General features: G+C 41.2%; 7 protein-coding genes across 10 annotated transcripts in view; 4 read left to right on the top strand and 3 right to left on the bottom strand.

Moving 5' to 3' along the window:
- LOC311052040 (cyclin-dependent kinase-like 5) overlaps nt 1–12,761 on the top strand; it is a 102,885-nt gene extending 90,124 nt beyond the window's left edge. The window contains exons 13-21 of one of the 4 annotated variants that reach the window (XM_084066823.1): nt 1–23; nt 639–962; nt 1,666–1,977; nt 3,103–3,208; nt 3,354–3,477; nt 3,952–4,057; nt 5,564–5,692; nt 8,827–9,003; nt 11,185–12,761. The exon at nt 1–23 is cut by the window's left edge and continues 139 nt beyond it. In XM_084066823.1, the coding sequence (XP_083922949.1) occupies nt 1–23; nt 639–962; nt 1,666–1,977; nt 3,103–3,208; nt 3,354–3,477; nt 3,952–4,057; nt 5,564–5,692; nt 8,827–9,003; nt 11,185–11,556 (1,673 nt within the window). In that variant the 3' untranslated portion in view covers nt 11,557–12,761. Of the gene's footprint in view, nt 24–638; nt 963–1,665; nt 1,978–3,102; nt 3,209–3,353; nt 3,478–3,951; nt 4,058–5,563; nt 5,693–8,823; nt 9,004–11,184 lie in introns of all 4 variants that reach the window. The other 3 variants (XM_084066822.1, XM_084066825.1, XM_084066824.1) reach the window with 3 other exon arrangements.
- A 6,454-nt stretch (nt 12,762–19,215) lies between these two features.
- Nucleotides 19,216–26,087, bottom strand: LOC311051561 (retinoschisin-like; the record flags this gene model as incomplete). Its single annotated transcript, XM_084066140.1, has 7 exons — nt 19,216–19,386; nt 19,784–19,979; nt 20,792–20,933; nt 22,804–22,978; nt 23,617–23,637; nt 23,834–23,859; nt 26,033–26,087. The coding sequence occupies 7 exons, from the start codon at nt 26,085–26,087 to the stop codon at nt 19,216–19,218; spliced, it is 786 nt and encodes a 261-aa protein (XP_083922266.1).
- Nucleotides 26,088–44,577: 18,490 nt separating this feature from the next.
- LOC311052164 (tRNA-specific adenosine deaminase 2-like) lies at nt 44,578–45,125 on the bottom strand. Its single transcript, XM_084066987.1, has one exon. The coding sequence runs from the start codon at nt 45,095–45,097 to the stop codon at nt 44,612–44,614; it is 486 nt and encodes a 161-aa protein (XP_083923113.1). The 5' UTR covers nt 45,098–45,125; the 3' UTR covers nt 44,578–44,611.
- A 2,635-nt stretch (nt 45,126–47,760) lies between these two features.
- LOC311051994 (uncharacterized protein) lies at nt 47,761–83,073 on the top strand. Its single transcript, XM_084066742.1, has 5 exons — nt 47,761–48,067; nt 49,352–49,525; nt 58,005–58,103; nt 58,493–58,589; nt 82,785–83,073. The coding sequence occupies exons 1-5, from the start codon at nt 47,779–47,781 to the stop codon at nt 82,792–82,794; spliced, it is 669 nt and encodes a 222-aa protein (XP_083922868.1). The 5' UTR covers nt 47,761–47,778; the 3' UTR covers nt 82,795–83,073.
- A 2,232-nt stretch (nt 83,074–85,305) lies between these two features.
- LOC311051560 (inverted formin-2-like) lies at nt 85,306–94,857 on the bottom strand (the record flags this gene model as incomplete). Its single annotated transcript, XM_084066139.1, has 20 exons — nt 85,306–85,415; nt 86,851–86,997; nt 87,464–87,566; nt 87,795–87,959; nt 88,084–88,204; nt 88,317–88,387; nt 88,971–89,078; nt 89,178–89,248; nt 89,469–89,569; nt 89,685–89,782; nt 89,899–90,001; nt 90,084–90,145; nt 90,272–90,475; nt 91,234–91,424; nt 91,562–91,747; nt 92,419–92,621; nt 92,927–92,960; nt 93,399–93,558; nt 93,790–93,905; nt 94,488–94,857. The coding sequence occupies 20 exons, from the start codon at nt 94,855–94,857 to the stop codon at nt 85,306–85,308; spliced, it is 2,724 nt and encodes a 907-aa protein (XP_083922265.1).
- Nucleotides 94,858–100,654: 5,797 nt separating this feature from the next.
- LOC311051559 (uncharacterized protein) lies at nt 100,655–137,265 on the top strand (the record flags this gene model as incomplete). Its single annotated transcript, XM_084066138.1, has 3 exons — nt 100,655–100,928; nt 135,947–136,105; nt 137,054–137,265. The coding sequence occupies exons 1-3, from the start codon at nt 100,661–100,663 to the stop codon at nt 137,263–137,265; spliced, it is 639 nt and encodes a 212-aa protein (XP_083922264.1). The 5' UTR covers nt 100,655–100,660.
- Nucleotides 121,285–129,691, top strand: LOC311051992 (uncharacterized protein). Its single transcript, XM_084066740.1, has 5 exons — nt 121,285–121,628; nt 122,352–122,525; nt 128,377–128,469; nt 128,643–128,847; nt 129,669–129,691. Exons 1-5 carry the CDS (start codon nt 121,340–121,342, stop codon nt 129,676–129,678), a joined length of 771 nt encoding a protein of 256 aa, XP_083922866.1. The 5' UTR covers nt 121,285–121,339; the 3' UTR covers nt 129,679–129,691.
- Nucleotides 137,266–144,179: the final 6,914 nt, after the last annotated feature.

Genomic DNA, 144,179 nt, shown 5'->3' with positions numbered 1-144,179 from the left:
GCTCAGGACACGCCTCTAACAAGGTTATTAGAGTTCAGAATTTTTCATTAGGAAGCATGAGCTCAGTTCTGGGCTCTCCCCAGGCTGGCAGAGGGAGAGTAGCGCCCAGGATTACAGCTTGGGCATAGGCACTGGGTGAAAAAATGGGTTGCAAAATTGTGGGATAAAAATTATGTTTTATGAAATTATCTTTCATTAGTTCAAATTAAGCGGTTTCGCTACAGTAGTTTAGTTAGTTTTTATTTTGTGAAAAGGCTTAGTTTTAGTTTAGTTTTTATTAGTTTTAGTGTTAGTTTTAGTTTTATATCAAAACATGGGGTATTTGTCAGGTAGATTCAAAAAGTTCAGAAAAAGTTAAAACATAGTTAATGAAATGGACCATAGATTCCATATGCAACCAAAATGTTAGGGTGTTTGACAAAAACAAAAACTAAGGATATTTTCTCTATGATTTTAGTTGGTTTTAGTTAGTTTTGTCAACATACAATACAGTTTCAGTTATTTCCTAGTTTTTTTCTAAAGCCTCGTTTTTATTTCTATTTCAGTTAACACAAATGTTTTTTAATTCTACTTCAATTCAGTTATTTTGTTAGTTTTAATTCACTCTAGTAACCTTTGACCCCTTCCTCCTCCTAAAGTACGCCTACCTGAACCTGTCCAAGAGCCACGGGACGCTCAGCGACGCCAAGTCCGTGGGCAACCTGAACGAGGTCCACCTGCAGCCCGACGAGCCCTCGTCCACCCGCTACTTCCCCAGCAGCTGCCTGGATCTGACGGCGCCCGGCAGCCCCTCGCTCCACCGCGGCGAGCGAGCGGCGCCCGGGTGGGGCGGCGGAGGAGGAGGAGGCGTGCGCTCCTCCGAGAGAGAGAGCAACACCCTGGACTCATCGTACCGGCGCGCCTCCTCGCGTCACAAAGCCTCGGAGGAGGCCAAGTCCCAGCAAGAAGCCTCGGATCAGCAGGTATATCCTATACAGAAGTTTCTACTTTCTAATGTACAGAATGTTATTTAGATAGCATGTTTGGTTCTCAAAGTGGGGTCCGGGGACCCCCAGGGGTCCTTGGCGGGGTACCAAGGGGTCCCCAGCTAAATAAGCATCACAATCATTTTAACCACTTTAACCATTATTGTATACTTTGGCTATTCAAAAATAGCAGATATATGCTATGAGCTATGTAGATCTGCTATTTTCTTTTTTTTAACGTTAATATTTGTGCAAATCTTTGAATACATTATTTTTTTTAACAACATTTTTTACTCAAAGCTTTGCTTTGGGTGGGGGGGGGACGCAATCTGGGAACCCATTCGGTAAAAAAAGGAAAAAAGGAAAAATATACATTTTCCTAGTTTTTATTTAAATTAGTTTTTCCCTTTTTTGTTTTGCCTCTAGGGGCACCACCTCCTTTTTTGGGTAGAAACAGGAACTCAGTTTGGCTCCCCCCCTTTCTTAGTCCACTTCCTCTCAGGTGCTTCTGTGTAACAAAAACACTACATGTTTAGGGCTGTTAGCAGAATCTGTCTTTAGAGTTTAGTTTTGATACTACTTTTGTCGTGTGACACGGTGGTCGAGACGCGAAATGTGCCTTTAGTCTGCTTATTGAGGATCTCTCACTTAAGTAAGTGGCTCTGGATAAGAGCGTCTGCTAAACTTTAACTTTTTGTAGCAGGCGGAGAGCGCCGGAGCCAACCCGCACTCCCTCTCCGCACCACACGAGGCGCTGGCGTACGGCCTGGGCTACACCAGCCCCTTCTCCTCGCAGCAGCGGCCGCACCGTCACTCCATGTACGTGCGGCGGGACCACCAGAGGACGCACGGCGGCGGGGAGGGCCTGGACGTGGGGGGCCAGGGGGGCGGGGGGCTGCCCGGCAGGACCAGCAGCCTCCAGATGCTCTCGCCGCAGCTGCAGCATCGCACGCTGCCACGCCACTCTGGAGGAGGAGGAGGGGCGTCCAGGGACGAGGACGGGAGACGCGAGGTCAGTCAGTCAGTCATCATCAATCAGCCGCTCTCTCCTCCCCCTAGACCAGTGGGTTTCAACCTTTTTCATGCCAAGGTCCCCTAAATTGATATACATTTGGCCACGGACCCCCATCTGTAAATGTTTTGTGCCAGGGACCCCCAGAAGCAAAGATTTGAGTTTTGACTCCAGCTTGTACAGGAAAGCAATGTATTTTTCTGCTTTCTGGAGGTCAAATAAAGGCGCAGTGCACATTTTTGCACACACACACACACACACACACACACACACACACACACACACACACACACACACACACACACACACACACACACACACACCCCTGTATGCATGCTGCTGTGTCACAAAGCTCACCCCCCCTATGCTATGCTTGGTCACCCCCCCCCCCCCCCCCCATCAGGGACCCCTTCACCGCCTCCTTCCACAGGCAGCGGCAAAAGAGCGAGGTGGGACTTCACAGGCCGTTCCACCTCGGCCCCCACACACACACACACACACACACACACACACACACACACACACACACACACACACACACACACACACGTTCAGCCCAACTCATAAAGCAACGCTCTGAGAGTGCTGCTGAGGCCGTGGGTGGAGACTGCTCTCATCATCTCTCTCTCTCTCTCTCTCTCTCTCTCTCTCTCTCTCTCTCTCTCTCTCTCTCTCTCTCTCTCTCTCTCTCTCTCTCTCTCTCTCTCTCTCTCTCCTCTCTCCCTCTCTCTGCCTGTAGCTGGTCATTGTGCTTTGCTTCCCTGTGATGTGACTGGCTGCTTTATAATGATGTAGTCGAGGCTGACAGCGTAGGACATTATGATTTAAACACTTAAAGGGACATGTGTGAAACCCTAGGCTGAATTTGTAGCTTGTTTTCAAGTTCATGTTAAAAAAACTACTGCGTCTGACTAAGACAATGGCGGACCCTGTCAAGCCCTCCAAATAAATACCCATGTGTGTGTGTCTCCAAGAATTGAAAAACACACGACAAGATAAGACCCTATAGGGGTTTTCATGCCCCTTTTTAAATATGATGTATTTATGATTGTATAATATTGTAGGAAGCATATTGAAGTCTCTCTGTCTCACTTAGTGTGTTATTGTGTTGTTATGATGAGTCAGATGGGGATGTACCACGACGGCCAGCCAGAGGACGGAGGGGCGTCCAAGGAGAACCGCATCATGTACAGTGACTCCATGCCCAGGAGGGTGGGCAGCTTCTACAGAGGTTGGTTTAACCTGACAGGGCCTTTTAACCACTTAAACCCGGAGTCCCTCAGGGCTCTGTACTAGTGTGTTTTCTGTTTTCTGTTAAGCTTGTTTTCTGGGGGAATGTGTTAAGTGTTGCACCCGTACTTGTGTTTTTGTAACAGTACCATCTCCACGGCCGGACAACTCCTTCCATGACCCCAGGAACCAGGGCCGAGGCTCCAGTGTGCCCGGGGAGCCCAGCGGCCTGTCCAACCACTCCAAACGACAGTCAGCCTTCGACCCTTGGTACTGTAAATACACATCTCGTTCTAGGGCAGAAACAAACATGTTCCTGTTGAGGACCCCAAATAGATTTATGGAATTTGCTAATAAGATGACTTTCACCCATGCCCCAGTGGTCAATGTTTATCTGTTGTCATGATTGAATTTGTGCTCATTAAAAGATAATGTGATGAAGGGCTGAAAGACTTAAATTAAGATGTATATGTTTCCCTGATGAGTACATAATGAGTACTTTTACTTTTGGTACTTTAAGTATATTTTGATGTCAATACTTTTGTACTTTTACTCGAGTACATTTTTAATTCCGGACTTTTACTTGTAATGGGGTATTTCTACATTGCAGTATTGACACTTTTACTTAAGTAAAAAAAAATGTAGTACTTTTTCCACCCCTGCAAATCAGTACCAGTTCTGAAAACCGTCAGACTCTTTGTTACGAGTGAAGTGTCATTTGGATCCTTCATTCCCTTCCTCTAGGCCTGGTCCGGATCCTGTAGTTCTGAACCCACCAGAGCCAACCAAAGAGAAGGAAAAGCAGGGCTTCTTCAGAGCAATAAAGAAGAAAAAGAAAAAGTCCCAGCAGGTGAGTGAGTGCTACAGCATGTCTGTCACTTAGTGAGAGTCAGTGAGCCAAGTGTTTGTGTGTATGTCACCCTGTCACACACACACACACACACACACACACACACCTCTGTCTGTCTGTCTGTGTGTGTGTGTGTGTGTGTGTGTGTGTGTGTGTGTGTGTGTGTGTGTGTGTGTGAAGACATTATCTTAATCACTTAAGCTCATATACGACAAGTAGTGAAGCAATCTACAATCTCACACGTCGCAAATGCATCGCATCGTGACGGGTTGTGACTTGTACATCGTCTTTGAGCTTGTATTGTAGACGGACCCCTCAGCCATCCCACCAATACAAGCAAATCCAACCCTGGTTACACACTGTCAAACTGTCTGTGTGCCAGTAACTCTTTGTGTGTGGTACTGGTTCCTTGTTGTATCCTTCCAAAGTAGAGGTCTTCACGGGTCCAAAATGACGGCCCCACTCCCCTAATGAACACAAGATGCGATTTGCAGTGGTGGAAAAAATACTCACATTTTTTTGTATCAATACTGCAGTGTAGAAATAAGTAAAAGTTCGGTAATCAAAATTTACTAGAGTAAAAGTACAAAAAGTATTGGCATCAAAATATACTTAAAGAACTAAAAGTAAAAGTACTCATTATGCAGAATGTCCCATTTCACAAGTTCAACATGTATAAAAATCTTTTGAAAATAGCAGATCTACAAGCTCACAATGTGTGAGCTTTTGAGCTTGTATATCTGCTATTTTCAAATAGCCGAAATATATATAGAGCTTAAGTGGTTAAGCTCTATATAGAGAGATCGCAAAACTAAGCTATGATGACTAAAACCAAGACTAAATATATTGACAATTTCGTCAACAAATAAAAACTAGACTAAAATGTTAGGAAGGGTGGAGAAGAGATCCAGTAGAACTGAAAGACAAGTCCTTTTAGGTTTGGTTGTGCTTGGGTGTTGCGCTCTGAAAATAGCATCGCCAAAATACATTTTAGTCGACTAAATCAACTGTAGATTTAATCCACTATTAATCTTATGATATTTAGTAGACTAAAACTAGACTAACAGTAAAACATTTCAGATGACTAAAATATGGCTAAAACAAAATGGAATTTGATTCAAAAGACTATGACTAAAACCGAATCAAATCAAATTTGCTGTCAAAATCAACACTGCCCTAGCCTGGCTCCAGCTGCTGAAATCGCTAGCCTCGCATTCAGGGTCTGTTGACGCTGTAGAAGGCAGTGTTTTATCGTTTGCAAATCTAAACGACCCAATCGGGATCGGGATAATCCAGTATGAACCAAACGCCAAAGAGTCCCACTTTGGCAACGCCCCCATCTCAGAAACCGTCTGCACGGAGAGGCCTTTCAGACTGAATAATGGTGTGAAACAAAATGAAAATTCAGGCTGAGTGTCAGGCTAACACTGCCCCCCTAACCAGTGAAGACCTCTGCTCCACAGTGCTGTTTTCCTGTGTGGAGTTCATGTTGCTCTTGTATTGCAGATGGAGAACCCAGATGGAGGTGGTCCTCCCGTCATCAAGAAATCTCTTTTCCCCCTCTTTAACTCAAAGACTAGCATAAAGCATAGCTCCTCCATGCGAGTTCTCCCTGTGTTGTCCTCTCCCATGATGGTACAAGACATGTTTTTATGGTCTCTAACATGTCGCCGTTCCGTCGGGCGGAAACCTTGTATGTCCAAAACTCGGTGGCTCCAGCGGGTAACCGGAACGCTCGCCCCAAAACACACTCGCCCCGATTTTTTTTCGCGGACTGCTTCCCCCCCCCGCGCGGTTCTTGTATTGGTTTTACTGAGGTTAAAGGGCAAGACCACTTTGGTAGAGGTTTGGGTTGTGTAGTTACCTTGCCATGATGTAACTCCTGGTGGACAAGAAATAAAAAAATTATTGCTCCATTCATTGAAATTGATAATCCAAAATATGCTCCTCATTGACTTTACATACAACATATCTCAAGTCACTCTTTTAGAAAGTAAATGAACACAAACAAAGATCATGCAGACAATATAGAACATCACCAAACCCTGTATTGTTTGTTCTTTTAATAAAAATGTCAACTTCCTGTTGATTTTACTATTTGAAGATCCGGATCTGTGGATCCAGTCCGGGTTTTCATCTTTAAAAAAAAAAAAAAAACAGTACTGGGTTAGGTGATGTTCTATATTGTCTGAATCAACTTTGTTTGCGTTTGTTTACGTGCTAAAAGAGTGGCGTTGAGAGCTGTTTCACTGTACCATGTAAGTCAACGAGGAGCATACTTCGAATTATCAATTCCTAATCAATGGAGCAATTATTTTTGATTTCTAGTGGTCTTGCCTTTTAAGGTTAGGAATAGGGTTAGGTTTAGGCTTAGTTTTACAGAGGTTAAGTTTAGGAATTAGGTTTAGGCATAGTTTTACTGAGGTTACGTTTAAGGTTAGGTTTACTGAGGTTACGTTTAAGGTTAGGTTTACTGAGGTTACATTAAGGTTAGGTTTAGGCATAGTTTTACAGCGGTTATGTTTAGGAATGCCTTCTGGCGACCGTTCCAAGGTCCCGGATTTGACCCCGGGGGCGAGTGTGTTTTGGGGCGAGCGTTCTCATATTCCATCCAGTGTACTTATTATTTAGTCACAAGCTCTTGTTAATCATTTTTCCTTGGATTCATATTCATAAAAACCCACAGACAGACTTTTATTTCAAAAATAGAAGATCTACAAGCTCACAAAGCATCACGATGCAACACTTTGTGAGCTAATAGATCGGCTATTTACATTACTTTTATGGGACACTGTGGTACAACAAAGTAGAACATTAATTTATAAAGAAAAAAGACCCATAAACAGGGAAATGTGAAAGATACAGGGTTTCTGCCCATCCCTCTAACTCCATGTTCGTGTCTAAACCCTGTGCTGTTGCATGCACTAACAACCACATTAATCAACTTGTTTCTTAATCCAAAATCATCTTCAAGGGTGTCATATTAATAATTTCATGATAAACTGTGTGGTGTAATTAGAAAATACAGAACTAAACAAGCCAGAGCCATCTACAGCAGAACTATATTGCGTATGAAATATTTAATTTTAACCACTTAAACCCTATATACTTCGTCATGGAACGAAATAGCCGATCTACAAGCTCACAACGCATTTCGAACTTGTAGATCAGCTATGTTTGCTCCTTTTTTCCCCATTTTTGCCTATAATGACATGCCCAAAAAGGTTGAAAGTGGACAATAGTTTATACTTTTAAGTATACGATACTTATAAAATATAGTTACAACAGAGTGCCTTCCACTATTTCCACAAAGTCCAAATTGGATTGAAAGATAAAACTCCTGCACTCTGTCTTCAAATGCAATAAAAATGTTCCCATCAAAACTGTTCTCTTGCATTTGAAGACAGTGTGCGGGAGTTTTTTCTTTCAGTTATTTTTGGCAGTGGTTTGGTCTTCTCCTACGCACCTGTCGCCTTTGTAGGTGTGCAAAAGGCTAACAAGTTAAGTCCAACTTGGATAAATCAAAAAGTTTTAATTCATGAGAAAACTTGTGGTTCTGGTGAGTGAGTTCTGACTTCAGTAGATGTGTGTGGGATAATTATGATCAAATACTACTAATCTCAGCTCCATGTCTAACAGCATGTCTCAGGTAATGAACGGGGGAAAAGAGAGGGGGTTTCGCCCCAGGCTTGGATGAACAGTTTGAGGTGCAGAGAGATCAAGATTAAGATTATGTACGGTGTTTGCATGCTCCCACTGTCAGCTGGAACTAAATCCAAAGTCACACACCTATCCACTACTGTGCCCTTCTGAGTGTGCTGTACCCTAACACCATGGTGAGACTATGTTATAGCCCCCCACTTGGAGAGTCCTAGACCAATTACTAGGCGCACTGTAACGATGCACTCAACTCACAATACTAGGTTCACGATACGATTTGTCACTCTTTTTTTAAACACAACATTATTTTCCAGACAAATTTTTCCTACACAAATCCAGTATTTTCTTCTCTTCTCTTTTTTTTTTTTTACAATACTGTTTTCTCTTATCCTCTTTTTAATACAGAAGCAAATAACTGAAAACTATTTTTTTATCAATTCTCTTACAAAGATCCTGTATTTTCTTTTCTTTTTTTGTCTTGTCTAGATTGTGCCCTCTGCTGTTTGCATCGCGATACATTCTTTATTAAATCGATATAAATTGTCACCAGTTTGAATCGATTTGAATCGATTTAGGATAAATCGTTACATGCCTAACAATTACCAATGTTTTTACTGATATTTTGTAAAGAAGATTTTGTCTCTGTCAGATAGGAAACCTCATTATGTCCAAAAAACAAATTCAAAAGTAGCAGAGTTTTGAGCTTGTAGATCTGCTACTTTTGATGCTTTTGTGTGACGCTGTAGTATGATCAAGTAGGGCGTTAATTTATGAAAAAAGCACAAAAAGTTAAAATATGGAGATAAGAGGTTTCTGCCCCGACAGCAACACTAAACCAGAAAATGGAAATCACTGGTTAATGCAGATACCAGGTATAACAGTCTCATCTGCTTGGGGTTAGGGCTGTGCTCAGGGGTGCATGCTCAGTGTGTGTGTGTGTGTGTGTGTGTGTGTGTGTGTGTGTGTGTGTGTGTGTGTGTGTGTGTGTGTGTGTGTGTGTGTGTGTGTGTGTGTGTGTGTGTGTGTGTGTGTGTGTGCGTTCGAGGGTTTATATATATATTATATATATATTCTGGGTATAATGATTCTCTGTGGTTTTGTGGCAGCAGAGTGCCAGTGACGGGGCGGACCACGGGGTCATGCAGAAGTCGTCCAGGTCCTCGGGGCACCAGAGCGGACGTCACCGGAGCCGTGACAAGAGCCGGGAGCGGGACCAGTCACGGGACAGGGACAGGGACCGGGACAACGACTGGCAGCCTGAGAAAGTGTCAGAATCTCACTCTCAGGTACTCCCAGTGGTGGAAGAAGTACTCGGATATTTTACTTAAGTAAAAGGAGCAATACCATAATCTAAAAATACTCTGTTACAAGTAAAAGGCCTGTGTGCAAAATGTTACTTGAGTAAAAGTACAAAAGTATTGGCATCAAAATATACTTAAAGTACCAAAAGTAAAAGTACAAAAATGTTTGAAAATAGCCTATGTATAAAATAGGGCTAAGTGGTTAATGCATGTTTTATAAGATAATAATTTATATCTGCAAAGTAACTAGTAACTAAAGTTTTCAAATAATTGTAGTGGAGTAAAAGTACAATATTTGCCTCTGAGATGTAGTGGAGTAGAAGTAAAAATAGAAAAAAAATGGAAATACTCCAGTAAAGTAAAAAATACCTCAAAATTGTTTTAAAAAAAAAAAGTACAGTACTTGAGTAAATGTACTTAGTTACTTTACACCCCTGCTCGTCGTGCTGTGGAATACACCTCCCCCCTCTCAGTCAGGAGGACTGCAGGCTCGCTCCTCAAATGCAAGTTAAAATCACACAGAGCTCATTATATTGGCCAAGTGTGAGGATAGAAACAGCTGAGTCAGCGTTTTACTGCCATGGTGAATGTCAATGTGAAACAGTTCCCCATGCCCAGTCATGAACAGTGCAGTACACTAGGTACTGTACTTTACTGTACTGTACTGTACGCGCCCTCACAAATATTGAGCTTGGCGCGGACCATGCCCCAGAGGATTTATGCTGAGCTCTGCTGTTTGCACTGGTTCTCAATGTCTGTCTGGTCAGGGGACTATACAGCGGTGGTCCATAGGGACTACTAGGGGTTACGGATCTGTAACTGAGAATTACATTAAAGCATTGGTTCTCAAAGTGGGGTCCGGGGACCCCCAGGGGTACTTGAGGGGGTTCCAGGGGGTCCCCAGCTAAATGATGGACAGGAACCAAATGGACCCTTATGGGTCTGTAACTCTGAGAGTGTACAAATGGAACCAAATGGACCCGTTAGGGTCCATTTGGTTCCATGTGTACACTAAATTAAATTAACATTGATTTTACAATATGAATTGGGGTCCCAGAGACATACATGCCATTAAATGGGGGTCCGTAGCCTAATGCATGTCAAACTGGGGGGTCCTTAAAATTAAAATGGTTGAAAATCACTGCTAGAGAGCCGTAAAAATCTTCTATTATGAGGGTCCCTGGCTTATCTTTTCAAATGGGGGTCCGTGGGCTAATAAGTGTCTATTTGGGGGTCCTTGGCACGAAAAAGTTTGAGAACCACTGCATTAAAGAGATAGATCACCCCAAACATGACTTTTTTGCTATCGATTAGTCACCCCATGGAGACTTGAAGTCATGGATATGTCAATCATTTGATGACCAGCGAACCGGTAGGCATCGGTTCCGGAAGGAGACACAAAGGAGACTCTTTGTCAAAAATGTGTCGCGTCCATGAAGCGTTGTGAGCTTGTAGATCGGCTCAATGACTTAACGAATTGATTCGCATTATGTGGGGAACAAAAAAAAATTTGACCGGAACCCACTACCACCTTTTTTCTAAACCCGGATCACACAGTTCAGTTTGAGAATGAATAGCAGGCTTTCCTCCATGGTGGAAAGCCTGGTGGTGACGCGAGGTTAGCTCCTAACTAACCTCAAAGGAGGGGCCGGACCCCCCGGTAGCTGAAACACTGCTCTAAATGCCTCTCTCTGTCTCCAGGGACGTCACAGGCTCTCAGAAGGTGGGGAGGATGGACTTTACTATACCCCTTATTTTACACTTTGGCTATTCAAAAATAGCAGATATACAAGCTCATAGCGCGGCTTGTAGATCTGCTATTTTTAAAAAATCGTGAAAAACATTTGTAACTGTCAAATGTAAACACATTTTGTATTTTCCAAATTTTGCGTTTTTTTTTGGGCGGATTTTGTTAGTTTTTTTTTCCGTGTTTTGGTTACTTTATTGGTTACTTTTTTGTTTTTGTTTTTGTTTTAGGGTTAGGTTATTTAATTATTATTTTTGCCTGATTTTACCGATTTATTATCAAAAAAAATGTTTTTATTTTTCATTTTTTTTAAAAGTGGGGGGTATGAAATCACGGATCTGTGAGAGTGAGGGTGTCGCGTCGTACGCACAGTGAATGGCCGTGACGCCCCTGTCTGTCTGTCTCTCTCCTTTCTCCAGAGTCAGCCGCTGCGCTCTCTGCGCAAGCTCCTGCACCTCACCTCGTCCTCGTCGTCCTCCAACCAGGCGGCCCAGCAGTCCGACATGCGCTTCCAGCCCCACGGCAACTCGGCCTCGGCCAAAGGCGGCTTTCACTCAGGACTCAGCACGCCGCAGCTGAAGAGCCGCCAGTCGGCCTACCCGCAGCACCCCGCGCAGCTGGAGGGGGGGGGCTGGCACCCGTCGGCCCTGGGCCGCGCCGAGGGCAACCCTTACCCGGAGCAGCTGGGCATCAAGGGAGGAGGAGGAGGCCAAAACGGGCACGGCGGCTTCAGGCGCCCGTCCCGATCCCGTATGCCAAACCTCAACGACCTGAAAGAGACCGCCCTGTAGTGATAGTAGTGGTGGTTAGTTCTAGTGCTCCTATACCCTCCAGCTCTCGAGCCTACATTTATTCTCTGTAGTACGACTGTAGTCATGACCGACGGAATACGATGGCGGATACAAGTGTCCGAAATGAGTTTTCACCCACGGGCGGCTGACGTGTTTTCCCTTAGGGATAGGGTGAGAAGTCCATTCACCCTGGAGCGACTCGGGAGTGGAAATGCTGCTCCTTCACTTGGAAAGGAGCCAGTTATGGTGGTTCAGGCATCCAGTACGGATGCGTCCCGAGCGTCTCCCTAGGGAGGTCCTCACTGCATGTCCCACTGGGAGGGGGTCCCGGGGCATACCAAAGACCAGATGGGGGGAGGGGGGGGGGATTATATCTCCACGCTGGCCTTGGAACGCCTCGGGATCCCCCCAGGAGGAAGTGACTAATGCCCAGGAAAGGGAAGCTCTGCCGGAACTGTTGCCCCCGCGACCCGACTCCGGATTAGCGGTTGAAGATGGATAGATGGTGGATGGATGGTCTGTCCTTTTTTGGCAAACAACACAGTCATACTACAGAGAATAAATGAAGCTTCAGAATTAGGGCGCGGTCACATAACCGGCGCCAGAAGTGTTGTAGCCGACGCAAAGCCGACGAGGCGTCAGACGTGGCAGTTATTTCACATGCTGTGTTGCAGGGTTGTGGGCAGTGCTGGCTGGCTTGGTGCTTGTTTTCTGGTGAGTAGTTCATTTGACTTACACTGGTGTCGGCTCGATGAAAGAAAACTACAAGCAAAATGGCTGCCAAGTGGGGTTAACCAACCACAGCCCTTCTATACTATTGGTTGAAGTCCGGGGGGCAAAGTTCACCAATATTGAACTCCAAGCTTCAGAATGCGTTGAAAGCCAAGCGTGTCATTGTTGTGCCGCAATGAGAGGCTCCGCCCCTTTGCTCTCATAGGACGGAAGTGAACAGGGAAGCTGACACTTGTGACACGTATGTGTGACCCCGTGACCTTATTTCTGTCCTCTACGACGTATTAACCCCTCGGTTTGTCCAATAGCTTCAGCACCTCTGTCACATGATGCTACACGTGTACTGGACACACACTCGCACACACACACAACCCCACCCACACACACACACACACACACACACACACACACACACACACACACACACCACCACCCACACACCCACCCACCCACCCACCCATCCACCCACCCACCCACCCACACACACACACACACACACACACACACACACACACACACACACACACACACACACACACACACACACACACACACACACACACACACACACACACACACACACACGGTAACCGGAAGAGTGAGCACGTGAGAAGTCCAGGCACCTAATATTTTTCAAAATGTAAAAAAACTATGAATAAGTGTATGTTTTGAAATACTGAAATAAGGTGAAGTATGTACATGATTTGAACATTTAAGACCTAATATTTCAACAATTGCTACAAATAGCTACAAACCTGTGGTTAGCCAGTCATTATGAACATACGAAACAATACGTTGAAGGGTAGATTTAGGTCTGACAATGATGTAACATGCATGTTCACATCATGCATTACTTCAGACCATTTCCAAAAGTATACTTTTTTTCTAGACTTTTTTCCACATTTGGAAAAAAAATATCAATTTCACACTGAGGTGCCCAGGCTTAGGTGACCTCTCTTCCTGTACACACACACACACACACACACACACACACACACACACACACACACACACACACACACACACACACACACACACACACACACACACACACACACACACACACACAGTATGGTACCGAACCCTCATGGCTCCAAACACTGCTTGCAAATAGGCCGACACGATAGGCCCTCTCCTTCCATGTCTTAATTTTTTAACAGCTTCCATGTTTGATAAAACTTTATATTATCTGTATAATTCCTATTATAATTTTTGTTATGAAATATATTATATATATATATATATATATATATATATATATAGATATCACACATGAAATTATGTATATGAATAGGTAAGATGTAGATTTAAAGTGCAAGTATTTTTGTTTCTATTCAATAGAGATATATATATATAGTACACTTTCCTTGCGTAGTAATTCCTTAAGACTATTATTGTAAAGCAGTCTGCACAGGCATAGGGTGTGTCGGGAAATACGCACTGAGAGTGCTGGAGTGCTCTCTGGTCGTTGGACAATTCAGAGCGCTCTGTGCGATGTCGTTCAGAAATTCAAAGCGTTCGGTGCGTTGTCGTTTGAAATTCAAAGCGTTCGGTGCGTTGTCGTTTGAAATTCAAGGCGCTCGGTGGTGCACTGCTGTTGGGGAATTCAGCGCACTGCGCTCTAGGTGCACTGAGTGCGCACACTTACTGACCCTGCTCAGAGGCAGACTTGTGTCTTGTGCGTTGATTGCAAATACTGATGAAAACCGAAAACAAAAATGAGTGAAATAATGAATTGCTAAATGTGTGTTTGACAAGGCTAAATGCGTGCTAAACAAGGCGAGGCCAGCTAGACAACGCCAGTGCTACTGCCAGTAGCTGCCGGTTTACTGCCAGTTTATCATCCAGACACCAGGTGCGTGGGGCAGGTATGGGAAGCAGTGAGGGTCCCATGTCATTTTTTATTCGGGGGCCCACTTGCAATGCCCTCACGGCCCACCAGTGGGCCCGGGGGCCACAGATTAACAACCACTGCACCACACACCCTCCTCAGGCAAGGTGTGTTGTTTTCAAGGAGAAAGGTAAAACATCCGCACTCTGGTTTAAAGCTCCTAAAACGTACTGTATTAATGCCGTCACGTTTCGACCTTATAGGTCGATACGTTGCGCCATTCTTGCCTTGATGTCCAGCACCTGGCCCAAACTACAGGTACAAGATGTGTCGTTTTAGCTGACCGTTTCGTAAAGATCGACTGAACTCGTGCACACTATGACGTCACCGCCAGAGCTGTCTTGACAGTTGAGCGTATTTCCGAACGCACCCGCAGTGTTTATGAGTTGATTCCATAGAGATGAGTGCTGTGTCAGGTGTGTTGCATTGTGTTCATTTCCATTTAGAAGTGTTCGGTCTTCGTCTAGATGTACTCTGTCATACTGGTAAGAGAAACCTGCTCAAACCTGCACCCAGTGGTGGAAGAAATACTTTTTTACTTAATTAAAAGTAGCAATACCACAACATTAGAAAATACTCAGATATTTGACTTAAGTAAAAGTATCAATACTGCAATGTAGTAAGTCCGTTACAAGTAAAAGTCTGGAATTCCAAATTTACTTGAGTGACAGTACAAAAGTATTGGTATCAGAATGTACTTAAAGTACTAAAAGAAAAAGTACTCATTATGCAGAAGGTCCCAATTCACAAGTTTTCAAATATCTATAAAAAAGATAAAATCTATACAAATCCTTTGAAAATAGCAGATCTACAAGCTCACAACGTGTCGCTTCGCGACGCGTTGTGAGCTTGTAGATCGGCTATTTTCAAATGGCCGAAGTATAGGTCTGAAGTGGTTTTGTTGTAATAATCAAAATCTACAAAGTAACTAGTAACTAAAGTTTTCAAATAATTGTAGTGGAGTAAAAGTACAATATTTGCCTCTGAGATGTGGTGGAGTAGAAGTAAAAGTAATGATTTGGAAATACTCCAGTAAAGTAAAAATACCTCAAAATTTGACTTAAGTACGGTACTTGTGGACATGCACTTAGTCACTTTACACCACTGGTAAAACGCCTGCATTCAACCTTTTTTGTTCACTAAAAGTACAAAAGTATTGACATCAAAATTATACTTACAGTACCAAAAACCAAACTCTTTCAAAAATAGCTAAATTGTACTAGAACTTGAAGAGTAACTGTATTTAGTATTTACTTCAACACCACTGCTTGCACTTCACTAGTTAAGTTCATCTCAAAGTTGTCTTGTTTGGGGTAATAGCTGCAGTCAGCCAATGTTCCGCAGATTGGCTTTGACAATCAAAAAATATATTTGCTTGTTATTTATAAGGATAAATAGGTTTTTGTTTCGTTTAGTTATTTTTTTGCTGTATTTAAATGCTCTTATGTTAGTAACTATGATGCCATAACAATTTTTGGAACACACTCTGACCTACACCGCCCTCTGTAGGCTAGATTGAAGCACTGCGTTTTTACTGTTCTATTTATTGGCTGAGAGAGACTTTATGCAGCAACAACTTAGGGACTGTCTATAAATAATAAAGTTAAGCCACTTATGCAAAAATACACATTACTAAAGTTATGGAATTGATAGTGTTCTATTATGAAAACTTAAACATAATTATACCTCAGTTATTATTACTACTAGGGCAAGCATAGAGCGTTTTGTTGCTTTTAACCGTTTGTATAGCAGGTCAGTGTGAGGGTTAGGTTATCTATGTATGTAAGGTTCAACACTTGAAGAAAAGGGTATTTTTTACTACAAACATTTCTTTAGGAGAACTATTATCAATGTTATACGGTCCCTTAGATGTGAATTCAGACGAAGCAAAATCTTTATCTATATTTTGCACAGTTTTGAGCAAAGTAATAGTGACCAGTTTATGGCAAAGGACATCTGCGGTTGTCGTACTAATGTACCCAATTTATGTTTTGTCGTACGATGGCGTCGCATGTCGAAAATAGACCATCTACGAGGCGTTTGTGAGCTTGTAGATCTGCTATCTTCGGTGCGCGACACTGTCGTACAACAAAGTATAAATGGGGTTTAAAAGGTCTTAATTATTATGGAGTACAGAGGTACCGCCCCTACAGAGGTTCGAGGAAATTATGTCACTACTTTCATGCTCCCAAATGTTTCACAAACTCAATTCACAAATATTCCACACACACAGAACAAGTGTTAAAGAATTTAAAGCAATATTTGTTCCCACAATATTTAGTGGGGTGCCAAACCTCTGTACTCTATTGTGTGCTGTCTGAGACAAAAAGTGCCATGAAAAGTAGCTTGGCGAAAACTAAATCTCTTAAAAGGATCCCTGGCAAATAAGCCTTATATGCCTTAATACTTTATAATTGCCCTCTGGAATTTATGGAATGCATGTGCTAATAAAAATGCATTTAAAATATATTTTTTTAGCTAAAAAACACACAATCCATAGGCCTGGACCAAGGAATAATTTTTTAAAGGAAGAGACGCTGACGTCATTTTCTCTATCCTGCAATTCCAGCCGGCAGATTCGTCGCACCGGGTGACACTCACACCGGAAGTTCAGTGAAATAACATTGGAGCCTATGAGAGCAGGCTGGACAGCTTATGAACAAACACTATTTCTGAACGATTGAGACCTTGCTAAAATATTCCTCCCTGGAAAATCCTCCCTGCTTTTCAATGTGTACACTGTATAATTTTATAGAGGAATCTAAACAGCACAAAGTATGTTTCTGAACGGCCACATGTACCGCGAGATTGTCCCCCATCTGGCAACCAAATCTCGCGATACCTCCGAGACAGAAACGATACCTGCCGCTGTTTAGATGCCTCAATACTGTGACCATCGAAAAGCAAGTGATTAGAAAACAACCTGTGATATGTCTTCTTTTATATTCCTGAACCGATTATATGACAAAGGTCGCAATCGTTCAGAAATAATGTTTGTGTTCGTGAGCTGGTCCAACCGGCTCCATCCACTGCGATGTAATTCATCGAACTTCCGGTGCGAGGTTTGCCACACATGAGTGTCATGACGCGTCCCCGGCATCCAGCACGACTTTTCCTTTCAAAAGGTTCCTTAGGCTGGACCACGCATGGACTAATGACATCATCAAATTGCAAATGGCATTGTCCCCCTTGAGTAAAAGATTAGCCGTTTCTAAAATAAATTAAATATTTAAGGTGCTTTTCATTTTACATTTTAGTTATAGAGGGCAATTATAATGTATTAAGGCTTATTAGCCAGGGATCTTTTAAACTTTTAACGTTGCACTTTGAAGAGGCCGTGTCATAGCAATATCGCTATAACTCTGTCTGAACCCCACCCCCCCACCCCCCCCCTCCCCTCTCACTTTGTGTTCACCATGTTATGTACACAGTGTGTGTGTGAAGACAGGCAAAGCCCCCAGAACACAACCAGTTTAAATATACAGTATCTTGCCTTGTGTTGTGTGTATTCCAGGACTGTAACCGTACACACTTTGACACCATGTAGTTCTCTCCTTAAAGGGATAGTTCACCCCCAAAATGACTATCTATTAAGTCACCCCATGGAGACTTGAATTCATGGATATTTTGCTGTTTTTTTCGCATTCCTATAATTCATCAAATTATTGGCGACAAAAACAGAAACATATCCATGAATTCAAGTCTCCATGGGGTGACTAATACTAGATAGAGAAAGAAAATCATTTTGGGGGTGAACTATCCCTTTAAATTCCTGTTTTCCTAAAAGGAGCACAGTGTATTATATTAATACTGATGTGTGACTAATTCCTTTGGTAATATTTATATATATATAAAAAAAAGATACTGTTTATAAACTGTTAAAATCAGAAAAAGTATTACGGTTTGTGCTTTTATTATGGAGACAAATTAGTAGCATAGTTCATGTTTTACCTGTTTTTTGTTTTGTTTTCTCTCCCAACAAATCATTTACACCAGAACAGGAGGCAGAGGCAGAATGCTTAACTGTTTTAGAATATTGGTGTTTACATAATGTAATGGTTAAATCACAAATAAAACAAACCCTTGATTTGATTCTTTACCCTTCATTTGAATCTTTTGTAAAAGAAAAAGCAAAGAAGAAAGAAAGATAGCTGGCTGTTTTATTTAAAGGAGGTGTGTGAAATGTAAGTGCTTCTTGTTCACTGCTGTAGTTTTATTAAAAAAAGACTCGAGAAGGGCATTAACACCATTTATACAAAAAAAGACTGTGTGTGAGATGATATCGTTCCAGAGCAGAAATAGAGAAATTAGCTGATCTATAAGCTCACAAAACGTGAGCTTATTGTGAGCTTGACACTTATTGCCCTACATGAAGTACTGTAGGGCATGAATTTACGAAAAAACAAAGTTGAAATAAGGTGATGCGGGACAGCAACAATATATTAAAAGTCCACTTCACAACACTTTATTTTAGACCTCACCAAAGAAACAGAATCTTGAACAGAATCAAATGCAAGATCAATCCTGTACATCAGAAGAAGTGTATGGATATTCCATATTGTGTGAATCATTGTGTCACATTTGCGCCCAATTTAAAGGTTATAATGGGTAACTTTTATGAAAGCGAATAATAAAAATCAAATAACACATCCACAGAACTTTTAAAAAGGTAGGAAAAGAAATACTGATTGATAAATAATAACTTGAATAATTTTGTCAGGATGTCAAAAATCCAGAATTATTGGTTTGTTTACCTCTGCAAGCCATAAACTGTCATCCAGCCAAATGATTCATCTTGTTTTCGTGGTCTAAGGTATTGGTATCTTGTAAGGCAGCCATAGCGCTACAATGTTGCAGGACTACATTATTGCTGCCTTTTCTGCCTTCTAGAGGTGACAGGGAAATAACACACCTTATGTGACATCTAGTGGCTGAACGTTGATCACTACCCCTTTATGCCCCGATTCATACTTTATTCATGGTACACGGAAATAGCTGATCTACAAGCTGTACTACAAATGTTTTTTTTTCTCCAGCTAATTGCAACGTGTGGCGTTGTTGCATTTGTTCATGCAGAGCAGCAGCTCCATGCGTACAGCGATGCGGGTGTGCCAGCCCAGCGGCAGCAGCCGGATGAAGCGGGCCATGATGGGCGGACGCAGAAGATTCTGGACGGTGGAGGACCGGTCCGTATTACCGTAAAATACCTAGAAGAGGGGAAGCACAGGTTAGCGCGTTGGTCCATGTTACCGTAAAAAAAACACCTAGAAGAGGGGAAGCACAAGTTAACACCTTGGTCCGTGTTACCGTAAAGTACCTAGAAGAGGGTAAGCACACACGATCCGAGGTACCATAAAATACCTGGCAGAAGGGAAGCACAAGTTAACACATTGGTCTCACCCATTCACACACCGACGGCAGAGGTAATTAGGGGTTCAGTGTCTTGCTCAAGGACACTTAGACACTAGCCCTGGGGGAGCCGGGATCGAACTGGGAACCCCGGTTCTCAAGCGGCCGCTCTACCTCCTGAGCCACTGTCGCCCCAATTGGGACGCTACAGTCGAAATGGTTAAATTAACAATCAGAATCTTGCGGTGTCCTCACCCTGTTGTTGCCTGTCTGGTCCTTGTAATAGATCCAGTTGAGTGTTTCCACGGTGCGATGCTGGATGCTGTACTTGGTGATCCACTCGTCTGCGTCACAGCGGCCCTGGGTCATGATGCCAGACACCACACTCACCTCCTTCAGGTCGATCTGAAGCCACTGGCTCTGGTCATTGAACTTAGAGAGCCAGGCACACCTGACAGGAGACAAAAACAGGATATTTAAAATTTAAATCACAAATCTTCCAATTTCACGGTAAACATTTTCAAGATTTTTTGAAAATACCCTCAAGGACCCCTGGGGGTCCCCAGACCTAGTTTGTGTGTGTGTGTGTGTGTGTGTGTGTGTGTGTGTGTGTGCGTGTGTGTGTGTGTGTGTGTGTGTGTGTTAGGGCTTTCACCAACTAGTCGACTAGTCGACTAGTCGACTAGTATAACCACTAGTCGACCTTTTTAGTTGATAGTTGATAGTTGAACAAAAAAAAAAAAAAAAAAAAAACTTTTTTTTTTTTTTTTTTTTTTTAAATTTAATTTTTAATGCTATAGTAATGGCCCATCTTACTATTATTATTATCCTCCTGACTTTATTTTTTATCAAAAGGGGGTCAAAAGCATGCCCAATAAAAGCCTATTATTGGGCAATGGGGATCCTTGGAGACGCTGCTGTGGTGCTGTGCTGCTGTGCCAGAAGCGCTTCCCTTAAAACGCCATAAAAATAAGGGCAGGAAGATAATAATAATAGTAATATAGTAGTAGGATGGTATTAAAACAGTGCCACCCAAAAAAAAAAAAAAAAAAAAAAAATGTTTTTTTTTTTTTTTTTTTTTTTTAATTTTTTTTTTTAATTTAAATTTCGACTAGTCGACTAGTCGACTACCACTGGGTCAAATTAGTCGACCTGTAAAAATCTCTAGTCGTGAAAGCCCTAGTGTGTGTGTGTGTGTGTGTGTGTGTGTGTGTGTGTGTGTGTGTGTGTGTGTGTGTGTGTGTGTGTGTGTGAATAACTGACCCATAGCCCTGGTTGTTGAGCCGGGCTCTGTTGGGGATCCAGGAGCCGTACCATCCAGTGTACTGGTCCTGATGAGAGCTGCTGATCTGGTCCGGTGTGACGGAGCCTGCCTCAAAGCCCAGGGGCTTGTGATACGGACATTCTGTAGACACACAATGTTAGCCAGTGGTGTAAAGTAACTAAGTACATTTACTCAAGTACTGTACTTATACAGTTTTGGGGTATTTTTACTTTACCGGAGTATTTCCAATTGTCTGTACTTTTACTTCTACTCCACTACATCTCAGAGGCATATATTGTACTTTTACTCCATTACAATTATTTGAAACCTTTCTACTTTGGAGATTTTGATTATTATTACAAAACATGCATTAACCACTTCAGCCCGATATACATTTTGTCCATTTGAAAATAGCCGATCTACAAGCTCACAATGCGTTGCGATGCGACAAATCCACCGTCTCTGTGCAGCATCTTGCTTTTATAGGTAAAGGACACACCCTATTTTGGGCTCCCTAATCTCATCGTTCCACTAGTAATGAGATTATCCACCAACACTCAGCAAGCTAATTACACTCACACACACAATTTGAGCTTCTTATTGTGCCAGTTTTTTTAGTACCCGGGGGAACATGCACCCCTGGAAGTCTGTTAGAGTTGGATCGTACGGGGAGACACATAGCCTTAATGATGGAGGACATGGGGTACATGGGGGCTCTTTGTCTCCCCATAGGATCCCAGGCTAACAGACCTCCAGGACATTATTAAGGGGCTGTTCCACTAATCTTATCTGTGAGAGAGGCCTTCATTTTCCCATACACCTGCTGGCCAGAGTCCCTCTGATTTTATGTTGAGTATCTTTCCCAGAGAGGGGTGATCGCAACCCACATACTCAGCTGCGTTGCTCATCCCACAAATGCATGTTCCTTACAAACAGGGCACCATTTCAAAGGGAAATAAACAGACTTCCAACAGCATGTTCCAACAGAGAAATACCTATCTACCAAACTTTTAGTGTTATGTTGCATACTGTAGCACATTATGGGATGAGTAGTGCAGCAGAGTATGGTTTCACCCAAGGGCGCCGATACTGCGGGTGCCTCGGGGCTAAAGCACCTAGGAGAAATGACGAGCACCCCCTGGGCGAGGGGGGCGTGCAGCCGCGCGCTCATACTCGCAGCGCGCTCCCATTTGTTTATGTTTTGCCGGCTCCAGGCCTTGTCTTCACCTAGCAGGTAAACCGAATTAAAGTTACAAAACCCCCCCAAAAAAGTAAAATATCCGGCCAGAAACCGAAAATGTTCGCGCGCCCTCGCTTCCAGAGCTCGGTGCATGGGGCACTGTGAGTGCCAGGTAGCGCACCCAGTAGAGCTGACAAATATCGGCGCCCCTGGTTTCACCCATGACAAATGTGGCAAATGTTCTCTTTGCGTTTGACTTTTGTTTTGAGCTTCCGTTCAGTCCAAGACACCCATGCCTCCCCTATAGCAGTGGTTCTCAAACTTTCTCATGCCAAGGACCCCCAAATTGATATGTATCTGGCCGCGGACCCACATCTGAAAATATTTTGTGCCAGGGACCTCCAGATGAAAAGATTTGAGTTCAAAATGTTAAAAAAAAATATGTATAAGATTTGCACACATTTTCCAGATTTTTCAAAAAATGACGCTCTATGAGCTTGTAGATCTGCTATTTTTCAATACCCAAACTATAGAATATGGTTAAAGTGGTTAAAATGATTGTGACGCTATATTAACTAATTTTGCTGGGGACCCCCTTGTACCCCTCCAAGGACCCCCACTTTGAGAACCAATGCCCTACAGGATACGTATCTCCCCATAGGATCCCAATCAGATGTCTCCTATGGGTTATAGACCCAGAGACAGGAGGTCCTAGGCTGTTCCCCTCTCCCCTCTCTGGGGGAAAACCCTCCATACAAACAGAGGGACTGATGGGGAAAATGAAGGCCTCTATCAATAGATCAATAGTCAGGAGCCTCCTATATATCCTACCTGGCATGCAGTCTAGTGAGATGGGGCGTTTCCGTCGAGCGGCGGTGCGGTTGCGTGAGGACAGCTGCCCATCGCAGTCACAGGAGCAGCTTTTACCCGTGCGCGCCGTCCACGTGTTCACCACTTCCTGTTCCACCTCCTGGAGCTCCTCCTCCAGGCTGACCTCCTCGTCCTCCTGCCAGGGGACATGCACGTGACACAATGGTCACTGCTTTAAACCGTCTATACTAAATTCTTAAGTTAAGAGGTTCTCAAACTGTGGGTGGGGACCCCAAGTGTGGGGTCATGGGAAGGTGATGGTGGGGTCGCACATTGACAAATGAAAAAATAACGTTGTATTGCCATTAAAGGAATAGATATTTTCTATCAATTACACACCCCACAAAGCCTTGAATTCATTGAGTTTTTTTTTTTTTGACACATTCCTAAGCCACAATTTAATGACTTTTTTTTTTAAACAAAAACAAAAAAATCTCCATGAATTCAATTCTTCATGGGGTGTGTAATTGATAGATTTTTTTGGGGGGTGAACTACTCCTTTAAGTCGGTTTTATTTGTTTTTGAAAAGCATAGCCTGTGAGGAGTATCATTTTGAACCTTATCTTCATATAACTGGTCCTCACTATTGCTTATAAAATCGCATTTCTGTCTTCAGTTCAGAAACCTGCCTACCAATGACATCATCATCGATGGATAATTTCAAACTAATAGAAACTACAGCCTGGCCCTTTCTCTTCCTGTAAAGTTAGCATGGTGAAATAGAAGCCAGTATCCTTGCATTAAAAAAAAAGAAATTGAAATTGAAATACCTACCGATGATGTCTGAACTGAACCCTGAGACACAGAGTGAGAACAGAAATGGAAATAATGAGCTTTAGTGAGGACCAATTGAAAATGGGTGAAGTGGGCCATTTCTATTACAAATGTGTACACTAGCCCTTTTCTGTAGCTTTTTACTAGCACTCTTAATGCTTCCAGAACCTGCTGGGTGAGTCACACCTCTATAAGTGGTTTAGCAGAGGTCACTTACCTCCTGTGAGTGGACACCAGTCAGCACTAGACCACGTAAACGCATGCATGAAAGACACACCAAAAGGACACGTTAGAAAGAAAATCACATGAATTTACATTTGTTATCATTTGTTTTCACAGCCTGACTGTTGTTAAAAACACATAGGGAACAGTAGCATACAACACACCACAACACAACAGTAAAGATAATCTCCAAAATACATCCATACTTCCTTAAGAAACATGTCAGCAAGGCAGTTGGCACTGTTGCTTGCAATACTCTGGTCTTTATTTCTTATTGGCCAGTCGTTTGTGTGTGTGTGTGTGTGTGTGTGTGTGTGTGTGTGTGTGTGTGTGTGTGTGTGTGTGTGTGTGTGTGTGTGTGTGTGTGTGTGTGTGTGTGTGTGTGTGTGTGTGTGTGTGTGTGTGTGTGTGTGTGTGTGTGTGTGTGTGTGTGTGTGTGTCGAGCTTGGTGCCCTGGTCTGCAGCCGCTAAAGCCTGTGCATTAACCACTTAAACACCCGTAGTCTTAGAGACCTGAACTTGAACTGTACTTAGACCACTTTGTCTGTCTGCACCAAATCTCTCCTCCAAAAATAGCCGCCCGCGACGCATTGTGAGCTTGTAGATCTGCTGTTTTTGGCTAATGTTCCCGCCAGAATAATGGACGCTGGGGTTCAAGTGGTTTAAGACAGCCAGGCCTGCTAAAGCGACATGTTTCCCATCTCACAGTGTCACCATCCAGATGGCATTATTATTATTATACCAAGGACCCCTATGGAAACAAGACCGCAAGGACTTTTTTGGACAAACCTGTTAGACAAAGTATTATAAATGTAATTGTGCTGTTCAATTTTTTTTGCCTAGTAAAATATTCAATCAATTATAGTGAAGTGACGATTGAAGCGGTCGTCATTGTCACTTGCTATTGGGAGTGCTAGGCGTGTGAAGGCTTTGTCGTACATGTCACAGAGTTAGGGTGTGAAACACTACCCTTCCTCTTCGCCTTGCCTACTTGTTGTTAATTAGTTGTACGAACTCTTGTTTTATTGTTTTATTGGATCTTGTTTATTCGATACACGTATTTGTTTTAGCTCTTGCTCATTTGATTTTCCTATTCTGTCTCATCTGTTTATGAAAGTAGATAGCTGATATACTGCACTTTTACTTTAGCGCTAGGTATACTCTTGGTTGCTTGTTTTAGAAGAGAATGCACTTAAGACTTCTGGTGATTAGTAGTTTTGTTCCCTACCTATGTTGAACGCACTTATTGTAAGTCACTTTGGATAAAAGCGTCTGCTAAATGACTGTAATGTAACGTGTGGGAAGGCCAGTCGGAGGCAGCCTTGTGTGATGCTGTTGAGTTTGTTTTTGTTGCATCCAGCCAGTTCAGTCCAAGATTGAACTGGATATTGGAGTGGTGTTTTACACATGTGAACACAGGGCTGTTAAAGCAGCACTGTAAGGGTTGCCTGGGGACTCAGACAGTCAGTGCACAGACCTAGCCTGGCTCCAGGCCAAGCGGCCACTATCACCTGGAGGAGGTGACATGTGTCTGGAACACGTTGCAGTGCATGTTCAAAAACTTTAAATCCTATATCGTCTCTGTCGGGTGGAAACCTCATTATGTCCAAAACTGTTACTTTTGTGTGACGCTGTAGCATGATCAAGTAGGACATTCATTTACGGAAAAAACACAAAAAGTTAAAATATGGAGATAAGACGTTTCTGCCCCGACAACAGCGATATATTCCATCGTCCGGGGTCCCCCAGGGCTCTGAACTAGGTCCGGGTCCTCCATAGGTCTATGCTTCTTTTTTTCCCTCGACAAGCTTGATCTACTATTTTTTGCTGAACGTTCGCCCCAGAATAGGGACGCTATAGGGTTCATGCAGTGGTGTAAAGTAACTAAGTACATTTACTCAAGTACTGTACTTAAGTACAATTTTGAGGTATTTGTACTTTACTTGAGTATTTCCAATATCAAATACTTTTACTTCTACTCCACTGCATCTCAGAGGCAAATATTATACTTTTACTCCACGACAATTATTTGAAAACTTTAGTTACTAGTTACTTTGTAAATTCACCACTTCAGCCCTATATACATTTCAGCCGATTTACAAGCTCAGCATGAGGGTAGCATGACACCCCCCCCCCCCTCTCTCTCTCTCTTTCTCTCTCTCTCTCTCTCTCTCTGTCAGTCAGGTGAACTCACCTTGCGACAGCAGTAGGAGGGACAGCAGGGCGACACAGCGGCCGGTCGACTCCATGGTCAAGGCTGTTGGGCTGTGGCTGCTGGCTGCTGTGAATGTGTGTGATGTGTGTATGTGTATATACACATAGCTGGAGAAGCTGCCCCGGATATAGGATTACTGTAATCCATAGGCCACCCGTGGTCTTCTTATCCAATACCCTGCATCTATGTGTGTGTGTGTGTGTGTGCGCGCGCGTCTGTCTGTCTGTCTGTCTGTCTGTCTGTCTGTCTGTCTGTCTGTCTGTCTGTCTGTCTGTCTGTCTGTCTGGTCTGCGCGCGTCTGTCTGTCTGTCTGTCTGCCTGCCTGCCTGCCTGCCTGCTTTATTGTCTTCACCAGGCCGGCAGGCGAAGACTATATTTCCCCCTGTATGTGTGTGTCTCTGTGTGTGTGTGTGTGTGTGTGTGTGTGTGTGTGTGGGTTTGTGTCTGCACACTGATGTTGCTAAAATCGTATGATCTCTCTAGAACTTTGTGAACTTTTTTATTGAATACGTGCACGGATGTTTAGTTGCAGTCAGCTCAGGCATCAGCAAGTGTGATATGTATGATACAGTGGGTTGGCCTTCGTTGGCCGACAGGCGAAACAAACTCTGGTACCTGTTTATTTTTAAGGCTATTGATGGGACTTTACCATTGTATATTAAATCTCTGCTGGATTGGAATCCTGTAACATATAGGACACGCTCCAGTGACTGGCTCACGCTAAAGGTCCCCAAAGTAAACACTGAACTGGGGAAAACAGCCCTTTGTGTTAGTGCTCCAACCACTTGGAATGACCTAAAGCATAAATTTAAGATCTGTTCTCCCATAACATATGGTCAATTTAAATCTTTGATTGCAGACCTACCCACAAGTGTCTGCAACTGCTTTTAAATTTGTGTTTTTGTTTTGTTTTATCATTGATATGAATTTTTATGTGAAAATGAAATTGTACTGTGATGTATCTCGACGACACTGAAAATGAGGGCAACCTCAATGTCTTTCGAGAATGGATAAAGGTTTGAAGTAACATGAGAGAATAATACAGAGACAGACTGTTTTAAAGCGTCCGGCACCCTCCCAGGCAGCCAAAAGGGAGGGACAGACCCTTATCAAGTCTGTCATCACGTTCTCTGAGCCTGAAACAATGGCCTTGGTGAAACTTGGCAAAACTAAAGTGTGAGAGCAGAAGGGGGTTCCTAGAAGACCTACAGCCTTGAAGGTCATAGGTTGCAAGCTATCCACTCGGTTCCACGGTCCTCCTAGCTCGGACTGTCACAACCTGCGAATTATGGCTGTGTTTACAGCTTGCACCTGGCGGTTGACTGTGGTTGACTAGTTTTGTGTCTGGAAAACATTCTCTACTAGAGACAATATGTCTAGAATTCTATGGTATGTGTGTGTGTGCATCTTGGTATTGGTGTATCTGTGCGTGCACGTGCGTGTGTGCAGTGTGCACATGGTCTGAAAAATGGAAAATTCCCTATCAGCAAGCACAGGTAATCTCAGACACCGCTAGACCCATTGCCGTCAGTCCCAGTAGGTCCCTTTCTTTTTTAAATCTGACTCATGGAGGCGCCACAACAGGCCGCTTTACTTTTTGGTCTATAACATTTAGCCGTATGATGTACAACAGACAGACAGACAGACAGAAAAGGAAAGAGGGAAAGGAGAGGCGGGGGAGAGAGAGAGAGGGACAGTGGAAGTGAGAAATCCCCACTTTCCATCTCTGCTTGCGGAGGAAATCACCTTTCAACTTCATCCCTGCTCATTTATACCACGACAAAGAAGATCAAGTTGCTTATCAAAATAGAACTGATGTAGCAGTATGTTAAATAATGTATATTATATTCTGGGTGACAATAACACAGTACAATTCTCAACGTTCATTTATCCTTAATATCATTTTCTTTTTTCTTTTTTTTTGGTGTGTTGTAGTAATAGTAGTAGTAGTGGTAGTAGTAGTAGTAGTGCTGTTAGTAGTACTAATAGTACTACTATTGAACCTTTCTTAGGTTCTGTAAACTAGCTGACCGCCTAAGATTCTCCAATCAAACAGACGGAACAACTACTGCAGCTTTTGCAGTTTTATTGTCCATCCACACCTTGGTTTCTACAGAGCAAATGACACATAATTCATCTTTTCCAATACAAAATACCAATCAACTGATGAAACCATTACCAGCTGGATTGAATGAATAACTTGCTCCAAATATTACAACAGACTAAAAGGAAATGAAAATAAATACAGAAAAACATTTTTTTTCCCTGTTTTGACAGAGAATAGAGGTCCACGAGGGGCCACCATTTACACAGCATGAGAGAATTCACAACACTACATAACTCAGTGGTTCTCAAAGTGTGGTCCAGGGACCCTCAGGGTTCCTTGAGGGAGTTCCAAATGGACCCTTACAGGTCTAACACAGAGAGTGTACAAATTGGGGACTGGGCCCATTTGGTTCCATTTGTACACTATCAGAGTTATGGGGGTCCTTGAAATTGAAATGTTTGAGAACCACTGCTATAACTAAACACCTGACAGTGTGTCAGTAGTTGTGTGGAATGAATACAATCAGTTTGTTTTTACTGTAACGAGTACAAACTAGTACAGAACTATCCATAGATTGCATTTCATTTTATTCAGTTCATCTATTTTCTCGTTAACAAAGTCATAAAACTGTAATATGCCACCACAGTTTAAATAAATACCAACACAGGAACATTATAACATTTTCTCACATATATATAAAAGTAATTAATAAATAAAGACTAGAAAATAAATAAATAAATAACTAGCTCCCATACAGGAGTGAGTTGCGAGCGGGCCACTTCTGTGGGGTCGCTACAATAACATATTGTAATGTAAACTTTTTTTTTTTTTTTAAACATATCTATTTGCTTAAAATAGAGTTGATAAAAAAACAACATTTAAATATTTCTATCCAGTTGATCCCTAGCTCTGTGGTTGATCCCGTTCTATAAATATTATTTTTTTTGTATGAACTTTGAACTCCACGGCTCAAAATATTTTCACAGAAAATAAATCAATAGAGCACACAATTATAATTGTCTATTGCGTGCGCGCGCGCATGTGTGTGTGTGTGTGTGTGTGTGTGTGTGTGTGTATAGTGGTGTGTGTGTGTGTGTGTGTGTGTGTGGTGTCAGCGTAGCAAACAGCAGATGAAGTTGTTGAAGATGATGTTTACTCTCCTTCCTGATCAGCTCCCATGATGCTCTGCTGTAACCCTGAAACAGAAATACTACTGTTAAAAGTCTGAAAGTACACAGAAATACTACTGTTAAAACTCTGAAAGTACACAGAAATACTGCTGTTAAAACTAATAATACTGCTAACCCTGAGACTACACAGATAAGTACACATAATAAAACTAGGGGGGGCCATAGCTGAATGGGTAGAGAGCCCTCCTGGGATAAGCAGAAGGTCTCAGGTTCGATGCCCGGCAATGTGTCAAGGTGTCCCTGAGCAAGACGCTTAACCCCTCACTGCCCCACTGGGGATCAACTATGTCTAAATACTGTTAATATGAATACTACTAACTCTGAAAGTAGTACTTTAAATATTAGTGTTACCATACTAAATGCTATAATAGTTGCTGTCGTTCAGAAATCTTGCATTTCAATATGGAGATACGATATATAGATATAGATATTTCAATAATAATAAAAAAGGAACAGTTTTGGACATACAGTACAAGGTTTCCACCCGACAGTAATAATATACTGTATACTAATACTACTTACCATGTTAAGGAGAACGTTCTTGTACAGTTTCCTGTAGTATCGTCTCAGTTTCCTGTTTAGTTTCTCCACTGACAGCTGGAGGACAGACATATAATTACTATTATTATTATTATTTTATTATTATTACCCTTATCATTATAATTACTATTAATAATAGTAATATTAATATTAATATTGTCATATAGTAGTAGCCTCAAGCAGTGGTTCTCAAAGTGTGGTCTGGGGACCCCCAGGGGTCCTTTGAAAATTTGGCCTACATAGTTTTTCAGTCTTTGTTTATGTGTTATAGTCATTACTTACACAGGTCTTCAGTTCGTCCGCCTGTCTGTGGACGATGACCAGGAACTCCTCCATCTTGCTGGCGTCCCAGGCAGCGACGGTGGACGGGTCACCGTTGTCATAGAGACGAGAGAGTAGGACCAGACTGTCTTTGATGAAACGTATCCTGGACTCCACCTCCAGAGGACGAGAGACACAGGCACAGAGAGGCAGTTAGACAACTGCTAAACATTATGAGTTCAAGAAGTAAGATTTAACAGGATACCACCATTATAACACCACAGAAATTACACTCAGGCTTCGTCCACACGTACACGGGTATTTTCATAAACGTAGCTTTTTATATGCGTTTTGGGGGGTTCGTCCACACGCAAACGCGTTTTTGCTCCATGTAAACGCATCTTTTGGAAAACTCCTGCCACAGTGTAGATTTTTAAAAACTCCGGCTATGTGTTCCCGTGTGGACACCGTAAACGGAGTTTTTGCATGGGTCGTGTAATGTTTAGCCGTTGTCGTGTGGACAGAGAGATTTTTTTAAACAGGGCCGTGTAGACGCGGAGGTTTTCAAAAACGAAAACGAAATATCTGCGTTTATGAAAATACCCGTGTACGTGTGGACGAAGCCTAAGTGTTCACTAGGGCAGTGGTTCTCAGTATAACTACTTTAATCCGACAGACAGACAGACAGACAGACAGATACCTCAGCTGTTCTCATCTTCTCATAGAGGGAAATGGGGAAATGAACAGGACATCTATCTTCAGTCATCTCTCCTCCCTGTAGAAACACAGTTAATATTATTTACACTATTCTACACATTATAACAACAACAATAATAATAATTTTAGTACAGTAGTAGTATTAATAGGCCTAGTAGTAGTAGTAATAAATTACACCTTCTGTGAATTCTATATCTATAGTGTAATGCAGTAGTTCTCAAACTTTTACATTTCAAGGACCCCCTTAACTCTGACAGTATACAATTACAAATGGAACCAAATGGACCCGTTAGGGTCGAGAAAACAAATCTGCTGATTTGTGGCCGTGAGGATATTGCAAGTGGGCCCCCAACTAATTGGCAAAACAACAAGATTTGAATGATAATTTAACATTAATACACAATATATATGTATTATGTGTTAAAAAGGTATCATGGCATCTTTACCTTTTTGAGAAAAGAAAAAATGTAACAATTTTCATCGACCGTAATGTTAGTTCCATTGATCCAAGCCAGAACACAAACAAGCATGCTCCGAAATGCACGCCGCCCACCCATCGGACCCCTTAACAAGTGGTCAGATGGGTGGGCCACGAACGGCTTCAAGATTTTCAAGTTGGTCCTGCATCCAGAAAAGTTTGAGAATCACTGTATTAAATAAACTTCCACTCACCATCTGATCCAGCAGCACCATAGACATGTTGCTCGGGTGCTCGTAGTGTCTCAGCCAATCACAGGAGCCCGCCGCGCCGAGGTTGCCGGCGCTACAGAGCACAAACAGGAGAAACATGGCTGTAATTGGTCGATCGATTAGTCCAGCCGCTCGATGCATGGTTGCGATTGGTTGATTGGTCTGTTCGTTAAGTATAGCTCTTGCTGTGTGCTGTGTCTGTGTTGTGAGTGTTTGAGACATTAATGAGCTACTGTACCTGGCCTGATGCTCTTATTCCCCAGATGGGAAACGGAAAACAGAGAGAAACATACATAAAGAAAGAGATGGAGGGAGAGACAGAAAAGGAGAGAGGTTGAGGAGAAGGTGGTGGAGAGAGAGGGACAGAGTGAAAGTGGGAAATCCCCACTTTCCATCTCTGAGTGGGGAGGAAGTCACCTTTCAACTGTTCAAAACTTCATCCCTGCTCTTTCATACCAAATAAATAAAATATGTACTGATAAGCAGTATTATGTTAATCATTTACATTATATTATGGATGACAATTACACAGTACAATTCTCAGTGATCATATACTCATATATATATATATATATATATATATATATATATATATATATATATATATATATATATATATATATATATATATATATATATATATATATATATATATATATATTTTTTTTTTTTTTTTTTTTTTTTTTTTATCGTCCCCCCCCACTCCTGGATTCCTGCTTGGATCATGACGCAATTCCCTATATTGGCCACACCCATTTCCACTATTTAGAATGTATTTATTAGGCCAGTGGTGAAGAGGTGAGTGCTAGGGGGTGAGGTGGAGTCTGAAGAGCTGAGTGCTAGGGGGTGAGGTGGAGTCTGAAGAGGTGAGTGCTAGGGGGGTGAGGTGGTGTCTGAAGAGGTGAGTGCTAGGGGGGTGAGGTGGTGTCTGAAGAGGTGAGTGCTAGGGGGGTGAGGTGAAGTCTGAAGAGGTGAGTGCTAGATTGGGTGTGTGGGTCTGTATCCTAGTTCTGACAGTATTATTACTATTAGTAATACTCTAATAGTATTGAACCTTTCTTATGTTCTGTAAACTAGCTGACAGCCTAAGACTCTCCAATTAAACAGACGGGGACATTAACTGCAGCTTTTGTAGTTTTATTGTCATTTATTGCCATCCACACCATGGTTTCTACAGAGCAAGTGACACATAATTCACCATCCTCAATACAAAAAATATACCAATCAACTGATGAAATATTACCAGCTGGATTGAATAACTTACTCCAAATATTACAACAGACAAAAAAGGAAATTAAAACAAATACAGAAAAACATAACTTTTCCCCCCTGTTTGGAATAGAGGTCCACCAGGGGCCGTCATTTACACAGCATGAGAGAATTCATAACACTACATAACTCAGTGGTTCTCAAAGTGTGGTCCAGGGAATGTCAGGGTTCCTTGAGGGGGTTCCAAATGGACCCTTACAGGTCTGTAAATCTGAGTGTACAAATGGACCGGGCCCATTTGGTTCCATTTGTACACTATCAGAGTTATGGGGGTCGTTGAAATTAAAAGGTTTGAGAACCACTGCTAAAACTATACACCTGACAGTGTGTCAGTAGTTGTGTGGAATGAATAAACTCTTTTTTTTACTGTAACGAGTCCAACTAGTACAGAACTATCCATAAAATGCATTTCATCGTATTCAGTTCATCTATTTTCTCGTTAACAAAGTCATAAAACGGTAATATGCCACCACAGTTTAAATAAATACCAACACAGGAACATTATAACATTTTCTCACAGATATAGAACATCAATAAATATAGAACATCAATAAATAATAGCAAATAAATAAATACATAAATAAATAACTCGCTCCCATACGGGAGCAAGTTGTGAGCGGGCCACTTCTGTGGGGTCGCTACAATAACACATTTTATAAAATGTAAACTTTTTTTTGTTCTTTGGAAAAGACCTATTCTATTTGTTTAAAATAGTTGATAAAAAAACAACATTTAAATATTTCTATCCAGTTGATCCCTAGCTCTATGGTTGATCCCGTTCTATAAATATTTCATTTTTGTATTAACTTTGAACTCCAAATATTTTCACAGAAAATAAATCAATAGAGCACGCAATTATAATTGTCTATTGTGTGTGTGTGCGCGCATGCGTGTGTGTGCGTGTGCGTGTGTGTGTGTGTGTGTGTGTGTGTGTGTGTTAGTGGTGCGTGTGTGTGTGTTAGTGGTGTGTGTGTGGTGTCAGCGTAGCAAACAGCAGATGTGCGTGTGGGTGTGTGTTAGTGGTGTGTGTGTGGTGTCAGCGTAGCAAACAGCAGATGAAGTTGTTGAAGATGATGTTTACTCTCCTTCCTAATCAGCTCCCATGATGCTCTGCTGTAACCCTGAAACAGAAATACTACTGTTAAAACTCTGAAAGTACACAGAAATACTACTGTTAAAACTCCTAAAGTACACAGAAATACTACTGTTAAAACTCCTAAATTACACAGAAATACTGTTAAAACCATGAAAGTACACACTAATAATACTTATAACCTGAAAGTACACAAAATAAGTAGGTTCTTACCATGTTGCGGAGAACATTCCTGGACAGTTTCCTGTAGTATCGTCTCAGCTTCCTGTTTGGTTTCTCCACTGACACACAGGTCTTCAGTTCGTCCGCCTGTCTGTGGACGATGTCCAGGAACTCCTCCATCTTGCCGGCGTCCCAGGCTGCGGCGGTGGACGGGTCACCGTTGTCATAGAGACGAGAGAGTAGGACCAGACTGTCTTTGATGAAACGTATCCTGGACTCCACCTGCAGAGGACGAGAGACACAGACACAACACACACAGAGAGAGAGAGAGAGAGAGAGAGAGAGAGAGAGTTAGACAACTGCTAAACATTATGAGTTCAACCAGTAAGAATAAAAGAATACAAGAACGGTCGGTACAACAACCTAGTCGTACCCGGTCAAATTCGGCGACCTCAGAACGGTCGCCACCAAGTATTCCTAAATGTAACCTCAGTAAAACTATGCCTAAACCTAACCGTATATCCCTAAATGTTATCTCAGTAAAACTATGCCTAAACCTAACATTATTCCTAAACGTAAGCTTAGTAAAACTATGCCTAAACCTAACCTTATTCCTAAATGTAACCTCAATAAAACTATGCCTAAACCTAACCTTATCCCTAAATGTAACCTCAGTAAAACTATACCTAACCCTAACCTTATTCCTAAATGTAACCTCAGTAAAACTACGCCTAAACCTAACCTTATTCCTAAACGTAACCTCAGTAAAACTATACCTAACCCTAACCTTATTCATAAACGTAAGCTCAGTAAAATTATCCGCCGATATACAGACAGACAGACAGACAGACAGACATACCTCAGCTGTTCTCATCTTCTCATAGAGGGAAAAGGGGAAATTAACAGGACATCCATCTTCAGTCATCTCTCCTCCCTGTAGAAACACAGTTAATATTATTAACACTATTCTAAACATACACATAATTATAATAATAATACTAGTACTGAAGTAGTAGTAGTAGTATAACACCTTCTGTGAATTCCATATCTACAGTAAAATGCAGTGGTTCTCATCAAACTTTTACATTTCAAGGACCCCCTTAACTCTGACAGTATACAAATGAACCAAATGGACCCAAATCTGCTGAATAAAAACATAATGCATTAGTACAGTGATTCTCAACCTGTGGCCGTGAGGATATTGTAAGTGGGCCCTCAACTAATTGGCAAAACAACACAATTTTAATAATATAACATTAATATAAAACAAAATGTATGTTTTAAAACAGTCGCATTTTTCCTTTACAATTTAGAAAAATGTGTTTTCATTGTGATACTGATGGGACTGTAACGTTAGTTCCAACCATCTGACCACTGAAAAAAAATCGTTTTTTTCTATCAATTACTCACCCCATGGACACTTATAATAATAATTTGATGACCAGCGGACCGGTAGGCAGCGGTTCCGGTAGGAGACACAAATTAAGGAGATTCTTTGTGTCTCCTACAGGAACCGCTGCCAGTCATCAAATTATTGGCTTAGGAATGTGACAAAATAAAAAAAAATATCCATGAATTCAAGTCTCCATGGGGTGACAAATCGATAGAAAAAATGTCATTTTTGGGGTTAACTATCCCTTTAAGTAAACCTCTAATTACTATTAATTCTATAATAATAAAGTAGGAATGCAATAAACTTCCACTCACCATCTGATCCAGCAGCACTATAGACACGTTGCTCAGGTGGTCGTAATGTCTTAGCCAATCACAGGAGCCCGCCGAGCCGAGGGCGCCGGTGCTACAGAGGACAAACAGGAGAAACATGGCTGTGATTGGTCGATCGATTAGTCCAGTCGCTCGATGCATGGTTGCGATTGGTTGATTGGTCTGTTTGTTGAGTAGTGTAGCTCTTGCTGTGTGCTGTGTCTGTGTTGTGAGTGTTTGAGACATTAATGAGCTACTGTACCTGGCCTGATGCTGCTCTTATGCTCCAGATGGGAAACGGAAAACAGACAGAAACATACATGAAGAAAGAGATGGAGGGAGAGACAGAAAGAAGGAGAGACAAACAGAAAAGGAGAGAGGGAAAGGAGAGGCGTGGGAGAGAGGGACAGAGTGAAAGTGAGAAATTCCCACTTTCCATCTCTGCCTGGGGAGGAAGTCGCCTAAGATAAAGAAAATCAAAAGTTATGAAATATAACTGATAAGCAGTATACTAAATATTTTACATTATATTCTGGGTGGCTATTACACAGTACAATTCTCGGTCCTTACATACCGGCGAATATAGCGAATATACGCAAAATTCGGACTCGTTACAAATAATTAAAAGACGCTTTTTCGCTCAATGTACGGAGCCATTGACTTTATAAGGTTTAAAAAAAAAACGCATTATTCGCACAAAAAAATCGCCCCGGTGTGTAAGGACCTTATGTGTTAAGAATTATTTTTTGGGGGGAGGGGGGCAAAAAAGGGGAGTGAGGTGGAGTTTGAAAAGGAGATATTTTAGACCGTGGTGGAAAATGGGGAGTGAGTCTATAGTTCTAACAGTATTATTATTGTCTCCGCCAGGCCGAAAGGCATGGCCGAGACTATGTTTTGCACCCTGTTTGCCCGTCCGTGCGTGCGTGCGTGCATCCGTGCGTCCGTGCGTCCGTGCGTGCGTGCGTGCGTGCGTGCGCGTGGTTCCGTCCGTGAACTGCCAACCTCCGGCACCGTTGGCTGGATTGCAACCACTCCCTGGATGCCAGAGCAGAACCTCTGCCCAAACATTTTCACATGGGCCTGTTATAGCGCCACCAGGAGGCCGATTCTTTGCAAAACAATTGTTTTGACAGTACTCCTACAGATTTAGTCCAAACATCACTCAAATCGGCACACAGTATCTCTATAGTCACTAAACATAAGGAGTCTTTCAGATGTTTCATATTCCATCCTGATTGGCTAAGATTGGCTTCCAAAGTTTGCAGGACTGCTCCGTTTGGAACAAAATAGCTCAAATCATGAACAAAGCGTGCGATTTACGTGAAATTTTGTGCGCACATTCCTACAAGGCCGAGTAAGAAATGCCACTATACATTTTTCAAATCAGCTTCATGGTGGTGCCATAACAGGCCAATTCCTGTTTTACCTATAACTGCACCGATCAGTGTAAAACTTTGTATGCGCACGCACTCCCTAGAGGTCAAGGAAAAACCTTTGCCCTGCAGTTTTCACATCTGCCTTAAAGGGCAAGACCACTTTGGTAGAGGTTTGGGTTGTGTAGTTACCTTGCCATGATGTAACTCCAAAGGTCGGCAAGAAATCAAAAATAATTGCTCCATTGATTAGAAATTGATAATTCAAAATATGCTCCTGATTGACTTACATTGTACGGTAAAACAGCTCTCAAAGTCACACTTTTAGGACAAAAACGAACGCAAACAAAGTTGATTCAGACAATATAGAACATCACCAAACCCAGTACTGTTTTTTTTTTAAATAAAAATGTCAACTTCCTGTTGATTTTGACATTTTTAATAAGTAGAAAACCCGGACTGGATCGGTGGATCCGGATCCAGATCTTCAAATAGAAAAATCAACAGGAAGTTGACATTTTTATAAAAAAAACAAACAGTACTGGGTTTGGTGATGCTCTATATTGTCTGAATCAGCTATGTTTGGGTTCATTTATGTGCTAAAAGAGTGACTTTGAGAGCTGTTTTACCGTACAATGTAAGTCAATGAGGAGCATATTTTGAATTATCAATTTCTAATCAATGGAGCAATTATTTTTGATTTCTTGCCGACCTTTGGAGTAACATCATGGCAAGGTAACTACACAACCCAAACCTCTACCAAAGTGGTCTTACCCTTTAAGTTTGCAGGAGTGGCCTTTTGAACAAAATGCCACAAATCATGAAGGGAGCTTCCCATTGCGATGAAACTTTGCACACACATTCGCACTACGTTTAGGAACAAATGCCACCCTTTTAACATTGCCCTATTAGAGCGCCACCAGGAGGCCGTTTTTTGCAAAACATTTGTTTTATATTACTCCTACAAATGTTGTCCAAACGTCACGCAAATCGGTACACATTATCTTTGAAGTCAAATGATCAAGACAGCTCCGTCCGATTTTTCATATTCCATCGTGATTGGTGCTTTCCCAAAATTGCTGGCCCACAATAACCTACCTGACCTGGTGGAAACCTGCTCAGAGGAGCACTTTTTATAGTTATTATTATTATTATTATTATTATTATTACTATACTATTAGTAGTACTAATAGAACTGCTATTGAACCTTTCTTGGGTTCTGTAAACTAGCTGACCGCCTAAGATTCTCCAATTAAACACACAGTGACAACAATTGTAGCTTTTGTAGTTTTATTGTCCATCCACACCTTGGTTTCTACAGTGCAAATGACACATAATTCACCATTACAATACAAAAAATATACCAATCAACTGATGAACTGACAATTACCAGCTGGATTGAATAACTTACTCCAAATATTACAACAGACAAAAAGGAAATGAAAATAAATACAGAAAAACATATTTTTTTGACAGAGAATAGAGGTCCACCAGGGACACTGCATGAGAGGATTCATAACCCTACATAGGGGGTTCCTTGAGGGAGTTCCAAATGGACCCTTACAGGTCTAACTCTGAGAGTGTACAAATGGGGGATCGGGCACATTTGGTTCCATTTATACACTATCAGAGTTATGGGGGTCCTCCTGCTAAAACTATACACCTGACAGTGTGTCAGTAGTTGTGTGGAATGAATAAAAGCAGTTTGTTTTTACTGTAACGAGTACAAACTAGTACAGAACTATCCATAGATTGCATTTCATTTTATTCAGTTCATCTATTTTCTCGTTAACAAAGTCACACAACTGTAATATGCCATTAAAGTTTAAATAAATACCAACACAGGAACATTATAACATTTTCTCAAAGATAATAGAACATTTATAAATAAAGACTAGCAAATAAATAAATAAATATAAATAAATAACTTGCTCCCATACGGGAGCAAGTCGCGACAATAACATATTGTAATGTAAACATTTTTTTTTTTTTTGGAAAAGACATATCTATTTGTTTAAAATAGAGTTGATAAAATAAAACGACATTTCAATATTTTTTATCCAGTAGATCCCTAGCTCTATGGTTGATCCCCATCTATAAATATTACATATTTGTATGAACTTTGAACTACAGGGCTCAAAATATTTTCACAGAAAATAAATCAACAATTATAATTGTCTTTTGTGTGCGTGTGTGTGTGTGTGCGTGTATGCGTGTGTGCGCGTGTGTGCGTGTGTGCGTGTGTGTGTGTGTGTGTGCGTGTGTGCGTGTGTGTGTGTGTTAGTGGTGTGTGTGTGTTAGTGGTGTGTGTGTGGTGTCAGCGTAGCAAATAGCAGATGCAGTTGTTGAAGATGATGTTTACTCTCCTTCCTGATCAGCTCCCATGATGCTTTGCTGTAACCCTGAAAGTACACAAAATACTACTGTTAAAACTCTGAAAGTACACAGAAATACTACCGTTAAAACTCTGAAAGTACACAGATATACTACAGTTAAAACTCTCAAAGTACACAGAAATACTGCTGTTAAAACTCTGAAAGTACACACACTAATGATACTTCTATCCCTGAAACTACACATAACACCAGTAAGTACACATAATAAAACTCGGGCGGTCATCTGAATGGGTAGAAGTAGAAGATCCCAGGTTTGATTTCCGGTAATGTGTCGAGGTGTCCCTGAGCAAGGCCCTTAACCCCTAACTGACCACTGGGGGTATAAATACTGTATGTATGTATGTATTACAGATGCTTACCATGTTGCGGAGAACATTCCTGGACAGTTTCCTGTAGTATCGTTTCAGCTTCCTGTTTGGTTTCTCCACTGACACACAGGTCTTCAGTTCGTCCGCCTGTCTGTGGACGATGACCAGGAACTCCTCCATCTTGCCGGCGTCCCAGGCTGCGGCGGTGGACGGGTCACCGTTGTCATAGAGACGAGAGAGTAGGACCAGACTGTCTTTGATGAAACGTATCCTGGACTCCACCTGCAGAGGAGAGAGAGAGAGAGAGAGTTAGACAACTGCTACATAATGAGTTCAAGTAGAATAAAACAGGATACCACCATTACACACATAAATTACAAGTGTTTGCTAGTTCTCAAAGTGGGATCCAGCCAGGGACCCCCTGGGGTCCCCAGCGAAATTTGTTAATATAGCATCAAAATCAGTTTAACCACTTTAACCCTATATGTACATCGGCTATTTAAAAAATGGCGCCGATCTACAGACAGACAGACAGACAGACAGACAGACAGACAGATAGATACCTCAGCTGTTGTCATATTCTCATAGAGGGAAAAGGGGAAATTAACAGGACATCTATCTTCAGTCATCTCTCCTCCCTGTAGAAACACAGTTAAAAGTATTAACGCTATTCTACACATTATAACAACAACAATAATAATAATAATAATACAAAAAAATAATAATAATAATAGTACTAATGTAGTAGTATAATACGTTCTTTGAAATCCATATCTACGGTATAATCCAGGGGTTCTCAAACTTTTACATTTCAAGTCTGACAGTCCCTGGTATAATGAATTATAGATACTTTTGCATTATAAAGCAGCCAAAATGTGTTATGATGACATATCATAACCACAGCCTATATCCACAATGCTTACAGAGAGCACAACAACATTCATAAGGCATTATAACCTTTCATGCAAAATGGGTGGCGCGATAACGAGCACTCGTGATACCTACTTTAGACGTAAAGTATTATAAATTCAAACTTATTATAATGCCTTATGACTGTTGATATAAGACATCAGGCATTATGAAGGCTCAGAGCAACTCTTATGTTGCATTATGCATGTGTTATAATATTATGAAGGTAGGTATAATACATTGTATATATATACACAGACTTCATAGAAAGTAAAGCTGTGAATCAATTAGAATATTAGTCACCCTGAATGACATGTCAGAAATGACACCTTACAATTAGGAAATTTAGCAAATGCTCTTAACCAGAGAGACTTGTGCAAATAAGCAACACTCATGATTACAGGACTATAGTATACCATAACAATGAACCTAGCATCAGTCCAAATAACATGCAATCTGAATCACATTCTTAACATTTTGTGGTCTGAATAAAAACAATGTATTAGTACAGTTATTCTCAACCTAATCCAAGCCAGAACACAAATAAACATGCTCTGAAAATGTTCTGTTTTCGAGATTTTCAAATGGGTCCTGCATCCAGAAAAGTTTGAGAATCATTAGTAAACATAAACTTATGACTATTATTTCTATAACAATAAATAACTAAGGTAATAAACTTCCACTCACCATCTGATCCAGCAGCACCATAGACACGTTGCTCAGGTGGTCGTAGTGTCTCAGCCAATCGCAGGAGCCCGCCGAGCCGAGGGCGCCGGCGCTACAGAGGACAAACAGGAGAAACATGGCTGTGATTGGTCGATCGATTAGTCCAGTCGCTCGATGCATGGTTGCGATTGGTTGATTGGTCTGTTTGTTAAGTAGAATAGCTCTTGAATTGTGCTTTGTCTGTGTTGTGAGTGTTTGAGACATTAATGAACTACTGTACCTGTTCTGATGCTCTTATTCTCCAGATGGGAAACGGAAAACAGAGAGAAACGTACATAAAGAAAGAGATGGAGGGAGTGTCAGAAAAAAAGGAGGAGAGACAGACAGACAGAAAAGGAGAGAGGGAAATGAGAAGTCGGGGGAGAGAGCGAGAGGGACAGAGTGAAAGTGAGAAATCCCCACTTTCCATCTCTGCTTGGGGGAGGAAGGCACCTTTCAACTGTTCAAAACTTTCTCCCTGCTTTTTTATACCACAACAATAAAAACATACCATAAGCTGAATATTAAATGACTTACATTATATTCTGGGTGACAATTACACAGTACTCAGGGTTCATTTAATTTCATTTAATTTAATTTAATTTTATTTATTTTTTTATTTGGGGGGCAAAAAATAACATTTATATATACATATATATACACACACACACACACACACACACACACACACACACACACACACACACACACACACACACACACACACACACACACACACACACACACACACACACACACACACACACACATTTGAGTTTAGGAGGAAAAAAAAAACATTTGTATAAAATAGTCAATAAAGTACCTAGAAAGAGAAAAATCATGCTTCCAATAGAAATAACTTATTCATCTATTTAAAAAAAAAAAATACTATAAAGGTATCACTAAAAGTATAAACAGGCCTGATAACTAGTTCCACAAAGCCATGATGAAACCACCTCTCAACTATTTCAATAAAGTCATGACATCATAGAACTACAGTATTTGAATAAAGTTATGAATGAAATGTGATCTCATTCTGTTTCTGTTTAGAAGGAAACTGAAACGCCGTGACGTCACCTGGACTCTCCCTCCTCTCCCTCTCTCGCGCGCTCTCTCTCGCTCGCTCTCTCTCTTTCTCTCCCCCCCTCTCTCTCTCTCTCTCTCTCTCTCTCTCTCTCTCTCGCTCTCTCGCTCTCTCGCTCTCTCGCTCTCTCGCTCTCTCGCTCTCTCGCTCTCTCTCTCTCTCTCTCTCTCTCTCTCTCTCACACACTCCCCCCCTGACGTCACGTCACGTGACCCAAGCAACTTGCTCAATGCTACCACCAGCGTTGCCAGACTCTGTGAGAGAAACAAGCTATCAGGTCTAGGAAAACAAGCCCAAAAGAAGCGGCCGGCCACACATGAGCACTTTAAACATATTCATCAGCTTCTTGAAAATAGCAGAACTACAAGCTCACAACGCGTCGCGACGCGGCGCGTTGTGAGCTTGTAGATCTGCTATTTTCAAATAAAAATGTGGGGGGAAATTATAATAAGCCGACCTGGCAACACTGGCAACCACATGTAAGCCGTAGCGTAGAGTTACATGTAAACAAACAAACAAACAGCGTGATAAGCAACCTTTAAAAAACTTTCAAATGGGATTGGAAGAGGAATTTGACAGCGAAAGTAGACCTTTCACTGACAATGAGTTAGATGTGAGAGTATATTGTGAAAATAATAAAGATAAAGATAAAGATAAAGAAAACTTTATTGTCCATTAAATTGACATAAAATGGAAATTTGTCTTTGGCACACCAGCAGTCAGTTACAACAATAAAACATTACAAAAATACACAGGTGCATTAAAATACTATATAAAAATGCACTCACATTAACACAACAACAGTGGTCATGAGCAGTGGCAATTTAGACTATTTAAACATTTTCTTATTTAAAATGTCCACAGCAGTTGGCACAAACGACGTTTTGTAACCCTTCTTGTTTGCTAATTTTGCCCTAAGCCTCCTGCCCGATGGCATCAAGTGAAACTCAGAGTGAAGAGGATGGGTAGAATCACTGTAAATCTGAATTGCTTTTTTGGTTATGGAGCGGTTGTATATGCCCTGAAGTTGCAATTGTTTGTCTCCAATGATCTTCTTATAAAAAGAATAAGAGGAAAGAAATGTAGTATTTAGTTTGCACTGTGACGCTCTTATTATAGTCCAGTAGGTGGCGGTACTGCACCAATTATGTATGCCAATGAACAGCCATAAAAAGGCATGGATGTAAATACAGTGGTGGGAAAAGTACTCACATTTCTTTCTTAAGTAAAAGTATCAATACTGCTAAGTAAAAATACTCCCTTAAATTTACTTGAGTAAAAGTGCAAAAGTATTGGTGTCAAAATGTACTTAAAGTACCAAAAGAAGAAAGTACTCATTATGCAGAATGCCCCATTTCCAGTTTTCAAATGTAGGCCTATATTATTTTTTAAATAGCAGATTTACAAGCTCATAATGCGTCAAATAATTGTAGTGGAGTAGAAGAACAAAATTTGCTTCTAAGAGTGGAGTACACTACAAGTTAAAGTATTGGAAATTGGAAATACTCAACTTAAGTACAGTTCTTGAGTAAATGTACTTAGTTACTTTCCACCACTGTGTAAATAATTACAAATTATTGAACTAGAGTAAATAAGGTAGTATTTACATACGTGTAGAGTAAATAACGCAGCCTTTATGCAAACGTAGAGTAAATTACATTGGATTTCTGAACATTGGTGAGGTTTACCATTTAATGATATTGCTTAATAGCAGAATAATCAACACAGATAGACAGAGACATTCATGATTACAATTATTTTTTCATGAGTACAGAAAGATGAATATACATTTCACCAACTACATAGAAATAACCTTGACATTACAATTTAAAACCCTTCCAATCACTCTCATTTTTGTTTTGTTTTGATAGGAGACCATGTGACCTTTTCCTCAGACAATAAAGCTGCATAATTGTTAAGAAAAAAATAATCCAATAAAATTGAAACGTTTCTGCTCGAGCCTCAAGGCTACCAAAGACAGAGTGTGGTGCAAGAGGCCAGCATTACAGTGTTGCCAGAATAAACAGAAAATGCTCATACACAAAAAAAACGTGAATAAATAAAAACATCCCAAAAAGCGATGATACAGTAATCCCAGCGTGGCACAGCCTCAGTCTTTCCTGGTTTTTGGTTTGGGTGCATTTGGATTCTCCTGTTTATAGAAGGTTTTCAGCATTTCCACTGCCTCTTCTGCCCTGTGGCCCGATTCACACTCGAACGAGGTGCCAGTGTGAGGTAATTGTGCCGAGGAGATGTCCAGCACAGAGCCACAGCCTCCAAACCTGTCATTCCCGCAGCCATACACCACCACTGGAACGTTGAGCAGCCGCAGGGCTCCTGCACACATGATGCACGGCTCCACGGTGACGTACAGCACCGTCCTCTCACACACGCTCCTGGCCTCCATGTTGCCACGATGACACCACTCCAGCACCTGGTCCAGGGCCACCATCTCTGCATGGCGAGTGGCATTCTTGGTCTCGTTGACTTCGTTCCTGCCCCTGCCCACAACTTCATTGTTGTACACCATGAGGCATCCCACAGGCACCTCTCCGTTCTCCAGAGCGTCTTTGGCCATATCGAAAGCGCTCGACATCCACTTCTGAATGTCCTCTTCAGTTGGATAAAAAGACTCCCCCGAAGCAGTTGTTACCTTGCACTCCGTCCCCATAGCAAACCAAGAATGACTTCATGTAAATATAAAACACCCAGTTAACAAAACCCAGAAAACCAGAAACAAAACATACCATCATTTATTTACATGTATTTCACGTTCTGCAACACCACTGACAAGAGGTAAGATCGAGATCGGATTTACTTTTTAAATTACCGATGTCGGTCATGCCCAAGGATAGGGTCTATGATGTCAGGCTTGGATGTTTCGGTTAGCTCCATATATGGAGCTCCAGGGGTCTATGATGTCAGACTTGGGTAGGTCAGTCATCTCCATATATGGGGATGTCAGGATTGAAAAGGTCAGTTATCTCCTTATATGGGGTTCCGGGCATCTTGACACGGTCTAACTCGCGGTGGTATCCATGTATGAACAAGACCAGGAGTGTCAGCCCATTTTGCCCATGTATGGAGAAAACAGGTACAAAACATGCCCATGTATGGACGAAAGGGGGCTTTTCTGACTGGGACTTTTCTGGCTGGGACCTAAGGACAAATGGACATGCCATGTATATGGACGAAAAGATACAGAGCCTCATGTAAGCCATACCCTTCGGGTCTGGCAACAATAATGCTGGAAAGTATGCTCTGAAACATTCTTTACACCGCTGTGTGTGTGTGTGTGTGTGTGTGTGTGTGTGTGTGTGTGTGTGTGTGTGTGTGTGTGTGTGTGTGCGTGCATGTGTGCATTCATACAATGATACAATTTCCACATTATACTGGCCATCACCGATGCTTATGGCATCACTGATGCGAACACCAACGTTGTTTGAGCCCATCTGTATTTCTGAGGGGGGGGGGATAAACTTAACTCATAAATGTTTGATAGTAGCCGTTGGTTTAAAAGAAAAATCTTAATTCCTTTATACAGCGTTGCGTGGGCAAAAGTAATATAGGGCAGGCAACGGTTAACGTCACTAAATTGACAGTAACTTTCTTTTTTTACAAAGTAAAACTACATCGAACTACAACTACTGGGTCTTCAGCCCACTAGTCTGAGGTGGGTTGAAGGCAGTTGAGGAGGATGGAAGAGGAGAGGGTCGAAGGCTGGAGAGACCAAGAAGAACCACGATGCTGATGCAGCAGATAGTTCTTAATCAATCTGTTGGCAGATTGGTGGGGGTCTCTGTGCTGTGGTGGGCTGTGTTGGCAGATTGGAGAGGTTCACAGAGCTCATGGTTGGAGATGTGATGATGAACCTGTGCGGCTGCTGCTCTGTCCAGGATCTTGCTTGACTAATTTGCATGGCGTTGTCAAAATAGGGATCCAAATCTAAGATATACATCATCCTCCTCCTCTTTGGATGGTGATGACTTTAGCACCATCCTCATCATCCTTATCATCCTCATCCTCATTAACTCCCCCAAAGAGTATGAGCACAGCCGTGTGGTGGATGCGCTCAGTGGGAACCTGCTTGTCATTTATCCCTTGGGGCAATGTCTCCCAACGGAAAGAGTCTGTCTTTGTCTGTGTGCAAAATGTACACATCAATCTGACCCGAGGGCAGAGGTCAAGGACGCCAATACTGTGGGTCACGCCAGGGTTTATGTGGTCAAATTGTGGACAGTCCATAGTAATCCATCCATGCTTAGAAAGACTGAGGGTAAACCCCTGGCAGCCACAGTGCTCTGCTTTATGGTCAAACACCAGGGACACCTCAGGCAGGCAACTTGATCAACCATAACTGACTCATTTATATATTTATATTTAGATGTATTCATGTATTTATTGCCTGATTTATTTATTGCATTGACTTTCATGATGCTATTTTATATTTATATTTTTATATTATATTTTATAGCTGTGTTTTTTCTTATTCATTTAAAATATATATTGTATTAAATGTCATTCCACTGTGTAAAATGGACTTGAATAGAATTGTCTCCACTTGGGCCTCCCGTTTTCCTCCCAGGGCAGTTAGAACACCTCCAATGATGTATGTGAACATTCCTTCTTTACTCTGATGAAGACTGAGGCCTTGTGGTGTTTTTATCATGTCTGTTTAAATAAACACTTGAACTACACTCATCTCCTTGATGTACTGAACCACTTTCAACCTGATGTCCCTTTTGGCCATGTCATTAAATGTCATAGATGCAAATCAGTCTCATACTTATTCACTGTTGACAGTCTGTACAATGTACATATATTTTAATATTCAATCAATTTACAATCACTGGTGATCTGTCAATGTTGATAGATTGCACATTTATACTTATATTATACCTATATTTAATATATACGTTAAATCTGTTAGACTGTGTGATGTTGATCTATCTATCTATCTAATTTAATGTAATCGTATTCAGTGACAGTTACACACCTCCTCCACCAGGGGGCGAAAGGCATTGAGGCAACAGTGTCTGGATCCTTTATTGCGCATGCTTAAAACTCTTTGACCCGGAAGTAATTGCATGTTTTGCAACTGTTTTCCGCGTCGCTGAACGTGAACGCATCTTCATTATACCTCTATGGAACGCATAGAGTTATAAACCTCTTTGTAGAAGCGTATCATTGAACTACCTGGTAACTAGGTTCTGGGACTTGGCAGAAAATATTTGCATAATAATATAATGCTGTGTAGAAGAAACGTCGTGGTGAAAAATGTGTGATAAACGAGGTAAAATGTGTCACATAGAGTCTGTACGGCTGTCGATAAATGAACAGCTGACGTCGGTGGGAGAGGAGATATTGTGTGTTTTGGAAAAACAGCGTGGTGATGTTTGTTGTGTGAAGCTTGTCAGAGTGGTTGTGTTGGAGCGCCTCAGTGCGGCTGCAGAGTTCATGTGCAACCTCTTCCAGAGAGAGATAGAGACACTAGAAACTCTGCTGAAGAGACAAAACAAACTGCTGCACGTGATGCTACAGCCACACATCACACTACACAGAGCAGGTTTGTTAATGCTGCATTTATACCACATGTTTACCACTGTTGGACTGTACATACTCATAGCTAAGATACTTATAGCTAAGTTAACATGTTTACCACTGTTGGACTGTAAATACTCATAGCTAATGATACTTATAGCTAGGTAAACAGATGAGTTTTGTTTGCAGTTTGTCCATCACTTCAAAGAGAGAATAATTCATCAATCCATTTGTTTCTTTTATAGTCTTATGTTTTATTCACTCAATGTCATAACATGTGGCTGAGGACATTATACCAACCACATTAGGTAAAGCTTCAAAGTAATACTTTTACTAAGTAATCTGTAGTGTAGATACTTCCCATCCCCTGAAGACACTTTGGGTGTGTGTTCTTATTAGTTTTGTCCATAAATGGTACAAAGTTAATGTAAATAGCATGTTGTTTAGACAGATGCTAGTAGGGATGCACCGAATATTCGGCCACCGAAACATATCGGCCGATAATGGTTAAAAAATGCAATTTCGGCTTTCGGCCGAAAGGGTTTTTAGGCCGAAAAAATATCACCGAAAGACACCGAAACATATCGGCCGATATCACCGAAAGACACCGAAACATATCGGCCGAAAGAAACCGAAACATATCGGCCGACATCACAGAAAGACACCGAAACAATGCTATAATCTTTTTAAAATCTGGGATAAAATCCGGGATAATCTTATTATATAATTATATAAATGTTTACATTTTACAATCTTTCAGCAGTCTGTCTGGAATTAATGTATGCATTCAAAAGTGCTTAATAAATGTTTTATGGACCCATAATAGTGATTATTATTTAAGTTAAGTTTTGCCATAATCATGTATTTTGCCATAATCAGGTAGCTGATCAACATTGGTAAACAAATAAATTAATTATATATATTTATCATATTCGGCCTTTCGGTATTCGGTTTTCGGCCAACTGTTTTCTATTTTCGGCATTCGGTTTCGGCCAAGAATTTCCCATTCGGTGCATCCCTAGATGCTAGGTTTATGTTTACCTGGTATCCTAGTTTCTTTGAAGCAGTATTATTTTCTTTGCACTCTACTGAGGTAGACAGTGTAATGTATTTGGGCAGGCTGCCAGAATCGATTATATGTATGAGAATTCATGGTTACCACTGTTTGAATCTGTAGGTCATTTTTGTATTTTCAATACTGAAGATTGTGACCAATCAAATGAATAAATACAAATAAATGTGGAATGAATCTCATCCAATGAGAAAAACACTTTGAGTTGTTCTCTCCTCCATCTGTCTGTTTGTAAAGAGGTTTCCCCTGAGAGCTACCCCAGTCTGGTCCAGGAGGAACCTCAAGCTCCACAACATGAGGAGAGGAGCCCCAGTATGGTCCAGGAGGAACCACAACCTCCACAGATTAAAGAGGAGGCTGATGTGACAACATTGACATTACTACACAGTATGAGCTGTGACACTCTCTCAGGTAAAACAAGACTCTCTCTGTACGTCAGACCCCCCCATCTATTTTGTGCCAGGGACAACCCCCCCCCCCCGCGCGGGGACGGGCGGTATAAAGTCGGCGAAAATGTTCTCTGTCTGTCTGCCTAGAACACAGAGGTAAAGTGAAGTAACAAAGTACATTTACTCAAGTACTGTATAAGCGTGCATCCGTGGTCCGTCAACAACACAGCCGGGGTGTCTCATCTGGGTTAGGGTGCCTCGGAGGCGCTCAAACATGTTCTTGGAGCCCCAGATTAATATGTATTTGTCCACAGACCCCCCCCCCCCCATCTATTTTGTGCCAGGGACCCCCCCCCCAGGGGGTATAAAGTCGGCGAAAATGTTCTCTGTCTGTTTGCCTACAACATAGAGGAGGTGTAAAGTAACTAGCCTGCTGCCATTCAGGATGGAAAACGAAATTGTCCTTTTGGTTTTGGAGTGAAGTATAAGTCAGTTTCATGAGGGGCTACAAGTATTGATATCAACAGAAAACTCTCAGTTGGATAAACACTATACAGACCGACAGAGACACACACACACACACACACACACACACACACACACACACACACACACACACACACACACACACACACACACACCAAAGACAGAAACGTATACAGCCACCGTTAATCTCAGCTAATTGTCGTTGATGTGAAAAATGCGCATACAGGCACTTAATGAGCCATCATTAACGTACTGTTACGTGCGCATTTGGGTTGAAAACTTCTGTCGCTTCTCTAATCTAAAATAAACCCACGGCCACATGGTTTTTAGTTTGGCAAATTTGAGATGACAACAGCAACAGCTTGGTTACATACAAGGCTAGTATATTTGAGATGTAGTAGGCTACTGCTCACTGATGAGCCTTCCAGTCTGTCTAAGGCGAGAGAGAGAGAGAGTGTGTGTGTGTGTCTGTCTGTCTGTCTGTCTGTCTGTCTGTGTGGAAGCTTGATGATGCAGGGTTAGTGTGTGTGTGTCTGAGAGGGGCGGGGAGGAGCAGTTGCGCTCAACTTGAATTATACGTCTCCACTCCACGGTGCTTTACCTATGGTAACATAATACATAATAATATGCCATTTACCTTCGATAAATGCCGTCTCCCGCTATACGCATATAGCGCATGATGATACCTTGATGAAGGTACATTTTTGATATGTCGTGCAGCTTTAACGCAGCTTGTATGCAGAGGTGTGAAGTAACTAAGTACATTTACTCAAGTACTTTTCTTAAATTTCAGTCACAGTGATTTGAACCGACGGCAGGCGTGTGTAGTAGGCATAGAGGCGAGAGGCGTGTCTAGTACCATAGTTTGAGAAGACAAGACCGCCCGTTCACAGTATGGGAAAGTATCCCCATTGGCTTAAAGGACAGCCAATGATTGAAAACATGTCGCGAATATATCGAACACATGTCGAACACATGGATTGTAGGTCAGTCTCTTCTAAGACCAAGGTGCTTTTCAAGCTGGTAAAAAATAAATAAATATCACTTTATCTGTTCTAATCTAACAAGACTAAGTCCAAAAAAATCACTAGAAGCACATAGATGCTGTTAGGTCAGATGGGTGTGGGATCAGAAACAAGTTCAAGTTTCAAGGTGTTTGTCACATTCACAATTTAACCACTTAAACCGTATATACATTTGCCTATTATGACATGTACAGCATAGGGACGCTAGGGTTCGTCATGTGGTTAAGTTTCGATACAGTGTTGTATTAAAAAATAGGTTTGCCATTGCCACTCTAGTTTACAGTAAATGAGTGTGGTCACTTATAGAGGAGGTGAAGTGCATTTCTCAAAAAGATTTATTGTGAAAACAAAATGAGTTCTCTAATCTCCACTGCAAAAAGCAAACATCCCCACATACCTGTGTCCTTTTATTTTTTAACTTGTGTTTATTGAGCACCATTAGAGCTCCAATTACATAATTAGACACAAGGAACAATATTTTCTTCAGCCTCGTAGTAATCCAAATAATTGATTTTATTAAACATACTCTACCACACTGAAGTCCACTGGTTGAGCAGAGGAGCTTATTTTCTTTTTCTTTTATTATTACGTGCAGAAACTGAACTGCTCATTAACGAGAAAGGGAAGCCAGTGGCAGAGTCGGATGACCCTGACAGGCTTCATGAGCTTACATTTTTGGTGGATATAATAGATCACTTAAATGTGTTTAATGTTAACATGTAAGGCTGCAACAGAGTCGTTACAGAATACTACTACAAATTAAATTAGCTCTGTTTCCTGGGGCAACCCAGACATTTCCGCTTGCAGTCTGTGTGTGTTGCTTATGGGAATATTTACAACATGGACAAAATATCACAGCTGAAACATACGTTTCAGAATCGTTTCCAGGTCAGCTTGATAGCCTGGTTTATAATTGTCTATAGCCTATTAACAACAGTGCGTAATGACAGCTGTTCTTTTAATGTCAGAGAGCTAATGAGCGGTGGATCAGGCACAAGTATCGATATAAAAACAATACAAATAAGGTTCAAGCATAGACTGTAAAAAAGCCACACCCCTGGTTTCTACAGACAGTAAATGAAACCGATTTTTCAGCTATTTGAAATCCGCCATCTTTGATGTATACAAAAAAAAGTAACCGGCAATAGGAACCGGAAATCAATCTCTAAATGAATGCTATTAGTTGGGTAGCTTGTCAATCAAGAGCGGGGGCGGGGAATGAATGCTATTGGTTGTGTAGCTTGACAATCAAATCATCCAGCTCTCCTAGAGCATAAGCTACTTAAATATAAATATAAATAGGACCATAATTTACCAAAACGCATATCATGGTGATTGAAAGAAGACTTTAAACTAGCGACTGGAAGCATATAGTATTTATGACAGTGTTTATTAAAGCAATACAAGGTAGTAGGGCTGTGAGTATCGTTTTGCTATCTCACGATTCGATTCGATTCCGATTCTTGGGGTCACGATTCCGATTTTTATCGTTTTTTTTTCAAAACAAACGATTTTCGATTCAAATCGATCTTTTTTCGATTCAAAGCGACTCTCGATTCAAAACGATTCTCGATTCAAAACATAGGATTTCAGGATCTACTCCAGTCTGCTGGCATGAAAGCAGAGTACATATAATTGTAAAGGTTTTATCAACTGATAATAATGTAAACACACAAAGGTAAATCCAAGACAACATGTCTAATTTATTTATGCTTGCACACATTTTAAGTAACTTATACAAAAATGTACTTCTGAGTCTGACACTCAGTAAGTTCTCAGTTACCAGAACAACAAGTTAAAGTAATAAAACTGCTGTAACATAAATAAATGGTAAATGGTGCATTTATATAGCGCTTCTATCCGAAGCGCTTTACATTGATTGTGCCATTAACCCATTCACACACACATTCATACACCGATGGTGGAGGAAACCATGCAAGGCACCAACCTAATTAGGGGTTCAGCGTCTTGCTCAAGGACACTTTGACACTAACTCTAGGGGAGCGCCTCAGCCCGGGATCGAACTGGGAACCTTGCGGTTTTCCAGTTAATTTTGGTCCCTAAGATTCTGTTATTTGTCTGTTTTATTTCAAAGATAAAGTATTTATTCTTCTTATTTTCTATTCTCTTAAGAAAAAAACTTTTCCCATATCCTTTCAATGTGTTTCTTTACACTTGTTTTGTGTAAAGCACTTGTTTGATGAAAAGTGCAATGTAAATCAAATGAAAAGGTAGGAAGTTATTACTAATAATAGGCATGACCTCACACATTATACACAGTGTAGGTTAACATAGAAATATAATATACTGTACACACACACACACAGGTAATATATTTTAAAAATGTGTTGTGTATTAATAATAAATAGTAGGTTAATTTGATTTTACCTCAAGTGCTGCAGCCTCTTTTATCACTCCGGCATGGATGTCCAGTTGGTCTTCTCCAGCAAGGAAAGACAGTGCTTTAAACCTGGGATCGAGTGCAGAGGCCTTGTGGAGAAGGGTTTTGGTTAGCGCTGTATCTCTTAGTCAGATCCTCATGCATCACTCGTTTGATGTCCCTGACAAATGTTGAGTCATCAGGAGAGACCCCCTCTGTCTCCTCAAGCAGATTGGCAAGCAATCTTTATTTCTGCGTCACTTAGTGTGGAGGTGTCGGGTGTATTATTTTTTCGCACCCCAGGAGAGACGAGAGCTGCGCATATAGCAGGCTGCTGTTCCAGAAAGCGTTCGAGCATATCGTGCGCGCTATTCCATCTGGTCGCGACGTCAATGGTTAACTTGTGCTCGTCCAAATCCAGAGCCTTCTGACTCACTTTCAGGGCATCAGACGCATTGGTGCTCCTATGGAAGTATCCAGTGATTCTTCTAATCCTCCCTAGCACCCGTGACGCAGTATTGAGCTTCAGAGCTCGCTGGGCTGCGAGGTTGATCTTGTGTGCAAAACATGTTACGTGCGTTCTCCTCAAGCTGGATAGCAGAAGTCATGTTAGATGCGTTATCAGTTACAATCACCAAGTCCGCGAGCGATAGGTTCCATTCTTTTGCGACCGAGTGAAACGTTTGATTAATGTTGACAGCAGTATGACTTTCATGCATCACCCTCGTTTGTAAGACTTTAGACTCGAGCTGCCATTCATCTGTGATGTAGTGGGCGGTGAATGTACCGAAAGACTCTGTTGCCCTAGATGTCCAATGATCACACGTAAGAGCTACTCTGGTGGCTTTGGTCACTGCTTCCCCGACTCTAAGCTTCGTCTCTCTGTAAAGTTGAGGTACAGCAGTATCCGTAAAGTAAGTGCGACCTGGTATGACATACCGTGGCTTCATCGTCTTCATCATGAACCTAAAGCCTTCTCTCTCCATTACGCTGTATGGGCGCAGATCTTTTGCAATGAAACAAGCGATGGATCTACTTATCATCTTTGACCGTTCAGAATTGTGTGGTAACTTTGAACAATCCTCGATTGTGTGTTGACCAGCTGCTGTTGTTGGTGCCGAATCCGATTCCTCTGTCAAAAACTCTTTGTGATGTCTTTCCATATGAGCTTTTTGATTGGAAGTATTCCTGAAATACTTTACCCTACCGTTGCAAACTTTACAAATCGTATGAGTCATGTCAAGCTCTTTCTTGCCCGGTTGATGGTAAAATCCAAAGTGTTTCCAAATGGTTGCTCTCAAAGACCGCAGCGGCGGCTGTATAACTTTTTCCTCGTCCATTTTTAGCCGCGGCCAACAACAACAGCAACATGTGTTACAAACACACTACACAAAGCACAATAAACATAGCCAGCATGCCCAGCGGCGGTTTAAAAAAAACAAAAATAGATTATTGAGAAATGAGAATCGATTCTGAATCGTCCAACATGAGAATCGCGATTCGTATTCCAATAGATTTTTTCCCGACACCCCTACAAGGTAGTGTAGGTCCAAAAATAAAAAAATGTTGCAGCCTCTGCTGTCATTGCAGGTCTTCAGCGGAGTCGTGCATTACCCAGAATTCCATTTGTTGTTTTATACTATCTACGGATCGTTTCTCTTAGCCAGTGAAGCTTTAGTTACCGTGAGCTGTGCTTTCTTATGCTGTTGTTTTTCCATCTTCAAATCCTATAAAGCCATAAAAACAGTGTGATATTCATTTTTGTTACTAGAGGTAGTTCCGGGCCAAACAGGAAACCGGTGCATTTCCGTTTTTGTTTTCCGGCCGGATGACGTCATTTTCGCAGGAAGGACGCCCCACTTCACTCTCAATAGAAAATATGTTTATAAAAGGCTTTCGGGGGTGAAATTCATGGAGTGGGTGTTGTGAAACATTTGCCACTCACAAAAGATATACAATTTAACTTTATTTTTTTTATTTCTTTAAAGTTACCTAGTATAACTTTAAGGTAAGAAAATCAAGTCTAAAGTTCGTCAAAAACCCATCCGCTTGCATTGAAAAATAAATCTTTCTGACACCAACAGGGGTAAAACAGCGAAACTACAGGCCATTCATATGAACTGTCACTTGAACTCACTTCCTTATTAGACTCAATGCACAACTCTCAAGCTGGCCCCTTGGGTTCAAGGAGGCTTTATTTTATTTGCAGTGAAATATACTGTCCAAGAATTGTCCCAGACACCATATATCACTGTCTCAGATGCTGTTTTACATGTATACACTCACAGCATACACAAGTGGTCCTAAAAAGTTTAAATTTGCCCAATCAGCTTGTGACCTAAAATGAGTCTGGTGGTTTACTCTCATTTTATCTTTTGTCTAGACTTCCTGCACCTCCCTGTGTGTAAAGAGGAGGTTTCCACTGAACAGCAGGAGAGGAATCCTAGTCCGATCCAGGAGGAAACAGAGCCTCGACAGATCAAAGATGAACAGCAGGAGCTACCTCAAAGACCAGAGGAGGCTGCTGGGTCAACGCTGACATTACTAGCAGTGAAACATGAAGATGATGATGAAAACAGAGAGACGGAGCCTCTAGCCAGCACCTCAACTCTACACTTGAAAACACAAGCTGATGTAGAGGACTGTGGAACGTCACAACCAACTAGTGATGGCCAGCTCCTCTCTTCACACTGTTCTGAATCTGACACTGAAGACAGGGATGCGTGGGAGGAGACTAGGCAAGATCAGTCAGGTTTAAAAACAGTGAAATCACACAAGACACAACATCTGGAAGAACAAAGATCGTCTTTGAGCAACCGGCTGTCCCAGGACCTGAAATCATTAAAACAAACTACATCTATGAGGAGTCACACAGGGAAGAAAAGCTTTAATTGTACAGAGTGTGGCACAGGCTTTGGTCAAATGAGGGATCTAAAACGACACATGAGGATTCACACTGGGGAAAAGCGATTTACTTGTACAGTTTGTGCCAAAGGATTTGCTCGAAAGGATGGGCTGAAGACACACATGATGACCCACACAGGGGAAAAGCCCTTTACTTGTACTGTTTGTGCCAAAGACTTCACTCGAATGGCTATTCTGAAGATGCACATGAGATCTCATACAGGAGAAAAGCCCTTCCCTTGTACTGTTTGTGCCAAAGGCTTTGCTCGAAAGGATGATCTGAAGACGCATATGAGGACCCACACAGGGGAAAAGCCCTTTACTTGTACTCTTTGTGCCAAAGGCTTTGCTCAAAAAGGTGAGCTGAAGACGCACATTAGGACCCACACAGGGGAAAAGCCCTTTACTTGTACAGTTTGTTCCAAAGGCTTTGCTCAAATGGGAGATAAGAAGAAACACATGAGATCTCATACAGGTGAAAAGCCCTTTACTTGTACAGTTTGTGCCAAAGGCTTTGGTGATATCAGCAATCTTAAGCGACACATGAGGAGCCATGCGGTGGAAAAGCCCTTTCCTCGTGCACTTTGTGAACAAAGATTCAGTCTAAATCAAAATCTAAAGAGGCACATGAGGACCCATACAGGTAAAACATCAACATTAATTGTAGTTTGTTGCAAATGTATTGTCATGGTCAAAATGCACCTCTTAACACATTGACTGCCTGAGATTAAAACATTGTTTCTCATCCCCATGCCAGAGTTTTTTAACCTTAAATTGACGATCTTTGGAGAGCTGCGGGAGCCGCCAAGGGTACACCGAAGTAAACAAAGAGTGTCTGGGGGTGGGCAAGGGTCCCCTCTATCCATAGGAGCAAAACATCGCCGGTTGAATAAGGCTCGTTTTCACCCCCCAAAAAATTATTTGAGCTAGATGTGTTTTTCTACAAATCCTAATATAGGACTGGACGGAGGTGACGTTCTTTGGGACGACGTCACATCCGTCCATTCCTTCTCTCAGAGTCAAGGTATCATTCCTAAGTTGTGTTAGAGTGCGCTCTTGTCAAATTAATTGTGTTGGATTTGAAAGAATGCATATATGCATTCTTGGCAGGCAATGTGTTAAGAAACAATTCAATTGTTTCAATGCAATTCATACAGGATAAAATTCTGTTTGTTGAACTAAAATTTATTTTTTATAAAGGAGTCTGAGTTGACACATGATATATCAATACTGAACAAACATATTGTCGCTCCAATGTAGTTGTTATTTAGTCACAGACCTTTCATTGGTTTACTATTTATAAAACTCACAGACTTTAAACCTGGCGTCCCTTTTGTTGGGAATATCATTAAAGGCAAAAATAGTGAAATTAGCTCATGTACATGCTCACAACTTGTCACTTTGTGAGCTTGTAAATCGGCAATTCTAACTACTTTTGTGCAACACTGTCATACAATTAATTACATATAAAATAGGCATTCATTTATGAGGGAAAAAATATACAATTATTCATTGTAATCCAACATGACAGTGACAAGTCCTGAATTAAACAATCTGACGATGACAATATGACCACATTAAATCAACTTTGTTTTGTATTACTATTCTCAAGATGTTCCCACACGTCATAATTCTCCCCAATCTTCAAATCATGAGTATTTTCATGTTTCATGTTAATAAGAATGTTATATTGTTTTGTGTTCTAGCAGATGACAAGAAGCAGCGACAGTCCTCCTCTAATGGGGACCCTGTTAAAAAGAAGAGCCGAACTACCACCTCTGAACTGCAGGGGGAGCCTAGTGACAGTAAGGGAGACAAAATATATATTCTTCTCCTTATTCTTATTCTTAATATTATTTTATGTATTTATGAATACAAGTAAATCTGCTTTACTATAGGTATTTATGAATATAAAAATATCTGCTCTACTATCTAAGGATGGAAGAAACAATATAGAACAATAATAGAGTTATCAGGCCTTACTTTGTCTTTAAAGAGTTTAGATGTCAAGCATTGGTTTGTTTCTGGCCATTTTAGTATAATTATTTTTAACATCAAACTATCCATTACTAATGGATAATAATGTTATGGTGGTGTTTATAGTTATCATTCATAAATGTACCACTATTGAAGGATAAGCTCAAAGGTTAATATTTGGATAATTCCATTGGATTGTGTATCATTTTCTGTACAGAGGTTCATTCATTGCTGGGAGTGAAGGGTGACAACAAGTCCAAGAAGAAGAGGGCAGGCCGGCCCAAAGGCTCCAAAAGTAAAGACAAAGACTTCAGGTACATCTAAAAATCACTTCTAAAATGGGTTGATAGGTGTGGTATAACAACTACATACCATGGCTAAGAAATCTAATGTCTTTGTACAGTTCTATCTCACACAATCCTTATATTGATTTAATCCTACTATAATTCTAGTAACCCGTCTGTAGTGGTAGGTGTCTGTAGTGGTAGGTGAAGCTACCCGGTTCTCCTCAGTTGCTGGACCAATTGCTCTGATTTTGCACACAGCCATTGACCATTACCATCTGAACTTAACTGTGAAGCCTGTTTTTCAATTTCACCAAATCTCAGCTTCTTATTAGCGTTTTTGTGTCAAACACTGTCGCCATGGTTACGGGGCTGCCCAGCTATGGGACGAACTGCCTCCCGGGTTAACAGATCATGTGCGCATATCCCCCCACGGATGCGTCGACCGGGTATGGTCTAGTATGAATAATTACCACTGGGTAATATGTTAATTTCTTCTGTTTGTTTATCCTCTCTGTCTGTCTGTCTGTTCCTCTGTCTGTTCCTCTGTCTGTCTGTCTCTCTGTCTCTGTCTCTGTCTCTGTCTCTGTCTCTCTCTCTCTCTCTCTCTCTCTCTCTCTCTCTCTCTCTCTCTCTCTCTCTCTCTCTCTCTCTCTCAGATCCACATGAAGAAGACAGTGCCATCAGTGTATCACTACACTGTCAGTCTCTTTCCAGACCTTCACAATGGGACAGTGTCCATTCATAATATAATATGTGATAAAGTTCCTGTTTTGTCAACTAACTTTCTGTTCATCTTTAACCCTTTCCTCAGTTTATGATGTGCATATGAGTGCACACTTTACGTTTATAATGATTCTGAATGACTACCTGAGATTTATATTTCCGTTTGTTTTTGATGCACTAAACATAGTTTGCAATAGACAGCTATTGAATATATTGGCTAATTTAGTCATTGTCACATATTTTCAGAAACCAACCAGAACCCAAATTATTTGTGTGAAGTAATGTCATTGTTATCGTTTACTGTGAGGTTCTGGCTACTTAAATGACATTCCTGTACCACCCAGAGACACAATGTCTCTAACAGTTTTTACAATATTCATACACATCTATATTGTTGTCTGGAGTGTAACACTTTTTAAATGCATCATGTTGATCTTTCATAAAAGGCCTGCACAACATGAGGTGAGATTCACAAACATTATTCCACAGCACATGATTACTGAAATACCTATTTCATTCAGATGAGATAAGATAAACCTTTATTGATCCCTGGAGGTAAATCCAGGTGTCATAGCAGCAACAGCAGAGAGAATGAAATACAGGAGAGGTACAGGTAAGAGCAAGAGTCAACCAAACCAAGAGGCACTACATATCTATACTAGGTCTCAGAATGAATACATATATGTACAGTCTATCAATAAATACTGTATGTGCAGTCTCATCAGTGATTTTATTAATACATCACACAATAATATACTATACAGTATGTACATCCATAACTCATATTGATATTACAAATATACCTATTTTTATATACACTATTTGATGTGCTCAATCATACAAAAGCAAATTCATATTGTTTAACTTTAGACCGCTAATAGTCAGTGAACATATGCCTGAGGTGTCTTTGGTGTTTGACCATAAAGCAGAGCACTGTGGCTGCACAGCTGCCAGGGTTTTACCCTCAGTCTGTCTAAGCATGGATGGATTATGGACTGGGCCCAGGGGCCATTGTCTACCAACAATTTACTTAACCACATGAATATTTTGCAAAGAATTAAGATCTACAAGCTCACAACACATAACAACCGGCAATTTGATTTTGTAGATCTGCTATTTAATATGTGGGCCCCTCAGCCTACAGTACAAGACCCCTCCTATATTTCTGTCGTCTGACTAAAGGGCTTTTCAGGCTGGGATTGACAATGCCTGCATTCTCGCTTTGATTAGTGAGGTCGCACTTTTTCCTCGTGAATACACAGACACGCTAAAAACTATAATCAAGCTTCCGGAGATGCGACGTACAACATGGATTTCTACACAGAGGGCGTTTCTTTCAACATTAATGCTGCATTCAAGTTCATGAGAGTAAGGAAAAGGCAATTATTTTGCTTTCTTCGACATGGAAAGGGGGCATTTGCGTGCATTCATGGTCTGGAGAGAGGGCACTTTTTTGTAGACGGGTTAAAGGGGCACAATCCCTGATGTCTGTGTGCACGTGCCTGGTGGTAAGTGTTGATCAGTGGTGCACATGGACTTGGAGGAGTTGGACCTCATTCCTCCATACAGAACATCTTCAACTCTGGGATGTTGGTGGCTTTCCTCACATGAACTGCTCACCTCAGGTGCTTCCACAACATTTCTATTGGATTAAGGTCAGGACTTTGACTTGGCCGTTCCAAAACAACACTGTGTCCTCTTCATCATGCTTCATCCCTGTCCTTCCACTCTTACAAACAAAGACTCAAGGAGGCCCCTGGGCCAATTATCTTTTATCCCCTAACACCACCCTGTTAGTTGTAAGGCGTGTGTGGGTCAAAAAAACACCTGTAGACATTTTGTTGCATAAGATGTGCAGTTTTTACATGTTTTTTTCTTTTTTACATTTTTATGTATTAAAACAAATATTTTAAATCTCAAAAATACTTCAGCTCTGTTAGTCAGATGACTGATGTAGGATGGGACTCGTACTGTAGGCTGAGGGGCTCACATACTGTATTTGTGGCTTAACATATATCTAAATATGAATTTACATTTAACCACTTTGCCAAAAATAGGAGATCTATAAGCCCAGACAACATGCCACGTTGTGAGGTGTTGTGAGCTTGTAGAACTGCTTTTTGCCAAACGTTTCCCCAGAATAAGATCACTAGGGTTCAAGTGGTTAAGTGAATGTTGATTGTCCCTAGGGCCCCTGGAAACTTTAGATTTAGTTTAGTTTATTTCAGTCAATTTTGTGTTAACATAGTTTGACTTTCATAGGTAATACAAAAAGAAAATAACCACATTTCTGACCGAAAATGTATATGCTGAAGCCATAGCTTATTTCGCCTACCCTACGCTACGTAGTAGTACCACCATCAATGCTTAGAAAGACTGAGGGTAAAACCCTGGCAGCCACAGTGCTCTGCTTTATGGTCAAACACCAGAGAAACCTCAGGCAGAAAACGTTTTATATTTAAATGTAATCATGTGTTTATTTTCATTATAATATTCATTCCATAGCTATTTTCTATAGCTGTTTGTTTATTTATTTATTTTTAATTTATTGTCATTCTGCAGCTGTGCTGTGTAAAATGGACTTGAATAGAATTGTTTCCACTTGTGCCTCCAGTTTGCCTCCCAGGGCAGTTAGAACACCTCCAATGATGTATGTGAACATTCCTTCTTTACTCTGATGAAGACTGAGGCCTTGTGGTGTTTTTTATCATGCCTGTTTAAATAAACACTTTAACTACACTTATCTCCTTGATTTACTGAACCATTTCAACCTCGTCGATTGGCCATGATGTCATTATAGATGAAAATCAGTACATTTGAAACCACTGGTGATCAGTCAATGTTGATAGATTGTACATTTATATTCAGCCTATATTTGATATTATATATGTAGTGGGTTGAGCTACTCTGGTTGCCCCTGGCAACGCAACGCAAAGCAACGCCCCCATAATCACCAGGCTGATTAATAGGCAGCTCTACGCAGCCGCTAGTTAGTTGGCGTTTGTCCGTCTGCCTGGTCGTGGGTTGTGTGCGGGAGCGTCGCGGTTCAGCGTCTCGTTTAAGGTACCGAATGTAACTATGTGTTAACTGCATATTGATGTGTGAGCCTAGCAAAACTTAATGCTGTTCTATCCTGCAGGTGCTCACTGCTCCCCCCTTCCCGACCTGTTCTCTTTGTGAGCGAGAGGTGTGCGTGGTGTGCTGTCTGTCTGTTTGTCCAGTCTGTGCTGCTCTAACTGTTTATAGAGGTAAGGCAGTCGCGCTGCGCACATTGTAGCTTGTTTTATGTGATTGATCAGGTTATTAATTATGTCATGTTTGTTTTGTTAGGTGAAGCTCCGTTTGCCGCTGCTGTTTTTGTCCTTATTATTTTGGTTATTTGATTTAGGTTTATTTTTGGTTATTTGATTTGGTTATTTGATTTTGTTTACTTTGATTTATTGTGTTTGTGCAAACCAGCTGCTTGATAAAAGATATATATATATATAACAGTATAAACTGAGGTATCTTTGGCTCCGGCCGTACCAGTACTAGGGGGCTATAGTTGTAGGTCCCGACAGGTGGGTGGTCACTGGTGATAGGCTGTATTGGAGTTTGTGTTAGTTTTAGTGCATGATTTACTGTTTTGGCCGCATGCTGATTTAGTCTTTTAAGATTTCAGTGTTGTGTTGTTTTTAACATGTTTTCTCTTGTCTTTTAGTGCGTGTGCCGTTTTGTGCGCTTTTGGTGGCGGTGAAACCCCTCTCTCCTCACTCCCTCACTCCCTGCCTCCCAGCTGTGTGTAAGGACACCTATGCCCCCGGGTTACTGGTACTCTAGGCTATTGCCCCATTTTTATCCCTTTTGATACTGTTTGATTGAAATGGTGAATTACCTTTTACTTAGTCTTTGTAATTGATAATAAATATAACTTACATTTCATGAACTTGACCCCTTCCAGTTTGACGTATTATTGATCGTTGCTTATTTTGCTCTTAATTATAAATAAAACGAATGTACTCTTTTCAACTGGAAACGCACGTCTCTGCTCCTCCTTATTATAACCACCTGTGGGCTAGTATTCAATGTGTATTGTGCATTATAGAATATTCTCTGGGTGAAACTCCCAGAGTGGCGTAGTCTGGTATCCTGTTTCCGGGCCTAAGTGCCCTGGTCTCATTTGGCGTAGTCGGCAGGACAATTGTAAAGCAGAGACGTGTCATTCTAGTTTTTCTCTCAGTTGGTTTGCACTTTGTTTTCCTGTTTTTTGTCGATGTATGTATGAGCTTTTTGATTTAAAAATAACCATTGTTAGTTTGTTAAGAAGGACAAAAACAGCAGTTGGCCTTGGATTCCTCGACTAGGAGGCACCTGTGGACACCTGCCTGGTCATCATGAGCGAGGAACAGGATCTGCGGGACCTGGTGATACAGCTCCGGGCTGAAAAGGAGAACCTTGTACAAGAGCTTGCTTCTGTTAACACTATGAACTCAACCTCTGCTCCAACAAACGGGGCCGCCAGCCCTGCTGGTCACTCTAACCCACCTGGTGTGGCCCCTGACCGCCTCCTCTATGCACCTAGAGAAAGGAGGTGCCCCATGTTTCGTGGGACTATGGGTATAGGTATAGTAGAGTGGGTCGAAGAGGTCCGTGCTAGTATGCGGGCCCGACGTCTAGCCCCAGTAGATCAGGCCTACTTCATCTATGACAACTTGGAAGGGCCTGCCAAAGATGAGATCAAGTATAGGCCTAAACAAGATCGTGAGGACCCTGAGAGAGTCTTAGCTATTTTACAGGAAGTGTATGGGTGTCCTCTGTCTTATGTTGCCCTTCAAAAAGATTTCTTTTCTAGGAAACAGCTTGATGGAGAGTCACTCCAAGAGTACTCCCATGCTTTATTTGAACTCATGGAAAAAATCATGAGAAATGCACCTCAGGCCATACCTAACTCATCTGTCTTATTGAGAGATCAATTTGTTGAGCATGTTAATGATCCAGATCTCCGCAGGGCTCTAAAGCAGTGTGTGCGTATCAAACCAACAGCTACGCTCCTGGATGTGCGAGGTGAGGCGATCAGATGGGAGAGGGAAGGTACACTGCCAGAAGGTAGGCCACGTAGTTTTTCGGTCCCCTCAATTTGTGCCACCCATACATCTCGGGTGTTGGATAAGGCTATTGTGCCACCTCAAAATGAGATGGCTGAGATAAAAGCAATGTTAAGAAAACAACAGGAACAACTTAGTCAGCTCTCTGAGCGCCTTCTGCAGTTACAAAACCCTCCCAGATGGTCCCAGCCTCAAAATAATGGCCCTGTGATTTGTAGACGCTGCCAGCAGCCAGGCCATTTTGCTCGTGATTGTGACAATGACAGGGTCGCTTCCCAGGCACCACGCACCCAGTATCGTCCGACGCAAAGGTTTGCCTCAACAAACCAGCAGTCGGAAAACTAATGCCCTCTGTTTTGCAAAGCCACAATTCAGAAGGGGGCATCACAGGCTCAAATGAACAAACCATTTCTCAGCTTGTAAGTCCATGTCCACATGTCACTGTAGATATGGGAGGGGTAGAGGTAAAATGTCTGCTTGATACTGGGTCCATGGTTTCCACTATTAGAGAATCCTTTTTCCGTCAGCACTTTAGCAACTCTACTCACAGCTGCCAGTGGTTACAATTGACAGCAGCTAATGGACTTAGCATTCCCTATGTGGGATATGTAGAATTTGATGTTTGTGTACTAGGTACAGTCATTTCCAAGAGGGGAATCCTGGTTGTAAAGGACCCCCCTGGGTCCTCTGAAGTAGATGTCCCGGGTGTACTAGGCATGAATGTAGTCCATGAATGTTATGCTGAACTGTTCGGTAAACATGCTTCCTTCCTTTTCGATACCCCACTGGTGAAAGAGGCTCCAGAAGTATGGAGACAGGCCCTACAGCAGTGCCATGAAGCCAGAGTCCAACCAGCAGCACGTGACAGCGGTGTTGCTAGGGTGAGGGGGAGACGCGCAGTTTACATACCGGGGGGGACAGTTAAGTTAATAGCAACGACTTGTACACAGAAATGCTTCTCCTCTCTTCATGCTTTGTTTGAACCCTTCATTAATCACGATACCCTCCCCGCAGGCTTATTAGTATCTCCTACCATGGTCACAGTGCAGCGTGGTACTGCATACATCCCAGTGGTAAATGTTGGAATTACTGATGCTAAACTTTATCCCCGTTTTGCCCTAGGAATGTTGATCCACGCCCAGATAGTGAGTTTACCCGCAGGCATCAGCGAGGTCCCCCAGGTGCCAGAAGGGTTGCGTACTGTGGCCACCATGAGTTCTCAGGCAGGGCAGGTGAGCAAAATCTCAGATACCATACAGTCCCTTGATTTAACAAACGTCCCAGAGGCAGAGCAGGCTAAGGTCAGGTCCTTGTTAACCAGATATCAGCCTGTCTTTTCAACGGGGGAAGGAGACCTGGGGTGTACTAACCTCATAGAACATGAAATCCCGTTGTTAGACGAAGTGCCTGTGCGACAGCGTTTCAGGAGAGTTCCCCCCTCTGACTATGATTCTGTGAAGGCCCATATTAACCAGCTTTTAGAGGCCCAGGTGATCCGGGAGAGTTGCAGCCCTTATGCGTCCCCCATAGTCCTTGTCAAGAAGAAGGACGGCAGCCTGCGAATGTGTGTAGACTACCGTCAGCTCAACAGTAAGACCCGCAGAGATGCCTTCCCGCTGCCGCGGATAGATGAATCCCTGGATGCCCTGTCTGGTGCACAGTGGTTCTCAACTTTAGATTTGGCGAGCGGCTATAACCAAGTACCGGTTGCCGAGAAAGACAAGGCAAAAACAGCCTTTTGTACTCCGTTCGGCCTGTTTGAATTCAACCGCATGCCCTTCGGCCTCTGTAATGCGCCAGGCACATTTCAGAGGCTGATGGAGCGCATCTTCGGGGCCCAGCACTTTCAGACTCTCCTGTTGTACTTAGATGATGTCATTGTGTTCTCGTCCTCAGTAGATGAACATCTGGAGCGCCTGGAATCAGTGCTGTCCCGTCTGAGCCGTGAACAGTTGAAGGTGAAGCTGGAGAAGTGTTGCTTCTTCCGAACAGAGGTGAACTATCTGGGACATGTGATTTCGAACGAGGGGGTGGCTACAGACCCGGGGAAGATTGCTGCAGTGAAGGAGTGGCCCAGGCCCTCTAGTGTCAAGGAATTATCTTCCTATCTGGGATTCTGCGGCTACTATCGCCGATATGTGGATGGCTTTGCCAAGATTGCAGCCCCTCTCAACCGTGTTAAAGCAGAGCTTACAGACCCCCACACAAAGAGACCATCCCGCAGGTTAATTGGAGAACTTTGGGATGACCAATGCGAGAAAAGCTTCCAGGAACTTAAGTGCAGATTAGTTAGTGCCCCTGTGTTGGCCTATGCTAACTTTTCGTTACCGTTTATCCTGGAAGTGGATGCCAGTCTTAGTGGCTTGGGGGCGGTGCTCTCCCAAGAGCAGGAGGGTAAAGTAAGGCCTGTAGCTTATGCCAGTAGATCTCTGAGTCCGTCAGAAAGAAACATGCCTAACTACAGTTCAATGAAACTTGAATTTCTCGCCCTAAAATGGGCCATGACGGAAAAGTTCAGGGAGTATTTGATAGGTCAAAAATGTGTAGTGTGGACGGACAATAATCCCCTCAGTCATCTGAACACTGCAAAGTTAGGCGCAGTAGAACAGCGGTGGGCCTCAGAACTGGCGGTGTTCAATTTCACCATCCGGTACCGCTCAGGCCGTTCTAATGCTAACGCTGATTCTCTCTCCAGACAGCACCAAGTGCCTAGCACTCTCCCAGCTCCGGGAACCGCCCTCCCTGATTCCCTGAGGTGCCGAGACACCGGAAGACCCTTACAGGTGACCCAGATGTCGATGTCCGTCCTCCCCTCTCACTCCTCTGACCATCTGATTTCCCTCCAGCGTGCAGACCCGGTGTTGGAGGCCTTCCTCCAGTTCTGGCGCCGCGGCAGTGTCCCTGACCGGAGCGAACACCAGGCCCTTTCAAAACCAGTACGGGAACTGGTCCGGCAGTGGAATCGGTTGGTGGAGAAAGAAGGGCTCCTATACCGGCGCGTCTGGCGGCCGGACGGTGGAGAAGAAGTCTACCAGCTGCTGTTACCCGTTTCCTTGAGGGAGGAGGTCCTCCACCAATTACACCAGGGCCACGGACACCAGGGAGTGGAGAGAACGACTGACCTGGTGAGGGAACGATGCTTCTGGCCGGGCATGTACCAAGATGTGAAGGACTGGTGCAAACGGTGTGATAGATGTACCCTAGCTAAACCCATACACCCGACTGTGAGAACGCCCATGGGCCACCTGTTGGCCTCCAGACCAAACCAGATTCTGGCCATAGACTTCTCACTGTTGGAACGTTCCCGTGATGGAAGAGAACATGTCCTTGTAATGACTGATGTATTTTCCAAATTCACACAAGCTGTATCTACCCGTGATCAGCGTGCATCCACAGTAGCAGGGGTGCTGGTCCGGGAGTGGTTCTACAGATATGGGGTGCCAGCCCGGATTCATTCGGACCAGGGTCGTAACTTTGAAAGTCTGCTGATCCAACAGCTTTGTAGTTTATATGGCATCCAGAAGACCCACACCACCCCTTACCACCCCCAGGGGAATGGCCAGTGTGAGAGGTTTAATAGGACCCTACATGGACTGTTGCAAACGCTCCCGCCTTCCAAGAAGCTGGATTGGCCTAACTACCTCCCACATGTCACCTTCTCCTATAACACCACCATCCATCAAACCACTGGTGAGTCACCACACCTGTTAATGTTTGGTCAAGAACCCTCACTCCCTGTTGATTTCCTCCTTGGCAGAATCCGGGAACCAACTGGGGGCACAGTTAACGACTGGATGCAGGAACACCAAACACGTCTTCAGACTGCCTTTGATGGTGCCAGGGAACGGATTCAAACAGCGGCTCGTCGTAGGAAGGAGCGGCATGACGAGCATGTGTCCGGTGGCAGTTTGGCAGAAGGTGAAGTAGTCTATCTGCGAGACCATTCTGTGCGAGGAAGAGTGAAGATCCAAGACACCTGGGGTGCCTTGAAATATCGGATCATTAAAGCTCCTTCTGAGGGGGGAGCAGTCTACTCCATCGCCCCCTTGGATAACCCAGCAAAGGTCAAGCATGTCCACCGAACCCAGTTGCGGCCAGCTCCCCAACCCACTTCCCCGCCTGGTGAGTTCGACCCGATGGGGCCAGAGGCTGCACTCCCGAGGGAGGAGGGTGAAGACCAGAGTGGTGAGTGGTACATCGCTCCTCAACCAGCCAGAGAAACAGTGACCCCAGTCGGCCTCGTTCCAGCTGTTACCTCCCCCCAGCTACCTACACCAGTACCCGGGCCGGTTGCTGTAGCCACCCCTTCTGGAAGCACCGAGATCACTGACCCCATGGAAGGCATCAGTAATACAGGACTGAGTTCCGTACGCAGAAGTCAACGTGAAACAGCTGGAAGGCATGCTAACCCTCACCATCTCCCCGTGGCGGCGGGACAAAGGGGGACGACGGCTGCAACCTCTCGGGTCCCTGGGTCTGGCAGTATGCACTCTATGTTTAGGCCCTGGAAATAAATGTCTGTAGTTTATCGTTGGGACACCGATAGAAAGTAGGGGGTAGATTGTAGTGGGTTGAGCTACTCTGGTTGCCCCTGGCAACGCAACGCAAAGCAACGCCCCCATAATCACCAGGCTGATTAATAGGCAGCTCTACGCAGCCGCTAGTTAGTTGGCGTTTGTCCGTCTGCCTGGTCGTGGGTTGTGTGCGGGAGCGTCGCGGTTCAGCGTCTCGTTTAAGGTACCGAATGTAACTATGTGTTAACTGCATATTGATGTGTGAGCCTAGCAAAACTTAATGCTGTTCTATCCTGCAGGTGCTCACTGCTCCCCCCTTCCCGACCTGTTCTCTTTGTGAGCGAGAGGTGTGCGTGGTGTGCTGTCTGTCTGTTTGTCCAGTCTGTGCTGCTCTAACTGTTTATAGAGGTAAGGCAGTCGCGCTGCGCACATTGTAGCTTGTTTTATGTGATTGATCAGGTTATTAATTATGTCATGTTTGTTTTGTTAGGTGAAGCTCCGTTTGCCGCTGCTGTTTTTGTCCTTATTATTTTGGTTATTTGATTTAGGTTTATTTTTGGTTATTTGATTTGGTTATTTGATTTTGTTTACTTTGATTTATTGTGTTTGTGCAAACCAGCTGCTTGATAAAAGATATATATATATATAACAGTATAAACTGAGGTATCTTTGGCTCCGGCCGTACCAGTACTAGGGGGCTATAGTTGTAGGTCCCGACAGGTGGGTGGTCACTGGTGATAGGCTGTATTGGAGTTTGTGTTAGTTTTAGTGCATGATTTACTGTTTTGGCCGCATGCTGATTTAGTCTTTTAAGATTTCAGTGTTGTGTTGTTTTTAACATGTTTTCTCTTGTCTTTTAGTGCGTGTGCCGTTTTGTGCGCTTTTGGTGGCGGTGAAACCCCTCTCTCCTCACTCCCTCACTCCCTGCCTCCCAGCTGTGTGTAAGGACACCTATGCCCCCGGGTTACTGGTACTCTAGGCTATTGCCCCATTTTTATCCCTTTTGATACTGTTTGATTGAAATGGTGAATTACCTTTTACTTAGTCTTTGTAATTGATAATAAATATAACTTACATTTCATGAACTTGACCCCTTCCAGTTTGACGTATTATTGATCGTTGCTTATTTTGCTCTTAATTATAAATAAAACGAATGTACTCTTTTCAACTGGAAACGCACGTCTCTGCTCCTCCTTATTATAACCACCTGTGGGCTAGTATTCAATGTGTATTTTGCATTATAGAATATTCTCTGGGTGAAACTCCCAGAGTGGCGTAGTCTGGTATCCTGTTTCCGGGCCTAAGTGCCCTGGTCTCATATACATGAATCATTCAGACTAGGTGATGTTTAGTGTCAGACTTTAAGTCTGTTATATATCTGTTTTATGTTCTAATACCTGTACATATCCTGTGCTTCATAGTTTCAGCATTTGCTGATACAACCCCCTCTTTCCTAAGGGGATCAATACAGTTCTAACTAACTATCTATCCATCCATCCATCCATCCATGATCCATCTATCTGCAATGACTTTGATTTCTTTCTTTCTATCTTTCTTTTTTTCTTTTTTTTCCTCTTCAGTGACAGTTGTACCGCTCCTCCACCAGGGGGCAAAAGCAACATTGACCATTTCAACTGCATTTAACACGTTGACCCGACCGGAAGTACGTGCGTTGTTTTTTTTCATGGTGTAGAAGAAACGTCGTGGTGAAAATGTGTGATAAACGAGGTAACATGTCTCAACTAGAGTCGGTACGGCTGTCGATAAACGAACAGATGACGTCGGTGGGAGAGGAGATATTGTGTGTTTTGGAAAAACAGCGTGGTGATGTTTGTTGTGTGAAGCTTGTCAGAGTGGTTGTGTTGGAGCGCCTTAGTGCGGCTGCAGAGTTGCAACCTCTTCCAGAGAGAGATAGAGACACTAGAAACTCTGCTGAAGAGAGAAAACAAACTGCTGCACGTGATGCTACAGCCACACATCACACTACACAGAGCAGGTTTGTTAATGCTGCATTTATACCACATGTTTACCACTGTTGGACTGTACATACTCATAGCTGAGATACTTATAGCTAAGTTAACAGATGAGTTTTGTTTGCAGTTTGTCCATCACATCAAAGAGAGAATAATTCATCCATCCATTTGTTTCTTTTATAGTCTTATGTTTTATTCAATCACTCAATGTCATAACATGTCCTCAGCCACATTATACCAAGGTAGGTAAAGCTAAAGTAACTAGATACTTTTGCTAAGTAATCTGTAGTGTAGATAGTTACTTCCCATCCCCTTTGGAAGACGCTTTGGGTGTGTGTTGTTTGTTATTCGTTTTGACCATAAATGGTAAATGTAATGTACATATCATGTTGTTTTGCCAGATGCTAGGTTTATGTTTACCTGGTATCCTAGTTTCTTTGAAGCAGTATTATTTTCTTTGCACTCTTCTGAGGTAGTCAGTGTAATCTAGCAGGCTGCCAGAATAGATTATGTGTATGAGAAATCCTGGTTACCACTGTTTGAATCTGTAGGTCATTTTATTTTCAATACTGTAATAAAGTTCTAACTAACTATCCATCCATCCATCCATCTGCAGTGACATTTCTTTGCCAGCATAGATAATGTGTATGAGAAATCCTGGTTACCACTATTTGAATCTGTAGGTCATTTTATTGAATCATTGAATTTTATTGAATCATTGAATTTGATGCTTCCTCGTCTCTCTTCCTTCTTCTGTCTGTATGCAAAGAGATTTCTCCTGAACATGAGGAGAGGATCCCCAGTCTGGTCCAGGAGTAGCTCTGGTTCAGAGCGTTAGTGAGTTCCCTCTAACGCTCTGGAAGACCCCTCGCTCTGCGCATGTACAAGGAATTCCACTGTCCTGCCAGCGTTCAACTATAGTGAAAATAAACAAAACCATTTCGCTAATCACCGAAGCAAAGGCTGTTTTGTGTTGTTGAAAGTCTATTCTCGGAATGCGCAAGCCTCTCAGCACCCCACCTACTCTGTAAAATACACTTTTTGGGCAGAAAATAAAATATGTCAGCGAGACGGACATTATTTGTATTTACTCCACAGTGCCTCTACCGATCTGGGGGATTTGAACTTACCATTAACCAAAATGTAGAGGGCACTGTGGAGTAAATACGAATAATTTCAGTTTCGCTGACATATTTTATTTTCTGCCCAAAAAGTGTATTTTACAGAGTAGGTGGGGTGCTGAGAGGCTTGCGCATTCCGAGAATAGACTTTCAACAACACAAAACAGCCTTTGCTTCGGTGATTAGCGAAATGGTTTTGTTTATTTTCACTATAGTTGAACGCTGGCAGGACAGTGGAATTCCTTGTACATGCGCAGAGCGAGGGGTCTTCCAGAGCGTTAGAGGGAACTCACTAACGCTCTGAACCAGAGCTAGTCCAGGAGGAACCACAACCTCCACAGATTAAAGAGGAACAGGAAGAGGAGGCTGATGTGTCAACATTGACATTACTACACAGGAAGACGAGCTGTGACACCCTCTCAGGTGAAAAATAAAATATAACTTTATCAATTCTACTCTAGCAAGACTTAAGTCTACAAGCCCCTATATTCTGTTAGATCAGATGGTCAGATGGGTTTGTGTTCAGAAACAAGGTCAAGTTCAAGTTTCAAGGTGTTTGTCACATACTCAATACAGTGTTGTTTTAAACACTTAATACCCTATACATTGACCTATACTTCATTGACCGGGGTCCTCCAGGGGTCTTTCATTTCTTTTATATGTTTTTCTCTCACAGATCTACAAAATAGCTTGTAGATCTGTATTTGCACCGAATGTTTGCCTATTATGAGATGTCCAGAAAGGATGTTTATTATACAGGGTTGGTTTACTCCAAATAGGGAAGCCATTCTAGTTAGCAGGAAATGGGTTTCATTACTTACAGAGGAGGTGACGTGCATTTTTCTTTTTAAAATGATGTATTGTGAAAGTATAAGTAAAATCAGTAAGTAAATCTCCACTGTAAAAAGCAAACATCCCCACAACCTGTTTCCTTGAGAGAGCTTTCCACCTCCACAGTAAACCAGAAACTGCCAAAATGTCTTCATCATGCATTTTACAACACTTTTATCCTACTTGAGAAACATTTTAATCGGACAGGTGAGGATTTTACCACAGCAGGCTGTACAAATACCAGGGCAAAGACCTGCTGTTTAGTGCCAGCTGTACCAGTGTCACTGCTGTGTGTCAATCTTCAGCTGTGCTCCCAATAAAATTAACATAACTGTAGGGGTGCAACTGTTATCAAACTAATCAATTTAATTCATTATTTTAAAGAATCATTGATTTTGGGAGGACATTTTGAAATGTCCTTATTTTTCTTACATTTTTAAAATACAGTAGCTTAAATGAATCATTAAGCCCAACAGGGCTGCAACAAAAAAACGTTGGTAATTTTATCGTCTACTCAGGCCTTTGTGAGCCCCCCAGACAGTTTTTAAGTTACTCGATTCAGTATTTAGATATTTGATATTCATTTTATCAGACACGCCCCCTTCCTATACAAACCCATTGCAATGTCAAACTCCATTTTAACCATTTTAGATTCATCAAAAACACCCGTCCTTGGTTCTGATGACTCATACCACCCCCCTAATACGCGAGGGGACAGTATTTTTTCAATTACTTTTTTCATTTATTTTTAATATTTTTTTGGGAAAATGAAAAAAAGAGAAAAGATTCATCGGAAAAACACGGCCCCCTGGGGTGTTTCTGGGGTGTTCACAAAGGCCTGAGTAGACGATAAAATGAAAAAATGAAAGTGAAATATCCCTTTAACAACTGAGAACCTGGCATCCCTATTTTCTTACTAAAAAATAACCATGAAGAGCAGATTTACAAGCTCACATCATGACATGTTGTGAGCTTGTAGATTTGCTATGTTTGTTATTTTAGCACGACACCATTATACGACATAGTATGAAGTAGGGCTTTAGTGCTTAATCAGATTAATACATTTTGTCAACTATAAAATAAATCAATTCTAATGTTTTTGTGTTGATTCGTTGATATACGTATAATGATACATACATTACCTTAAATCAATTGTTAATCAGTACAGCCACCAAAGGGGTTCAATGTATGTTTTGGGGGCAAAATAATTAATGATAATCTATCAACCACTCTGATGCTGCTTTCTGGCCGCTCTCTCTCTCCCTCACTGGCAGCTTGTTGTGTGTATTTAGAAGACAATAGATGGCAGATATCCATCCACTGTGGATGAGTAACTAACACCCTGTACTGAAGACCACTAGGGCTCCAAATACATCATTTTAGACACAGTGAACAATGTGTTCTCACGCCTCTATCAAAATGGTTAATTTTATTAACCATACTCTTATCACACTGAAGTCCACTGCTTGAGCAGAGGAGATTTTATTTTATTCATTTATGTTTTTTCAATTATGTGTGTGAAATTGGACTGATCATGAGCGTGAAAGGGAAGCCAGTGGCAGAGTTGTTACAGAACACAACAGCATTCATGCTTTCAAATTAAATTAGCTCTGTTTCCCGGGGCAACACACATCATTTCCCCTCTTTACAGTCTGTGTGTTGCTCATGGGAATAATTACAACATGGACAAAATATCACATCTGAAACATCTGAATCCACTTTGTTGTGTATATGATTAATTATTTGTACAATTGTCCAATACATTTGCTATAAATAGCCTATTAACAACAGTGTGTAATGACAAGCTGTCTGAGAACTCTGCCGATGCAACAAAAGGAAACACAGTATGGAAAATGTGAAAGTTCCTTTTCATTTCAATGGTTTACTGTGATGTTATCTTTTGTCTAGACGTCCTGTACCTCCCTGTGTGTAAAGAGGAGGTTTACGTTGAGCAGCAGGAGAGGAATCCTAGTCTGATCCAGGAGGAACCAGAGGCTCCGCAGATTAAAGAGGAGCAGCAGGAGCGACTTCAGAGACCAGAGGAGGCTGTTGGGTCAATGTTGACATTACTAGCAGTGAAACATGAAGATGATGATGTAAACATAGAGACAGAGCCTCTAGCCAGCACCTCAACTGGACACATGAAAACACAAGCAAGTGAGTAATGTATTTCCTCTCTTTAAAATTCCTTACATCACTAATCTCCACTGTCATAACCTGTTGTGAGCTTGTAGATCTGCTATTCTTTTTGTATTTTTGCACAACACCAATATGACAAAGTTTAAAGTAGAGCTTTAGTGGTTAATCAGACTAATCCATTTGGTCAACTATATTACAAAAAAAAACAATTAGAATGTTTTGGCATAGATGTGTTGATATATGTATATAAAAAGATAAAGAAAGAAAATTTGCATTTACCTTAATTGTTGATCAATCTGGAGCACAGCCACCAAAGGGGTTCAATATGCAGTGTGTTTTGGGGGGAAATGACTCATGATCATTGATAATCTACTTTATATCTGTACGGAAAACCACTCTGATGCTGCTCTCTGGCCGCTATCTCTCCCCCTCACTGGCAGCTTGTTGTGTGTATTTAGAAGACAATAGATGGCAGTTAACCATCCATTGTGTATGAGCACCTAACACCCTGTACTGAAGACCACTAGGGCTCAAATGATATCATTAGACACAAGGAACAATGCTGTCTTCAGCCTCGTAGTAATCCAAATAGTTGATTTTATGAAACATACTCTACCACATTGAAGTCTGTTGTTTGAGCAGAAGAGCTTCTTTTCTCTTTCTTTTTTCTTACATGCAGAAATTAAACTGCCCATTAACAAGAAAAGGAAGCCAGTGGTAGAGTTGCATGACCCAGACAGGCTTCATGATCTTACATTTTTGGTGGATATAATAAATCACATGAATGTGTTAAACATTAACATGTAAGGCTGCAACAGAGTTGTTACAGAATACTACGACAGCATTGGTGTCTTTCAAATTAAATTATCTGTTTCCCGGGGCGATCAAGATCAGTTCAGCTCTTAACAGTCTGTGTGTGTTGCTCATGGGAATAATTACAACATGGACAAAATATCACAGCTGAAACATAAGTTTCAGAATTGTTTACAAGTCTGCATTGAGCTTGATGTGCATGTGATTAATTTGTGGTACAGGAGCTATAAATAGCCTATTAACGTAATGACAGATAACTGTGCTGATGCAATGACGCTAATGAGCGGTGGGTCAGGCACACGTATCGATATACAAACAGTTTATGTGCAATTTCTTTGTGAATTAAGGTTCAAGGAGGCTTTATTTTTTAGTCATTTGCAGTGAAATATACTGTCCCAGAATAGTCCCAACCAACATATCTTAGTCTGTCAGATGCTGTTTTACACGTGTACTCCCACAGCATGGTGCCTTGACACATGCTTAACCCATTTAGACCTGAGACCGATTCTAAAAACGCCTTCTAAATCCTGACCGAAGTTTCTGAAAAACGTCTAATAATAATTCAAAAATTACAACAAATGTATGTTGTTATATACTATATATAGCAACAAGAACCCCAAAAAGGCTTCCAGTCCTGAAATGTAAAGGTATTACAAATAGTGGTTCCTGCCCAACATGGGTTAAGTGGTCCTCTGAAGTTGAATATCGCTCAATCAGATTGTGACCTAAATGGAGTTTGCCCCCCATGGTCTGTTCAATATAAAATTGATATTGCATCATTACAATCAAGCCTTTGACCAAAATAATGCCAGCTGTAGAACCAAGTACAAAAGTAAAACATTGTAAGGAAAATGTTTAAGTTCAAACATTCAGTGGTTTACTCTCATTTTATATTTTTTCTAGACTTCCTGCACCTCCCTCTGTGTAAAGAGGAGGTTTCCACTGAACAGCAAGAGAGGAATCCTAGTCTGATCCAGGAGGAACCAGAGGCTCTGCAGATTAAAGAGGAACAACAGGAGCCACCTCAAAGACCAGAGGAGGCTGCTGGGTCTACGTTGACATTACTAGTCAAGATGTCATTGTTTACTTAACCTCACCAGAGCAATCTTTATCAAATCTAATGGAAGCAATTGCAGAATATAGTAAACATTCCGGCTATAAACTAAATGAAAGTAAATGTGAAGCATTAACACTTGGCAAACAAATAGCATTAGAAATTAAGGGACGATATAAACTAAAATGGGATTCAAAGAAAATTAAATATCTGGGAATCTATCTTACTGGAGATATAACAACGTTGTATACAGATAATTATCAAACCCTAGAGAATAAAGTGAGACAAGATCTTAATAGATGGAAAACAATACCAGAATCAATAATGACTAGAGTAGAGAGTGTCAAAATGATGATTCTTCCACAGTTTCTATTTTTATTTCAAACCTTACCAGTGCACATCCCACAAAGTAGCTTTAAAAGATGGAATACAATGCTCTCAAATTTTATCTGGAATTATAAAAGTAAAAGGAAAAAACTCAGCACGCTAACTCAAACTAGAGAAAAGGGAGGATTTAATTACCCAGATTTAATGATTTACTTTCATGCTACCCAAATAGATATCATAATGAAGTGGATGAATAATTCAGTTAAAACAAAATGGAAATTAATAGAAAAACAATTAACATCAATATCAATTGGAACATTACCCCATTTGAGTTTAAAGGAAATTCAAAAATATATTGGAAATAACAGATGTGTAGAAAATACATTAACAACCTGGAAATCTATTCGTAAAATATATAAATGTGACGACATTTGTATATATTTGAGAGAGATAGCCAGCGATCCAGATTTTCTGCCCAATAAAACAGATAAGATACCAGAAGAATGGGCCAGAAAGGGATTACAGGTATATTCACAGATGCTTACAAATAACATGGTAGACCCTTTTGAAACCTTAGTTAATAAGTTTAATATAAATAGAAATCATTTCTTTAAATATCTACAAATTAGAAGCTACCTCATGAAACAGCAGAGAGACCAGGGACAGATAATGCATGGGCTACTGGAATTTTTGAGCAAAAATAGAAATAGTGAAAAGAGTAAAATCTCAAAACTTTATAAAATTTTGCAAGAAATGAATGTAAAAGAGGATAATACCAAAGAGAAATGGGAAAAAGAACTATCAATAACAATTTTGGAAGATTATTGGAAAGAAGCATGCAAAAGAATATTTAAGACGACACAATCAAAGTTCTGGAAAGAATTTGCTTGGAAAATTAATATGAGGATTTTCTTAACACCCAAAATGTTATCAAAATATAGACCAGCAGGCAGTGCTGAATGCTGGAGGAAATGTGCAGAACTGGAAGCAAATCATACACACATTTTCTATTTGTGTCCAAAATTGAAAAGGTTTTGGGAGATAGTGAAAACAAATATAATAAAGACATTTTCCTTAAGAAAACCCATACACCCAATCAATATTTTATTAGGTATTATCCCATTAGAAATATATAGGGAGGGAGACAAATATCTGTATACAATACTACGTATCGCTGCCTTAAAACAAATCACACGGAAATGGTTGCAAGTAAACCCACCATCTATTAATAATTGGAAAATAACAGTTGAAAATATTAAAGAGATGGAAAGAATTACTTACAAAATGAGAAACCGTGGAGATGAATTTGAAAGAAACTGGAGTAAATGGGACCCAGAAATACATGAAGTGTAAAAGTAGGAAAGCTACCCCCCCCCCCCCTTTCCCTCTCCTTTCCTTTGTTTCTCTTCTTCCTTTACTCTCTTATTTTACCTTCTTTATTTTCCATTTGTGTGTACATTTTTGTTGTTATATGTAATAAAAAAAAAATAAAAAATGATGCAGGATTAATGAAACAAGTAAAGAACTTGTAAGACAAATGAAATCAATAACATGTAATGTAATGTACGAACCTGCAATAAAGTATTAAAAAAAAAAAAAAAAAAAAAAAAAAAAAAGACATTACTAGCAGTGAAACATGAAGATGATGATGAAAACAGAGAGACAGAGCCTCTAGCCAGCACCTCAACTGAACACATGAAAACACAAGCTGATGTAGAGGACTTTGGAACATCACAACCAACTAGTGAAGGCCAGCTCCTCTCTCCACACTGTTCTGAGTGGGAGGAGACCAGGGAAGATCAGTCAGCTGTAAGCACACTGAAATCACACAAGACAAGAAATTTGAAAGTAAAAAGGTTGTCTTTCAACAGCAAGCTGTCCCCTGACCTGAAATCATCCAAACAAAATCCATCCATGAGGATTCACACAGGGAAGAAAAGCCATAATTGTACAGAGTGTGGCACAGGCTTTGGTAAAATGACGCATTTAAAACGACACATGAGGATACACACTGGGGAAAAGCCATTTACTTGTACAGTTTGTGCCAAAGGCTTTGCTCGAAAGGATGAGCTGAAGACTCACATGAGGACCCACACAGGGGAAAAGCCCTTTACTTGTACTGTTTGTGCCAAAGGCTTTGGTGTTATGAGCAATCTGAAGAAACACATGAGAACTCATACTGGGGAAAAGCCCTTCACTTGTACAGTTTGTTTCAAAGGCTTTGCTCAAATGGAAGCTCAGAAGAAACACATGAGATCTCATACAGGGGAAAAGCCCTTTACATGTACAGTTTGTGCCAAAAGCTTTACTGAAATTGGTATTCTGAAGACTCACATGAGGACCCACACAGGGGAAAAGCCCTTTCCTTGTACACTTTGTTCCAAAGGCTTTGCTCGAAAGGATGAGCTGAAGACTCACATGAGGACCCACACAGGGGAAAAGCCCTTTACTTGTACTGTTTGTGCCAAAGGCTTTGGTGTTATGAGCAATCTGAAGAAACACATGAGAACTCATACAGGGGAAAAGCCCTTCACTTGTACAGTTTGTGCCAAAGGCTTTGCTCAAATGGGAGGTCTAAAGAAACACATGAGAACTCATACAGGGGAAAAGCCCTTCACTTGTACAGTTTGTGAACAAAGATTCAGTCTAAATCAAATTCTGAAGAGGCACATGAGGACTCATACAGGTAAAACAACAACAACGCTATTTGTAGTTTATAGCAAATATATTGCATTGGTCAAAATGCACTTTTTAAGAAACATGTTTATTCATATAGGAGAGAAATCTGTTAGTTGAACTCAAATGCTTTTTTCAAATACGGAATCTGAGCTGACACATGATATATCAATACTGAACAAACTTATTGTCGCTGTTGGGCAGAAACCTCTATGTCCAAAACCGTTACTTTCAGGGAATGGAAAAACGAAACTGTATTCCAATAGATCCATGTCATATACTATAATCTCCAAATCATGTGTATTTCTATGTTAATAACATTATTATAACTATTGTTATAGATGTTGTAGAAATGTTATTATATATTATAATATTACAAATAGAATAATTATTTTGTGTTCCAGCGGATGACAAGAAGCAGCGACAGTCCTCCTCTGGTGGAGACCCTGTTAAAAAGAAGAGCCGAATTACCACCTCTGATCTGCAGGGGGCGACCAGTGACAGTAAGGGAGACAAAATAAGTCTTCTTCTTCCTTTTTTTTAATGTATTTCTGAATTTAAGTATAAGTACTAAAGATGAAAGAAAGAGTAGAACAGTAATAGAGATTATCAAGCCTTACTTAAAAGAGTTAAGATGTCAAGCATTGATTTGTTTCTGGACATTTTAGTATTCTTTTTAGCATCAATCTATCCATTACTAATGGATAATCATTTTATGGTGGTGTTTATAGTAATCAATCATAGATATACCACTACTGAAGAATAGGCTCAAGGCTCATGTTTGCTTAATTGTATTGGATTGTGTATCATTTTCTGTACAGAGGATCATTCATTGCTGGGAGTGAAGGGTGACAACAAGTCCAAGAAGAAGGGGGCAGGCCGGCCCAAAGGCTCCAAAAGTAAAGACAAAGACATCAGGTACATCTAAAAATCACTTCTAAAATGTGTTGATAGGTGTTGTATAATAACTACATACCATGGCTATGAAGTCTAATGTCTTTATACAGTTCTATGTCACTCAGATAAAAAGTTAGATTCAAGAGATTCAACATCCATGATTCATTGTTAAATGTACAGTACTGTATATTAACACATTGGGCATTTTCTCATAACAACTTACTTTGGGTAAAAAAAAGCATCCATTCATGTAGCACGATGACCCTGGCTACAGCCTGGGACAACATTTCACTCGCAAGTTACAATGGGGGGGGATCGCGCATCGCGCATGACCGGTTTTCTCCACCGGAAACAGATTCGGAGATATAGGCGTTTTAAAGAAGGAAATAGACAGGAAGCGGATGGGAGCCATGTTTTTGTTTCCGGTGATCCATTTGGCCCTTCCTTCTCGGGATCACAATGGGTACTCCCAGAGCTGCTCCAGCCCCGCCCGTGTTGAGAAAAACAAACACAAAAAAAGGCAGCAAAACTGAATACCCTTCGGTTTTGGCACCCCATGTGTTAATGTTACATATCATTAATGCACATTATACAAGTGTAAGACAATGGAATTCTTTGTTTTTCGCTACTTGACATTGCAGCAGAAAGCAAAAAACAAAAACAAATAATTGAAAGAGCTTAAAAATGTGTGCTACAAATAATACAAAAATAATAAATTGAGATTGAAACAAAACAAGTGCTCCCCTCCCTCTGGTCCATCTAATCTAGCACTAACTGCCTCAAATCATTAATCGACATATTATTGGTTCTTATTTTGAAATCCGCCCCGTTTTAGAGGAAGTCTGATTCCTGTTGAAGCCAAGCCATCACGACACTGCTGGTCAATGTTAACAAACACACATGCATTATTGATGGAGTAAATGCGAGATTTATGTTATGAAAACCACCCTTTTGTGACTTATACAATGTACAAACTTTGGAGCTTTCTCTTCGAACCTCTCAGCAGTTTGGTGAGTCATTTATTATGTCATTAATAATGTCAATTATGCCATGGTGAAAAGAAGACATTTTACTTTTTTTAGAAAAAGTTTACTCAGGTACACATTAACATTTTGTCTTTTTCTCCAGTAACTACTGGATATGCACAACATAGCTCTTTACAGTAGCGTTGCACTCCGAACTGTAGCAACTTTACTACACACAGGCTGTGTGAAAAAGAAAGCAGTCACTGGTGTTGTGTGTAGCCGTGCAAACTGAAGGAACAGATCGATAGACAGACACTAAGAAGAACGACATCTTTAGCTGCTGTTCGTGGTTGTAAATACAAATAATAACATTCCCTCCCAATCCACACAGATTGTGCACTAAATCAGAACTGAAATGCTTGCTGCTGTAGCCTTCTATATTTGCATTAAAGGACTCTTTATATATAAAACGAATCGTAGAATATTTGACCATCAGGCATCAGGTCAAAATTTGTGTCAGATCCTGTGTCTAGATGAGACATGACCTTTGACACAAACTGTCTCAATAGAAGAGCAGGGAGACAATACAACCACCCCGGTTGTATAAATTATATTGTATCACAGTTGTATTAGTTATAAGCCTGAGCCACTGGGTAGAGTGGCCGGGTAGAGTGAACTGGAAAACCGCAAGGTTCCCAGTTCGATCCCGGGCTGGGGCGCTCTGCTAGAGTTAGTGTCGAAGTGTCCTTGAGCAAGACGCTGAACCCCTAATTACTCCCGATGAGCAGGTTGGTGCCTTGCGTGGTTTCCTCCGCCATCGGTGTATGAATGTGTGTGTGAATGGGTTAATGGCACAATCAATGTAAAGCGCTTCGGATAGAAGCGCTATATAAATGCACCATTTTATAATGTATTATTAACATACTCTACCATACAGATTGGACAAAAGACAAAAACCAATATCGCAATATAATATTGATAATTCCCTCTGGGTAATATGCTCATTTATTCTGTCTGTCTGTGTGTGTGTGTCTCTCTCTCTCTCTCTCTCTCTCTCTCTCTCTCTCTTTCTCTTTCTCTCTCTCTCTCTCTCGCTCACATTCAGATTCACATGAAGACAGTGCCTCCAGTCATGTATCACTACAAGGACTCTTTCTAGACCTTTACACTGGGGAAGTGTCAATAAATAATCGTTCTGTTCATCATTAATGGTGTCGATGCACTAAATGTAGTTCTCAAAAGAAAGCTATTGAACATATGGGAACATGCAGTCATTTTGACACATTGTCGTAAACTGACCAGAACCCTAAGAGTTGTATAATAGTGAAGCTACTGTTTATAATGAGGATCTACGTATAAATGGACTCATTTGGAATTTAATTCCATCTTATACTGTTTACCAGCATGTGTAAAGATTACAATTTCCTTTCTTCCCCTTGCATTATAATGTAAGGGCATTTTTTAGTTGCTATCGTTTACTTTGAGGTTCTGGATAGATAAGTTACATTGCTGTACCACCAGAGCCAATACAGTGTATATGCCAATAAAGCATTTTCTGCATTTTTATTGTCATTTCTAAGCATATACTGTATAGTCAGTGAACCTACAGAAACAAGTTAAGTATACATGGTGTGATGAGGTGATGATCATTTACACAGAATACTTTGCCGCTAGGAAGGTATACATCCAAAACACTACTATAAGAATAGTTCTCTGAATGACATATATGAATATGTGCATATTTCCTGTACATAAAGACAGGAAGCTGTACATCGTCACTGTCAGGCAGAAAACGTGTATGTCCAAAACGTTCACTTTTCAGGAAATGGAAAAAATAACATGTCATTTGGTCACAAGCTCTTGACAATACTTTTCATTGTTCATTATGTATAAAACCCACAGATCAAATGGTATCAAATGCCTCCCTGCTTGGCACTCAGCATCAAGGGTTGGATTAGGGGTCCCTGCGACATACTAGACTCATGTTCAGTGGATGTGCTTGTACATCATGGCTGGGGAACATGTCCTGTATATACATCAAGCTGCCTCACACTACAGAAACAGGAGATAGGCTCCTAACCTATGGGCCACATGGCTCGGAACCGTTTGTTCTCTTACTTGCAGACAGACTTACCGTAACCACTGTCAACAGGATGTCCCTCTTTTAGGAATGACATACTGTATGTGAATCTTTAAGGGGGCGGGGGGAGATTATGTTTTTCAAAGAAAACATATTACATTGCAATGCCTTGTGAGCTTGTAGATCTGCTATATTCAGCACTTTTGTGTGAGCGTGACACTGACATACAACCAAGTATAAATTCATCTAACAAAACAAAACCATTAAAAGGTTCAATATAGGCATAGATGTTTTATGTCCGACAGTGACAATATTATCATTTGGTGTAATCTAACATGACAGTGACAAGTTCTAAATACTAAAGGTGTATTTTTTTGTGAGTCAACCAACGGTTAGTTGATGTGTGATTGGTTGACTTGACCAGCTGTCCAGTGGTGTGACTGGTTCAGAGGTGCTCTTGTGAAAACTCACTATTGGGTTTGCTTTCAATCTGTGTCTGGACACCAGACAAACATAATGAAGACAAGAACCACATTATTTGAATGAAAGCAATGATCTTACAAATAATATTCCCCTCTGAATTAGCTGAAATAACTCAAACCTGATACAAACTATAATTAACCAGGCATTTTTAGATTATTTTAATCTAAAAAGGGTTGGGTATAGGATGGTGAATTACTAGATGGACAATTTCTGTGACAAGTGACAATGTACGTCATTCTCTGTATGAGAAGGACGTGATTTTATTATTATTTTTACTTTTCTGTGTTTTGGTTAAGTTTTTGTCCCGAAAGGCATGGCCGAGACTAAGTTTTGCACCCTGTCCGTCCGTCCGTCCTTCTGTGAGCAGCTAATCTCCGGCATTGTTGGCCCGGTCGCTGCGAAACTGCACACACACTCCCTGGATGCCAAAACCAAACCTCTGCCCTGAACCTTTCAGATTGGCCTGTTATAGCACCACCAGAGGCCGATTTGTGCAAAACATTTTTTTTTGTATTACTCCCACAGATTCTGTCCAAGAATCACGCAAATCGGTATACAGTATCTCTATAGTCATGTGATCAAGACAGATGTGTCCGATATTTCATACAAATCTTAAAATCAGATAAAGAGAATCAAATAAATGAATGAGACAAACATATCATATACTTGGTGGTTTCAATAAGTGCAACTAAAGGTTTGTGGTAAGTGTTGATCAGTGGTGCACATGGAGCTCATTCCTCCATACAGAACATGTTCAACTCTGGGATATTGGGCGCTTTCCTCCCATGAACTGCTCACTTCAGGTGCTTCCACAACATTTATGTTGGGTTAAGGTCAGGACTTTGACTTGGCCGTTCTGTCGGCGTGTGTGGGGGACTGGTGCTCAGTGTTGTGCCAGCGTTCTCTTGTCCCCCATTCTGTAACGAGACTGGATCCCCTGAGGGTGACCTCATGGTTGATGCTGATCCTCCTTGGGGTGAGTTTGTTGGAAAAGTTGGCCCGTGTAGGGGTGCAGTGTTAAGGCTGAGGTTTCTTAAGGTTTGCAGTGAAAGTCTACTTCGTCTTAGGTGGCCCTGTGCTGCTCCTCTGTCTGAGGTTGCCTGGGATCTATAACGGTTGATACTCCTCGAGCCGAGGCCTTGGCTTCTTCTCTTACAGGCTTGACACTTGATACTGAAAGTAGAAAGGCGGGTACTATTAACAACACTGATGCCTTTAGAAAATACAATTATTAATATTGAAATACAACAGAAGCATAATGTATGAGTCTGCATTATTAATGCATAGGAACATTTATTATAGGGATCCCTATAATACATTTTCGACGCATGCTCGTCTCAATTCTAAAAATAGAAATCGGATTTCTTTTTATTTTTTATATTGTTTAAATATATATATATATATATGTTTAGTCAAGATTGACGATAAAAACTAGGGATGTCCGATATTATCGGCCTCCCGATATTATCGGCCGATATTAGCATAAAAATTGATATCGGGAAAATATCGGTATCGGTTTTTGAAAAAAAAAAATTTTTTTTTTTTTTTTTTTTTTTTTTTTGCTTTATAAATAAGTTACAGGAGTTCTTACTGTATATGGTGTGTGTGATATGAAATTTGAGCTTACCCTAATCACAATAATCCCCGCATATATCGGTATCGGTTGATATCGGTATCGGTAATTAAGAGTTGGACAATATCGGTATATCGGTTATCGGTAAAAAAGCCAATATCGGACAACCCTAATAAAAACCGTGCAGCACAAAGTATGCGTATCACTCGTCGTCAACATCAGTGATGTCAAATCACACCAAAGCGAGACACCAGGTCCCAAAGTCTGCCCTTCACCCAAGAAAGCAGAATGGCAGACTTCACCGTAAAACCTCGCCATAGTGATGACCGGCGGGCAGAAAAGATCACTGATTTGACAGCCAAGATGATAGCCGAAGATATTATGCCTAGGTAACCGGGACGCTCCGTAAGAGGTTTTAAAAGTGTATATCCAGACCATATAGCTACATATTGTTGAACATGTTATGTTGTTACTATTATTATTTGGCATCTGGAAGGGGAGCTGAGTCATTCTTCCTAATTTTGACAAACGTAGGCCTCGTTAGTTATCGGCTGCTGTAGATTACGGATTAAACAAGTGCTCTGTGTTAATAAAAAATAGATTTTTTATTATCATTAGAGCTTTGATGCTAATTCTAAACATGATGGGTGCAGCTGCAGCAGTTGTGGTGCTTAACTATAAAAGCTCTGTTTGCCTCTCCTCTAAACTGCTGCGCAGCCCTCGACTCGCAATATATGAGTCGTTTCCCATCCCTAATTTGGGCAGCAATGGTGTCAGCAGCTGTGCAGAAGCACAGATGAAAGCTGAGATGAAGCAGCAAGGATGTATAAAGCCTACTGTATGCTTCTGTGACAAAACTATGTATTTTAAACTGAAAGAAGTATTTTTCATTTGACAATACTTAGATTTTGTCGAACGACGCGTTATATGAAACTTTTGCAGAAACACACAAGGCTTTACAGCTCAGTTAAGTGGCTCATAGGTTCACTAGCAAAGCCAGGAGTTCAGATGGAGGCCACGATCTCTTGTCCTTACCAGGTCGGCCAGTATCTCTATGTTCTTCATTAGAGGGGAGGCTTCCCGAATCGCACCTGGGCGGTGTCTTCCTGAGGCCTTTCCTCATATTTGCCAGGAGATTGTCCATGATGCAGCCATCGTCTGGTGGCGGGAGGACTCTTTTGCCTGGTGTGGACAGAGAGCAGAGAGATTAAGACACATACTTTATATTCATTCAAATTATCAAAAGTACTTCTCTGTTTTAACAAAATATATCATCCTCTACCGGCATGACTAGATTAGCAGTCTTGCTATGACACCATTGCTCCGTGTGAGCAATGGTGTGTGTGTGTGTGTGTGTGTGTGTGTGTGTGTGTGTGTGTGTGTGTGTGTGTGTGTGTGTGTGTGTGTGGATTACAGTACAGTATGTGTGTCGCTTTCAGAGTGAGACCTTTACACTATGAAGGAAGTACAGTCATAGGAGAATATGCAGCTGTGTCACATTGCAGAGAGAGAGAGCGAGAGAGAGCGAGAGAGAGAGAGAGAGAGAGAGAGAGAGAGAGAGAGAGAGAGAGAGAGAGAGAGAGAGAGAGAGAGAGAGAGAGAGAGAGAGAGAGAGAGAGAGAGAGAGAGAGAGAGAGAGAGCGCTCACTTAGTTTTCCATTCTCTCCTTTCTGTCTCTTGGATTCTTCTTCTGCCAGTTTTTTCCTTCTCTTCTCTGCCTTGGCTGCTTGTTCTTTACGGTTTTTGTTTTCCTGAGGGTGGGAGATAAAACAAAACATGTAAACACTTTAATCTTTTCAATATCTTTAAATTGTACTGTGTAGATCTGTGAACAATGAAAATATTCTCCATAGCATCTCTCACACTATACAGTACATGCAACTTCTAAAATGCCTCTGATGTATGACAATGTATGACAAACATGCAATGTACAGTAGCAGGAACAATGGTTCAGAGAGTACCATCAACACCTCCCTAACCTTCAAGGCCTTGATGAAGTGTCCCCGGAAAGTCTTGATGGTTCCAAAGAGCTCCTCCAGGGAGAGCTGATCAGCATCTTCACATAGGTACACAGCCAGCTCACTTCTCTTTTTGTCAATCTCCAAGAACTGCTCGTCTAAAGCTCTGCATGCCTGCAGGTTTTCCTAGTGAAGAGAAACCAGACCATTTGGAGCATTAAGATTCCAGTGCCTTTTTGTGTTTGAAACCTCAGTTTTGTGTTGTCATCTCCATGAAGAGAACGTGGAGAACTTCTATACATGTACCTACCTCAATGACTTTTCCATATTGCTCTGTCACATCTTCTACAGAGTTGGAGACTTTCTTGGCGGTGTCCTTCAGTCGTTGCAATAAGGCAGCAGCCTCTGACTGGCTAAACTTCAGGTCAACACTAAAGACAAATACAATGGTGGCATAGTTGCTTTTTTTAATGGCAATTACAGATCCATGAACTGAGAAAAAGAAAACATAAACTAGAGTAGATCAAAAGTATAGGTTATTACCTTGCTGCCTTTTCACAGATCTCTAGATCATCCGCCAGTGCCAAACTTTCCGGGTGCTTCAACTCTGCTTCCTGGGCAAAACAAGCCACATAGGGTGTAATTAAATATGTTCAAGGGTGACTTGGGCGATTTTTTTACCTCGATCCTATCATTGACTTTCCAGTGCATTCTGTGCATCCACAAATTATAATGTAAACCTTACTCATCCTCCAGGGGTAGTTCAGTTTTTTCAGGGGAGGGGGGGGGGGGGGGGGGGGGATCAAACCTGGGACCTTCTATTTAGTGAAGAGGCCGCCTCTACCATCTCTACCCATTCAGCTATGGCCGCCCACTCAAAGGAGATGGAAACATTCAGCCTTTTACATACTGTACATACAGTACATGTATGTAGACATCCAGTGCCCTATGATCATGATCTATGACTCTCCTTGACAAAAACACTAACTGAACCAAAGTCTTAATTCAGAAAAATAACCTTCTGTATTTCTGTTTGTATTCATCTAAATCCATGCGGTACACAAAACACTTTGCAAAATGTATCAGATATCCTCACAATAGAACAATGTAGACTTGAGGTTAAAAATCACCAAATATGCCATTTAATTTTTAACAGTAGGGTTCGAGTAGGGTTTCTGAAGAATCATAAGAACGCACCTTCAGGATGTGATGAAGCAGTGTGATGCCACTCTCGTTGGCTTTGGTCTCAGTGAGACCAAGCAGAGAGCTGAGCTTGAACCCTTCTGCATTACCCGTGTGAACTCCCTGAATGTAGACATATACAGTAGCTTATTAAGATCCAGATCATAGTCTAAATGTCAGCAAGGATGAAATCTAATTGAGCAGGGAAGGAGCGCTTCTTACATAGTTCAGGAAGTTTCCCACATCCAGGATACACCTGCAGAAACTGGGCAAGAGGTTGCTATTCCTGAGGGCTGAGAAAACATACAGTGGTTCATGTAGATTACTAGTCCTGTAGTTAATTTGGTGCTCAGTTGCATGTTCACACATGGGCATGAGAAGAGGTTGCATTAAGTCAAAAGGTTAATGAACAGATTACTCATATATTCATCTATGACAGACAGAGGGCTCAGCGTGAACATGACATCACCAGTGGAGAACATATGTTTATACTGTAGAATTCTGTTGACTTACACTGGCAGGCATTCACCACTAGTTGGGCTTTAGTTTTGAGCATGTCCAGCACTGAAGCTGTCTCCTTACACAGCAACATACACTGAATCCTCAACTCGTAGCTGGAGAGACAAAGGAAATGCAGTTGATAACGATGAACCGAACGACAATATGTAAACAATATAGGTTAAATTTAAGACCATGATCTACAGACAGATGAAAAGTAAGAACATTTACCATGGGACAGAGAGAAGTGAATTGTAGAAGCGGTCTACATTAGCCAACTTGTCTTCCTCTTCCTCTTTCTGGTCTTGGAATGACTTCAAATTTTTAATCTACATTGAGGCAGAAAACAGTCACCCACAACATGTCTTGTTAAGATATGGGAAGTTATGTATGGATAAGAACATTTTGTCCAAGTTATATTGTGCAACATGCTCGTAGTGCCAACCTCGTCTTTTTCTGGAAGGAGTTTTAGAAGCTGTTTAAGCACCTCCACGTCAAACTTGGTCCGATCCCCCTTCTGGATCATAGCTACAACGTCTTCATTCGAGCTGGGTAGAAAAGGGGGCAAAATATTCAGCTAGGGATGGTCCAACGCGGCCGGACGGAAACAATACTGGGAAAATATCTCACCATTTGAACTGTATCAGGAATATGTGCCGCACCATGTGTTTCTCTGGATTAAGGAAGGTAATCTACAGAAGGAAGAGAAACGATGAAGGGAATATATTAATTGTTTAGAGCATATTATTGGTTGTTCAGCATTGACATGTTTGGGAGTGCTACAGCTCTGAGGGGCTGCGTTGAGTGATCAAGCATACCTCTTTAGACTCCTTCTTGGGCTCGTCTTTAGACTCCTTCTTGGGCTCGTCTTTGGGCTTGGTCACCGGGAAACAGAACAATTGCTCGATGCGGCTGTAGTCGGGCTCAAGAGCGGGAGGGATCTTCTGAGACAATGTCCATATGGAGTTACCATCTGTGTTGAGGTGCAAGGTGAAGGAGAAACACTTACAATGAGCCATAACCTGACAGCATTACATTTTATATCACACTTCATGGCTGCAACTAATTATTATTTTCATGATCCATTCATCTGTTTTTATTGTTTTCAATTAATCTATTAATTTAAATTAGACCATAAAATGATAGTAATGTTTACCCATCAGACAAAAACAGATAATATGGAACAAAACAAGATATTCAGAGCATCAAAATAAATAAAACGTTTTCTGGCATAGGTCTGCTCAGAGACCTCCATGCCCTTCCATGCACATGATGCATGGAATGCCACAGGCAGGGAGAACAGCAAGCAAAGACCCTCCCAGGTATGACAGATCAGAGCAGCAGTAACCATAGCAGTAACCAATGATATTAGTAAGATCAGATGCGTATAAAAAGGGGGAGCTGGGGTGGAAGTGGGCTTAGCTGAGCTGAGCATCAGATGATAGGGAAGTTGGCGGGAATCAGCTGATTCTCAGAGGCTGGCTTAATATTGTGTCTTAGGAGAACTATACTCTTATTGTAAATAGCAAATATTAGAAATGTTTACATGATCACTAAAACAATTATTTCGACATTATTTACTGAATTTAAATATGATACCTTTTCTATTGATGGACTAATCATTCAATGAATCGTTTCACCCCAGTATTTGCTTCCCTTTTCTTGGCAGGAAAAAAATATGTCTAATACTTTGTTAAATGTTACTATACTAAATGCTAAATATTATCTTAGAAAATGCACATGGTTCTTCTACTCACCAGTAACGGCCCGAAGCTTTTGCCAGTTGAGCTTCTTCATCTTCAGAGTCGGGCATCGGGCTGTCCTGACTGGGACCATCGAAGAATGGCCAGGGGGGGGAGGAGGGAGTAGAGGAGAGAGTGGAGAAGCGAGTGGAGGAGAGGGTGGAGGACAGGGTGGAGGAGAGAGTGGAGAAGAGAGTGGAGGAGAGAGTGGAGGAGAGAGTGGAGGAGACTGTGGAGAAGAGAGTGCAGAAGAGGGTGGAGGAGAGAGTGGAGGAGAGGGTGGAGGAGAGAGTGGAGGAGAGAGTGGATGAGACTGTGGAGAAGAGAGTGGAGGAGAGGGTGGAGGAGAGAGTGGAGGAGAGGCACACAGTGGCATTTGGGCGGTTGAGGTGGTCCTGTCAGATCTGTCTTTGTCTCCGTCCATGTGGTCTGTCTGAATGGCCTTGTCTGCCTTCCTGACCAGCTGGCCGTCGACCTCATTCTGAACAACGCCGCTCTTGCCTTTGGAGAACGTCAAGCGCTGCAAGATCTTCTCAGAGGATTCCATCCGAGCTGGAACCCCCAAAAGCAGAGACGCAGAGGAACCACATTTAAAAACTACCTCTCATTGACAATGTTCACAAGGCGTGATTTTGCTCTCACAACACACTCTGTGCTGGAAATGATAGTTTCTCACTGCCATGTGAATAATGTCCTCTATAAATACACCCACTGTAAAGTAAACCACATTTGAACATCATGATCTATGTATGGCTTTTCTTGACAAAAAACACAAACTGAACCAAAGTCTTAATTCAGAAAAATAACCTTCTGGATTTCTGTTTGTGTTCATCTAAATGCATGTGTAAACTCACAGTCTTGGGCCAGCAAGCAGCAACAGATATATACACATAAACCACAAAAAGTACAAACTGAAGATAAGTTTACTTTTATTCTGCAAAGGCACCTTTTTTTCTTTGAATAATTGTGCTTCTCATTGTATAGATCATGATTTAACACTTGAGTGGTATGGTCCATTCTTCACCAGCCACACAGTAAAACATTCATATCTGAACTTTGTTCCGTTTATTTACCTTCAGTTAGTACAGTGCATATTATAAAACCTTGTGATAAACCTACATGTCCTGTACGGACCAAGTACGCTTCTTAACATTATGACGCCACTAGCTTTAAATGATGTAAACATTATCGGTGGGTGGGCAAAGAAAGTTGACTGCTCTTGCCTTCCCCACCAGCACAGGTTTGGATTACCAACACGATTACAATCAAATAGTTATGGCCCACCTTGTTGAACAGAGTAGTAAACACCTCCAGGTGATTGTTCATGTCAATGCCTCCATAGACCCCCAACAACTCATCCTCATCCTCAGCCATGGCCACTTCAAAAGCTTCACATTGAATAATCAAGTCTTCATCCTCTTTCTCCCTGCAAGCCAGGAAAGCACAGATTACAGCTGGGCATTGGGAGGCTTTAGAGCTCAGAGGATGGACAAATAGCACTCAAGAAAGTAGAGCAATATTGGAACATATTCTCCAACTTTCAATTGATTATACAACATTATACAGTATTCAATGAAAACATTTAACTAAAATGATCTTATCTTTACAGTCTTGCATTATGAATTAAATAAATTAAATTAAATTAAAATGTATTCAATTCATAGAAATCCTATAGAAATAGGAATTGACTGATTCAACCATTATGATAACACAGAGGGAATGTTCGCTCACCTCAATTTGGGCAGCATATCAAGTAATTGCAGCCCTGCAAGACAACAACAAAACACATTTGTGAGTTTTCATTGGGAATGCTTAATGAATTCAAAGCAAAACACAAGCTGGCTGCTGGCAGGAAAGTCACAGGTGTGCAATTCCACAATGGGGGATGGTCAAAGCATCGCCACGCTTCCATGTCGACATAGACATAAAATCTTATTTTTTTGGTATACTGTAGATGTATTTGTGTACTGTCTGTTGGCGACACCCTGCCATGTGCATGTGTGACTGTACCCTAAAAGTGTGATCAGCATCTTGTCAAATGAGGCACATTTTGTATCAATGAAATCAATTAAAGGCTATTTTTTTAAAGCAAAATCACAGCGTGACCTTGCTATCGGATGCTAATTGTTGAGACTAGATTGCTGATAAATTGTTGAGCAGCAGCTCAACAGGGAAGGTGACAATTACTGGTGCCACAGCTTACCGATAAACTCCTTTCTCATCTTATCTCTCTCCCTGAGGTCGCCTGTCCCAAAGATGAGGGCATTGATGACGCAGAGCAGGGTGACCATGTAAGGCACGTTGTCTGTGGCCTGCATCTCATTCATGATCACACTGAAGCGATACTGCTGGGTCTTCACGCCCTGAGGAGAACAATCAGACACCTTATGAATTTAATATCCAGTTGGAGAAGTTTGACTGTGATGAGGTCACCGATGAAAAAGCTTTTATCGGTCACAGAAACTGTACCTTGTAATGAAGAAAGAGACAGTGAAAGTGTCATTTGAAATGAATATTGCACCAATCAGGTTCAGGCCATTTTGTCAATAAAGTTTCAACTTTCAGAATGACTCCTCTGCAGGTGGACTGCGTACCTTGTAGTGGTTGAGCGCATCCAGAGCCAGGCGGTAACCATCTGAGGAGAACATGCTGAGGGCAGCTAGCAGCTCAAACACCTGCATCTTCACCATAGTGTTGGACGTGTCTAAGGCTGTGGAGCATCACAGGTACATACATCAGTATGGGTATGGTCCCATCTATTTAATGAACCACAATATAGCTTCCATTCCTCTCCCTCTATGTAGACTCATGATGGATGCTGTTTTTCAGCACTGTGTTTGGCAGTGTAACTTGAACTTTGAAATGCTGCCCTGTGAGTATGAAGTGTTGTTCCTTAAATAAGTGTTGTTCATTGTATGTGTCAAGGCAATTAAATCCAATATCTGTTCTAAGTGTGCTGCTATTTTATAGATTTTGAGGCTGAAGTGAACCTTAACCTTGACTCAAGGCTTACTGAATATTGAGCCGGGTTTGAGAAGCCAGCAAAGTAGACCAGTAAAATAAGAAAGGGCCACTGACAAAGAATGTTATGGTTCTTTGGATGCACAAATAGATTATTTATTTACAATAGTCCAACAGCACATAGTGCTGACGATGGTCTGAGGACCATCATCAGACCATCATGTTGCAAAGCGGCCCTGACATCTAGTATATATAATTTGTATCTGTTATGTTAAGTGACAGGTCTTTCATATACTGAGCATTTGCTCAAGAGAAGCTGCCATGGACCAACCTTGGGAGAGCTTGCGGACATAGCCCTCGTTTTCCACTATGAAGTGGATGCCTGTTGAGGAGTTCATGACCGCTCGCACACAGTCGACGCAGGTCAGCTGCAGGAGGGCGTCTGTGATGCGAGAACAACCACGGCCAGAGAGACGGTCCAATGTCTCCAGGAGGAGATCCAGACCTTTCAGCTCCAGGAACTGGACCATCCATGTCTGGTCACTGCCCTCCAGGCGATGCTTTAGGCCAGAGTAGTTGACCACAGACGGGACCTGCAGCAGCCTGATGCACAGCTCTGGGTCGGCATTCTCCAGGTTGGCTTCTTCCAGAAGATCCCTGACTGTTGCCCACATCTTCTTTCCATCTGGCTTCACCGACATCATGGATAAAATAGACTGTGGCGGGAAGAAAGACCGTTTGATTGTCAAGGCAACTGAGAATGACCACAGATTTAATGCAGGCATTTGTAAATCATGTGATTACTTGTCCACAGCTTGTAATATCAACATCATTTGGTCCTGCATTTTCCATGACTCACAGTGTTGCCTATAGTAGCCTACCAAAAAAACCTTTCAGACACTCTCAGTCACTGAGATCCTTATGAGCCAGGCCACCTTGGCATGCGGACTGGTTCAACATTTCTCAATGCAGTCAATAACCTGAGTGTATCAACTCAAGTATGTGTACAGCCCTTAATCCTGATTCCTGTTGCAATCTTACGTTTAACAAAGAAAACAAAACAACACCCTCTGATGTTAAACCCTCAAACGGTCAAGAAAATGTTCCCCTCTCCTCGCCAGTCTGGCAATTGTTGCAATGTTGGCTACTTGAATGTATATAGTAGCTATTATGATTGTCATAGAAGACTGCCGACTTTTCTGTTTAGATTTTCTATAGCCCATGTAATATCTACAATTCAGTCCATATTATGGTCATAAAAGATCCATGTTTCTGGAAACCATTAACCAGATTTCACCAAAAGCAGAAGATGTCGGGTCTCTGAAATTCGTGGTTCAGATTGAATGTACATTTCATACACTCATATATAAGGGTCCTCAGACTACATGTAGTTAGTTGCTACCACTCATAGCCTTGTATCAAGAAGACTATCATAGGTGTATTTGATCGAGTTTGACATTTTTATGTGTAAAAATATAAAAATAGATCAAATACACCTATGATAGTCTTGATCCAAGGCTAATTCACCCACAAGGATCCTTGAAATAACAATGTTAACACTACGACTCTTTCTGTTCCCATTTCCACATTCATGAGGAATAGAGCACATAACGGAACTGGTCTCACTCAGATAAATGGGTAAAGGCCGATCACCTCCTTCCTTACCTTGATCTTATTCCATAAATGACCAACAACACTTCAAAGAATCACGCTTCCAATTGGTTCCAAACGAGGAGAGTTGTTACTTTGTAGCCAGTTTGCTGTTTGTAGCAAGTTGAACGACCGTCCTTTATCACAACTGTCGGTCTCCTATCATCAGACTTGAAGAGACTTCTGTTCTGTTCCAACACTGTGTGTGGGACAATAAACTAGGGGTGGATGGCATGCAGGGAGGATATCCAGGAGCTTACTCACGTATTGGTTTCAATCGTTTGTAATGGACCAGTGCGCGCCGCTCAGTGCTTTATATGCGAGCGTGAAATGAGCTTGTCTCAGATAGGATGCAGCCAGGGTTGCCAGGGTAGTGAGAGAAACAAGCAACCAGGTCTAGGAAAACAATTACAAGAAGCAACTTTAGGCCACATGCGTGTTGTGAGCTTGTAGATCTGCTGTTTTCCTAAAAATAATCTAGAAGGAAATGTGAAACATTTGGATTTAAAAAACAACAACTTTAACAACACAAATCTTGAATGGGGTCCCTGGTAGGCCCTATACAATATTTTCAGATGGGGGTCTGCAGACATACATATTAATTTGGGGTGTCCTTGACATGAAAATGTTTGAAAACCTCTGGTTTTTAAACAATATTTAGGAAGCAAGCCAAAAATAACATTTTTTATTTTAATTGAATTGTCGAATGCCATTTCATTTGGATGGATTTTATTTTGAATTTTGGCTTCCATAAAATAAGAAACTACACTTTAGAAACAAGCCCCCCAAAAAAACGCAACCCGCAACTACCAATATTTACAAGCATCTTTACAGAAAGACAAGCCCAAAGTTGCTTAGAATAAGCTGACATGGCAACCCTGGATGCAGCCACAGCTGGATTGCCCCTCCAGCTGCCCCTCCTCCTCCAGCTATGGACCAGCTCTGCTCCTCCTCCTACCCTTCACTGATGTGATCACTGATGTCTGTCAATCTGCCTGAGTGGTGATGTAATCAGGACTTTAATAGATGCGTTGATGATTGATTGATGTACTTTATTTAGTAAGACACGAGAACAACAGTACATGGAAGTACATGATGACATTCCTTTAGTCAATACTAGTCATGCGGTGAATCATTGTTGTAGCCTAAACATTGAATGGCATTATGTCTTTGATATCTGCTTATCTGATGTAGTGGGGGAAATAGGTCTATATCTTTCTTATGGTGGCCAATGGCCATTGAAGATGATATCGACTTATTAGACACACACAGACGCATTGTTGATGTCAGCAACAAAGGGAAAGGTGCCATAATGGAATGCTTTGAGTGAGTGACAAGCAATGACTCAATCTGAGAAGTGCAGGTAGGACTACCCTCTCGACTTTTTCCCCATCCTGTCAGATCCCCAATTGAGAACAAAATAACAGCAGCAGAGCTATCCAGTCCCCTACTATGTCCATGAGTCTCCTCTTCTCTTCCCCTCTCTCTCTGTTTTATTCTTCAGATATGCCACTGTAGATTAGATTTACATTGGGACAATTTAACTCAGGAACAATTCATTCAACAAAAACCTAAGAAAAAGAAAATCTAATCATGAAAAAATAAAACAAAAACAAGTAAATAAAAGGATTATAAAATACAATCATTCATGAATGGTCTTTGGTTCCCTATATAAAGGGGGTCCCCAGTTAATAGAGTTAATAGAGCATCAACGTTTAAACGCCTTTATGTTTACACTATATTCTAAAGTAGCCGATCTACAAGCTCATATAGCTTGTATTTTCTTGTACATTTTGAAAAATCTGGAATAATCTTGGGGGGTCCCTGGCACAAAACATTTTTAATACATATCAATGTGGGTGTCCTTGTGCAAAAGTGTCCTCCTTTCTGAGGTTCTGCTGGTGGCCACCCTAATTGTAGTGTAAAAAGTACAATATTTGCCTATGAGAATGAATGAATACTTTTTATTTTCGTGTCTGGCTTTCTCAACACAGCCCATTCCTTTGGGGATTATTCAGACACATTGTAAAGAACACAATATTTCCAGTGCCAACATGCTGACACCAAAATAATAAACAATGTAAATACAGATAGTTTAGTAAATCTATCTTTTCAAACTTGAGAGTGGAGGGAACGAGAGAGAGAGAGAAACAACTCAATTATTCATAAGAATGTTTGTTACATTAGTTATTTCAAACAATCGATCATAAACCTGATTCCACAACATTACTGTAATACCTATTTTCATGTTCTCATCCAGATAAACCTTTATTGATTAAATTCAGGTGTCAAAGCAGCAGCAACAGCAGTGGGAAAGAAAACAGCAGAGGTACTGGCAAGAGTCAATATCAAGCTTGTAAATCTGATCTAATATTTTGGCTACTTTTACATGAAACTGTCATTCGCCAAGTACAACATTTAGAAAAAGAACAAGAAACATCATAAGATGAAATAAGCAGTATACAAGGTTTCAGTCCAACAGTGTGGAGTATTATGATTCAGTGTACTCTAACATGACAGTGACAAGTCCTAAATCCTAAAGGTATATTATTTTGTGTTTCAACAGTTGATGTGTGGTTGGTTGACTTGACCAGCTGTCCAGTGCTGTGACTGGTTGAGAGGTGCTCTTGCTTTTCAGTCTGTGTCTATGGAAGTCAGTCACCTTTATTTGTATGGCACATTTAAAAACAACTTTCATTGAAAATAACATCACATAGACCTAAAATACAGCATAGTTCAAAAGAAACACGAAAAGCAATACAGTTTAAACGTAAATGACATTCAGTGGGCAAAACAGAGTTAGTCAGAGTTAGTTTCCCTCAGACTGAGCTAAAAGCAATAGAAAACAAGTGAGGTTTTAAGGTGGATTTAAAATGTTCAATGGTGGAGCTGGACTTTATGTGTAATGGGAGATTGTTCCAGAGTCTGGGGGCAACAACAGAAAAGGCCTTAAAGGTTAAAGGTCACCTTTAGTTTTAAGGTGTGTTGGGGGAACTGTAGGAGCTTTTGGGACCTGGGAGCAGGAGGTGCAGTAAGCAGATCATAAATGTATTGTGGAGCTAAGCCATTCATGGCTTTAAAAAAAATATGAAAAAGGATACGAGACAAACATTTAATGAAGACAAGCACCAAATGATTTCAATTAAAGCTATGATTTTACAAAGGATTATAGTCCCACCTCTAAATGTTGATGAATTTAATACATAGGACCACAGTGGAAACAAGTCCCCAGGTCTTCTATGTGCTATCCTTTTAGCCTTAATGTCTTATTTTACCACGTGCTGTTTACATTTCTGGCTAATAAAGTATCCAATCAATAAAAAAAATAAAAAGTCAACTCAAACCTGACACAAACTGTAATGAACCACTTAAAACCCATATATACTTCTGTCTATGGGTGGGTCCCATAGATGGAAGAGTATAAACCCCTAGGGGTCTATACTTTCCCTCTACACATTATCTTTTTACTGAAAATAGTCGATCGACAATGCGTCAAATCACGTTGTGAGCTTGGAGATCTGCTATTTTTTCTGATATAACTATTTCTATCTGCTAATTTTGCCCAATGCCCAACGTCTTGCGATGCAAGGCTGTGTGAGCTTGTAGATCGGCTGCCGTATTTTCATTATTTTAAATCATTTTTGAAATAATGATTAAAAAATAAACGGTTTTGGACATACAAGGTTTCCACCTGACAGAGACAATATTATACTTGGTGATTTATTTATTGAGGGAAATGTTCCAACATTACATATCTGTGTGTTAAGAGTATGTGAAGCTTTGCTCTCAGCATGTGGTGTGAGCCCTTGTGCATCAATAAGTGCAACTAAAGGTTTGTGGTAAGTGTTGATCAGTGGTGCACATATTGGCTTGGAGGAATTGGAGCTCATTCCTCCATACAGTCAGAACATCTTCAACTCTGGGCTTTCCTCACATGAACTGCTCACTTCAGGTGCTTCCACAACATTTCTGTTGGACTAAGGTCAGGACTTTGACTTGGCCATTCCAAAACAACGCTGTCTCCTCCTCCCTCAAAATCTTTCAATTTACAATTTAGGCGTTTAGCAGACGCTCTTAATCCGTTTAATTACCCAGAATAGGGACACCAGGGTAAAGTTGATGGACCCCAAGGGGCCCATGGATACAAGGGGCCCAGGATCCAGGGGCCTATTTCAGGATTTATTTTCATTATTATATTCATTCTGTATCCATATTTTATAGCTGTTTTTTTTATTTTTATATATATATATATTTGCTTATTAAATGTCATTCCACAAAATGGACTTGAATAGAATTGTCTCCACTTGTGCCTCCAGTTTGCCTTCCAGGGCAGTTAGAACACCTCTAATGATGTATGTGAACATTCCTTCTTTACTCTGATGAAGACAGAGGCCTTGTGGTGTCTGTCTATCTATCTATCTATCTATCTATCTATCTATCTATCTGTCTGTCTGTCTGTCTGTCTGTCTGTCTGTCTGTCTGTCTGTCTGTCTGTCTGTCTGTCTGTCTGTCTGTCTGTCTGTCTGTCTGTCTGTCTGCCTGCCTGCCTGTCTGTCTGTCTGTCTGTCTGTCTGTCTGTCTGTCTGTTTTTCCGTCCATCTTAAACAATGACAGTTATACCGTTCCTCCACCAGGGGGCGAAAGAAACATAGCATCGACCATTTACTGAGCATGTGCGAAACACATTGACCCGGAAGTAAGAGCGTGTTGTTTTCATGCTAACTGTTTTCATGTTGCTGAACGTAACACTGGTCTGAACGTGAACGTGAACCCATAGAGTCATACACCTCTATGTAGAAGCGTATCATTGAATGGTAAACGTCGTGGTGAAAAATGTGTGATAAACGAGGTAAAATGTCTCAAATAGAGTCTGTACGGCTGTCGATAAATGAACAGCTGACGTCGGTGGGAGAGGAGATATTGTGTGTTTTGGAAAAACAGCGTGGTGATGTTTGTTGTGTGAAGCTTGTCAGAGTGGTTGTGTTGGAGCGCCTCAGTGCGGCTGCAGAGTTCATGTGCAACCTCTTCCAGAGAGAGATAGAGACACTAGAAACTCTGCTGGAGAGACAAAACAAACTGCTGCACGTGATGCTACAGCCACACATCACACTACACAGAGCAGGTTTGTTAATGCTGCATTTATACCACATGTTTACCACTGTTGGACTGTACATACTGATAGCTAAGATACTTATAGCTAAGTTAACAGATGAGTTTTGTTTGCAATTTGTCCATCACTTCAAAGAGAGAATAAATTCATCCATCTATTCAATCACTCAATGTCATAACATGTCCTCAGCCACATTATGCTTTAAAGTACAGTAACTAAATACTTTTACTAAGTAATCTGTAGTTCTGCTGAATCTGATGCTACATCCTCTCCTCCTTCTGTCTGTTTGTAAAGAGGTTTCCCCTGAGAGTTGCCCCAGTCTTGTCCAGGAGGAACCTCAAGCTCCACAACATGAGGAGAGGAGCCCCAGTATGGTCCAGGAGGAACCACAAGCTCCACAGATTAAAGAGGAACAGGAAGAGGAGGCTGATGTGTCAACATTAACATTACTACACAGTACGAGCTCTGACACTCTCTCAGGTAACAACATAAAATATCACTTTATCTGTTCTAATATAACAAGACTAACTCCAAAAACATCACTAGCTGAACATAGATGCTGTTAGGTCAGATGGGTGTGGGATCAGAAACAAAGTCAAGTTCAAGTTTCAAGGTGTTTGTCACATTCACAATTTAACCACTTAAACCCTATATTATAGGGTTTAAGTGGTTAAATAGCCTATATACATGGACCTTATACATCATTGACCGGGTCTCCCAGGTATCTATCCTTTTTAATTGGATAGATAATACGTCGAGTTGTGACATGTTCAGAGCTTGTAGATCTTTAGTTTCGACGAATGTTTGCCTATTATGACATGTACAGCATAGGGATGCTAGGGTTCATGTGGTTAAGTTTCAATGCAGTGTTGTATTAAATATTGTTGCCAATCTAGTTTACAGTAAATGAGTGTGGTCACTTATAGAGGAGGTGAAGTGCATTTCTCAAAATGATTTATTGTGAAAAGGAAATTAGTTCACTAATCTCCACTGCAAACATCCTCACATACCTGTGTCCTTTTATTTTTAACTTTTGTTTATTGAGCACCATTAGAGCTCCAATTATATAATTAGACACAAGGAACAATATTTTCTTCAGCCTCGTAGTAATCCAAATAATTGATTTTATTAAACATACTCTACCACACTGAAGTCCACTGGTTGAGCAGAGGACACTGAAGTCCACTGGTTGAGCAGAGGAGCTTATTTTATTTATATTTGAATATTACGTGCAGAAACTGAACTGCTCATTAACGAGAAAGGGAAGCCAGTGGCAGAGTTGGATGACCCAGACAGGCTTCATGAGCTTACATTTTTGGGGGATATAATAGATCACTTAAATGTGTTTAATGTTAACATGTAAGGCTGCAACAGAGTTGTTACAGAATACAACGACAGCATTGGTGCCTTTCAAATTAAATTAGCTCTGTTTCCTGGGGCAACCCAGACATTTCCGCTCTTTGCAGTCTGTGTGTGTTGCATATGGGAATATTTACAACATGGACAACATTTCACAGCTGAAATGTACATTTCAGAATCGTTTCCAGGTCTGCATGCAGCTTGATAGCCTGGTCCATAATGGTCTTTAGCCTATTAACAACAGTGCGTAATGACAGCTGTTCTTTTAATGTCAGAGAGCTAATGAGTGGTAGCCTGATTATCAGACTGAAGCTGCGTGGAGCTTCAGTCTGAAATTGGCTCCAGTGTCGGGGATTACAAGGGGGAGGGGATTTGAAATTCCCTAAACCAATCCTAAGGGATCCCCACGCCCACCTCCGCCTCTCATTGGACAACGCATTTTGTAACGGAGAAGTCATAGGTTCACATTTACAACTCCAGACCAAGAGGCAGTCCACTCAGAGAGTGGGCGGGGTCTATGGTATGGAACCAGGTTAAATGAGTGGTGGATCAGGCACAAGTATCGATATACAAACAGATGTTTTTTGTGAATTGAGGTTCAAGCATAGACTGTAAAAAATAATGGACTAAGCCACACCCCTGGTTTCTACAGACAGTAAATGAAGGTGATTTTTCAACTATTTTAAATCCACCATCTTTAATATATACAAAAAAGCTACCGCCAATAGGAACCGGAAATCAAGCTCTAAATGAATGCTATTAGTTGGGTAGCTTGTCAATCAAGAGCGGGGGCGGGCAATGAATGCTATTGGTTGTGTAACTTGTCAATCAAATCATCCGGCCACTCCTAGAGCATAAGCTACTTTATCGTCAATTTTAGAATAGGACCATAATTTACCAAAATGCATATGATGATTGAAAGAAGACTTTAAACTAGCGACTGGAAGCATAATAGTATTCATGACAATGTTTATTAAAGCAATTCAAGGTAGGTCCAAAAATAACGATTTTTAGCAACCTCTGCTGGTCACTACCGTCATTGCAGGTCTACAGCGGAGTCCTGCATTACCCAGAATTCCATTTGTTTTCACCGGAAGGTGGAAGTGTTTCAAAAAGCGTTATTTTTGTTGTTTTATACTATCTACGGATCGTTTCTCTTAGACAGTGGAGCTTTAGTTACCGTGAGCTGCGCTTTCTTTTGTTGTTGTTTTTCAATCTTCAAATCCTATAAAGCCATAAAAACAACGTGATATTCCTTTTTGTTACTAGCGGTAGTTCCGGGCCAAACAGGAAACCGGTGCATTTCCATTTCCCGTCCGGATGACGTCATTTTCGCGGGAAGGACGCCCCACTTCACTCTCAATAGAAAATATGTTTATAAAAGGCTTTCCGGGGTGAAATTCATGGAGTGGGTGAAACATTTGCCACTCACAAAAGATATACGATTTAACTTTTTTCTTTTTTTAAGTTACCTAGTATAACTTTAAGGTAAGAAAATCAAGTCTAAAGTTCGTCAAAAACCCATCCGCTTGCATGGAAAAATAAATCTTTCTGACACCAGCAGGGGTAAAACAGCGAAACTACAGACCATTCATATGAACTGTCACTTGAACTCACTTCCTTATTAGACTCAATGCACAACTCTCAAGCTGGCCCCTTGGGTTCAAGGAGGCTTTATTTTATTTGCAGTGAAATATACTGTCCAAGAATTGTCCCAGACACCATATCTTACTGTCTCAGATGCTGTTTTACATGTGTACTCCCACAGCATACACAAGTGGTCCTAAAAATTTAATTTTGCCCAATCAGATTGTGACCTAAAATGAGTCTGGTGGTTTACTCTGATTTTATCTTTTGTCTAGACTTCCTGCACCTCCCTGTGTGTAAAGAGGAGGTTTCCACTGAACAGCAGGAGAGGAGTACTAGTCTGATCCAGGAGGAAACAGAGCCTCCACAGATCAAAGAGGAACAGCAGGAGCTACCTCAAAGACCAGAGGAGGCTGCTGGGTCAACGCTGACATTACTAGCAGTGAAACATGAAGATGATGAAAACAGAGAGACAGAGGCTCTAGCCATCACCTCAACTCTACACTTGAAAACACAAGCTGATGTAGAGAACTGTGGAACATCACAACCAACTATTGATGGCCAGCTCATCTCTTCACACTGTTCTGAATCTGACACTGAAGACAGTGATGCGTGGGAGGAGACTAGTCAAGATCAGTCAGGTTTAAAAACAGTGAAATCACACAAGACACAACATCTGGAAGAACAAAGATCGTCTTTGAGCAACCGGCTGTCCCAGGACCTGAAATCATTAAAACAAACTACATCTATGAGGAGTAACGTAGGGAAGAAAATCTTTAATTGTACAGAGTGTGGCACAGGCTTTGATCAAATGAGGGTTCTAAAACGACACATGAGGATTCACACTGGGGAAAAGACATTTACTTGTACAGTTTGTGCCAAAGGCTTTGCTCGAATGGATCATCTGAAGACACACAAGATGACTCACACAGGGGAAAAGCCCTTCACTTGTACAGTTTGTGCCAAAGGCTTTGCTCAAATGTGTGATTTGAAGATGCACATGAGATCTCATACAGGGGAAAAGCCCTTCACTTGTACAGTTTGTGCCAAAGGCTTTGCTCGAAAGGATGTGCTGAAGATGCACATGAGGACCCACACTGGGGAAAAGCCATTTACTTGTACAGTTTGTGCCAAGGGCTTTGCTCGAATGGGTGATTTGAAGATGCACATGAGATCTCATACAGGGGAAAAGCCCTTTACTTGTACAGTTTGTGCCAAGGGCTTTGCTCGAATGGATCATCTGAAGATGCACATGATGACTCATACAGGGAAAAAGCCCTTCACTTGTACAGTTTGTGCCAAAGGCTTTGCTCAAATGTGTGATTTGAAGATGCACATGAGATCTCATACAGGGGAAAAGCCCTTTACTTGTACAGTTTGTGCCAAGGGCTTTGCTCGAATGGATCATCTGAAGATGCACATGATGACTCATACAGGGGAAAAGTCCTTTACTTGTACAGTTTGTGCCAAGGGCTTTGCTCGAATGGGTGATTTGAAGATGCACATGAGATCTCATACAGGAGAAAAGCCCTTCACTTGTACAGTTTGTCAAAAGAGCTTCAGTGGACAACTGAAGAAGCACATGAGGACCCATACAGGTATAAATACAGCACTAAATGTATAGTTCTGAATACTAAAGCAGAGGAATTACACAATCTGATGATGTCAACATGATCAAATTAAATCAATACAATTAATCTTTTTCTCATTACACCCTGTTCTACATAACCCCCCCCCCCCCCCCCCCCACACACACACACACACACACACACACACACACACACACACACACACACACACACACACACACACTTCATTAGGATTGTATGTTCTCATTCATTGTGCTTCTATTATCAATAGTTCCAACATTTCATAATTCTCCCCATCTCAAAAATTGTGTATTTCCGTGTTTTCCTTTATTATAAGTCGTCGTAATATTGATGTTAACTTTTATCATATTGTATATTATAATGACATTAAAAATAGAATAATTTGTGTGTTCCATTAGATGACAAGAAGCAGCGACGATCCTCCTCTGATGGAGATCCTGTTAAAAAGAGGGGCCGAACTACCACCTCTGAACTGCAGGGGGCGCCCAGTGACGGTAATGGAGACAAATTATGTACTCTTTTCCTTATTCTTATTCTTAATACTATTTTATGTATTTCTGAATATAAGTATATCTGCTTTACTATCTAAGGATGAAAGATAGAATAGAACAATAATAGAGATTGTCAGGCCTTACTTTAAAGAGTATAGATGTCAAGCATTGATTTGTTTCTGGCCATTTTACTATTATTCTTTTTTAGCCTCAAACTATCCATTAATAATTATTTTGTGGTGTTTATAGTTTTCATTCATAAATATACCCTTATTGAAGCATGAACTAAAGGTTAATATTTGGAGAGTTGCATTGGATTGTGTATAATTGTCTGTACAGAGGATCTGGGAGTGAAGGGTGACAACAAGTCCAAGAGGAAGAGGGAAGGCCAGCCCAAAGGTTCCAAAAGTAAAGACAAAAACCTCAGGTACATCTAAAAATATAACCCAATAAAATGGGTTGATTGGTGTGGTATAATAACTACATATCATGGCTATGAAGTCTAATGTCTTTGTACAGTTCTATGTCACTCAGACAAAAAGTTATATTCAAGAGATTCAATATCCAAGATTCAAGATTTATTATTGCTATATACACAGTACTGTATATTAATGTTATATATAATTAATGCACATTATGGTTTTCACTCCTTGACATTGCAGCAACAATAAAAAGTATATAAAACAAACAAACCACCAAAAATAGTGATACAATAATTGAAATAGCTGAACAGTGTGTACTAAACACAATACAGTAATACTTGCACGATGTAAGGCTCCTTTGTTAGGTTTTGTGTGCTGTGCATGGGTCCTACCCATAGAGTTATAAGTCCTACCTCTGTTTTTCTATCGGTGATGTAAAAAGTCATACATGTAAAGTGTCCTTTAATAAGTTGAGAGTGAAACAAAACGAGTGCTCCCCTCCCTCTGGTCCATCTAATCTAGCACTAACTGCCTCAGATCATTGTGACACATGGCTCTCTGGTGGTTGTCAGTGTGTCAGCCTGATTATTAGCTTTTCCCACAAATGTCCCACTAGGACTGGACCATGTGGGCAAAATCTAATATCACAATATTGACCAAATAACTTAATATTTAAATTGTGATGATAATTACATTGTGATGTGATGTGTATTTTTTTTTATTATAGCAGATTAGTTTGGAACATTTTGCCCAAAACACATTTGAACATATAAAATAGTGTTTAACCAGATGGACCCTAACTTCCCTATTTTGATCATGTCATACTAGCTAAAACATGTGGTGAAAATAGCAGCTCTCCAAACTCTAATGTGAGCTTGCATAGTGGACATTTTAGGAAAGACTATATTATAGATTATAGAAGTACTGTATATAGGGTTTAAGTGATTCAATGATTAAAAGCATGACATGTATGTATCCAAAATCCTGATATTGGTATTTATCACCTCTCTCTCTCTCTCTCTCTCTCTCTCTCTCTCTCTCTCTCTCTCTCTCTCTCTCTCTCTCTCTCTCTCTCTCTCTCTCTCTCTATCTCTCTATCTCTCTCTGTCTCTCTCTCTCTCTCTCTCTCTCTCTCTCATATTCAGACTCACATGAAGACAGTGCCTCCAGTCATGTATCTACACTGGCAGAATCTCTTTAAAATGGGAAAGTGTTAATTAATAATATACTGTGTGATAAAGTTCCACTTTTGTCAAGTACCTTGACTGTTTGTTCACATTTAACCCTTACTGTTCATTTCCTAAGTGCACACCTTGAGTTTATAGTAATACCGAATTATTACTTGAGAATTTGTTTTTGGTTATTAATGTTTTTGATGCACTAAACATTCTCTGCAAAAGACAGATATTGAACATATAGGAACATGCAGTCATTTTTTTTTCATTTTGACTACAATACCCATATTCCTTAGTTAAGCAAACGCCTGATCTAGTGTTTGACATTTCAGTGCTGCATAGTTCTTAAGCAAAGTGTGTCTGTTCATACTCTGGTACAATACAGGCCATGCATGCAATGGGTGAAGGAAACCTAGATGAAGTCCTGACTATATTGACCAGTATCCAGCCTCTGATTAGAGGGATATTAGCCTAAATATTGTGGGGTACACTTAATTGTTTTTTTGGGGGGGAATGTGTTTATCAAATTGAGTTGAAGGAAACTGTTTGTTCCAGTATTTACATCAATAAAGGCCTTATAGTTGCTGTCCGGCAGACACCTCTTATCTCCATATTCTTTTTCTCATTCTTCTTAAATTAATGTCCTACTTGATCATACTAAAGCGTCACACAAAAGCATCAAAAGTAGCAGATCTACAAGCTCGAAACGCGGGGCAAAACGACGTATTTTGAGCCTGTAGATATGGTAATAAGGTTTTAGTTTTTTTTATCCTCAAAAGTAAACGTTTTGAGTTTCCACTCGACAGAGACGATATGAGTGATCATGTTGATCTTTCATAAAAGGTCTGCACAACATGAGGTGAGATCCACAGGCATTATTCCACAGCACAAATCTACTGTAATACTGTAATAATTTGTTCACATCCAGATTAGATAAACCTTTGATTAAATTCAAGTGTCATAGCAGCAACAGCAGTGGGAATGAAACCAAGAACCAAGATATTTTGGCTACTTTTACATTAAACTGTTATTCAACCAAGTATAAAATAGAACATACATTTATAAACAACAAAACAAGAAAAAACTAGATGAAATAAGCAGATACAAGGTTTCAGTCCAACAGTGTGGAGTATTATGATTCAGTGTACTCTAACATGACAGTGACTAAAGTCCTAAATCCTAAAGGTATATTATTTTGTGTTTCAACAGTTAATGTGTGGTTGTTTGACTTGACCAGCTGTCCAGTGGTCTGACTGGTTCAGAGGTGCTCTTGCTTTTCAATCTGTGTCTGGACCTCACTGAATTGAGACCGGGATACAAGTCAAGTCACCTTTATTTGTATGTCACATTTAAAAACAACTAAAGTTGAAGTTGACCCTAAAGTGCTTTCCATTCAAAATAACATCACATAGACTAAAATACTGCATAGTTAAAAGAAACATAAACAGCAATACAGTTTAAACAAGAGCTAATGCCTCACTATGTAACTTTTTTTGTATGATTTTTTTTTGTCCAATCTGTATGGTAGAGTATGTTAATACAATATAACTCATACAATTGGGGTGGTTGTATTTTGTCTCCCTGCTCTTCTGCTGAGACATTTAGATCGTGTCAAAGGTCATGTCTCACCTAGACACAGGATCTGATACCAATGTTGACCTGATGGTCAAGATTCAATGTATCCCCTGAGCAAGCAGGCTGGCTCTATTAGCTCAATGGTATAAATGCCAGCACTTTCGCAGGAAACCGGGTTCTTCTGGGTTAGAAGAGGAAAGTTACATAGTGTTGCTTTAATTACATTCAGTGGTCAAAACAGTAAATTAGTTATTTACCTTCAGACTGAACTAAAAGCAATAGAAAATAAGTGGATCTAAAATGTTCAATGGTGGAGCTGGACATCATGTGTAATGTGGAAGATTGTTCCAGAGTCTGGGGGCAACAACAGGAAAGGCCCTAAAGGTTAAAGGTCACCTTTGGTTTTAAGGTGTGTTGGGGGAACTGTAAGGAGCTTTTGGGAAGATGAACTAAGTGACCTGGGAGCATTAAAGGCTTTAAAAAAATATGAAAAAGGATACAAGACAAACATTTAATGACGACAAGCACCAAATGATTTTAACCACTTAAAACCTATGTATACTTCATTGATCAGGGTACCCTAGGGCAGTGGTAGCCAAACATTTTAGGTGAAGGACCCAAACTAGTGAAAATAGCAAATCAAAGCTCACAACACACTGTGAGCTTGCAGATCTGCTATTTTCACTACTTATTAAAAGTTATTTTAGATTTTTTGGGAAATGATTTGATTTGATTCATGAAATACTTTTGAAACATGTTGCCAATGTTTTTAATTGATGAAAAGTTGTGATTTTTTTATGTTTAAACTTTTTGTTTAATCTTTTGAAATAATATATTAGTGTTTTTAAATATAGGAAACAAAAAAGGGGGATATTTACTCACAATCCATAAAAATTAGTCCGCGACACAAACATGGATCCCGACCCACTGTTTGTAAAACAGTGTCCTAAAGGTCTATACTTCTTTCCCTCTACACTATATCTCTTTGCTGAAAATAGCTGATCGACAACATGTCACAGCGTCTGCTAATTTCGCCCAATGTTCGCCCCCAGAATAGGGACTATGGGGTTCATGTGATTAAGAATATGTTTTTCACGATTACTGAACAGAGAAATGGAAATCCTCGCTGAAAAATATGACAATGCACACAAACACAAAACAATAGTGTGGTGATGTGTTTGTGAAAGCATTTCTATAACAGTGGTAATTTCTCCACTGAAATGTAGAGCACAGAGATGTGGCATGAAGCAGACTTTTCACCAGAAGATCCTTCATCACTGTGAGGAAGACCATTAGGTTGTTGAGGTTCTGGATAACTAGAAGCATATTCTTCACACAGTCAGCTTGAATGTGTTTGTGGAGAGACACTGTTTATGTCTTGTGAGAGGATTATCACTGACGTGAACACACACACACACACACACACACACACACACACACACACACACACACACACACACACACATACACACACACACACACACACACACACACACACACACACACACACACACACACACACACACACACACACACACATCAGACTTTCACGTCTGATAAGCAGATAAAGATAATTCAATTAAACACATGAGACAATCTGATTACACTTGGTGATTCATTTATTTATCGAGGGAAATGATCCAATATTACATATATATGACTGTGAGTGTCAAAAGTATGTAAAGTTTTGCTTTCAGTATGTGGTGTGAGCCCTTGTGCAGCAATATGTGCAACTAAAGGTTTGTGGTAAGTATTGATCAGTGGTGCACATGGACTTGGAGGAATTGGAGCTCATTCCTCCATACAGAACATCTTCAACTGTGGGTGGCTTTCCTCACATGAACTGTTCACTTCAAGTGCTTCCACAACATTTCTATTGGATTAAGGTCCAGGACTTTGACTTGGCCGTTCCAAAACAACTCTGTTCCCTCTTCTTTTGACCCCCCCTCCTTGAGGTGTAAGGCATGTGTGGGTAAAGAAAGCACCTGTAGACATTTTATCTTACAGGATTTACAATCTATAACCTACAGTATTTTGCATGATATTTATTTGCATGTGTAGTCAGTGGGACTGGTAACCGGTGCGCTTAGCGACACCGCCCCTTTAAGAGCACTATATGAGTCAGCTGGCCAGGCAGAGTGTCAGACTGCGTTTGTCCAGGTTCCCCGCCCACTTCCTTGTTCACGGCGGGCCGTTTGTCTGTGTGCTCATAGCGTCGAGGTAAGCCTTGTTTTAATGACCTAGCGTTACCTGTTTTTAGTTTGAAGTCAACACTTACAGTTTATTTATATACATGTTTATCTCTTCTTTGTTAGAAGACGTGCGTCAAAGCGCCGAACTAGAGCCCTGTTAGTGTGTGTGTGTGTGTGTGTGTGTGTGTGTGTGTGTGTGTGTGTGTGCGTTCACACACGGGTCTAGAGGTAGGCTGTCTCTTTGTGTTGCAACAGTACCACTTGTTTTATGAATGAAATGAATGAGTTCTCACGCTGTCTATTTTGTCATACAGGCGGTGCTAGGACAAAGCTGGCCGTTTACACTGTGTTGCACCGACAACAACCTGGGCATTCCCTCACATGTTAACAGGGTATGTGTTGATTTTAAGGATAAACTTTGTAAAGTATATTGAATGCATTTTACTGGTACTTGTGAGTTGTTGTAGATGTTTGGTTGATGCTGATGTGGTAGTCAGAATGTGATTCTGATTGCAACCAGGCATCAGCAGAACATCTATAGCACCAGGGTAGAGCGTGAGACTAATTCAATGTTTTGTTTTTATTACAGCTTGTGCCTGTGTACTGTTGACCGCTGTTCTTTTAACCTTTGTTTTTATGCTTTATGTTGCTACCTTTTTTTTATTATTATTTGTGCACTGCTAGTAAGAGTGCTACAGCCCCTGCGGCTATAAACGTCACAACAAGCTGTCTAACCACAGGTTTAATTCGGCTACGGCCTGAGACAGAGAAGATACTTGGCTAATAGTTATACTGCAGATTGGCACTTAATTGATTGCTGTCTCTTTTTGTGGTGTTCATGGCTTTTGGCCTTTTTGAGTGTACATTTGCAGTGATCTTTAATGCCAAATTACACATGGCTCTGAGTGTTTATATCTTGCTGATTTGCAGTGTTTAACTAGTGTGTGTGCAGACTTCAATGAGTAGGCCTACATTTCAGTACAGCTATTTGGCCAAGCCTTTTGTCTCTCTAGTAGCCCTATGCACTTTAGTACTGGTTGACATGTGGAAAGAGTTTTAATCATTGAATCTACTAATACATTGTACTTTATCAATTGTGAATAAATACATTTTTGCATTCCAAACCGACCATTATTTGTTCACTCAAACTGAACGCTTACCTTTGGGGAAGTTAACTGGATATAATAACATGTACCTCGGGTCTCCCACCCTGTAATTGGGAGTGGCGTAGTCACACTGTGTATAAAGGAGTACTTGGTGACTCCATCTGGTTACAATTGGCGTAGCCGGCAGGACTTTTTGTGCATGGTCGGTTTGAGAATTGTACAGTGTATTGTGTTGGTAGCAACATAGAGTTTTATTGTTTTATTTTTTGAGTTTTAAAGAACAGCGGTTGGCAGTGGAGACAGCTCCCTCAGTGGACCATTGCATCTGGTGGTTTCCCCCTTGAGCGACGGTCACTATGGAGGAAGAGCTCCAGAGACTACGGGAGCAGATGGCACAGCTTCAAGCTGAAAATCAAAGACTGTCAGGTCAAATTGAAACTGAGAGACTGTCAGATCGAACATCTCCTAATAGTGATGTGCTTGCATCCCCACACCCACCGAGAAGAGAACAGACTGTCTACCTTCCTAGAGATAGGAAATGCCCCAAGTTTTCAGGGTCTTCACTGGCCGGGGCGTTAACTGTGGATGAGTGGGTGGAAGAGGTGGAAAGTTGTTTAAGGGCAAGGCACATGTCCATCATTGACAAAGCAGTATTTGTGTACGATCATTTGGAGGGTGCTGCTCGCACTGAAATTAAATTCAGAGATCAAAGAGTAAGGGAGGATTCCAGGCAGATCATTGCAATATTACAGGAGATCTATGGGTGCTCAAAATCCTATGTTTCTTTACAACAGAAATTCTTTGACCGAAAACAAAAAGAAGGAGAATCACTGCAGGATTTCTCCCATGCTCTTATGATGTTAATGGAACGAGTTACATTGTGTGACACTCAAGCTATGTCCAATTCCCAGATTTTGCTGCGAGACCAGTTCTGCGAAAATGTGAGAGACCATATGCTGCGTAGAGAGTTAAAGAGGATGGTGAGGCAAAATGGAGACCTGTCTCTACTAGACATTCGCAAAGAAGCAATCCGATGGGTTGAGGAGGGCCAACCCGCCAGAGAAAAGTATGTACGCCCCCTCCCTCAAACATGTGAAGCTCAGGCCACTGCTACTAGTGAATCCGTTGGTGTAGGTAAATCTGAACTGGCAGAGTTAAAGAGCATGTTTATCAAACAACAAGCGCAACTGGATTTGATTACACAGAGTTTAAATTCTAATGGGGGGGCCAGTAGAGACAGATCTTTCTCCAGGGGAAGTAGATTCCAACGAGCCCCCGACGGCCGACCCATCTGTCTTAAGTGTGCGCAGCCAGGTCACATAGCTCGCTACTGTACTCAGGGCAACTCACCATCACAGACTAGCACTGCCCCTGCACAGACTAGGCGTACCATGTCGGAAAACTAGAACCCTCCATTGTGCAGAGTCACACACTGGGAGGGGGGTTTCCTGACTCCAATACTGTACACCAAGAGGCAATTCGCAAGTTAATTGGGCCTTGCTCTGTGGTGGTGGTGTCCATGGGTGGTGTGGATGTACCCTGTTTATTAGACACGGGCTCCATGGTCACCACCATTACAGAAAGCTGCTTTTATGAACACTTCTCTCACCTGTCTAAACGTGAACTGCGTGATTGTAGGTGGCTGGGTCTCAAAGCAGCTAATGGGTTGGACATACCTTATTTGGGCTACATCGAGCTTGATGTGAAAGTACTAGACACATGTTTGACTAGCAGGGGTATACTGATTGTAAAAGATCCACCTGAGGGTGTCCTCACTAGCCGTAAGAAAGCCACGCCTGGTATTCTTGGCTTGAACATTATCATTGATTGTTACCGTGAACTATTTGAACAGCATGGCACCAACCTATTTCAGAGTCCCCCTTTGCAGGCAGCTGCTCTGGCATGGAAGCAGGCCTTTCGGCACTGTGAGAGGGTAGAAGCCATAGTAAGTTCCTCTAATGCATTTAAAGTGAGGGTACAGGGTAAACAGTCCATATGTATTGCTGCTGGAACACTTTCAATGGTCCCTGTTACTTGCCCCCAGGTCCCACCTATGGAGTTTTTGCTGGAACCCCTGGGTCCATTGGACGGTTGCCTCCCGGAGGGTTTGCTCGTCTCCCCTGCTTTAGTCCATGCTGAGAGAGGTACCCTCTATGCCCCTGTTACAAATGTAGGACAGTCTGATATATGGCTGGTACCACGTCGAGTGATAGGAACAGTACAAGTGGTTGAAGGGAGGGATGTTGTAACTGGTGATTCACCGCACATAGAACTCTCTCTGGATGAGTCCACCAGAGAATGTACAGCTTATGTCTCGGTACAGTCCGTGGACATCAACAGTAATGTCTCTAGCGAGGTAGAACAGTTTAACTTCCTTGGCCTTGATCCTGATGATAACGCTGAAGCTAGACGTCTATTAACTAAATACCAACATGTATTTTCTAAAGGTGAGGGAGATTTAGGATGTACTAATCTTATTACCCACGAGATCCCACTTTTAGAGGAGGCACCAGTACGACAACCCTATCGCCGCATTCCCCCTTCACAGTATGAGGCAGTCAGGGCACACATTAAACAATTGCTTGACAGTCAAGTAATAAGAGAGAGTTGCAGCCCTTATTCTTCCCCCATTGTGCTGGTGATGAAGAAAGACGGGGGACTACGCATGTGCGTTGACTACCGACAACTAAATGCAAAGACACGGAAGGACGCCTATCCGCTTCCAAGAATTGAAGAGTCCCTAGACGCCTTAACGGGAGCAAAGTGGTTTTCCACGCTAGACTTGGCAAGTGGGTACAACCAGGTGGCAATGGCTGAGACCGATCGGGCCAAAACTGCATTTTGCACTCCTTTTGGACTATTTGAGTTCAACCGAATGCCCTTTGGTTTATGTAATGCGCCCGGGACCTTTCAGCGCTTAATGGAACGCATGTTCGGGGACAAACGGTTCCAGTCAGTCCTGTTGTATCTTGACGACATCATCGTGTTCTCCTCTACAGTTCGCCAACATTTGGAACGTTTAGAGGAGGTATTTTCTCGTCTTGACCAACAGGGTCTGAAAGTAAAACTGTCCAAATGCCACTTTTTCCAAAAAGAAGTCAAGTACCTTGGCCATGTTGTCTCTGAACAGGGGGTAGCCACAGACCCAGACAAGTTGGCCGCAGTGCGAGAGTGGAGACGGCCCTCGCATTTAGCTGAATTACGCTCTTTTCTTGGATTCGCGTCCTATTATAGAAGATTCGTGGAGAGTTTTGCCAAGTTAGCAGCCCCCCTCCATCACCTGGTGGCCCGGTTGAGTGGACCCAACAAGAAGGGTAAGACCCCTAAAACCCCCTTGTCAGCATTCTGGGATGAGCACTGTGAGCGTGCATTTCTTGCGTTGAGGGAAGGTTTGACTACAGCCCCAGTCCTAGCTTATGCAGATTTTCAAAAACCTTTCATCCTTGAGACTGATGCCAGTCATGGGGGGTTGGGGGCAGTCCTTTCTCAAGACCAGGATGGGAAGCGGAGGCCGATAGCTTTTGCCAGTCGAGGCCTGAAACCAACAGAGAGGAACATGGATAATTACAGCTCCATGAAGCTTGAGTTTCTTGCTCTTAAATGGGCTGTTACAGAAAAATTCAGAGAATACCTCTTGGGCAACAAAGTAACGGTCTACACAGATAACAATCCCCTCCGGCACCTTCAAACTGCTAAGTTAGGGGCACTGGAACAAAGATGGGCCTCACAGTTGGCCTCTTTTGATTATACTTTAGAATATCGGCCAGGTCGTAGCAATGGTAATGCCGATGCGTTATCCAGACAGTACCTTGATCGGTTATCCACTGGCATGGATGTGCCCCCGGCTCTACAGGCCGACTCGCCTGTCCTCCGAGAAACCCACAGTCTTGAGATTGCCGCTATGCCTGGTCTTTCCTTACTTGAGTTGTCCTCATTACAACAGCAAGATCCAGTTATTGGCCCTGTGCTGAAGTTCTGGCGTGAAGGGCGGACCCCCGTACGGGAAGAACGTGAACGCTTGAGCCAAGAGAGCAGGGAGATACTTCGCCAGTGGGGACGCCTAGCGGAGAAGGAAAGGGTGCTGTATCGGAAAATCTACCCTCCAGGTGGGAGTAAAGAACTGCTCCAAATACTAGTACCTCAGTGTCTCAGAGAAAAGGTCTTCCAGAGCGTGCATGATGGCCATGGACACCAGGGCGTAGACCGCACCTTACAATTGACACGGGATCGTGGATACTGGCCAGGTATGTCAAAGGACATTGAAAAGTGGTGCCGAAACTGTGGAAGGTGTATCCTAGCAAAGGAAGGCCCTAGGATAAAGGCATACAGGGGAAGCCTCAAGGCATCACGACCTAACGAGCTACTGGCTATGGACTTTACTATACTAGAACCAGCCAGTGATGGGCGAGAAAACGTTCTAGTACTTACTGATGTATTTTCCAAGTTTACACAAGCTATACCAACCAGAGACCAGCGGGCGAGCACGGTGGCAGATGTCTTGGTGAAGCACTGGTTCCACCTGTTCGGGGTTCCCAGTCGTCTGCATTCAGACCAGGGCAGAAATTTTGAAAGCAAGATCATCAAGCAGCTGTGTGATACCTACGGCATCAAGAAAACCAGGACGACCCCATACCATCCGGAGGGCAACGGGCAGTGTGAGCGGTTCAACCGCACGCTCCACGACCTCCTCCGCACTCTGCCACCAGAGAAAAAGAGACATTGGCCACAGTATCTATCCCAGGTAACCTACTCTTACAATACCACTTGCACATCAGACGACTGGGTTGGCTCCCCACTACATCATGTTCGGCCGTGAACCCCAGCTCCCTGTCGACTTTCTCCTTGGTACTGACGAAGTCTCAGATGAGGAGACCCCAGAGGAATGGGTGAAGAAACATCAAGAATCCCTAAGGACCGTGTATGACCACGTCCGACAACAACTGGATGCCAAAGCGGAGCAAAGGAACCAAAAGCATAATCAGCAGGTGACTGATCCTGGTCTTGAAGAGGGGCATCTCGTCTACAGGAGGAATCGCCAGGTCAGAGGGAGGAATAAGATCCAGGATCTCTGGCATTCCTGCCTTTATCGGGTGGTGAACAGACCCCAGGACCAAGGACAAGTGTACACCATCACCCCTGTCCACCAGGTGGGCCCTGCTCTGCGAGTACACCGGACTGAGCTGCGAAGCGCACCCGAGAGGGAGGGACCCGAGGCCCAGCCGGCTAATCCAGGACGTGTTGTCCAGGACTGCACGCCTCTGGTTGCTGCCACCAGTGACTCCGAGGACTCCATAATTCTGGTCCTGGAGGACAATGGGAGAAGAGGCCCAGGGGTACGAACACCAGAAATGGAGAATCAGGAGAACCTTTCGCAACCTCGCAGTCCGAGACAAGACCAGGAAAGTGACCCAGAAGCAACGGAGAGCTCAGACGAAAACCTACCCCCAACTGCCCCTGGTCTACGCCGCAGCGGTCGACGCAATGCTGGTTTCCATTCCAACCCTCACCGGCTGCCATACCGACAACCAGTATGTCACCAGCACAGTGGGGGAGAATAAGTGGCTGTTAAGTCTCAGTACCAAGTGGTCAGGTTACTCCGTTGGTACATCGTCGGGGCGACGATGCAATTTGGGGGGGGCGAATGTAGTCAGTGGGACTGGTAACCGGTGCGCTTAGCGACACCGCCCCTTTAAGAGCACTATATGAGTCAGCTGGCCAGGCAGAGTGTCAGACTGCGTTTGTCCAGGTTCCCCGCCCACTTCCTTGTTCACGGCGGGCCGTTTGTCTGTGTGCTCATAGCGTCGAGGTAAGCCTTGTTTTAATGACCTAGCGTTACCTGTTTTTAGTTTGAAGTCAACACTTACAGTTTATTTATATACATGTTTATCTCTTCTTTGTTAGAAGACGTGCGTCAAAGCGCCGAACTAGAGCCCTGTTAGTGTGTGTGTGTGTGTGTGCGTTCACACACGGGTCTAGAGGTAGGCTGTCTCTTTGTGTTGCAACAGTACCACTTGTTTTATGAATGAAATGAATGAGTTCTCACGCTGTCTATTTTGTCATACAGGCGGTGCTAGGACAAAGCTGGCCGTTTACACTGTGTTGCACCGACAACAACCTGGGCATTCCCTCACATGTTAACAGGGTATGTGTTGATTTTAAGGATAAACTTTGTAAAGTATATTGAATGCATTTTACTGGTACTTGTGAGTTGTTGTAGATGTTTGGTTGATGCTGATGTGGTAGTCAGAATGTGATTCTGATTGCAACCAGGCATCAGCAGAACATCTATAGCACCAGGGTAGAGCGTGAGACTAATTCAATGTTTTGTTTTTATTACAGCTTGTGCCTGTGTACTGTTGACCGCTGTTCTTTTAACCTTTGTTTTTATGCTTTATGTTGCTACCTTTTTTTATTATTATTTGTGCACTGCTAGTAAGAGTGCTACAGCCCCTGCGGCTATAAACGTCACAACAAGCTGTCTAACCACAGGTTTAATTCGGCTACGGCCTGAGACAGAGAAGATACTTGGCTAATAGTTATACTGCAGATTGGCACTTAATTGATTGCTGTCTCTTTTTGTGGTGTTCATGGCTTTTGGCCTTTTTGAGTGTACATTTGCAGTGATCTTTAATGCCAAATTACACATGGCTCTGAGTGTTTATATCTTGCTGATTTGCAGTGTTTAACTAGTGTGTGTGCAGACTTCAATGAGTAGGCCTACATTTCAGTACAGCTATTTGGCCAAGCCTTTTGTCTCTCTAGTAGCCCTATGCACTTTAGTACTGGTTGACATGTGGAAAGAGTTTTAATCATTGAATCTACTAATACATTGTACTTTATCAATTGTGAATAAATACATTTTTGCATTCCAAACCGACCATTATTTGTTCACTCAAACTGAACGCTTACCTTTGGGGAAGTTAACTGGATATAATAACATGTACCTCGGGTCTCCCACCCTGTAATTGGGAGTGGCGTAGTCACACTGTGTATAAAGGAGTACTTGGTGACTCCATCTGGTTACACATGTGACAAATAAAAACAAACGTTCAGCTCTGACAGTCAGACGACTAGGAGGTCACTTGAACTGTAGACTGAAGGGCTGACACATTTGTGCATTAACCTATATCAAAGTCCTGACGTCACATCATTATCTCCTGGGTCACAGAAGTATATTTTTCTCTTGAAAATACCGTAGGGTCATCTTAGAATCGTGTCATATAAGAACTGTGTTCCAAAAACAAACGAATCAGCCCGGCGATTCAGGTACAGTATGTGACTCTGTGTTGTTTATGATATTGGGTTACTTTTGATAACGACTGTGTTTGGAAAAAATATACATATTTATTATGCACTCATTAGATACTCATACATTAGTCATTAGATGCCTCATATCCAAATGAGTAAAATCGCCAGGCTCATTTGTTTATTTTTGGAAAAACAATTGTTATTTGCCACAATGCTATTGAGACTCTGGTATTTTCAATGGAAACATAATCTGAGACCCTAGGGGATAGCGGCCTTTAGTGGTTCTCTATTTGAATATATATTTACATTTAACCACTTCACTGAAAACATGCTGTGTTGTGATGTGTTGTGAGCTTGTAGATAGGCTATTTTTGCCAAATGTTATCCCCAGATTATGGACGCCAGGGTTTATGTTGTAAAAGTAATGATGGTTGACAAGGGCCCCTGGACACTGGCCCCATTGACACAGTCCATAATAATCCATCCATACTTAGAAAGACTGAGGGTAAAACCCTGGCAGCCACAGTGCTCTGCTTTATGGTCAAACACCAGGGACACCTCAGGCAGGCAACTTGATCAACCATAACTGACTCATTCATATATTTATATTTAAATGTATTCATGCATTTATTTCCTGATTTATTTATTTCAGGATTTCTTTTAGGATTGACTTTCATTGTGCTATTAATTTCATAGCCATATTTTATAGCTGTGTTTTTTCTTATTAATTTAAAATATATATATATTGTATTAAATGTCATTCCACTGTGTAAAATGGACTTGAATAGAATTGTCTCCACTTGGGCCTCCAGTTTTCCTCACAGGGCAGTTAGAAGAAAAGACGTCAAAGTGACTAGATGTTGACGTCACTTGAAGGTAGAATTAACGTAGAAACGACCACATATGGAGGTCCCGTGGACGTCGTACCCTGACGTCAGGATAACGTCCGGAAAAGACGTCATTTTACCTTACATTTTGCACCGTCCATGGACCGTTTTTCGACGTCGAGGAATGACGTCATTTCAACGTAATATCCACGTCCAAATGTTCACTGGGCCTCCAATGATGTGTGAACATTCCTTCTTTACCCTGATGAAGACTGAGGCCTAGTGGTGTTTTTATCACGTCTGTTTAAATAAACACTTTATCTACACTCATCTCCTTGATGTACTGAACCACTTTCAACCTGATGTCCCTTTTGGCCATGTCATTAAATGTCATAGATGCAAATCAGTCTCATACCTATTCACTGTTGACAGATCACACTGGTGATCTGTCAATGTTGATATATTGTACATTTATACTTATATTATATCTATATGTAATATATACGTTAAATCTGTTAGACTGTGTGATGTTGATCTATCTATCTATCTAATTTAATGTAATCGTATTCAGTGAGAGTTACACACCTCCTCCACAAGGGGGCGAAAGGCATTGAGGCAACAGTGTCTGGATCCTTTATTGCGCATGATTAAAACACTTTAACCCGGAAGTAATTGCATGTTTTGCAACTGTTTTCATGTCGCTGAACGTAAATCATAGAGTTATTAACCTCTGTGTAGAAGCGTATCATTGAATGGTAACTAGGTTCTGGGACTTGGCAGAAAATAGTTGCATAATAATATAATGCGCTAGAAGAAACGTCGTGGTGAAAAATGTGTGATAAACGAGGTAAAATGTGTCAAATAGAGTCTGTACGGCTGTCGATAAATGAACAGCTGACGTCGGTGGGAGAGGAGATATTGTGTGTTTTGGAAAAACAGCGTGGTGATGTTTGTTGTGTGAAGCTTGTCAGAGTGGTTGTGTTGGAGCGCCTCAGTGCGGCTGCAGAGTTCATGTGCAACCTCTTCCAGAGAGAGATAGAGACACTAGAAACTCTGCTGAAGAGAGAAAACAAACTGCTGCACGTAATGCTACAGCCACACATCACACTACACAGAGCAGGTTAGTTATAATGCTGCATTTATACCACATGTTTACCACTGTTGGACTGTACATACTCGTAGCTAAGATACTTATTTAGGTAAACAGATGAGTTTTGTTTGCAGTTTGTCCATCACTTCAAAGAGAGAATGATTCATCCATCCATTTTTCTTTTATAGTCATATGTTTTATTCAATCACTCAATGTCATAACATGTCCTCACCCACATTATACCAACCACATTAGGTAAAGCTTCAAAGTAATACTTTTACTAAGTAATCTGTAGTGTAGATACTTCCCATCCCCTGAAGACACTTTGAGTGTGTGTTCTTATTCGTTTTGTCCATAAATGGTACAACGTTAATGTAAATAGCATGTTGTTTAGACAGTTAAAAAATTCAGACAGTTAAGTTAATGTAAATAGCATGTTGTTTAGACAGATGCTAGGTTTATGTTTACCTGGTATAATAGTTTCTTTGAAGCAGTATTATTTTCTTTGCACTCTACTGAGGTAGACAGTGTAATGTATTTGGGCAGGCTGCCAGAATCGATTATATGTATGAGAATTCATGGTTACCACTGTTAGAATCTGTAGGTCATTTTTGGATTTTCAATACTGAAGATTGTGACCAATCAAATGAATAAATACAAATAAATGTGGAATGAATCTCATCCAATGAGAAAAACACTTTGAGTTGTTCTGCTGATTCTGATCTTCTCTCCTCCATCTGTCTGTTTGTAAAGAGGTTTCCCCTGAGATCTACCCCAGTCTGGTCCAGGAGGAACCTCAAGCTCCACAACATGAGGAGAGGAGCCCCAGTATGGTCCAGGAGGAACCACAACCTCCACAGATTAAAGAGGAGGCTGATGTGACAACATTGACATTACTACACAGTACAAGCTGTGACACTCTCTCAGGTAAAACAAGACAAGTCATGTATACCAGCTTGCTGTCTTTTTCTCTCTCTGTGCGTCAGACCCCCCCATCTATTTTGTGCCAGGGACGGCCACGTGGATTTTAGCTTGGCCAATTCGAGATGACAACAGCAACAGCTTGGTTACATACAAGGCTAATATATTTGAGATGTAGTAGGCTACTGATGAGCCTTCACTGATGAGCCTTCCAGTCTGTCTAAGGCGAGAGAGTGTGTGTGTGTGTGTGTGTGTGTGTGTGTGTGTGTGTGTGTGTGTGTGTGTGTGTGTGTGTGTGTACTATGCCATTTACCTTCGATAAATGCCGTCTCCCGCAATACGTATATAGCGCATGATGATACCTCGATGAAGGTACATTTTCGATATGTCGTGCAGCCTTAACGCAGCTTGTATGCAGAGGTGTGAAGTAACTAAGTACATTTACTCAAGTACTTTTCTTAAATTTCAGTCACAGTGATTTGAACCGACGGCAGGCGTGTGTAGTAGGCATAGAGGCGAGAGGCGTGTCTAGTACCATAGTTTGGGAAGACGAGACCGCCCGTTCAGAGTATGGGAAAGTATCCCCATTGGCTTAAACTTAGGACAGCCAATGATTGAAAACATGTCGCGAATATATCGAACACATGTCGAACACATGGATAGTAGGCCAGTCTCTTCTAAGACCAAGGTGCTTTGCAAGCTGGTAAAAATAAATATCACTTTATCTGTTCTAATCTAACAAGACTAAGTCCAAAAACATCACTAGCAGCATATAGATGCTGTTAGGTCAGATGGGTGTGGGATCAGAAACAAATTCAAGTTCAAGTTTCAAGGTGTTTGTCACATTCACAATTTAACCACTTAAACCCTATATACATGGACCTTATACATCATTGACCGGGTCTCCCAGGTATCTATCCTTTTTTAATAGGATAGATAATACGTCGAGTTGTGACATGTTCAGAGCTTGCAGATCTTCAGTTTCGACGAATGTTTGCCTATTATGACATGTACAGCATAGGGACGCTAGGGTTTGTCATGTGGTTAAGTTTCAATACAGTGTTGTATTAAATATGGTTGCCATTGCTACTCTAGTTTACAGTAAATGAGTTTGGTCACTTATAGAGGAGGTGAAGTGCATTTCTCAAAAAGATTTATTGTGAAAACAAAATGAGTTCTCTAATCTCCACTGCAAAAAGCAAACATCCCCACATACCTGTGTCCTTTTATTTTTTAACTTGTGTTTATTGAGCACACTAGAGCTCCAATTACATAATTAGACACAAGGAACAATATTTTCTTCAGCCTCGTAGTAATCCATATAATTGATTTTATTAAACATACTCTACCACACTGAAGTCCACTGGTTGAGCAGAGGAGCTTATTTTCTTTTTCTTTTAATATTACGTGCAGAAACTGAACTGCTCATTAACGAGAAAGGGAAGCCAGTGGCAGAGTTGGCTGACCCAGACAGGCTTCATGAGCTTACATTTTTGGTGGATATAATCACTTAAATGTGTTTAATGTTAACATGTAAGGCTGCAACAGAGTCGTTACAGAATACTACGACAAATTTAATTAGCTCTGTTTCCTGGGGCAACCCAGACATTTCAGCTCTTTGCAGTCTGTGTGTGTTGCTCATGGGAATATTTACAACATGGATAAAATATCACAGCTGAAACGTACGTTTCAGAATCGTTTCCAGGTCTGCATGCAGCTTGATAGCCTGGTTTATAATGGTCTATAGCCTATTAACAACAGTGCGTAATGACAGCTGTTCTTTTAATGTCAGAGAGCTAATGAGTGGTGGATCAGGCACAAGTATCGATATACAAACAGATGTTTTTTGTGAATTAAGGTTCAAGCATAGACTGTAAAAAAGAATGGACTAAGCCACACCCCTGGTTTCTACAGACAGTAAATGAAACCGATTTTTCAGCTATTTGAAATCCGCCATCTTTAACTACTTAGCTGCCAAAGACGTATATATATGTCTTTTTTTTTTTTTTTTTATAATTTCAACCCTTGTCGAATTACGAACAGATTAGGAGCTAAAAATGTTCGAAGATTTGCTGCTCCATTCACTTCAATGTTAAAATTCAAACGGACAAACAATTCACTTTGTTTTTTGGTTTAAAACTACTGGTTTTGAGCTATATTGAAACATCAAACAACACATGTCAACGAGGTCAAAATGACCTCGTTGACATTTGTGAAACCACACCTGAATCTCATCTGTGATTAGAAACCATCTGGGGATCAATCATACTGGAGGAAAAAAATCTGTGGCTACGCGAACAGGTACCAAAATCATGGCAAAACCCTGGCAGAGGCTACAGACTGTTCTGAAAAAACTCTGGCAGTCAATGTGTTAATATATACAAAAAAGTTACCGGCAATAGGAACCGGAAATCAATCTCTAAATGAATGCTATAAGTTGGGTAGCTTGTCAATCAAGAGCGGGGGCGGGCAATGAATGCTATTGGTTGTGTAGCTTGTCAGTCAAATCATCCGGCCACTCCTAGAGCATAAGCTACTTTATCGTCAATTTTATAAATAGGACCATAATTTACCAAAACGCATATCATGATGATTGAAAGAAGACTTTAAACTAGCGATTGGAAGCATATAGTATTTATGACAATGTTTATTAAAGCAATTCAATGTAGATCCAAAAATAACGATTTTTAGCAACCTCTGCTGGTCACTACCGTCATTGCAGGTCTTCAGCGGAGTCCTGCATTACACAGAATTCCATTTGTTTTCACCGGAAGGCGGAAGTGTTTCAAAAAGCGTTATTTTTGTTGTTTTATACTATCTACGGATCGTTTCTCTTAGACAGTGGAGCTTTAGTTACCGTGAGCTGCGCTTTCTTTTGTTGTTGTTTTTCCATCTTCAAATGCTATAAAGCCATAAAAACAGCGTGATATTCCTTTTTGTTACTAGTGGTAGTTCTGGGCCAAACAGGAAACCGGTGCATTTCCGTTTCCCGTCCGGATGACGTCATTTTCGCGGGAAGGACGCTCCACTTCACTCTCAATAGAAAATATGTTTATAAAAGGCTTTCCGGAGTGAAATTCATGGAGTGGGTGAAACATTTGCCACTCACAAAAGATATACAATTTAACTTTTTTTTTTTTAAGTTACCTAGTATAACTTTAAGGTAAGAAAATCAAGTCTAAAGTTTGTCAAAAACCCATCCGCTTGCATTGAAAAATAAATCTTTCTGACACCAGCAGGGGTAAAACAGCGAAACTACAGGCCATTCATATGAACTGTCACTTGAACTCACTTCCTTATTAGACTCAATGACCAACTCTCAAGCTGGCCCCTTGGGTTCAAGGAGGCTTTATTTTATTTGCAGTGAAATATACTGTCCAAGAATTGTCAGAGACACCATATCTTAGTGTCTCAGATGCTGTTTTACATGTGTACTCCCACAGCATACACAAGTGGTCCTAAAAAGTTTAATTTTGCCCAATCAGATTGTGACCTAAAATGAGTCTGGTGGTTTACTCTGATTTTATCTTTTGTCTAGACTTCCTGCACCTCCCTATGTGTAAAGAGGAGGTTTCCACTGAACAGCAGGAGAGGAATCCTAGTCTGATCCAGGAGGAAACAGAGCCTCCACAGATCAAAGAGGAACAGCAGGAGCTACCTCAAAGACCAGAGGAGGCTGCTGGGTCAACGCTGACATTACTAGCAGTGAAACATGAAGATGATGATGAAAACAGAGAGACAGAGCCTCTAGCCAGCACCTCAACTCTACACTTGAAAACACAAGCTGATGTAGAGAACTGTGGAACATCACAACCAACTAGTGATGGTCAGCTCCTCTCTTCACACTTTTCTGAATCTGACACTGAAGACAGTGATGCGTGGGAGGAGACCAGGCAAGATCAGTCATGTTTAAAAACAGTGAAATCACACAAGACACAACATCTGGAAGAACAAAGATCGTCTTTGAGCAACCGGCTGTCCCAGGACCTGAAATCATTAAAGCAAACTACATCTATGAGGAGTCACACAGGGAAGAAAAGCTTTAATTGTACAGAGTGTGGCACAGGCTTTGGTCAAATGGGGCATCTAAAACGACATATGAGGATTCACACGGGGGAAAAGCCATTTACTTGTACAGTTTGTGCCAAAGGATTTGCTCGAAAGGATGAGCTGAAGACGCACATGAGGACCCACACAGGGGAAAAGCCCTTTACTTGTACAGATTGTGCCAAAGGCTTTGCTCAAATGTGTGATTTGAAGATACACATGAGATCTCATACAGGGGAAAATCCCTTTACTTGCACAGTTTGTGCCAAGGGCTTTGCTCGAATGGGTGATTTGAAGACACATAAGAGATCTCATACAGGGGAAAAGCCCTTTACTTGTACAGTTTGTGCCAAGGGCTTTGCTCAAATGGGTTCTCTGAAGATGCACATGAGATCTCATACAGGAGAAAAGCCCTTCACTTTTACAGTTTGTGCCAAAGGCTTTTCTCAAATGGGTGATTTGAAGAAACACATGAGATCTCATACAGGTGAAAAGCCCTTCACTTGTACAGTTTGTGCCAAAGGCTTTTCTCGAATGGGTCATCTGAAGATGCACATGAGATCTCATACAGGGGAAAAGCCCTTTACTTGCACAGTTTGTGCCAAGGGCTTTGCTCGAATGGGTGATTTGAAGACACACATGAGATCTCATACAGGGGAAAAGCCCTTTACTTGTACAGTTTGTGCCAAGGGCTTTGCTCAAATGGGTTCTCTGAAGATATACATGAGATCTCATACAGGAGAAAAGCCCTTCACTTGTACAGTTTGTGCCAAAGGCTTTTCTCAAATGGGTGATTTGAAGAAACACATGAGATCTCATACAGGGGAAAAGCCCTTCACTTGTACAGTTTGTGCCAAAGGCTTTTCTCGAATGGGTCATCTGAAGATGCACATGAGATCTCATACAGGGGAAAAGCCCTTCACTTGTACAGTTTGTGCCAAAGGCTTTTCTCAAATGGGAGATCTAAAGAAACACATGAGATCTCATACAGGGGAAAAGCCCTTCACTTGTACAGTTTGTCAAAAGAGCTTCAGTGCAAATCTGAAGAAGCACATGAGGACCCATACAGGTAAAAATACAGCTCTATCTGTAGTTTTTTTTAATGCTTAAGATGAAATCTTACTTTTTGACACTGTGTCTTACAACACGGTATAGAATAGGGCAAAAAAAAGCAAACCGATGTGATACTGAATGGAGATACAAGGTTTTTGCCCGTCAACAACAATATTATCATTCATTGTAATCCAACATGACAGTGACAAGTCCTGAATACTAAAGCAATGGAATTACACAATCTGATGATGTCAACATGACCAAATTAAATCAACACAATTAATATGTTGCTCATCATAACCTGTACTGTACCCACCCAACCCCCCCCCCCCCACACACACACACACACACACACACACACACTTATTCCAAATTCTTATTTTTTTTTATCATTTAATTTGTTTGTTTTTATTGTGTTACATTACATTACATTACATTACAGTGATTTAGCAGACGCTTTTATCCAAAGCGACTTACAATAAGTGCATTCAACATAGGTAGGGAACGAAACTACTAATCACCAGAAGTCTTAAGTGCATTTCCTGTAAAAACAGGATCTATCAGGATATAAAAACAGGATTTATCATTTAATTTGTTTGTTTTTATTGTGTTATCATTGCACTTTATTTTTAAGCTATTCCCTGTTCCCAAATGTCATACCTTTACCCAAATCTCTAAAGTATGTGCACTTCGATTATAATAACATTAATAATATATTTACACAATAATCCCTTTTCATTTGTGTTTCTACCAGCAGATAAGAAACAGCAACAGTCCTCCTCTGATGGAGACCCTGTTAAAAAGAAGAGCAGAACCTCCACCATTGAACTGCATGGGGGGCCCAGTGACGGTAAGAGAGAGGGAACAAATATGTATTATTAATATTATTATTATCCTTGTTGTTGAGATTGACAGAATTTACTTTAAATAGGGTTTAAGTTAAAGTTCTATACATTCCTAGAGCAATCATTGTTATTTAGTGTTTGAGTAATTTCATTGGATTGTATATCGTTTTCTGTACAGAGGATCATTCATTGCTGGGAGTGAAGGGTGACAACAAGTCCAAGAAGAAGGGGGCAGGCTGGCCGAAAGGGTCCAAAAGTAGAGACAAAGATTTCACCTTCAGGTCCAAACGTTACCAGGATGAGAGGTCCTCCTACCCTGCAGAGACCATGGACAGCACTGGGACAGGAGCAGTAGAGTCAGGCAGTGGTGGGTCTTGTGACAGGTAAGGACGCCTCAAACTACACCATAAAACATTTAGAGCTACACTAATCTGACTCATGCTGGTCCCCACCTGCTGGCACTGAGCCCAGTTCACCTTTTGACCATGATCTTAATAAATTTAGGTTTATACAACAGTTGGTTCCTGTCGAGTAATTTGATTGGTCAAGAGGCATTCCATGAGTTAATGCAAAGGTCATGCATGTAAAACCATTCTTTATTAGGTTGAGGGTGAAACAAAACGAGTGCTCCCCTCCCTCTGGTCCATCTAATCTAGCACTAACTGTCTCAGAGCATTGTGACACATGGCTCCCTGGTGGCTGTCAGTGTGTCAGCCTGCTTATTTACTAGGGCAGGGCCTAATGGACAAAAATAAATATCACAATAATTGGCCTTCCTATTCTGGGCATGTCATAATAGTTGAACATAATGTGTAAATAGGTGAGCGTTTGGCGAAAATAGCAAATCTGCAAGATCTCAACGTGTCGCTACACATTGTGAGCTTGTAGATCAGCTATTTCAGTGAACGGATTTTATAGAATTATATAGATTGGAGAAGTGTATAAAGTTTAATTAGTTAGGTCATTAAAACCAGGAAAATACAACACAAAAAAAATAAAAATACAATATTGATAACCGCTACTGGGTAATATGTTCATTTGTCCTCTCTCTCTCTCTCTCTCTCTCTCTCTCTCTCTCTCACACTCTCACACTCTCTCTCTCTCTCTCTCTCTCTCTCTCTCTCTCTCTCTCTCTCTCTCTCTCTCTCTCTCTCTCTCTCTCTCTTTCTCTCTCTCTCTCTCTCTCTCTCTCTCTCTCTCTCAGAACCACATGAAGACAGTGCCTCCAGTCATATACGGTATATCAGTCATGTTTCACTGTCTTTTTCCAGACTTTCACAATAGGAAAGTGTTCATTCAAAATGTAATATGTGATAAAGTTTGACTTTTGTTCTTTAACCCTTACAGTTTATTTCCTCATCTGTTTATGATGTGTGTATAAGTTTAGATATGGGTTAATTTGTTATCTTAAGTACACTGATGCAAGGCCACCATAGAAGTCACATTAATAATATGTAATAACGTTGTTACAGTACTCTTTAACAGTTGTGTTTTTCAACTGTCATGTTTCACTACAATTACAGTCTTTTTCCAGACTTTCACAATAGGAAAGTGTTCATTTCCTCATCAGTTTATGATGTGTGTATACGTTTTCCCTTGAGTTTATAATGATGCTGAAGGATTACTTGAGATTTATTTTTCCGTCAGTTATGTAAAACGTTCACAAAAGACAGCTATGGGAACATGCAGTAGTTTTGACACATTTCCTGTCACTGAGTGACCAGGACCCAAAGCTGCATAGATTTGTTTTTATTTTAAGTAATGGCATTGTTAATTGCTGTTGTTTATTGGCCTGTTCAATTACAATTCTGTACCACCAGAGCCATGTTTGTAACAATATTTACAGCAATAAATAACTTGAGCACGACAAACGTTTTGTCATTTCTATGTGAGGTTTGACGGCTCATAGGAATTAGATTACGTGACAACCAGGAATAGTTTGGTGACCACTTGGATCGGGGGCGTCTGGTGCAACGCTCAGGTCCTGGACCTGGTGAGACGAAGGAGGAGCCCAGCCAGGAGGCCACCCACAGAGCCTAGTCCCTCCACGTGCCAGAGCCTTCCCCAGTCCCGGCAGAGTAGTTCCGGAGAAGCGGACTGAGTGACCCTGTCTTTCCCTAATAGGACTGACCGTGGGTAGCTACTGGGACGTAAGTCGGGGCTTGATCTGGGTCACCTGGTTGGGTCACATGGGCGAGGGTGTATGTTGTTGCGAGACCCGAAACACCCGATGACCCCAGGCTACAACACTGATGATACGTCCCAGGTGCATCCATGTGATGCTTTCTTTAGAGATACATCTATCTGTCTCACTCTCTCTAAGGGCAGTCAAACACCCAGCGAGTGCCTGGGGCCTCTGGTAGTTTTGGTAAATATGTGCGATTTTGACACAGGGACATTATGAAGAAACAACAATTTGCTCGACTAGGCCTTTGACCTTTGATCATTTTTATGCGCTTATCATTTGGCAGTATATTTGAACCAGGGCGATCTGTTGTGGGTGAACACAACTTCCCTGAGTCGGTTTATTTTCCGACATGACCTCAGGACTGGGTGGTGGTTGAAAAGTGTAGAACAGGTGTGGGACTGTGGCTGAGATGCACCGATGGTTTTGATTGTCTGTTAAAACCTTTCCTTGTATTGAGGAGGCAGTGGATGGAATTGTTTAGGTTAAAAGCTTTCCTCCCTGCATGGTTCCATTCTGAAACTGTTCTCATGCATGGGTGTAACCACTGCATCTGAATCTTTCACAGGGTTGTCCATTTGTGAAACATCACTTCGTTTGATGTTAATCCTAATGCTTTGTGCACACACACATATTTACCAGCCTAATCAATTTAGTTTGTTTTTGTAAATAGTTAAAATATGCTATATTTAAGATATCCATAAAACTGTTGAAGGGCCATGCGAGTACCATTCACAAACAATTTTAAACTGCCATTCCCCATAATGCAACAGCGGATTCAAAACGTTTTTTTTTTTTTTTTTTTTGCAACATGATTTAATAATCATTTATCTATCTATCTATCTATCTATCTATGAACATAATGCAAATGGTTCATAATGCATTTGGTTCCATTTGTACACTCTGAGAATTAAAACCCGTAAGTGTCCATTTAGAAACCCCTCAAGGAACCCTGAGGTGTTGTCCAATCTCAATGTGTCATCATGGCATCAGCAAACAAATCAGTCAGCTCCATATATGGGCACAAAAGAGGGCATACCCATATATGGGCATATACTGATGACATCAGAGATCTCCATATATCGGCATAAAAGGGATAAGGACTGACAGATACAGAGATCTCCATCCTATTATAATTCTAGTAACCTCACGGTGGTGGTTGGTGGTAGGTGGTTGGTGGTAGGGTGGACTCTTGCTCAAACTGCGCATGCGTCGTTGCCAGGTTTCGCGAGAGAAACAAGCAGCAAGGTCTATGAAAACGAGGCCAAACCAAACGAACCCTATAACACCAACATTGGCCCTAAAGCGCTTACAATCGGCGGACATGGCAACACCGACGCCGACGCTACACCATAGACCCCGCCCACTCTCTACTGTGGAAACTAAGTAAACACTCCAGATTTTTTCCCCCACACACGACGCACATTAGCTCCATAAAGAACGGTTCTATGTCGTTCTCTTCCAGGATCGGGCGAACGTCCGCCAAGGCTCCGCTGTTTACCCTTTTGTATACATCGTATCCCAAAACTAATGGTAGATTCTAAACCGCACGGATGTTTAAGGTTTTGAAAATAGCTCATCTACAAGCTCACAACGCCTCGCGATGCGTTGTGAAAATAGGGAGATGGAGAGAGAGAGAGAGGGACGGAGAGAATACTCAAATACCTTGAGTAAAAACACTTCACAGTACTGAAAATGAGTACAAATACTTAAAAGTACTGAAAATGAGTAAAAATACTTCAAAGTTGAAAAACAAAGTACAAATACTTAAAGATTGATAAAAACACTAAAAATATCTAAAAGTTGAGAACAGTAAAAATACTTAAAAATAGGGGGGCGCCACGACGGGGCGCGCGCGGGGGAGAAACCGCGCGACAGGACGTGCATTAACCCCAACTTTGCAAATACTTTCGCCTGCGCCCTTCACCGGGTATGGTCTAGTGGGCATAAAAGGGACAAGGACTGTTGTCCGGTGAAAAACGCTTATGAACAATGTTATGCATTTTGGGATCATGAAACTCTTTTAAAACCCATCATAATAAATATATACATTGTGGTTGATCTATTAAATATGTCTATCTAAATTTCTAAACATTATTTTTGAGGCACAAACTTGCCCCATGCAGCAATTGGTCACAGTATCGCAAACATCTCTTAACCCATTCAATCCGGGAACTCATCTGTGTCATTTTAAGATTTTTTTTGGGCTATTCAAAAATAGCAGATATACAAGCTCATAGCGCGGCACCAAGTGTCACGCTATGAGCTTGTAGATCTAATATTTTTGAATAGCCAAAGTATAAAATAATGGTTAAAGTGGTTACACAGATGCGTTCCTGGTTTTAATGGGGTAAGGACGCATCCCAGCATATTTCAGTGAGGTACTACAATTATATTGAAACCCATACATTATATTGACTCCCCATTTCAGCTTGCTTGTTGGCCCAGGGGTATATGCCATGTATGCCCAGCCATGCATCACATTTACTCACATTCACGCACGCACATACACACTGTGCAAAAGGGAAATTTCACAACACTAGTGCTCATGAGGAAAATCTATTTTAATGTTTCACAGACCATTCATTCCTTCATTTCTGGGCATGATAAAAAAGATCTCTGTTAGTGTTCACACAATGAGAAAAGACATATAGTACATCAGAAAATATACTGAATGGTTTAAATGGTTTAAAAAATAATAACATACATTACCACTTTATTTGTTTCCACTACAACTACTTTTAATTTATTCTGCGTATATGATATGATCAAACAATCAGCTGGAGAATCTAAGATGTACAGAAAGTCTTATTTTTGCCCGTGTAAAAATTAAACAATTTACGATAAATACAAACAATTTCAGCAATACTTGTTCTGAGAGCTATAACATCACATGCTGCTATATATTACCAACCACAGTTATGAGAGTGAATACAACCCATTTCTAAAAGTAACAATGATTTGTGAAAATTCCAATCTATAGGTACGTCTCAGGTTTTATCTCAATGTTGTTGTCACATAGCCTACAGTAGACATAACCCAAACATTAAAAGTTCAGCTTTCAAGTTCATCGAAATATATATATATATAGCATTTTAGTAGTTAACAGTGGGGGGGGGGGGGGGGGGGCTTTCACATCGTGGTCTCGGTAGTTATGCACGTTGATGTCGAAATAGTGCTGTCCTGAATGCCCCTCCTCAGGGTCTGGGTAATAGTTAGAACACCTCCAATGATGTATGTGAACATTCCTTCTTTACCCTGATGAAGACGGAGGCCTTGTGGTGTTTTTTATAATGCATGTTTAAATAAACACTTTAACTACACTCATCTCCTTGATGTACTGAGACACTTTCAACCTGATGTGTCTATTGGCCATGTCATTAAAAATGAACATATGTCTCATATTCACTGTTGACTGTCTGTACAATGTACATATCCTTTACTATTCAGTCAATTTGCAATTACTAGTTATCTGTCAATGTTGATAGATTGTACATTTATACTTATTCTATTGATATGATATGTTAAATCCGAAAGGTGTGATGTTTAGTGTCAGTCTCTGAGTCTATTTGTTATTTTATCTATCTATCTATCTATCTATCTATCTATCTGTGTATTTGTATATATGTTTGCTGTCTGTCTGTCTGTCTGTCTGTCTGTCTTGTCTGTTTGTCTGTCTGTCTGTTAAATCTTTTCTTTCTTAAATGTCTTTCTTCAATGATACACCCCTCCTCCACCAGGGGGCGAAAGCAACATTGCTTCGACCATTTACAGAGCATGTGTGAAACTCGTTGACCCGACCAGAAGTAGGTGCGTTGTTTTTTCCATTGTGTTGAAGAAACGGCGTGGTGAAAATGTGTGATAAACGAGGTAAAATGTCTCAAATAGAGTCTGTACGGCTGTCGATAAATGAGCAGCTGACGTCGGTGGGAGAGGAGATATTGTGTGTTTTGGAAAAACAGCGTGGTGATGTTTGTTGTGTGAAGCTTGTCAGAGTGGTTGTGTTGGAGCGCCTCAGTGCGGCTGCAGAGTTCATGTGCAACCTCTTCCAGAGAGAGATAGAGACACTAGAAACTCTGCTGAAGAGAGAAAACAAACTGCTGCTCGTAATGCTACAGCCACACATCAAACTACACAGAGCAGGTTTGTTAATGCTGCATTTATACCACAGTTTACAGTAACCTGTAAACTGATTGTATGACATTCTGTATAGTAGTGTGTATATCCGTCTGTCTCATATGTCATCATGATTTGTGTGCATGGGGATCTCATCTTAAACAAGCTCAGTGCTTAATAAGTCTTCCAGTTTAGTAGACCTTGTATAGTGAATCTGTACTTCCATGTACTGTTATTCTCATGTCTTACTAAATAAAGTACATCAATAAATGTTTACCACTGTTGGACTGTACACACTCAACGTTAATATACTTATTGATAAGTTAACATGTTTACCACTGTTGGACTGTACGTATACTCATAGCTAAGATAGATAGATACGTATAGCTAAGTTAACATGTTTACCACTGTTGGACTACATACTACTCATAGTTAAGATACTTATAGATAAGTTAACAGATGAGTTTTGATTTGCAGTTTGTCCATCACACCAAAGAGAATTCATTCATCCATTTGTATCTTTTATAGTCTTATGACATTGAGTGATTGAATGAAACATAACATGTCCTCAGCTACATTATACCAACCACATTAGGTACAAAGGAGCTTCAATGTAGTTAGATACTTTTTTAAGTAATCTGTAGTGTAGTGTAAATAGTTACTGATGTGTTTTGTTATTTAGATTAGTTTTGACCACAAATCATAGAAATGTATTTTAAATAGAATGTTGCTTAGACAGAGGCTAGGATACCAGGTTGATGTTAACCTGGTATCCTAGTTTCTTTGTAGCAGTAAATTGTTTTCTTTACACTCTACTGACGTGACCATTTACCCTGTTTGTTGACTAGGGTTCATGTCATTTACTCTGATCTTACACGTGTAAGTCACTCTGGATCTGCTAAATGCAAATTGTAAATGGCCAACTCTATCAATTAATGAATTGAATACACAGGACCACAATGGAAACAATCCCCTAGGACTTTTGTGTTATCCCTTTAACAATCATTGTAAACTGTACCTCTGTACAATCTGCAAACTGTTAATAAAGTATTCAATCAATCCCATGGCAACAAGCCAAACTAAAGAGAGTGTGATCTATTTGGGCAGGCTGCCAGAATATATTGTGTGTACTTTGAGTTGTTGTGCTGATGCTACCTCTTCTCTCCTCTCTGTGTATAAAGATGTTTCCCCTGAACATGAGGAGAGGAGCCCCAGTCTGGTCCAGGAGGAACCACAACATGAGGAGAGGAGCCCCAGTCTGGTCCAGGAGGAACCACAACCTCCACAGATTAAGGAGGAACAGGAAGAGGAGGCTGATGTGTCAACATTAACATTAACAGGTAAAAATAAAATATCACTTTATCTGTTCTAATCTAACAAGACTAAGTCCAAAAGCATCACTAGCAGAACATAGATGCTGTTAGGTCAGATGGGTGTGGGATCAGAAACAAAGTCAAGTTTAAGTTTCAAGGTGTTTGTCACATTCACAATACAGCGTTGTTTTAACCACTTAAACCGCCTATATACATGGACCTATACCTCATTGACCGGGTCTCACAGGTGTCAATCCTTTTTTTAAATACATTTCTCACAAAATCTCTTCACCGACAATACATTGTGGTGTGACATGTTCAGAGCTTGCAGATCTTTAGTTTTTAGGAATGTTTGACCAATTGTGACATGTCCAGAATAGGGACGCTAGGGTTCATATGGTTAAGTTTCAATATAGTGTTGATTTAAATAGGGTTGCCATTCTAGTTTTGGGCCTTGGCAACCCTATTTTTACTTGTGTTTATTGAGCACCATGTTTGCATTGCAGACGGTGTACAACATGAACAGAGGGAGGAAAACCCTATCCATACATTTCAAGGCTGCTCAACAGAGCCACTTGAAGGTAGGTCACCCAGCGGTATTCAGGCGTTACTACTCTATTTGATATGTGGATGCTGATATTCAATACTACTCTGTTTTTGGTGTTTGGGCGCTGGTATTAGGGTGGCACGTCTTCCCCCTCCCTCCCACCCTTCCCAAGTTCTGTCCACCCGTACGCACAGAATGGTAATGATATTCTGGTCAATAATATCCACAGTACCCTTGATCAATGACATTGAAAAATGACAACAAAAAAAACAGACAACATACTGACAGACATATTAAAACAAAAAAAAACCTGAAACCCTAACGATTGCATTAATAAAAAGAAAGAAAATAAATAAAGATAGACATGATCAGGCTTTCTGAGAGGCTGATACGCCCGCACCAACCGACACATCCCCGCACACCACCAGACCTTGGTCTAGTGACGCGTTTAACGGCCGGCCTGATGCCACGGCCCCACAGCCCCACACGAGGAGACCCACAGGAGAAAATTAATCAGCAGAATGACATAGACAGGGTCTCTACGTATCTTATGAAGGGAGACCAGATAGAACTTCTCCTGTGCTCCAGACACAGAGTATCAGATTTTTTTCTAACTTTAGTGAGATCATCACCTCCATGATCCACTGTTTAGAGGACGGGGGCTTTATCGCTTTCCAGTTTACAAGAATACAACGGGTGCTAAAAGTGATGCCACAAACCTGTGTCTTTGAGAGAGCTTTCCTCCTCTACATTAAATCAGAAACCAACAAAATGTCATTGTGCGCTTTAACACTTTTATCCTCCTTGAGTGACTTTTATTGGACTGGTGAGGATTTTACCTCATCACACTGTACAAATGCCAGGGCAAACACCACCACTATGCACTGCTGTGCCTTCTGTTTAGTGCCAAATGTACCAGTGACACTGCTGTGTCAATCTTCTAAATCAATCAGTCATGTTTCTGATAGCTTTAACATTACTGTAGGAGTGCAACGGCTAATCAAACTAATCCATATCATTGATTATAAAAAAATAAAAATACAGTAGCATAAATGGACCATTAAGTCCAGTAGGGCTTCAACAGTTAACCACTTTCAACCTGGAATCGCCATTTTTTTTACTTTAAAACATACATAAAGGAGCAGATCTACAAGCTGAAAACATGTCGTATCTTGTCCTGTTGTGAGCTTGTAGATCTGCTATTTGTGGTATTTTGGCACCAAGATTTCACCATTACACGACAAAGTATAAAGTAGAGTGTTATTCGTTATTCAGACTAATCAATGTTGTCTATAAAACTATGAAAAATGGAATTAGAATGTTTCTGCGTTGATTCGTTGAGCTATAAAAAGATAACAAATTTAAAAAAAGATTTAAACTTAAATGCATTTTAATCAATATGACGCACAGCCACCAAAGGGGTTCAATACGCAGTATGTTTTGGGGGGAAATGATTCATGATCTGCATTATATCTCTACGGCAACTGCTCTGATGCTGCTCTCTGGCCGCTATCTCTCCCCCTCACTGGCTGCTTGTCGTGTGTATTTAGAAGACAACTTGGCAGATAACCATCCACTGTGTATGAGTACCCAACACCCTGTACTGAAGACCACTAGGGCTCCAATTACATCATTAGACACAGTGAACAATGTGTTCTCCCGCCTTTATCAAAAAGGTTAATTTACTCATACTCTACCACACTGAAGTCCACTGCTTGAGCAGAGGAGATTTTATTTTATTCATTTATTATTGGGATTATGTGCATACATTGAACTGCTCATATGCAAGAAAAATTGGCAGAGTTGTATACTAGAGTTTAATACTACAACGGCATTCGTGCTTTCAAATGAAATAGGTCTGTTTCTAAAACAACCCAGATAATTTTCCCTCTTTGCAGTCTGTGTGTGTTGCTCATGGGAATGATTACAACATGGATCAAATATCACAGCTGAAACGAGAGTTTCAGAATCTGCTTTCCTAAAATGAGTGACACCCCTGTCTTTCGGTCTATATAATATAACAACGTTGTGTCATCTCACACTAGAATCAAAACTTTGGCAGATGTGGAACCAACAAAACGGGAATCACTGTATGGATAATCTTTTTTATTTTTATTTTTTTCTAATTTTAACTTTCTACCTTTGTTTTGTTTAGACTTCCTGCACCTCCCTGTGTGTAAAGAGGAGGTTTCCACTGAACAGCAGGAGAGGAATCCTTGTCTGATCCAGGGGGAACCAGAGCCTCCACAGATTAAAGAGGTACAGCAGGAGCTACTTCAAAGACCAGAGGAGCCTGCTGGGTCATCGCTGACAGTACTAGCAGTGAAACATGAAGATGATGATGATGATGTAAACAGAGAAACAGAGCCTCTTGCCAGCACCTCAACTCAACACATGAAAACACAAGCTGATGTAGAGAACTGTGGAACATCACAACCAACTAGTGATGGCCAGCTCCTCTCTTCACACTGTTCTGAAACTGATACTGAAGACAGTGATGCGTGGGAGGAGACCAGGGAAGATCAGTCAGGTTTAAACACACTGAAATCACTAAAGACACTACATTTGGAAGAACAAAGCTCGTCTTTGAGCAACCAGCTGTCCCAGGAGGACCTGAAATCATCAAAACAAACTACATCTATGAGGAGTCACATAGGGAAGAAAATCTTTAATTGTACAGAGTGTGGCACAGGCTTTGGTCAAAAGGTACATCTAAAACGACACATGACGATACACACTGGGGAAAAGCCATTTACTTGTACAGTTTGTGCCAAAGGCTTTGCTCGAAAGGGTGAGCTGAAGACACACATGAGATCTCATACAGGGGAAAAGCCCTTTACTTGTACAGTTTGTTCCAAAGGCTTTGCTCAAATGGGAGATAAAAAGAAACACATGAGATCGCATACAGGAGAAAAGCCCTTCACTTGTACAGTTTGTGCCAAGGGCTTTGCTCGAATGGATTATCTGAAGATACACATGATGACTCATACAGGGGAAAAGCCCTTCACTTGTACAGTTTGTGCCAAGGGCTTTGCTCGAATGGATTTTCTGAAGATACACATGATGACCCATACTGGGGAAAAGCCCTTCACTTGTACAGTTTGTGGCAAGGGCTTTGCTCGCATGGATCATCTGAAGATGCACATGATGACGCATACAGGGGAAAAGCCCTTTACTTGTACAGTTTGTGCCAAGGGCTTTGCTCGAATGGGTGATTTGAAGATGCACATGAGATCTCATACAGGAGAAAAGCCCTTCACTTGTACAGTTTGTCAAAAGAGCTTCAGTGGACAACTGAAGAAGCACATGAGGACCCATACAGGTATAAATACAGCACTAAATGTATAGTTCTGAATACTAAAGCAGAGGAATTACACAATCTGATGATGTCAACATGATCAAATTAAATCAATACAATTCATCTTTTTCTCATTACACCCTGTTCTACATAACCCCCCCTCCCCCCCCCCCACACACACACACACACACACACACACACACACACACACACACACACACACACACACACACACACACACACACACACACACACACACACACACTTCATTAGGATTGTATGTTCTCATTCATTGTGCTTCTATTATCAATAGTTCCAACATTTCATAATTCTCCCCAATCTCCAAAATTGTGTATTTCCGTGTTTTCCTTTATTATAAGTCGTCGTAATATTGATGTTAACTTTTATCATATTGTATATTATAATGACATTAAAAATAGAATAATTTGTGCGTGTTCCATTAGATGACAAGAAGCAGCGACGATCCTCCTCTGATGGAGATCCTGTTAAAAAGAGGGGCCGAACTACCACCTCTGAACTGCAGGGGGCGCCCAGTGACGGTAATGGAGACAAATTATGTACTCTTTTCCTTATTCTTATTATTAATATTATTTTATGTATTTTTGAATATAAGTACATCTGCTTTACTATCTAAGGATGAAAGATAGAATAGAACAATAATAGAGATTGTCAGGCCTTTCTTTAAAGAGTATAAATGTCAAGCATTGATTTGTTTCTGGTCATTTTACTATTATTCTTTTTTAGCCTCAAACTATCCATTAATAATGGATGATAATGTTTTTGTGTTGTTTATTGTTATCATACATAAATAAACCCTTATTGAAAAAAATAATACCCTTATTGAAGCACGAGCTAAAGGTTAATATTTGGAGAGTTTCATTGGATTGTGTATCATTTTCTGTACAGAGGATCATTCATTGCTGAGAGTGAAGGGTGACAACAAGTCCAAGAGGAAGAGGGCAGGCCGGCCCAAAGGCTCCAAAAGTAAAGACAAAGACTTCAGGTACATCTAAAAATCACCTATTAAATGGGTTGATAGGTGTGGTATAATAACTACATATCATGGCTATGAAGTCTAATGTCTTTGTACAGTTCTATGTCACTCAGACAAAAAGTTAGATTCAAGAGATTCGATATCCAAGATTCAAGATTTATTATTGCTATATACACAGTACTGTATATTAATGTTATTTATAATGAATGCACATTTTGGTTTTCACTCCTTGACATTGCAGCAACAAGAAAAAGTATATAAAACAAACAAACCACCAAAAATAGTGATACAATAATTGAAATAGCTGAAAAATGTGTACTAAACACAATACAGTAATAATTGCACAATGTAAGGCTCCTTTGTTAGGTTTTGTGTGCCCCACTAGGACTGGACCATGTGGGCAAAATCTAATATCACAATATTGACCAAATAACTTAATATAAAATAACATATAAAATAGTGTTTAACCAGACGGACCCTAACTTCCCTATTTTGATCATGTCATACAAGCTCTAATGTGAGCTTGCATAGTGGACATTTTTAGGAAAGACTATATAGATTATAGAAGTACTGTCTATAGGGTTTAAGTGATTTAATGATTAAAACCATGACATGATTTTGTATACAAAATCCTGATATTGGTATTTATCCTCCCTCTCGCCACCCGCCCCCCCCCCTCTCTCTCTCTCTCTCTCTCTCTCTCTCTCTATCTCTCATTCAGACCCACATGAAGACAGTGCCTCCAGTCATGTATCACTACACTGGCAGAATCTCTTTAAAATGGGAAAGTGTTCATTAATAATATACTGTGTGATAAAGTTCCACTTGTGTCAAGTACCTTGACTGTTTGTTCACATTTAACCCTTACTGTTCATTTCCTAAGTGCACACCTTGAGTTTATAGTAATACTGAATTATTACTTGAGAATTTGTTTTTGGTTATGATCCTCTGCAAAAGACAGATATTGAACATATAGGAACATGCAGTCATTTTTTTTTGTCATTTTGACTACAATACCCATACTCCTTAGTTAAGCAAACGCCTGATCTAGTGTTTGACATTTCTGTGCTGCATAGTTCTTAAGCAAAGTGTGTCTGTTCATACGCTGGTACAATACAGGCCAGGGGGTGCATGCAATGGGTGAAGGAAACCTAGATGAAGTCCTGACTATATTTACCAGTATCCAGCCTCTGATTAGAGGGATATTAGCCTAAATATTGTGGGGTACACTTAATTGTTTTTTGGGGGGTGAATGTGTTTATCAAATTGAGTTGAAGGAAACTGTTTGTTCCAGTATTTACCTCAATAAAGGCCTTATAGTTGCTGTCCGGCAGAAACCTCTTATCTCCATATTCTTTTTCTCATTCTTCTTAAATTAATGCCCTACTTGATCATACTAAAGCGTCACACAAAAGCATCAAAAGTAGCAGATCTACAAGCTCGAAACGCGGGGCAAAGCGACGCATTTTGAGCTTGTAGATATGGTAATAAGGTTTTAGTTTTTTTTATCCTCAAAAGTAAACGTTTTGAGTTCCCACTCGACAGAGACGAAATGAGTGTTCATGTTGATCTTTCATAAAAGGTCTGCACAACATGAGGTGAGATCCACAGGCATTATTCCACAGCACAAATCTACTGTAATACTGTAATAATTTGTTCACATCCTGATTAGATAAACCTTTGATTAAATTCAAGTGTCATAGCAGCAACAGCAGTGGGAATGAAACAGCAGAGTTACTGGCAAGAGTCAAGAACCAAGCTTGTAGATATTTTGTCTTTATACATTTTTTGTAAGTATAAAATAGAACATTAATTTATAAACAAGAAAACAAGAAAAAACTAGATGAAATAAGCAGATACAAGTTTTCAGTCCAACAGTGTGGAGTATTATGATTCAGTGTACTCTAACATGACAGTGACAAAAGTCCTACATTACATCCTAAAGGTATATTATTTTGTGTTTCAACAGTTAATGTGTGGTTGTTTGACTTGACCAGCTGTCCAGTGGTGTGACTGGTTCAGAGGTGTTCTTGCTTTTCAATCTGTGTTTGGACCTCACTGAATTGAGACCGGGATACAAGTCAAGTCACCTTTATTTGTATAGCACATTTAAAAACAGCTGAAGTTGACCTAAAGTGCTTTCCATTCAAAATAATATCACATAGACTAAAATACTGCATAGTTAAAAGAAACATAAACAGCAATACAGTTCAAACAAGAGCTAATGCCTCACTATGTAACTTTTTTTGTATGATTTTTTTAATTGTCCAATCTGTATGGTAGAGTATGTTAATACAATATAACTCATACAATTGGGGTGGTTGTAGTTTTTTCTCCCTGTTCTTCTGTTGAGACATTAAGACCTGTGTCAAAGGTCATGTCTCACCTAGACACAGGATCTGACACCAATGTTGACCTGATGGTCAAGATTCAATTTGTCCCCTAGGTTCTGGGACTTGGCAGAAAATAGTTGCATAATAATATAATGCGCTAGAAGAAACGTCGTGGTGAAAAATGTGTGATAAACGAGGTAAAATGTGTCAAATAGAGTCTGTACGGCTGTCGATAAATGAACAGCTGACGTCGGTGGGAGAGGAGATATTGTGTGTTTTGGAAAAACAGCGTGGTGATGTTTGTTGTGTGAAGCTTGTCAGAGTGGTTGTGTTGGCCTCAGTGCGGCTGCAGAGTTCATGTGCAACCTCTTCCAGAGAGAGATAGAGACACTAGAAACTCTGCTGAAGAGAGAAAACAAACTGCTGCACGTAATGCTACAGCCACACATCACACTACACAGAGCAGGTTAGTTAATGCTGCATTTATACCACATGTTTACCACTGTTGGACTGTACATACTCGTAGCTAAGATACTTATTTAGGTAAACAGATGAGTTTTGTTTGCAGTTTGTCCATCACTTCAAAGAGAGAATAATTCATCCATCCATTTTTCTTTTATAGTCATATGTTTTATTCAATCACTCAATGTCATAACATGTCCTCACCCACATTATACCAACCACATTAGGTAAAGCTTCAAAGTAATACTTTTACTAAGTAATCTGTAGTGTAGATACTTCCCATCCCCTGAAGACACTTTGAGTGTGTGTTCTTATTCGTTTTGTCCATAAATGGTACAACGTTAATGTAAATAGCATGTTGTTTAGACAGATGCTAGGTTTATGTTTACCTGGTATAATAGTTTCTTTGAAGCAGTATTATTTTCTTTGCACTCTACTGAGGTAGA

Source organism: Gymnoscopelus microlampas (genome assembly GCF_963454915.1).
Source record: "Gymnoscopelus microlampas genome assembly, chromosome: 9".
In the NCBI taxonomy this organism is placed as follows: Eukaryota; Metazoa; Chordata; class Actinopteri; order Myctophiformes; family Myctophidae; genus Gymnoscopelus; species Gymnoscopelus microlampas.
This window is presented reverse-complemented; position numbering and strand designations above follow the sequence as displayed.

Excerpts from the sequence above, each read along its gene's own strand:
- LOC311052164 (XM_084066987.1), bottom strand. The coding sequence starts at position 45,097 with ATGTCGAGCGCTTTCGATATGGCCAAAGACGCTCTGGAGAACGGAGAG.
- LOC311051994 (XM_084066742.1), top strand. The coding sequence starts at position 47,779 with ATGTGTGATAAACGAGGTAAAATGTGTCACATAGAGTCTGTACGGCTG. Across the intron at positions 49,526-58,004 it reads GAGCTGTGACACTCTCTCAG|CAGATGACAAGAAGCAGCGA; the intron begins GTAAAACAAGAC and ends TTTGTGTTCTAG. Across the intron at positions 58,104-58,492 it reads GCAGGGGGAGCCTAGTGACA|AGGTTCATTCATTGCTGGGA; the intron begins GTAAGGGAGACA and ends TTTTCTGTACAG.
- LOC311051992 (XM_084066740.1), top strand. The coding sequence starts at position 121,340 with ATGTGTGATAAACGAGGTAAAATGTGTCAAATAGAGTCTGTACGGCTG. Across the intron at positions 121,629-122,351 it reads CATCACACTACACAGAGCAG|AGGTTTCCCCTGAGATCTAC; the intron begins GTTAGTTATAAT and ends CTGTTTGTAAAG. Across the intron at positions 122,526-128,376 it reads AAGCTGTGACACTCTCTCAG|ATAAGAAACAGCAACAGTCC; the intron begins GTAAAACAAGAC and ends TTCTACCAGCAG.